At 51.4% G+C, this 121,896-nt stretch overlaps 4 protein-coding genes, 1 long non-coding RNA gene, 2 other non-coding genes and 1 pseudogene across 13 annotated transcripts; 4 read left to right on the top strand and 4 right to left on the bottom strand.

Moving 5' to 3' along the window:
• Positions 1-243: 243 nt before the first annotated feature.
• CCDC116 (coiled-coil domain containing 116) lies at positions 244-7,428 on the bottom strand. Of its 4 annotated transcripts, XM_063807802.1 has the most exons (6): positions 7,325-7,428; positions 4,747-5,255; positions 4,321-4,594; positions 3,003-3,551; positions 2,307-2,888; positions 244-1,141 (listed from the first exon to the last, which is right to left on the bottom strand). In XM_063807802.1, exons 3-6 carry the CDS (start codon positions 4,588-4,590, stop codon positions 431-433), a joined length of 2,112 nt encoding a protein of 703 aa, XP_063663872.1. In that variant the 5' UTR covers positions 4,591-4,594; positions 4,747-5,255; positions 7,325-7,428; the 3' UTR covers positions 244-430. The 4 variants fall into 4 exon arrangements, with proteins under 4 accessions (XP_063663872.1, XP_001168841.5, XP_063663873.1 ...); XM_001168841.7 differs by lacking the exon at positions 7,325-7,428 and having other exon boundaries at positions 4,321-4,454; positions 4,747-4,890; XM_063807803.1 differs by lacking the exons at positions 4,321-4,594; positions 7,325-7,428 and having other exon boundaries at positions 4,747-4,875.
• LOC134809684 (uncharacterized) lies at positions 3,428-5,435 on the top strand. The gene is made up of 2 exons (XR_010156012.1): positions 3,428-3,563; positions 4,601-5,435. It is a non-coding gene; the product is annotated as an uncharacterized LOC134809684 (long non-coding RNA).
• Positions 6,895-9,492, top strand: YDJC (YdjC chitooligosaccharide deacetylase homolog). Of its 2 annotated transcripts, XM_016939779.2 has the most exons (5): positions 6,895-7,724; positions 7,835-7,994; positions 8,189-8,288; positions 8,394-8,571; positions 8,794-9,492. In XM_016939779.2, exons 1-5 carry the CDS (start codon positions 7,561-7,563, stop codon positions 9,161-9,163), a joined length of 972 nt encoding a protein of 323 aa, XP_016795268.1. In that variant the 5' UTR covers positions 6,895-7,560; the 3' UTR covers positions 9,164-9,492. The 2 variants fall into 2 exon arrangements, with proteins under 2 accessions (XP_016795268.1, XP_054532024.1); XM_054676049.1 differs by lacking the exon at positions 8,394-8,571.
• A 4,046-nt stretch (positions 9,493-13,538) lies between these two features.
• Positions 13,539-70,098, bottom strand: UBE2L3 (ubiquitin conjugating enzyme E2 L3). Of its 3 annotated transcripts, none has more exons than XM_016939780.4 (4): positions 69,921-70,098; positions 44,695-44,790; positions 26,552-26,738; positions 13,539-16,062 (listed from the first exon to the last, which is right to left on the bottom strand). In XM_016939780.4, the coding sequence occupies exons 1-4, from the start codon at positions 69,945-69,947 to the stop codon at positions 15,908-15,910; spliced, it is 465 nt and encodes a 154-aa protein (XP_016795269.1). In that variant the 5' UTR covers positions 69,948-70,098; the 3' UTR covers positions 13,539-15,907. The 3 variants fall into 3 exon arrangements, with proteins under 3 accessions (XP_016795269.1, XP_063663874.1, XP_016795271.1); XM_063807804.1 differs by having other exon boundaries at positions 69,325-69,978; XM_016939782.4 differs by lacking the exon at positions 44,695-44,790 and having other exon boundaries at positions 69,921-70,013.
• Positions 70,099-86,667: 16,569 nt separating this feature from the next.
• On the top strand, positions 86,668-91,760 carry RIMBP3C (RIMS binding protein 3C). The gene is given in 3 exon segments (XM_016939776.4): positions 86,668-88,885; positions 88,887-90,221; positions 90,224-91,760. Coding segments are annotated over 3 exon segments (4,920 nt in total). The 5' UTR covers positions 86,668-86,752; the 3' UTR covers positions 91,676-91,760.
• A 766-nt stretch (positions 91,761-92,526) lies between these two features.
• On the bottom strand, positions 92,527-92,609 carry LOC112206810 (small Cajal body-specific RNA 18). The gene has a single exon (XR_002941280.1). It is a non-coding gene; the product is annotated as a small Cajal body-specific RNA 18 (non-coding RNA).
• Positions 92,610-92,694: 85 nt separating this feature from the next.
• Positions 92,695-92,837, bottom strand: LOC112206813 (small Cajal body-specific RNA 17). Its single transcript, XR_002941283.1, has one exon. It is a non-coding gene; the product is annotated as a small Cajal body-specific RNA 17 (non-coding RNA).
• Positions 92,838-113,845: 21,008 nt separating this feature from the next.
• LOC112206827 (small nucleolar RNA U13) lies at positions 113,846-113,928 on the top strand (annotated as a pseudogene).
• The last annotated feature ends 7,968 nt before the right edge of the window (positions 113,929-121,896 follow it).

Raw genomic sequence — 121,896 nt, 5'->3', positions numbered from 1 at the left:
TCTCCTGCCTCAACCTCCCAAGTAGCTGGGATTACAGGCACCTGCCACCACACCTGGCTAATTTTTGTATTTAGTAGAGACAGGGTTTCACCATGTTGGCTAGGCTGGTCTCCAACTCTTGGCCTCAAGTGATCTGCCCACATCAGCCTTTCAAAGTGTTGGGATTACAGGCATGAGCCCGGCCAAGACTTCATCTTAAATATAAATAAACAAATAAGTAAATAAATAAAATGGCGGCTGAAATCTCAGGACAGCAAACCTGTGTCCCAGCAACACAGGCTTTATTTCTATTTCTTTCACTGGCTCCCTTGAGAGTCTCAACAGAGCTCCTCGTGGGCATTCAGCCTGTGGTGACTCCTGCTCTTGGCAGGGGCTGGTGTGATGTGCAGCAACTCTGACAGAGCAGGGAATCGAGTGGCTAGTGGGGACTTCATGGTGGGTCACCGTGGCCCACGTCCACGGAGTGGCTGACCGAGGCCTCCTCTCCAGGCTCTGGGAGGCTCTGGACACCATCCTCATCCTTGTCCTCATCCTGGTCTTCATCCTTGAACTCATCCTCATCTTCATCTTCAATCTCGGCTTTATCACGGCCCTCATTGTCCATGTCCTTGGACTTGGGGGGACTGGAACCCATGCCGGTGCAGGCAGACATGTAGAGCTTGGGCTCCAAAGGGCTGAGCTGCCGGCTGGCTGGCAAGTTGGTGTAGAGGGAGCGGCAGGGCTCTGTGGCCTGGTCCTGGGCAGTGTGGGTGGCTGGTTCCTGCTGCACAGAGGGTGTCTCTGTGCTGCGGTGGGAGGTGATGAGCCGGGAGGCCTGCCGGGCCCTTTTGGCCTCCTCCAGTTTACGCAGCAGGCAGCTCCGGTGGGTCTCTGAGGACAGGTGGATGCGGGAGCCTTTTACCTTCTTTAAGCCCAGGGAAAGGTCCCTGAGCACGTGGGTGATGGGGAAGGAGAAGAAGCCCAGCTGCTTATTGAGGTCCTTTTCGAACTCGTACTTGCGGATGACCAAGAAGGCTGCCTGCTGGGTCAGGAAGTCGGCGAGCTCCTCATAAAGGCGGTTGGAGAAGTGAGACATGCTGGACTTTGACGAGATGGAGGGCAGCGGCTTCTTCTTCGTGAACCTGCTGCTGCTGCGGGGGCTCTGCATAGCAGCCGGGGAGGGAAAGGGACACATGTCACACCTGCCAGCCCCATCCCTCTGTGACACCCCTTCCAGCCACTGTGCCCTCCTCAGAGCCCTGCCAGCCCTGCCCATCACAAACATGAATGGGTACACTTAGTGTGACAAACACATTTGCCACACGAAGGGTACAGCCTTACCACACCTGCTATGCTGTTGCACTCAACTGCCCACTCTCATGCTCACCTCACCATCACACCTCCTACAACTGTTGGGCCTGGGGCAAGGGCAGGGACCTGTCACAGGGTAAGGCTAATCTGAGCCTTGACAACTGGGTTTGGGCAGGCTCCTGCCCAGGCCTGTGCCCAGAGACAGCTGCAGGGGCCTTGATGGCTGAGGAAAGGGTCGAGGGACCATGCTGGAGACCCACCAGTGTGAGGCCACCTACGTCTTGTACACATCCTCCCTGGGCAACTTCCCCTCGGCAAAGTCCAGGGACTGGAGAGTCCTGCTCGAGGCAGCTGGATTCAAGGGAGCTAGACCTAGGAGGCAAGGCCCCGGCCGGGCTTGGGCTGCTGTCCACAAGGGATGGGACCTTCCACCCCCATGTAGGAGCGTCTCTAGATTCACATACAAACGTTAGAAAAAATACCCAGCATAAAAAATAGCCTTTATTTATCTGTGACAACACCTGGTAATAGCTAGGCCAGGATTCATGGGCCCCCATCAGCTTGACCCCTGCCCAGGAGGTTTCCACAGTGCAGGGCAAGAGACCTTGACCTTGAGCACCTGTTAGTGACAGTGGCTGCTAGGAGTGGTGGGTCAAGGAGCCCTTCTCCTGCAAACTCATGCCCGGTCCTACTTTCGAGGAGGTCACCTCTGGACACAGTGAGGCGGGAGATGAAGAGGCAACTGGGGAGAGCTCAGGGAGAAGGTAGCAGGAAGAGCGGGGGTAGGGGGAGGCAAGTGGAGGTGTGACAGGGCCCCTGAGGTGGCCCTGGCTGCAGGCCACCTCCACCACAATCCCGGGCGCGGGCAGGGTGAGGTGCAGGCCCTGCCAGGGCTGGGCCCTCTGGCTGGAGCTCAGGGAAACAGGTGGGTTTTGTAATTTGGGATCTGAGTCAGGTGCCTCCTCCCTGGAGTGGAGTGAGGGGCTGGGGACATTGGGCTTCTCCGTGGGTGTCACCTTGAGTTTGAATCTGGTGGCCACCTGGGCACTAGACATGGAGGGGGAGCCTCCTCCGTCCTTGCGTTTTCTCTGAAGCATCCTGGGGCTGGAGACTGTGGGGCGGGGGGAAGCATGGGGCTGCCCGCCATTGGTGGGTTTAGCTGGCTCAGAGCCCAGAGGCGGCAGATCTGAGGTGGGCTCCAAGCTGGTGGGGAACAGAGGACGGCCGTCGCGGCAGTGGGCGCCACGGAGCTTATCCACAGCCTGGCTGACCACGCTTTGCAGGGCGGGGAAGAGGCGGTGGTCAGCCAGGAAGTTCAGCGTGCGATGGGGCTCACGGAGCGGACAGTAGCCAGGCAGGTCGAGGGACTCCAGCTGGCTCAGTAATGACTTGATCTCCTTATTGAACTCTCGCTTGCGGAAGATTGGCTCCTGTTCTCCAGGCCTCGGCTCTGATGCTTCAGGCACGCCAGAGCTTGAGCCCAGCAGCCCTGAGAACCAGGACAAGGGCTGCTCCTGGGTCCACTGAAAGCTGGTCTGGCTACCCAGCGAATCCCACAGCAGGGAGTCCCTCTGGGAGCAGGACTGACTGAGGCCTTTCTGCAGAAAGAGGGTGACTCTGTGAAGTGTTCAGGAGCAGCCAAGCCAGGGCTGACCCTAGCCCTGGGCTCTCCATGGGATTCCACCCCACCCAGCCATGGCCCTGGCTCTCACCCCTTTCCTCTCCAGCTGTAGCAGCCGCTTGAGGTTCTTCTCCAGCAGGAGTTTGTCCCTCACAGGTGGCAATGAGCCTTGGGCACCTAGGTCACTGTCCCGGCTGTGGGAGCCCAGACAGCCGGCCATGAGGCTGCTATGGCAGTTGGACATGGAGCTAGAGCTGGATGGGTAGTTGTTGGGGTGTCCAGTGCAGAGGGTCGGCCGTACACGGTGCCGGTGTACGGTGCTGAGGCTGGGCCGGGCATGTGCCCGCCGTCCACCACTTGGCACCTCCACTGGGTCCTGCACCTCCACAAGCGGCACCCCAGCCTCCGTCTTCATGGCAGCCATGCGCTCAGTCGCCTTCTCCACCACTGTCTCCAGGCTGTCCAGGACCTGGCTCTCAGTTAGGAAATCCAGAAAGTGGCCAAAGGGCTGAGGGTGCCTCTTGTTTCGGCGTTGGCCCTGGAGTGCTGAGCTGCCACATGTGGATGGTGGGTGTGGCACACGGCCCGGCTTGCAGGCTGGCTGCATTTCTGGGACCAGTGGCTTCTTGGGCAGCTGCACCTGAGCAGACAGGTATGTCACAGGGAGCAGGGGTGCCCTACAGGTGAAGGGTTCCCTGGGGTAACACTAGGACCTGGGTGGGAGTGAGTAGTGGAAGGAGCTGCATTTTGGAGTCTGGAAGCCCTGGGTTTGGACCCTGGCTCTGCCACCTACAGCCTGATGCCAGTGTGCAAGATGGCCCCTCTTGAGGTCCAATGTCCTCATCTGCAAAGTGGAGGTCTATTCAGGGTCGCACCGAGGCTTTCCTAACACCTACATTTCACACACACAAGTCCTGGCTAAGGAGTCTGCAAGCCTGCTTCTGCCCTGACACGTGGCAGGATGAGCAATCATGAACCTCTCGGAGTCTCCCTCCAGCTCCTCATCTGTCCATGCAGCAGGCCATCCCTGTATCCATGGCAGGGCTGCAAACAACATCTGAGGTCTTGAGTGCAGACAACACCTGAGGTCTTGGGCCCTGTGCTACCCAGGCCTGTTTCTCCAACTTGAGCTATAGGCACCTAGTCAACTCCATGCTCCCACTCTAGGGTCCCAGTCCACCCAAGCACCTTCTGGGTCGCTGGAAGTCAGGAGGAAACAAGGAATGAAATTGAGTGTGACAGGGGCAAGCAGTGGGGGGTCATAGGAGAAGTCAAGGCAATAAGGACTTCACTAAGAGGCCCAGAGAAGTCAATAGACAATGAGAAATGGGGGTTGTGGTCTTGGGTGCCAGGGTTGGTGGGGAACATGTTGTGGCCTCAAGGGTCAGGGCCCTGCTGGGCACACTTACCTGTGCACTGCACATGGAGTAACTGGCCTCGTCATCGGCCAGGTAACCCGAGTGGTGGCGGCACCTGGCCATGTGGTCACCTGGCAGGTGACCGGGCCTGCTGCCCACCTCTCTCTTCAGCTGCGCATTCCTCTCTGCGTGGGGTGGGGAGACAACCTGAGGGTCTCCAATAGGTCCACGCATCTGTGGCCCTGGAGTCTGCGGGTCCCTCGCTCCCCGCAACCCGCCTCCTTCATGCATCCAGCCCTTCCTCTGCTCCATGGCCCCCATGCGTCTGCAGGCAGGCAGTTTCCAGAGTCATCGGGGTGGAATCGCTGAGGACAATCCTGTCTCCGATCATCTTTGGATCTGCGTGTGCTCGACCCGCCCTCCTCCCAAACCCTGGGCAACCTGGCTTTCACCCCAGCCCAGAATCAACAGACTCACCAGAAACACCGCCTTGCTCCGCACAGGCCAGTACAGTCTGCGCCCTCACTGGAGCAGCTTGCACAGCGCGAGGAAGTCGGCTGGCGGCCTCCACTTGCTTATTTGCATACCACATCCTCATTGGTTCTTACCGAGGAGCTCGTCCACTTCCCTCTCTGACACAATGGTTGGGGGCGGGGCCCACATTGGCCCCACCTCCAATTCTCTGGGCTCTGCCCTCCCACACTCGCCTGGGAGCCGCAGGCTGAGGATGCTGGTACCCACGCTCCCCGCTGCCGGGAGGACCCCCCACCCACCACCGAAGCTGGGGCTAGGCTCTTTGATCCGCTCCTGCCCCGAGGGGAGCCTAAAAGCCAAAGCCACGTCTTCCACCGGTGGCACAAGCACCTTCCTCGTGTCCTCCTTGGTCGCTGCGCAGCCCTGGGCCTCCTGCTCCTGTTCGTTTCCAGGGGCCTCTGCCCCTCCCGCGGTGTGCACAGCCCCAGGTTCTGCCTTGAGACCTCTCCCCTCTACAGTGGAAAGAGTGCCGGCTCTAAGTCACAGACCTAGCTTCAGTTCCTGGCTCTGCTCTTTCCTGCCAATGTGACTCAACCTCTCTTAGCATTAGTCCCACACTGTAAATGGGCTTGAGTGTTCTTCCAATATGGGAGTATGGGATTCAATAAAATCTCCCTACAACACACCGAGTACCCCAGTGGAGCCTTGTGTATTCTTTAATTAATTAATTTATTTATTTGGAGACGGAGTCTCGCTCAGTCGCCCAGGCTGAAGTGCAGTGGCGCAATCTCGGCTCACTGCAAGCTCCGCCTCCCGTGTTCACGCCATTCTCCTGCCTCAGCCTCCCGAGTAGCTGGGATTACAGGGGCCCGCCACCACGCCCGGCTAATTTTTTTGTAGTTTTAGTAGAGATCGGGTTTCACCGTGTTAGCTAGGATGGTCTCGATTCCCTGATCTTGTGATCCGCCTGCCTTGGCCTCCCAAAGTGCTGGGATTACAGGCCTGAGCCACCGCGCCCAGCGGAGCCTTGTATATTCTTACCTCCTCTCCCTCCCTCCTTTTCCCCTTTGCTCAGTAATACCCCACCATGGTGTCACTTCTTCCAAAAAGCTTTTACTGTGAATTCTGCCACGCCCTACGCAATTCACAGTAAACCCCATTCCAGACTCTACCATACCATGTTGCTACTTATTTTTCTATCAGATGGTGCTTCTTTGGGGTCAGAACAGAGGCAAGTCACCCTTAATCTCTAATACTTTCAGTGTCTGGCACCAAGTAGGTGCTCAATAAATGTCAGTCTCCTCCTTCCCACCTGCAGACCCTCGGGACCTCTGACCTTTCCAAGATCAGCTTCCAGTGGAGAACTGTGGTTGGTTGAGGTCTGACAATTCACCAGTCACTATAAACACATCAGTCCTTATGCCAAGAGCATGGCTGAAGGACTCTATGAGGCTTTCAATCCTCACATGCCTCACGAAATATTGTTCCTCTCAAGCTCTGCTCTGTCCTCTCAGCTCTGGCTACCCACTAGGTCAGGGACAGAGAGGACATAGCAGGCCTGGGTGCTGGCCCCGAGGTGTGAGGTTCAGTCTTAGCTCCACTACTCCTGGCAGGACCACACTTTCGCTCTCTGAACCCCAGTTTCCTCATCTGTGAAACAGGAATGACATTACCAATTTCATAGCACGGACACAAATACCACACTTTCCATGGGAAAAATCAAGACTGCCACATTGCAGTGGAAACTGTGGCTGCCAACCGTAATGACTATTTATACAGTCATGGGTAAGGAAAGCTTTTCTGGACCAAAGAGAAAACAGTGAAGTTATGAATGTAAAAGCTGTAGCCTGGCAGAGAGCTCAAGATGGAAACTGGAGATAATGTTTTCTCAAATGAAGCCTTAGTGTATATGCTTTCTTTCATTTTCTTAGTGTCTAGAGCTCAAGAAAAAAAAAAAAATCAACAAATCAAGAAAATGCCTGCTCTTAGAAAAATCTGCAAAAGATCAATAGGCAATTTGAAAAAGAATAAAAATAGCTAATAATATGAAAATTTTCGTTCGCACTGCTAAGAAACTACTAGAATGTGATAACATTGATATAATCATCTTTGTGTTCTCAACACAACACACAAAAAAGTTGGATTGGGGAGAAAGGGAGTTGGGTGTGTTTATTTGCTTAGAGAAAACACTGGAAGGACACAACCCAGAAAGTTTACAATGGCAATCTCTGGGAAGGGTAGGAGATTCTTTTTTTTTTTGTTTTTTTTTTTGAGACGGAGTCTCGCTCTATCGCCCAGGCTAGAGTGCAGTGGTGCGATCTCGGCTCACCACAACCTCCGCCTCCCGGGTTCAAGCATGCTCCTGCCTCAGCCTCCCGAGTAGCTGGGATTACAGGCGCGTGCCACCACTCCCGGCTAATTTTTGTATTTTTAATAGAGACGGAGTTTCCCCATGTTGGCCTGGCTGGCCTTGAACTCCTGACCTCGTGATCCACCCGCCTCGGCCTCCCAAAGTGTTGGGATTACAGGCGTGAGCCACTGCGCCCAGCTTCCTTTTGATATTTTACATATTAAATATCACCTTTGCAGTCAAGGAAAGTTCCGCATTGCAATGAATCCATCACTGGTCTGGTTAGCGCGGGAGCAGTTGCCGGGTCCTTGCAGGGGCACGCCGGACCGCTAGGTGGCGAGAACAAAGGCGAAGTGCAGCCGCACCTGGGCGTGTGCGTCGGGGCGGGGCCTGGGCAGCGTCCGGGGGCAGGGCCTGGGCTGTCCGGCCCACTCCCCTGGGAGCGCGAGCGGTGGACCCAGGCGGCCATGTCCCGCCCTCGCATGCGCCTGGTGGTCACCGCGGACGACTTTGGTTACTGCCCGCGACGCGATGAGGGTATCGTGGAGGCCTTTCTGGCCGGGGCCGTGACCAGCGTGTCCCTGCTGGTCAACGGTGCGGCCACGGAGAGCGCGGCGGAGCTGGCCCGCAGGTGAGGGGAGGGCCTCTAGCAGGGCGGCGATCGGCTTGGGGCGGGCGGCGATCGGCTTGGGGCGCGCGGCTCCGCGGCCGCTAGTGCTCCAGCTCGCGCTCCGCCCTCAGGCACAGCATCCCCACGGGCCTCCACGCCAACCTGTCCGAGGGCCGCCCCGTGGGTCCGGCCCGCCGTGGCGCCTCATCGCTGCTCGGCCCGGAAGGCTTCTTCCTTGGCAAGATGGGATTCCGGGAGGCGGTGGCGGCCGGAGACGTGGATTTGCCTCAGGTGCGGAGCCGCAGCTACAGGAGGATGCTCGCGAGGACCCCCAGAGCTCCGCCCGGAGGGTACTGTGAGGCCGTTAGGAGCTGGCGGTGGATGACTTCCGCATTCAAACACTGGAGCCATCACACGGAAGCACGAGGAGGGTATCCTCGGCAGCTACTCCCGGTCGCTCAAGGTGTCTCTCGCTCGCCCTCTAGGTGCGGGAGGAGCTCGAGGCCCAACTAAGCTGCTTCCGGGAGCTGCTGGGCAGGGCCCCCACGCACGTGGACGGGCACCAGCACGTGCACGTGCTCCCAGGTGCGTGGTTAGTGATCCCAGTTTGGAGGGCGTTACTCCCAGGCGGGGCTGGGGGAGTAGGGGAAGTTCGATGCCCCCAGGTGAAAGGACCCGCTCCGCCCGCAGGCGTGTGCCAGGTGTTCGCCGAGGCGCTGCAGGCCTATGGGGTGCGCTTTACGCGACTGCCGCTGGAGCGCGGTGTGGGTGGCTGCACTTGGCTGGAGGCCCCCGCGCGTGCCTTCGCCTGCGCCGTGGAGCGCGACGCCCGGGCCGCCGTGGGCCCCTTCTCCCGCCACGGCCTGCGGTGAGGCTCCCCGCCCCGTCTCCTACCATAGCTGCCTCCGTCCCTCCGCACTGGCTGTTCACCTGGCTAGCTGTGTCCGTTTCTCAACCCGGAAGCGAGTCTGGCGTCGACCGCTGCCGCCACCCCAGTTACCCCCTCCCACCCCGCCGTCCCTTCCCTAGCCTACCTAGCCCGTGGCCATGGCCCGGTCTGGTCCCACCTCTGATGTCCCGCCCCCCACAGGTGGACAGACGCCTTCGTGGGCCTGAGCACTTGCGGCCGGCACATGTCCGCTCACCGCGTGTCCGGGGCCCTGGCGCGGGTCCTGGAAGGTACCCTAGCGGGCCACACCCTGACAGCCGAGCTGATGGCGCACCCCGGCTACCCCAGTGTGCCTCCCACCGGCGGCTGCGGTGAAGGCCCCGACGCTTTCTCTTGCTCTTGGGAGCGGCTGCATGAGCTGCGCGTCCTCACCGCGCCCACGCTGCGGGCCCAGCTTGCCCAGGATGGCGTGCAGCTTTGCGCCCTCGACGACCTGGACTCCAAGAGGCCAGGGGAGGAGGTCCCCTGTGAGGCCACTCTGGAACCCTTCCTGGAACCCTCCCTACTCTGACCCCCTACAGACAACCAAGCACTAATCCCGTTAGTACCAAGAAAGGGGAGCCAGGATTTAGTCCTGGCCCAGCCCAGAGCTGGGCCCTGGAGCACGATCTGTTGACTTCCCTGGGTAGGACACTGCCACCTCTGGGCTCAGGTCCTCATGCCTCCAAATGGCATCTAGAGTTTGAGCAGCCTTCTTGACTGCAGGCAGGCCCAGCCTGTGGCAGCGGGCTAGGGCCCGCAGAGCATTTGGTGCCCCTCCATGTTGCAATGCAAACACCTTCACCACTGGGGCAGTGGGGAGAGATGGCTATATTAATAAAATAACGTGTGTCTTTCAAACTTGGGTGGTTTATCAGCTGTGCCCAGGAGACCCTCACAGAAACAAGCACGGACAAAGAGCAGCTCCCTCTTGGCTCAAACCACTCCAGGAAATGGCCCATTCTCCATTCTGGTTTTGTTCATGCTGCGGTTTTCTTTATTCCTTTTTAGGGTGGGAGTGGGAGATTGTCCTCACCAGGCTGCTTTTGAAGAGGCATAATACTGTAATCTCAGTATTGATTTAAGAAGTCACCTGTAGGCTGAGTGTGGTGGCTCACATCTGTAATCCCAGCACTTTGGGAGGCCGAGGCGGGCAGATCACCTGAGGTCGGGAGTGCGAGACCAGTCTGACCAACATGGAGAAACCCCATCTCTACTAAAAATAGAAAATTAGCTGGGCATTGGTGGTGCATGTCTGTAATCCCAGCTACTGGAGAGGCTGAGGCAGGAGAATCGCTTGAACCCGGGAGGCGGAGGTTGTGGTGAGCCGAGATCGCGCCCCTGCACTCCAGCCTGGGTAACAAGAGCGAAATTCCATCTAAAAAAAAAAAAGTCATCTGTTTAGATGTAAGCCATTCTAGGGGATAGGCGTGAGGAGACCCTGCAACCCTGTGGGAATACATTTAAATTTTTCTAGGAGGAGCAGTCTTCCCAGGAAATGGGATACCATGGTTCCTAACTTCTGGCAATGTAGGGATGCCCTGTGGACTGGGGCCCCATGTGGCTTAGCTGAAAGCTCCTGAGGTGCAGGAGCAGATGGGGAAGGCAGTGGGAGTCCTCTAGAGCACAGAGTCCTTCTGCACCACTCCGCAGGATGGAAAGGCAGATGGAATACCATGTGGTCCTTGTCTCATTTCATGAAATAGCATCTATGAGGCAGGCACCGATGTCCCCATTTTACAGGGGTAGAGGCAGGAGTGGCAGAGCAGGGCTTTGAAACTACTCATTCATTTATTTAACGTGCACTGGGCCCTAGCCTGGGCCAAACATGGAATCAGGGGCCAAGAGAGCTCTCACCCAGCCTAGGCAGCTTGGAGAGACGTGTGGCTTTCTGAAGGGTGAGTGTGGGATGTCGCTCCTCCTTCCTGCTTCTACCCACTCATGCCCCATCCCCTTGACTGTGGCTTCAGTCCCTTTTACTGGCTCCACACTCGCCTTCCATCTTGACCTTCACTAGACTTGGACTCTCCCATCTGCAGCACTTTTCCTGCTTTCTTGCCCCCATGCTTGTGAGCTGGAATCACTGTACAGTTGCTCCTCCTGCTGCCTAGCCTCCACCTCCTCGCCTCAGCCTGCTGAGATCTGGCCACACTCCTGCAGGCTGCTGGCTAAGGCTGGGAGAGGGGTGGCCTGAAGTTAGCCGGGGATACAGACGTAGCTCCCTTGAGGGGCTTCTGTTATGGAAGTGTTCTGAGAGGAGGAGGCAGCTGGTTGTGCAGCTTTAGGCTCAGGAGAGGTGTGGGTGGGCAGGAGAGACCTGGGGGTCTGCACAGATGCTAGATGAGTGGCTACTGTCACCCAGGGAGGGAAGGAGGGATGAGCAGAGTCGACAGCAGCCCTGGGGACCGTGAGACTTTTTTTTCTTTTTAAAGACAGGATCTCATCCTGTCACCCAGGCTGGAGTACAGTGGCACAATCACGTCTCTGCAGTTCTCCGCCTCCCCAGGCTCAGGTGATCATCCCACCTTGGCCTCCTGAGGAGCTGGGAGCACAGGCATGCCTGGTTCATTTTTGTATTTTTTGTAGAGATGGAGTTTTGGCATGTTGCCCATGCTGGTCTCAAACTGCTGGGCTCAAGAGATCTGGTCGCCTTGGCCTTTCCTAAAGTGTTGGAATTAACAGGCATCAGCCACAGCAGCCGGCTGACCATGAGCATTTGAGTGAAGTGAAGCCAGGCACAGTGGCTCACACCTATCATCCCAGCACTTTGGGAGGCTGAAGTGGGAGGATCACTTGAGCTCTGGAGTTCCAGACCAGCCTAGACAACATACTAAGACCTTATTTCTGTTATTTAAAAAAGAAAAAATAATGGCTGGGCATAGTGGCTCACGCCTGTAATCCCAGCACTTTGGGAGGCTGAGTCGGGAGGAAGGCTTGAGGCTAGCAGATTGAGACCAGACTGTGTAACATGCCAAAACCCTGTCTCTATAAAAAATACAAAAATTAGCCGGGTGTAGTGACACAAGCCTGTAGTTCCATCTACTCAGGAGGCAGAGATAGGAGGATCGACTCAGCCTGGGAGGTAGAGGCTGCAGGGAGCAGTGATCATGCCACTGCACTCTAGCCTGGGTGACAGAGTGAGCCCGACTCAAAAAAAAAAAAAAAAAAAACTGAAGTGAGGGGGCATAGACTGGTAGGATAATCAGGCCCACCTGATTATAATGAGGCCCATCTCACGAGGAGGTGAAAGTGATAAGGACCTGTTGGGGTGGTGACTGGTGGCCCACAGGGGCTGTGGGGGCAGCAACAGTGTCTTAGCCAAGTGGTTCACTGTTATCCACCCACTCAGCATTCGTGTCTGGAGGGTCCACTCTGTGCTAGGCCAGGGCTGGAGCTGAAATGGCCTGGTCTGCAAGGAGCTCCCAGTCTGGTACATACAGGGACAGTCATCCAGTGTCATACAGTGACACACAGAGGAAGATGTAGGAGAAACCCGCGGCAACATGTGGAGCCACAGGGGGGTTTCTGAACCTGGCCAGCACCGGGTGGGGAATGCTCTCTGGAAGTGACTTCCTTCCCAAGGTCTCAGTTATGGCCTCTGCACGGTGGTCCTTTCTACTCTGATCCTCTGAGGCCTCCAGGGTTCCCTAGGAGCCCTCTGTGAACAAGAACACGTTCCAATAATCTGGGAAATGGCCACTTACCAGGCATGGACCAGGCTAGGCACTGCACTGCACTGGGAGCAATGGTACCCTCAGCTCCCCTCTGTTCTGGGTTGGTGCCCTTCCCCCATGCCATACCCAGGAAGCAGAGAGAGAAGAGCCAGGCAGGACAGGGTGGGAAATGCTGAGAGCAGCTCTGGCTTCTTTCAGGGCTGGGTTAGATGGCACCAAATGAAAGGAGCAGCAGCAAGGGGCAGCAGGTGACAGAAGTCAGGCTGCAGCGGGTACAGGAGTGATGAAATGGATGCTTATTTCATGCTGAACAATTAATAGTGAACAAGGCCAAAAATGGTGGCTGGTGGCTGTAGGGAAGAGGAAGTTGACAGAGGAGCTTAAAGGTCTCTGGCTTTGGGGAGGGTGGTAACTGGCTGTTTCTGGGCTCAGAGGGACCCTGTGGGAAGAAATATGCCAAGTGGTGGAATGCAACAGGCTCTGCAGTCAGAATGTGAACAAAAACAGGCCAGGGGTCTTGGTTGTCTTTAAAAGCAGGGATAAGGATGCCACAGGGCTCTCCTGAGACTCAGAGGGTAAAGTGCTAGGTATGTTAAAGGCTAGTAAAATGACACCCCAGGAAGTTTCCTTCCCCAAGACCTGCAGATCCAGCTGAACAGTGCAGGCCTAGTCTCAGCTGGTGTCAAATTCCAGGCAGGGAAGGCCTAGCCAAAAAAGTCCTGGGCCTGGCTGAGCCCTTGCTGAGTTAGCACCACTGCCGCAGCACCCTGGCAGTGGGCTGTACTGGGGACTCAGAGTGTTTCTGGCTGGCACCATTCATGGACATGGCCCAGCTCCACCCTCAGGCACACCCTTATCAATTCTGTGACCTCTTGGGACCCCAGGTTTGCCTCTTCTAAACATGGATTGTTAACACTCCCAGGAGGCTCCAGGATGACCCACGCATGTAAGTGATGCACCCACACTTTAGTCCCTGTCCCCTCAACGAGACGCCCAAGAGCGCCCTCTGCAGGCCCCGACTGTCTGAAGTCTCCGGCTTTCTTGTTGATTATACTTCATCTCCTTCCCTCTAGGGAGGCAGGAACACTTCTATGTACCTCTTTTGGAGAGGCTGGGAATGGGGAGAGAGATCAGAAGCCCCAGGACCTGGGCCCCAGCCAGCCCTCCCATCTCCAAGAGCATAGGCCCCTGGCACTGCCCGCTCCCAGGAAGGAAGAAACCCACACGACTAACCAGTGTCTGAGAGCATTTTTATTACGGGCAGCAGAACGGGATCGCAGCATCTTAGAAAGCCTATTCTCTGCCGTGGTGGGGAGTAGGGAGCAGAGGGAAGGACCCGGCACACTTCAAGAAACCAGGCGGGTGTGAATTCCTGAGTGAGCTTGGGGCAGCAGTGGGTGGCTGCTCCACAGCTCGCCCCTCCTCCAGAGGACCCAGCTTTTTGGTTTTAGAGCAGCCAGGGCTGTTTGCCAGCTTGCTCAGAGCCTACCCTGAAGGCATGGCTGGCAGGAGCAAGCCGCCCAGGCCCGAAGGAGAGACACCCACTGGCTCGAAAGCCAGGCCTCTGCTGACGGGGCCAACCCTGGGGTGCCAGTGCCAGGGCTGAGAGTCCCTGAGGGGCTGCCGGCACACAGGTATCCTCCCGTGATGAGCAGAGTGCAGTGAGGGGGTGACAGGCAGGCAGAGCTACGTTGGCAGAAATACAAAGCAATGGGACAGTTTCCAAGAATGGCAACATTTCTGGATCCAGAGAAGCAACAAGAACAAATGGTGGCTTGTTTGGATAGCTTCTGACAGAATTTGGCATTTTATTACAAACTGGAGTGTGAGTGAAATAAAATCCATCATCACTTTTCTGCTAATGAAGACAGATGTGGAAACGCCAGCCCAGTGCCCTTGCCATCCCGGGCACAAGGGAGTCTCCAGAAACCTGCCCTTGGTGTACCTAGGACAAAAGAAGCTGAGTTCGTGTACACACCGCAGGGGCCATGCGCCTGAACAATGTTAGGCTGCCGAACCTGCCCATCACTCCCCACTTCTGCACAGACCAGACCAAGCTGTCTTACACGCCTGTAGGCCCCGGAAAGATCTCAAGTTATAGAATTAAAATTAAAACAAAAAGCAAAGTTTAAGTCATCTTCTCCACAGGATCTAGTCCCCCACAAGAGCCAAGAAGGGAAGCTGCCAGTGGCAGAAGCGGGGTTGGTGACACACGGCATTTGGATCGTCGGCTTCCTTGGGGTGTCAGAGCGACATGGATTCTCTACTAGTGCGGGGACAATCCCATTTGCCTTGAAAAGACATTAATATTCAAATCTTTACAAGTTTATCTGACGATAAATTCTAAGGTCAATTTTTATTTCTACAAAAAAAGGCAGTCAAAACAATATAAAACACATTGAAAGGATATTACTGAGTGAGCTTCAAGTGGAGCTTGACTCTGCAAAGGCTGTGAGTCCGAAGGGAGAGGAAGTCCGTCTTGTTCCTGGGCTGGGCTGGCTGCTCTGGAGGAAGGGGTCAGCAGGGGCCCAGGCGACCCCAGACTGGTGCTTTAAATAGCCGAGTCCTGCTAATTCCAATCCTACAAAGGGTCAAAGTGTGCCGAGGGAGGGCTGTGGCAGGGCCGCTGCATGGAGGAAGTGGAGAGCAAGCTCCGTGGCACATTCGGATGGAGCTCGGTGACAGATGAGCTAGGAGTTTCAAACGGACATTCTGGCTGTAGCTTTGCCTGCAAGGACCAGCAGATCTTCTACAATGGCTGCAGGGAGAAGTGCCAACCTGGGACCTCAGGAGCCTTTCTGGCGAGATTCATCACACACAGTGTGCACAGCATCCTCCTGACTAGCAGGCCCCCCATTTCGGGGCCACCACAGACCTGTGATTATAGGGCTTCTCTGTGCAGGCCAGGCCAGAGGTCAGTTACACACACTGACATCAGGGCTTGCCCAATTAACTGATGTTACTGTGGTAACATCAGCTGGAGTTTCACACAAGAACTGAGGAGAAGGACTGGAGGAGGGGTGTGGCTGTTTGTTTTTAAATTTTTTAAAAGGATGTTATAAACTGGAGTCAGGAGAATTTAAACCAACTCCCACACTGGGCAACAGTCCCACACATGCTAAGAAAAGCCACCAGGACCGCCAGGGCAGTCTCTTCTCCTTTGTGGAGGCGAGCCCGGGGTCTGGGGAAGTAAGTAAGTGAAAAATAAACTCGGTGCCAGAAAGTGGGAGTGGCAAGAGTAGGGAAGAAAGGGAACCACAACCGTTTTTTTTCCTTTTTTTTAAAACCTTATGGGTTAAATGTAACTTGAAGATTTTGGATAAAATTGGACAAGAAAAGAAACACCATTCTTTTGAAGTAGATTGAAGCAGTGATTTTTAAAACAAAGAGAGCAGAACTAGAACATCTTAAATTTTTAATCCTTTCTTTACAGGTTACCTAGACCACTTTTGATTAAGAAAACTGTAGAAAGTTAGTAACTGCCACAAGCGAACGCCAGGCGGTGGCACGTGTCAATTTCCACAGAGTCCTGCTTTGCGGGGTGTCTGAATGCACTGCACGGGGTCTCTGCTCACACTTGCTGGAACCAATCGTGGCAGATTTTAGTCCACAGGTCGCTTTTCCCCATATTTCTTTGTAAACTCTTCAGCATTCTTACAGAATTTTTTACGGTCCTTAGAGTATTCTTCAGCTAGGTCAGCCCGAAGCGGGTGCTCGGGCTGGGGGTCATTCACCAGTGCTATGAGGGACTGGATTACTGCCAAGAGAAGGACAAGGCATGGGGGGTTAACACAGTCTCAGAAATGGCACAGGCAAGAGGCAGCTAATCCCGGGAACAAAACTCTGGCTTTACCACTGATTTACAGCTAATGTGCTTTTAAGCCAAAGCTGCCTCCTATTTATCCAAAATTCTGACTGCCAGAAAACTCATCTTTCCTCTGTGATTAGGAGACATTGATGGACAACAAATAGCTAACACTACAGTGGATAATTGTTCACAGTGATGTGCTTCCGCCTCCAGGAAGCCTTCCTGACCTAACACCTGGGGAGGTCTTAGCCCTCAGTCACTCCCAGCCCTTTTTTCTTGGCGGGGGGTTGGGGAGGAGGGACAGGGTCTCACTCTGTCACCTAGGCTGCAGTGCAGTGGCACCATCTTGGCTCACTGCAGCCTCAACCTCCTGGGTTGACCTCAAGCAATCCTCCAGCCTCAGTCCCCCAAGTAGCCAGGACTACAGTCGTGCACCACCATGCCCGGCTAATCCAGTCCTCTTGTGTACTCTGGAGATAGGAGGCCTAGTATTGAACTGACTGCTCACTCTCATGCATGCACACAGGGTCACTTTCTTCAGGGCAGGACCGGGTAGAACTTCCCTGCATCAGCCCAGCACCCAGCACCCAGCACCATGCTCGGCTCAGGGAAGTTTCGGTTAAGGTGACTGAGTGGGCACTAGAGAGAAGGGTATGTGATGGCGCTGCACTTGTCAATGTGCAATGACCCAACTCTGGAAGACCCTTAGGAGTTTCTGAACCCTCTAGAAAGGGTCACTGGGGCCAGCCAATGGGAAGCTGACAACCGCCATCGCATCACATTGTCAAGACCACAGGCAGATGTCACGCTGATGGCTCTGATGGGTGCCACAGTACTCCCCCTAGGTGCCGTAGCCCAGATGTGCCCCAGGGTGGAAGGATAGTGGGGAATCAGAAGCAGCTGCTACCCACACCTCCTCACATACTTTGCCACAGTTGCCCCCTGACCCTGTCAGGACCAGCACCCTCAGAATGTTCCTTCCCACTGTAAAACGGTGCCCCTCTTCTCCGAACTGCTGATGCCACAAATTCCTTTTTATTTTTTTTAGACAGTCTTGCTGTCACTCAGACTGGAGTGCAGTGGCTCAATCATACTTTACTGCACGGTACCCTCAAACTCCTGGGTGTAAATGATCCTCCTGCCTCAGCTTCCTGAGTAGCTGAGACTACAAGCACATGCCATCACATCCAGCTATTTTTTTTTTTTTAACCCAGGCTAGAGTACAGTGGTGCAATCACAGCTCACTGCAGTCTTATCTCCTGGGCTCAAACAATCCTCCCACCTTGGCCTTGAGAGTAGTTGGGATTACGGGTGTTAGCCACTGCTCCTGGCCTAGTTTTTTGTAGAGATGGGGTCTCACTATGTTGCCCAGGCTGGTCTCAAACTCCTGGGCTTGAGTGATCCTCCCGCCTCATCCTCCCAAAAGTGCTAGGATGACAGGCATGAAGCCACTGCACCTGGTCAATTCCTTTATTGAGGGCTCATATTGTTCATTCAGCATTACAAGAAATGGATTAAAATGCAAATGCTAGCCAGGCAGATCACCTGAGGTCAGGAGCTCAAGACCAGCCTGGGCAACATGGTGAAACCCCGTCACTACTAAAAATACAAAAATTAGCCAGGCATGGTGGCCCATGCCTAGAGTCCCAGCTACTCAGGAGGCTGAGGCAGGAGAATCGCTTGAACCCGGGAGACGGCAGTTGCAGTGAGCCGAGATCGTGCCACTGCACTCTAGCTTGGGCAACAGAGCGAGACTCTGTCTCAAAAGTAAATAAATAAAACAAAATGCTGATGCTGGCTGAGTCATATGCAAAGGCATAATCATTCAACAGCACACATTAAGTGAGGGCCACAGCACAAAGTACTCCTGGCCTGGTGTCCAAAACCCACCTGCCTAACCTCTGCTTTTTACTGTGCCTGGTGAGAATGGGAAAGAGAGGGCTCCTGTGACCACAGTGGGTAGAGGTGAAGCAGTGGGGCAGAGGTGAGGAGGGCATTGCGCATGCAATGCTGACAGGTTCCACGTTTGTTGGGGGTGGTTGGGCAAGGAGGGTGGACTGTGAACAGCAAGCAGGGGCAAGGGGCCTGGAAAGCTCTCTGCAGGCCAGGGTGGCCTCTAATTCAGTCTCTAAGCCTCCTCAGGGGTAGGTGGTATCACCTCCCTGTACAAGCCACCTGTACCTCTAGAGGCAGCAGGCCCTGGAGGTATATTTTTATTTAATAAACATTTATTTATTTATTTAATAAACGAAGCCCACCCTTGGCTGACTGGCCACAGTGTATTTCAGTGCACACCACCCTCGGTGTGAGACTGCTCCCTTTTCCTGGCTGTTCTTGACTTCAGGGCTGGAAATTGAGCCACAGTCGCCTAAGAGCACAAATAGGTGGCTCCCCTTCCTGTCCCATGATTAGAAATGGCCCTGTAACAGGAGAATTACTACCGCATTAGCATTTTAGAAACCCCACTGGGCTAAGGACAGGCTGAGTACTTCGTTAGGGGCACGCTCAGGAGTTTTCACCTCACTCTCTGATATGAATACTTAGGCTCTCTACTTCTCACTATCATCACCTTGGTAACTAATGCAGAGGTTGGTGGCTCACACCTGTATTCCCAGCACTTTGGGAGGCCAAGGAGGAAGGATCACTTGAGGCCAGGAGTCTGAGACTGGCCTGAGCAACATAGCAAGACCTGGCCTCTACAAAAAATAAAAAATAAAATTAGCCGGTCGTGGTGGCACATGCCTGTAGTCCCAGCTCCTTGGGAGGCTGAGGTGGGGTGATTGCTTGAGCCCACAATATTGAGGCTGTAGTGAGCTGTGATTGTGCCACTATACTCAGCCTGAGTGACACAGCGAGACCCTATCACAAAAAAATAATAATTTTTTTTTTTTTTTTTTTTTGAGATGGAGTCTCGTTCTGTCGCCCAGGCTGAGTTAGTGGCACAATCACAGCTCACAATCTCGGCTCACTGCAAGCTCCGCCTCCCAGGCTCATGCCATTCTCCTGCTTCAGCCTCCCGGGTAGTGGGACTACAGGCACCTGCCACCATGCCCGGCTAATTTTCTGTAATTTTTTAGTAGAGACGGGTTTCACCGTGTTAGCCAGGATGGTCTCGATCTCCTGACCTCGTGATCCACCCGCCTCGGCCTCCCAAAGTGCTGGATTACAGGCGTGAGCCACTGCACCTGGCAAAATAAAAATTAAAAGACCTATTTCTCAAAAGATGCCATTTGTTTATTTCGTTATTTTTTATAGTTTCACTTTCACTAATTTGATCAAGTCTGAATTTTTTTTTTTTTTAATTGAGATGGCGTCTCACTCTGTCGCCCAGGCTGGAGTGCAGTGGCACAATCTCAGCTCACTGAAACCTCCACCTCCTGGGTTCAAGCGATTCTCCTGCCTCAACCTCCCCAGTAGCTGGGACTACAGGCATCCGCCACCACGCCTGGCTAATTCTTTGTAATTTTAGTAAAGATGGGGTTTCACCATGTTACCCAGGATGGTCTTGATCTCCTGACCTCATGATCCGCCCACCTCATCCTCCCAAAGTGCTGGGATTACAGGCATGAGCCACCATGCCCGGCCTCAAGTCTGAGTATTTTTAAATTTACTTAGTAGTTCTGATAAGTATTTCATTCTTTCCCTGTTCCCTTGGGTGCATTTCTGGCTCCTTAGCTAAACTATAATAAACTTCAGCTGAGCTGAACTTCTTTTGCTAGTAAGAACACCTGACAGATTGTCTGCTTTACAAATTACAACTGTGGCCCTCTATCAACATTTTTCATATATAGGACAGCATATTAAATTATATTTTATAAACCATCCAGCCCTGGGTTCTTGGTCTCTTCCGTGACCCAAATGCTCCTCAGAAGTATTTTTTTTTTCTGCAAAATGTAGGGGCTTAAAAACATACAACAGGCCGGGCGCAGCAGCTCACACTTGTAACCCTAGCACTTCGGGAAGCTGAAATGGGCAGATTGTCTGAGCTCAGGAGTTCAAGACCAGCCTGGGCAATACGGTGAAACCTTGTCTCTACTAAAATACAAAAAACTAGCCAGGTGTGGTGGCATGCGCCTGTAGTCCCAGCTACTCGGGAGGCTGAGGGAGGAGAAATGCTTGAATCCAGGAGGCGGAGGTTGCAATGAGCCAAGATTATGCCACTGCACTCCAGCCTGGGTGACAAAGTGAGACTCTGTCCCCCCAACAATAAACAAAAAACAAAAAACCCACACAACAAATTAGCCAATTTTACCTTTTACTCTCACTATATTCTCATCAGAGAATAAAGCCTATAATATTTCCTTCCTTTTGTTCGTTTTCTTTTCTTTTTTTTTTTTTTTAAGACAGAGTTTTGCTCTGTTGCCCAGGCTGGAGTGCAGTGGCAGCAGCTGGGACTACAGGTGCCCGCAACCACGCCCGGCTAATTTTTGGTGTTTTTAGTAGAGACGGGGTTTTACCGTGTTAGCCAGGATGGTCTCGATCTCCTGACCGCGTGATCTGCCCGCCTCGGCCTCCCAAAGTGCTGGGATTACAGACATGAGCCACCGCGCCTGGCCCTTTTGTTTTTAATGACAGTTTCTCTGCAATAGCGGATGTAAGCAACATTTGTGATTTCCCCTCCTTTTCATAAAAATCCAGGGAGCTTCATTGTCAAAGAATAAAATGTCAATGTACCTTCAACCCAAAAAGATATGCAATGTTGTAGCCTTCCATGGAATGTGCTTTAAAAAAAAAGGGGGGTTTTTTTGTTTTTTTTTTTTGCCTCCCAAGTAGCTGGGATTACAGGTGCCTGTCACGACGCCTGGCTAATTTTTTTTTTTTTTTTTTTTTTTGGAGATGGAGTCTCGCTCTCACTCTGTCACCCAGGCTGGAGTGCAGCAGCGTGATCTCAGCTCACCGCAACCTCTGCCTCTCAGGTTCAAGTGATTCTCCTGCCTCAGCCTCCTGAGTAGCTGGGACTACAGGTGCACGCCACCGTGCCCAGCTAATTTTTTTTGTATTTTTAGTAGGGACGGGGTTTCACCACGTTGGCCAGGATGGTCTGGATCTCTTGACCTTGTGATCCGCCCACCTCGGCCTCCCAAAGTGCTGGGATTACAGGCGTGACCCACCACGCCCAGCCTGGAACATTTTCATCCCCCAAAAAGAAAACCCACTCTCAGTAGTCACTTCCTATTCTCCTCCTCCTAGACCCTGACAATCACTAATCTACTTTGTCTCAATGGATCCACCCTAGTCTGAGCATCCCATATACAGCTGAATTTTATCTGTAGTGCTTATGTTCTATAAACTTGCCATGAACATTGAATTAATGATACTGAATCATTGCTCCTAAGGGAAACAGAGGTTTAGGTTCAAACAAGCCTCTGCTCACATTTTTGCCAGCTGATTAATATATAACTTTGTTTTATGTGTGTTTAAAGACACCTTATTTAATAGGTAATATTGACTCAGCAGCACTATAACTCATGCCCAAATAAAGCTTATCTCACACATGTATTTTCTCCAAAAGGCATATCATGACCTTCTGTGCTCAGGAATACTAGACAGCACTTCAGCACCACGTTTGGGGCCAAAGCAAAATCAGCAACAAAAAGCACAAAATCCAAGAAGTGTGGCATTAGACAGCCCACTTGCTTCAGTTGAGAGCTGAAACAAGAAGGCAGGGCATCGCACTGTTCAACCACACAACCTCAGCTGGAACACGTGCATGGGGTACTTCAAATTTTTTGCTGCTCTGCACACGCACACATCTGTGATAGACCACGAGTGCCGAGAGTATTGATTTTGGGGCTACAAAAAACTTTAGTGAGTAGGCAAATTCGCAAACGCAGACTCTATGAACAATGAGGCTCAACTACAAATGGAATCATACAATATGTGGCCTTCCGTGGATGGTTCTTTCATTTAGCATATTTTCTTTTTTTTTTTTTTTGAGACGGAGTCTTGCTCTGTCGCCCAGGCTGGAGTGCAGTGGCGTGATCTCGGCTCACTGCAATCTCCGCCTCCCAGGTTCACGCCATTCTCCTGCCTCAGCCTCCCGAGTAGCTGGGACTACAGGCGCCTGCCACCAAGCTCGGCTAATTTTTTTTATTTTTAGTAAAGACAGGGTTACACCATGTTAGCCAGGATGGTCTCGATCTCCTGACCTTGTGATCTGCCTGCCTTGGCCTCCCAATGGGACTACAGGCGTGAGCCACCGCGCCCGGCCCATTTAGCATATTTTCAAGGTTTATGTACCATAAGACAGTACTTCATTGCTTTTTATGGCTAAATAATATTTCATTGTAGAGATACACCATTTTTTGTTGTTTGTTTTGTTTTGTTTTGAGACGGAGTTTGGCTCTTGTTGCCCAGGCTGGAGTGCAATGGTGCAATCTTGGCTCACTGCAACCTCTGCCTCCCAGGTTCAAGTGATTCTCCAGCTTCAGCCTCCCAAGTAGCTGGGATTACAGGCGCCCGCCACCACACCCAGCTAATTTTTTGTATTTTTAGTAGAGACAGGGTTTCACCATGTTGGCCAGGCTGGTCTTGAACTCCGGACCTCAGGTGATCCACCCGCCTCAGCCTCCCAAAGTGCTGGGATTACAGGCGTGAGCCACCACGCCTGGCTCACATTTTGTTTATTCACTCACCAATTGATGGACATTTGGGCTCTTTCCACTTCTTATCCATTGTGAATAATGGTGCTATGAACATCTGTGTACAAGTTTTTATTGGGCATATGTTTTCATTTCTCTTGGGTAGATATAGCTAAGAGTGGAATTGCTGGGTCATATGAGCATCTTTTCATATTACTATTTCTTCCATTATGCTTACTTTTCTGTACTTGTGGGTGGCTAAAGTCAGCTACAGGTTGTGAATTGAGGAGGTCAAAGAACTTCAAGGCTGGATCTGAGAGAAGCCATAATTGGGAATGCTGAAGTTTCTAAGGACAAGGGCAGGAGACAAAAATCATGAGCAGGTGCTCTGGAGACAAAGGAAGAGCGCTGGAAGATTACAGCAAGAGGGTGGCACAAGCGGCTTTTTCCCTTTCTTTCTTTCCTTTCTTTTTTTTTTTTTTTTTGGTACAGACGGGGTTTCACCATGTTCCTCAGGCTGGTCTCAAACTCCTTGGCTCAAGCAATCTGCCTGCCCCAGCCTCCCAAAATGCTGGGATTACAGGCGTGAGCCACTGTGCCCGGCCTCAGGTGGCACTTTCACTTCCCATATTTAAGAAACAAATGAAGGAATGGTGAGGCATTTAAAAAGGCAGGCTTTGCAGGACAGTGGCAGCTGAACAGCAGTCAGGAAATAGCACCAGAAAAACAGGGACACCCAACATATGAAGAATCAGGCAGGTGGGAGAAGGAATGGCATGTCCAGAGGAGCTGCCATTTGGGAAAAGCAGGCCCAAGTGGGCCTGAGGAGGCAGCAAGGGGACTCAGCAACCTTGCCTGCCTGTCCCACCTCTGCCATCATGTCTCCCATCCTGCATACTCCTCCCATCAAGAGCTGAAGTCTATTTTCCCTCTCATTAAATCTGGACTTGCCTGACCAAAAGAATCCACAGAAGTGACACTGTACCAGTTCTATGCCTTCACCCTGGAACCCTGAGACCACCATGCTATGAAGGGGTCCAATGTAGCCTTGTGGAAAATAAGAGAACACAAAGAGAACCGAAGTGCCTTAGCTAATACCATTTCCGCACATGTGCACTATGCCTACCAGCACTTCCCAGCCAAGCTGAGTTCCCACCTCAATACAGCTGCATGAGTGACCCCAGGAACGAACAGTCAGCTATAGAACCATGTAGCCAAGCCCAGCCAACCTCCAGAGTAAAAACTAATAAACTGGTGTTACTTTAAGCCACAAAGTTTTGATAGGGGTTATAATGCAGTAATAGATAACAAACATGGGAATGTGGCCGTCAAGTGCCAGGAACAACATTCTTGATGTATGTGAGGATGGGGATCAAGGCCATGCCACAAACAATCTACATAATAATGTTCTAGGAAGGAATCCTCAACTGTCCCAAATCACAAAATAGCAATTCCGGTTCTGTCCATCATGGCACACAGAATAGCTCCTGTACCAAAATTTTTACCTTAAAAATCCCAAGTCAACAGTACTTTTTACAAAAAAAATTAAAAGCTGCCCCTAAGTTATTTGGCTCTTGGGGGTGGGGGAGAAGCAGCCACAGTCTGAAAAAGCAGAGCATTTTGGCAGTGCACCTGGATAGGAAGGTAAAAAGTGAATAACCCTGCCACGGCCTTCTATGCAGCAGCCCCATGAGAGGTGGCAAAGCACGTGCATACATCTCCTGAGAGCCTCCCTGGCCCTAGCCCCACCCTCTCAGTCTACAGGTAAGGGAGGAGTCTCAGAACTCTTTGTGGCCAGAACCTGAGGTGCAGGGCTTTCCTGGGCAACCTGGCCTGGAAGGACTGCCACTCCCCAGGCACGATGGGTTAACAGACATGACTCGGCAAGGACTCCAGGAATTATTGAACACTCTTGATCAAATGCAGCTATAGGTTTTCGACAGTGCTAGGAATCTGTACAGAAAAAAACCAGGCTCGCCGGGCATGGTGGCTCATGCCTGTAATCCCAACAATTTGGGAGGCTGAGGCAGGTGGATCACCTAATGTCAGGAGTTCGAGACCAGCCTGGTCAATGTGGTGAAACCCCGTCTCTACTACAAATACAAAAATTAGCCGAGCGTGGTGGCTGTAATCCCAGCTACTCGGGAGGCTGAGGCAGGAGAACTGCTTGAACCCGGGAGGCGGAGGTTACAGTGATCTGGGATGGCATCACTGCACTCCAGCCTGGGTGACTCCATCTCAAAAAAAAAAAAAAAAAAAAAAGAAAAGAAAAAATGGGCCGGGTGCGGTGGCTTACGCCTGTAATCCCAGCACTTTGGGAGGCCGAGGTGGGCGGATCACGAGGTCAGGAGATCGAGACCATCCTGGCTAACACAGTGAAACCCCGTCTCTACTAAAAATACAAAAAATTAGCTGGGCGTGGTGGCGGGTGCCTGTAGTCCCAGCTACTCGGAAGGCTGAGGCAGGAGAATGGCACGAACTCGGGAGGCGGAGGTTGCAGTGAGCAGAGATCGCGCCACTGCACTCCAGCCTGGTGACAGAGCGAGACTCCGTTTCCAAAAAAGAAAAGAAAAGAAAAGAAAAAACCAGGCACTGAGAAGAACTGTGTCAAGCTTTTATAAACATCAGCTTGTACACAAACAAGGACCAAGCCCACTAGAGACTGTTCTGCCCTGACTGAATGTTTAGCACCCACTCCTTTCTTCTACTCAGTGTGGGAGTCTAATGGGCACCTTTCATGGTGATTATTTCCAACAAGTGAGGCGTGATTTTTCTTGCGAAAGGCTTTGAACTCCACCTTCCAGGGCTTTTCTCAATCACTGAAACAAGGGACCTCCTCAATCCCTGTGCAGGTCAAAAGTTCAGCTGAGTTATTCCCACAGAGACTGGTGGGACCTCAGCCATACTTTGCGTGCACCTGGTAAGGTAGGAGTTCTCTGGACTCCGTCTGATCTGGCATCAGGAAGGACCCATGAGCCCCTACCCTAGAGCAGCACCCCTAAAAGAAACCCTCCACTTGCAGCCTCTCAAGTGCCAGCTTCATCCACTCTAATCTAAACAGACTTTATACTGGTTTAGGTACTTAAAAGGAAGCCACCAAAATATGAGATTAGGACTTCAAAAGAAAGTCTAGAATTAAATGAAAACCAGACACAGTCCATAACAAACTAGTCACTTCTAGGGGACAAAAGGGAGGACAACCACAATACTGACTCAAATATTCTTCCCAGAAGAATGAGCATGTTTATGTTCACACAGCCACACACAGACATGTGCACCACGCACAGCCACATCCAACTCCAGGGAATCCCAGGCCCACTAAAGCCAACTACGTGCCTTCATCTGGGAATACTGCCCTTACATCTGCCTCTGTCCCTCCCCTGACATCACCCGAGCAACTAGGCTCTAGCTCATGCCCTTCCTATAGCCTGGAAGGCCCTCTCCAACCTCCTTTCCTCCTTCAAGTCTGAGTTCAGGCACTAACTACTGCATGAGGCCACCTTAAATCCCACTCTCCCTTCCCCTTGTAGGCAGCCCCACAGTCCTTCATCCCTTCCAGGGGCCAGTGCCTGCACCTCTCTGCACCAGCAGCAAGCCACTGGGCTTGTCTGTCCATGTGTGTTCCCACTGTGGATGGCAGCCCAGGGCTGAGCACTGGAAAGGCCTCCTCAATCCCTATACAGGTCAAAAGTTCAGCTGAGATGAGCCATTCCCACAAGGTCTGACAGGACCTCAGCTACATTTTGCGTGTACCTGAAAGATTCTCTGGATTCTGTCTGATCTGGTATCAGAAGCCCCCACCCCAGAGCAGCACCCCCAAAGACCCCCTCCGAGGAAGACACAGGCATATGTCTTACCTTGGTCGGTTTTGGTTGCTGGCTTCCAGTTTTCAGCACTAATTACTGGCAGACAGACCTGCCCCTTTTCGTCGATGTTTGGGTGATAGATCTTTGTTTTAAATGTGATCTTCGGTGGTTTGAATGGGTACTCTGCTGGAAAGTTGATTTCGATTCTGAAGGCCCCCTTATCATATGGAGGGTTGTCCTGGAAGGAAAGAGAGATCAAAATGAACACACCATGGTTCATAAACCTACGGCCAAGACAGGAATGTTTTAATTATCTGAAAAATCAATTTATTTCAAGGGATTCAATTATCAACTGAAGCCCTGCCACCTTCAGGACAACCCAGCCACCCAATAGTATTTCTACAGCAAGCTATCTGCTCAACTGAGAAAGGGCTTGAGATTGATGTCCTGGTCTCTTCATACTTTTTTAAAAAATAGACTTTACTTTTTAGAACACCTTTAGGTATACAGCAAAACAGAGGAAAGGACAGAGAATTCCTAAATACCCCCTGCCCCTGAACACACACAGCTTTTCCCACTATCAGCATCCCTCACCAGAGGGGCAAATTTGTTACCATCAATGAACCTTTTACCTTAACACATCATTACCACTCAGCTTCCCTAGTTTATGTTAGGGCTCATACTTGGTGTTGCACATTCTATAGGTTTTGTGTGGTTATCAGACATGATAGCTGGAATCATGCAATATGTAGCTGCTATGTCTGAATGTATCTCCCCAAAAATCTTATGTTGAAACCTAATCACCAATGTGATGGTATTAGGAATTGGGGCCATTGGGAAGTGATTAGGTCATGATGGGATTGGTGTCCTTATCAAAGAGGCCCCTGAGAACTGCCCTGCCCTTTCCATCATATAAAGACACAGTGAAAAGGTACCATCTATAAACCATGAAGCCGGCCCTCAGTTGCCACTGAATCTGTTGGCACCTTGATCTTCAGACTTCCCAGCCTCAATAAGTGAGAAATAAATTTGTTGTTAGAAGCTATTTGTTCTTTTTATTATTATTATTTTTTCAGAGTCTGTTGCCCAGGCTAGAATGCAATGGCACGATCTTGGCTCACCGCAACCTCCGCCTCCTGGGTTCAAGCAATTCTCCTGCTTCAGCCTCCCAAGTAGCTGGGATTACAGGCATCCGCCTCAATGCCCAGCTAATTTTTGTATCTTTAGTAGACATGCGGTTTCACCATGTTGGCCAGGCTGGTCTTGAACTCCTGACCTCAAGTGATCTGCCTGCCTCGGCCTCCCAAAATGCAGGGTTTATAAGCGTGAGCCACTGTGCCCAGCCGTTACTTGTTTTTCCCCCCCTTCATACTTACTTATTTATTTTTGACAGGGTCTTGCTCTGTTGCCCACTGGATAGTGGCGTGATCTTGGCTCATTGCAACCTTGACTTCACAGGCTCAAGCGATCCTCCCACCTCAGCCTCCCAAGTAGCTGAGACTACAGATAGGCACCACCACCCCCAGCTAATTTTTTTGTATTTTTATAGAGACCAGGCTTTGCTATGTTGTCCAGGTTGGTCTCAAACTCCTGGGCTCAAGAGATCTGCCTGTCTCGGCCTCCCAAAGTGCTAGGATTACAGGTGTGAGCCACTGCACCCAGACTCATTTCTTCTTAGTGTTGAATGTCATTTGTCTAGATATACCACAATTTATTTATCCATTAACCCACTGAAGGACATCTTGGTTGCTTTCAAACCTTAGCAATTAATGAATAAAGCTGTTATAAGCATCTGTGTGGATACAAGTTTTCAATTCATTTGGCTAAATACCAAGGAATGTAATTGCTGGATCCAATGGTAAGACATATGTTTAGTTTTGTAAGAAACTGCCGGCTGGGCGCGGTGGCTCACGCCTGTAATCCCAACACTTTGGGAGGCCGAGGCGGGCGGATCACGAGGTCAGGAGATCGAGACCATCCTGGCTAACACAGTGAAACCCCGTCTCTACTAAAAATACAAAAAAAATTAGCTGGACGTGGTGGTGGGCACCTGTAGTCCCAGCTACTCAGGAGGCTGAGGCAGGAGAATGGTGTGAACCTGGGAAGCGGAGCTTGCAGTGAGCAGAGATTGCGCCACTGCAGTCTGGCCTGGACGAAAGAGCGAGACTGAGTCTCAAAAAAAAAAAAAAATTGCCAGACTGGGCCAGGAGCAGTGACTCATGTCTGTAATCTGAGCACTTTGGGAGGCCAGGGAGGGAGGATTACTTGAGGCCGGGAGTTCAAGACCAGTTTGTGAAACATAACAAGACCCCATCTCTACAAAAAAAAAAAAAAAAAAAAAAATTAAATATACTAGCCTGGGCCAGGCTCAGTGGCTCACATCTGTAATCCCAGCACTTTGGTAGGCTAAGCTGGGTAGATCACTTGAGGTCAGGAGTTCAAGACCAGCCTGACCAACGTGGTAAAACCCTGTCTCTACTAAAAATACAAAAAAATTAGCAGAGCATAGTGGTGCACGCCTGTAGTCCAGCTACTTGGGAGGCTGAGGTAGGAGAATTGCTTAAACCCGGGAGGCAGAGATTACAGTGAACTGAGGTTGCGCCACTACACTCCAGCCTGGGTGACGGAGCAAGATTCCGTCTTAAAAAATAATAACAAAATAAATATATTGGCCTGGCATGGTGGCGTGTGCCTGTAGTCTCAGCTACTTCAGAGGCTAAGAAGGGTGGACTTCTTAGGCCCAGGAGTTTGAGAATGCAGTGAGCTGTGATCATGCTTCTGCACTCCATTTTGGGCAAGAGAGAGACTCAATTTCTTTGTTAAAAATATTTTATGAATAAATAAATGAAAGAAACCGCCTAACTTGTCTTCCAAAGTGGCTGCACCATTTTGCATTCCCACCAGGAAAGAGCGAGAGTTCCTGTTGCTCTACGTCCTCAGCAGCATTTGGCAGTGTTCTGGATTTTGGTCATTCTAAGAGATGCACGGTGTTATTTATTGTTGTTTTGTTACTATAGAGTTTTAAGTGTTCTTTGTCCTTTAGACAGTCCTTTATCATATTATGTTTTTGCAAATATCTCTTGATCTTTTCTGAAGATACAAGTAGAGTTGTACCAGAGGTAAGTTACAACCCAACCAGAATACACTGTGAGTACTAGAAGTCCAAATAACCGCCTTGATGCCAAGTCCTGGCCAGCTCAATCTTCCCAGGGTAGAAACAGTAGTCAGCTCAATGGCTGGACCCTGGGGACCTGAGCTGGTCACTCAATAGGTGATCACCAGGCAGGGCCAGCACCATGCCCTAGCCCCTTGCCCCTAGAACCACCCGAAAACCACCTTTGGGGCCTGGACACTCTGATGGCCCCAGGAGCCTGAGAGATGACTCAGCAAAGAGTCTTTTGGCCTCTCCCCAACTCTACCTATCTCCAGAGCTGGGGAAGCCCTTCCCATTGTACTCCCTTTTCCCTCACCCAGGTCTGCCATGGCACTTGCCATGGCACACCCAACCCAAAGAAATCCAAGCTTCACAGAGAGCCCAAGAACAATCTTTTTTTTTTTTTTTTTTTTAAAGACGGAGTCTTGCTCTGTCACCCAGGCTGGAGTGCAGTGGCGTGATCTCAGCTCACTGCAACCTCTGCCTCCCTGGTTCATGCAATTCTCCCACCTCAGCCTCCTAAGTAGCTGGGATTACAGGTACCCGCTACCCTGCCCAACTAATTTTTTTTTTTTTTTTTTTGTATTTTTAGTAGAGATGGGGTTTCACCATGTTGGCCAGCCTGGTCTTGAACTCCTGACCTCAGGTGAACTGCCGGCCTCGGCCTCCCAAAGTGTTGGGATTACAGGAGTGAACTACTGCACCTGGCCCCAGGAACAATCTTGACAGCCCTACACCCCAGCCCCATATCTTCAAGCCGTGGCCTAAGTACGCACTCCAGTAAACAGAGCTCCTCTGCTGGGGAGCAAGGCTGGCGTGCGCCAGTTCTCCACATTCTCCTACATCCAAGCCCTGCCCTGGGAGGGGAGGCATGGAGCAAGGGCCTTAAAGGATGGATAAGATGACATTAAGGCTGAGGAGTGGAAGAGGCCTCCCAGGCAGAGAGGACTAAAGACTAGATGGCAGGGACTTGGAAGGAATAGCATAGAGCAAGACAGGAGGCTGCGGGCAGGCAGTGTGGCCCCAGGGCTACTGAAGCCATGCGTCCAGGTCTGAATCACCACCGAGCAGCTGAAACCATTGTCAGCATATTCATCTGTGGGGAGTCACCCAGGCTGGAGTGCAGAGGTGCAATCACAGTTCACTGCAGCCTTGACTTCCCGGGCTCTAGCAATCCTCCCACCTCAGCCTCCCAAGTAGCTGGGACTACAGGCATATGCCACCACACTCAGCTATTTTTTTATTTCTTATAGTGATGGCATCTCACTATGTTGTCCAGGCTGGCCTCAAACTCCTGAGTTCAAGTGATCCTCCCAAAGTGCTGGAGTGCTGGGATTATAGAAGTAATGCACCATACCCAGCCAGCTTTTAGTTTTCAAGAGGAGAATTAAATGGTGGTGGTGGTGGGGGGAAGTAAGTAAACATCATTGTCATTTACACTGCTTGAGCCATGTAAAAATAGCTTTCCCTCACTGGGTGTGGTGGCACACTGGGAGGCTGAGTCAGGAGAATCACTTGAACCTGGGAGGCAGAGGTTGCAGTGAGCCAAGATTGTGCCACTGCACTCCAGCCTGGGCAACAGAGTAAGACACATACACACACACACACACACACACACACCACACACACACAACCACACACACACACACGTGCGCGCGCGCACTTTCCTGCATGACTTTTGGTTGGTGAAATCTGCTAAAGGTCTTCACTGATAGTCCAGGACTGACCAACCTCCCCTGTTCCCCACTGTGGGCCAGGTCCTCTCCGAGGAGCTGGGGTCAAGCATGAATGAGGCCATCTGGCCCCAAGTTAGCAGGTCTAGCCTCAGACTTTGCCTCTTCCTAGCTTAGAGTCTGAGAATGTTCCTGTACATCTGTAAAATGGGAGTAGCAACAGCCTGTACCCAGAGTTCATGATGAGAGATAAGGACTATAAAGTCCTACATGCCTGACACATGGGCAAAGCTCAAGAGAAGCAGATTTAGCTGGGTGCAGTGGCTCATGCCAGTAATCCCAACACTTTGGGAGGCTAAGGCAGGAGGATCACAAGAGCCCAGGAGGCTGAGGCTGCAGTGAGCCATGATCACACCTCTACACTCTAGCCTGGGTGACAGAATGAGAACCTGTCTCAAAAAAGCCAAAAACAGACTGGGCGCAGTGGCTCATGCCTGTAATCCCAACACTTTGGGAGGCTGAAATGTGCAGATCACTTGAGGCCAGGAGTTTGAGACAAGCCTGGCCAACATGGTGAAACCCCGTTTCTACTAAAAATACAAAAATTAGCCAGGCATGGTGGCACATGCCTGTAATCCCAGCTACCTGGGAGGCTGAGGCAGGACAATCACTTGAACCTGGGAGACAGAGGTTGTGGTGAGCTGAGATCGTGCCATTGCACTCCAGCCTGGGCAACAAAAGTGAAAATCCATCTCAAAAAGAAAAAGAAAAAGAAAAAAAAGAAACCCTATCTATACTAAAAAAAAGGCCGAGGCGGGCGGATCACGAGATCAGGAGATCGAGACCATCCTGGCTAACATGGTGAAACTCTGTCTCTACTAAAAATACAAAAAATTAGCTGGGCGTGGTGGCACGCACCTGTAATCACATCTACTCAGGAGGCTGAGGCATGAGAACTGGTTGAACCCAGGAGGCACCGGCTGCAGTGAGCCAAGATCACACCGCTGCAGTGAGCCAAGACTGCACTACTGCACTCCTGCCTAGGCGACAGAGCAAGGTGTTGTCTCAAAAAAACAAAACAAAACAAAAACAAATCCTTTTGTAAAGACAGGATCTCACTTTGTTGCTAAAAATTTTTTTAAATTAGCTGTGCGTGCTGCTGGTGCACACCTGTAGTCACAGCCACTCAGGAGGCTGAGGTACGAGGACTGCTTGAGGCTATAGTTTTAAGTTGTTAGTTGTTAAGGCTGTAGTGAGCCATGATCACGCCACTGCCTTCCAGCCTGGGCAAGACAGTGAGATCCTGCCTCTTTTTTCTTCCAAAAAGAGGAAGAAAAAAAAGAAGCAGTTCTGTTGCTACATGAGGCAGGCCAGGCCTCTCACCACCCAGGGAACTTGGCCAAACTCATCTGAACTTCTCTGGGCCTCTTTCCTAGTCTGGGGATCTGTGGATGGTCAAAGGAGTGGCTCAGGTGTGCAAAAGTCACACAAACTATGTGCCTGTCCCAGAGATTTTTGGTGAAAGAGGCATGCAAAAATTAAAACATAAGATATACCTTCAGGGTAAAGGCCTACAGCTCTACAAGTGAATTTCAACATTAGAGCTAAACTTGCCCTTTGGGAAGGCCGCTCAGAAATAACAAGGGATGTTAATTAAAAAACATGGTTTTGTTGTAAAAAATATATATATTATACAACATTGCAAAAAATTTGCCTCCAACTTAAGCTGCAACATTTCAATGTCAAATAAACCAAAGATTTTAGCATTATCTATTTATTTAGAGATAGAGTCTCACGCTTGCCCAGGGTGGAGTGTAATGGTGGGATCTCAGCTCACTGCAACCTCCGCCTCCCGCGTTCAAACGATTGTCCTGTCTCTCAGCCTCCCAAGTAGCTGGGATTACAGGCGCAGGCTGCCACGTCTGGCTAATTTTTTGTATTTTAGTAGAGACGGGGTTTCACCGTGTTGCCCAGGATGGTCTTGAACTCCTGAGCTCAAAAATCCACCCACGTCAGCCTCCCAAAGTGCTAGGATTACAGGCGTGAGCCACCACGCCCAGCTGATTTCAGCATTATCTTCACATGAACACGACTAGTGTTTTTCTGTTATGCCTGCCTTTGACTGTCTTGTGCTCCCTAAGCTCATACTGCTGTATTGAGGAAATCATTTGAGATGTAAATTAATTCCTTATGATAATTTTACACACTCTAAACTATTCACAAACTTAAACTCCAGCACTTTGGAAGGCCGAGGTGGGAGGATCGCTTAAGCCCAGGAGTTTGAGGCTGCAGTGAGCTATGATTACACCACTGCATTCCAGCCTAGGCAAGAGTGAGACCCTGTCTCAAAAAAAAAAAAAAAAAAAAAATCAAAAAACACCTTTTCAATCCATGTCTAAATTCTAGGACAGACTTTTTATCCACTTGTCTTTTTTTTTTTGAGACAGAGTCTGGCTCTGTCGCCCAGGCTGGAGTGCAGTGGCGCAATCTCGGCTCACTGCAAGCTCCGCCTCTCATATCATTCTCCTGCCTCAGCCTCCCGAGTAGCTAGGACTACAGGCACCCACCACCACGCCCAGCTAATTTTTTGTGTTTTTAGTAGAGACGGGGTTTCACCGTGTTAACCAGGATGGTTTCGATCTCCTGACCTCATGATCCGCCCGCCTCAGCCTCCCAAAGTGCTGGGATTACAGGTGTGAGCCACTGCGACCAGCCACTTGTCTTTTTTTTTTTTTAAGACAGAGTCTCGCTCTGTCACCCAGGCAGGAGTGCAATGGCACGATCTCGGTTCACTGCAGCCTCCACCTCCTGAGTTCAAGCGATTCTCCTGCCTCACCCTCCCAAGTAGCTGGGACTACAGGCATGCACCACAACTCTCAGCTAATTTTTTTGTATTTTTACTAGAGACAAGGTTTCACCATGTTGGCCAGGCTGGTCTCGAACTCCTGACCTCAGGTGATCCACCTGCCTCGGCCTCCCAAAGTGCTGGGATTACAGGTGTGAGCCACCGCACCCGGCCCACTTGCTATTTATAAAGAAAGAAAGATACCGGTTTTAAAGTGGATTTTCTTTTATATATAGTATGGCTAACATTTTCCTGTATTTGCTTCTAGTCATTATAATGCATGCATGTAAATAAGAGTTGATCATTTCAACCTGGGAAAGCCAATTTAAAAAAATTTGACCAAAGTTTCTCAAGTACTTAGATGCCAGGTGCTTTTCCGTGCCATCTCCAGCCCATATTCCACCTCTCCTGGTCCCCTAACACCAACCCTGGGAAGCCAGTGCTGCCATCACTTGCATTTGGAAATGGAGCAAGTGAAGTACGATTGAGTGACTGGCCTGAGACCTCCCCTAAACTCAGCCTTCCTGTCCCGGAACACAACCCCCCACATCTGCAGGTATCCATCTGGGCCCATCCTCATCACCTTTGTGGGACGCGGGGACGAGGGGAACTGGCCCTTTTCTCGAGTCTTCCACCAACATCCAATAAATTGGCAGGACACCTTTTCAGGCTGCAAGTAGGGTAAAAATCTCAGATCCTTCACAGCTCTTGATATCAACCTCCCATGGCACAAAGCCATTCTGTGGCAGCTAAGACTAAGAGGAAGCTCTTTGCCATATGGCACCGAACTATCTGGGGTCTTTCACCCACTTGTCCTAGCTCTAACCCTGTGGTCAAATCTAATCTTCCTTTCCCATGGCCACCTTTCAAGAATCCTAAAACCCCATTCCACTTCATGTTTTCCCTTCCCAAGTAAAGAACCAGAGTCCTTCATCCCACAGAAGTCACCGTTTCATGTCACTGCTGTGAAGCAGGGAAGACCACCATACAGCTCTCTGGCAGCCACAGAGGAAGTCAAGGTGTCTTCTGGTTGTCTGACTTGGGACTGCTGCTACACGGCACGTCCTTGTGGTGTGTTCCTAGCTGGCTGTAGGACACCACAGACAGGACTCATGGCTGACCTGAAGAGCTGGATCCTAGTTTGGATCTAACTAGCATGCTGCTCCTTCTTCATGCCAGGCTTCAGATGGACTGAAGGGTCCTGTGCACTGTTGTCACTTCTGTCTAGCTTGGTGGCGACTCCACAGCAGCGTCCTCTCTCTGTGGCTAACCTTTTTCACCCAGTGAACTAACAAAGCCGAAGCTTTCCCTGCCACAGGGATGTCTACTGAGACCAGCCCTGTGGGCTGCCTATCCCTACACAGTCCAGTCCCCTGTTAAGAGAGAACAAGGGGACGCGGCCTGCCCTGCTCGGAGTGCCCCAGGCTGGTATGTCTTTTTTTTTTTTTTTTTTTTTTAGATGGAGTCTCTGTCGCTGAGGCTGGAGTTCAGTGGCGCAATCTCGGCTCACTGCAAGCTCCGCCTCCCGGGTTCACGCCATTCTCCTGCCTCAACCTCCAGAGTAGCTGGGACTACAGGCGCCCGCCACCACGCCCGGCTAATTTTTTTGTATTTTTAGTAGAGACGGGGTTTCACCGTGTTAGCCAGGATGGTCTCGATCTCCTGACCTCGTGACCCGCCTGCCTCAGCCTCCCAAAGTGCTGGGATTACAGGCGTGAGTGAGCCACCGTGCCTGGCCCTGCCCCAGGCTGGTTTCTATGCTCTCAAGCCTTCGTGATCCACTCTGGAAACTTGTCAAGAGCTGAGTTAGGCCAGGCACAGTGGCTCATACCTATAATCCCAGCACTTTGGGATGCTGAGGTGAGTGGATCACTTGAAGTCAGGAGTTCAAGACTAGCCTGACCAACATGGTGAAATCCCATCTCTACTAAAAATACAAAAAAATTAGCCAGGCGTAGTGGTACACGCCTGTAATCCCAGCTACTTAGGAGGCTGAGGCAGGAGAATCGCTTGAACCCAGCAGACAGAGGTTGCAGTGAGCTGAGATCACACCACTGCACTCCAGCCTGGGGGACGAGAGAGACTGTCTCAAAAACAAAAAAACCCAAAAGAGTTAAGTTTAGGAGGTTAAGTTCTTGTGACTTCTGAACATGGAATATGTCCTTACTCCATGTTCGAAAGTCACAAGAACTTAACTTTGTAAATTGCCCTTAAGTATGATTGATTGATTGATTGATTTTTCTTTGAAAGAGTCTCGCTCTGTCACCCAGGCTGGAGTGCAATGACGTGATCTCAGCTCACTGCAACCTCCACCTCCTGGGTTCAAGCAATTCTCCTGCCTCTGCCTCCCAAGTAGCTGGGATTACAGGCACCTGCCACCACACCCAGCTAATTTTTTGTATTTTTAGTAGAGATAGGGTTTCATCATGTTGGCCAGGCTGGTCGCAAAATCCTGGCCTCAGGTGATCCACCCTCCTCAGCCCCACAAAGTGCTGGGATTACAGGTGTCAGCCACCACGTCCCTCCTTGCCTTTAAGTATTTATTGTCTCTTCTGAAAACAGGCTTTTTGGTTATTTGAATCACAAAATCTGCCACATGAGATTCATCTTGTTCTAATATTGGTTTCTGAAGATGACTTCTTTGTACTGTTTTCAACAATTTGGTTTTGGGGATTTTTCATAATACAGTTATTTGGCAACAAATATTTCCTTTTTTTTTTTTTTGAGACGGAGTCTCACTCTGTCGCCCAGGCTGGAGTGCAGTGGCGCGATCTTGGCTCACTGCGGCCTCCGCCTCCTGGGTTCAAGTAATTCTCCTGCCTTAGCCTCTCTAGTATCTGGGATTACAGGTGCCTGCCACCACGCCCGGCTAATTTTTATATTTTTAGTAGAGATGGGGTTTTGCCATGTTGGCCAGGCTGGTCTTGAACTCCCGACCTCAAGTGATCCGCCTCCCCTGGCCTCCCAAAGTGCTGGGATTACAGGCATGAGCCACTGCACCCGGCCGGCAACAAATATTTCAACACTAAAGAGTTCAATCGTATTCCCTTTGGAAGTAAATAGTAGGAATGAGTTTTTTTCTTTGTTTGTTTTGTTTTGTTTTGTTTTTTTGATGGAGTTTTGCTCTTGTTGCCCAGGCTGGAACACAATGGCACGATCTCAGCTCACCGCAACCTCCACCTCCCCGGTTCAAGCGATTCTCCTGGCTGAGCCTCCCAAATTGCTGGGATTACAGGCGCCCACCACCAGGCCCGGCTAATTTTTTGTATTTTTAGTAGAGACGGGGTTTTGCCACATTGGCCAGGCTGGTCTCAAACTCCTGACCTCAGGTGATCCACTTGCCTCGGCCTCCCAAAGTGCTGGGATTACTGGCATGAGCCACCGCGCCCGGCCAGGAATAAGTATTTTAGAACTGGTTTTCCAATCTTTCACTTCATAATGTTCATAAACTACCTTCTGAATTGTATCTACAATTAAAATCACAATCTCCATTAACCGAATTTGACAAAGACCATTCCTTCCTTTGGGCTCAAATAGCCATGAGTACTTCTCATACATAATTCACTTTTCTCCCAAGAATGGAAAAAATACAGCACTCACACCAAAAATAGAAGTGAAAAAAACAAAACAAACAAAAAATCCCACCAGACACCCCATTCCCCAGGATGCCGTCAGGCCTCTGCTGCACAGCCTGAGAATGTTCTCTGTGCATACATGGTGCTCTCAAAGGCCTTAGTTTCTGTACATCTATGCAAACTACACGTATGTCCTCACACTGCCTATATTTTTTCATAGTTTCTGCCCACACTGCCTTCCACTATGCAGTCCAGATATTGTCACCCTCCCACCCACCACTGCCCCACTTCTGTTTGGTCTTAAGTGCCTTGCAGGTGGAGCCACACTCAGTGCTTAAGAGACCATGGATTCCAGGAGGGTGGCTTCTCTGTGGCCTCTGTCCATAGAACCTTGTGTCTGGCTGTGATAGGAGCTCAACAGCCCCATCAATGTAGGGGGATACTCTTTCTCCCCAAAACAACTCCAGTGTGCCCTCAGAAAACAGGGCTGCCCTCATTGGTCTCAACCATTACAGCTACAGGAGATGGAAGTAGGGGAGAGAGAAGGCAGAGTAGCACAATTAGCAGGAAGCAGAAAAGAACTGACAATTACAGGTAAGTGCTGAGCCCAGGGAGGCACGATGCAGCTCCCATCAAAGGCCAGAGGGGCAGTGCAGAAAGGAGGAATGAGGCATCTGGAGGGCGTGAATTTTAGGAGCAACTGCTGTGCAAATAAGCTTGCAGAAAGAAGGTGAGAGGTCTAACTACAAATGTAACTGCAAAAAGGTGAAAGAGGCCAGGAGTTCAAGACCAGCCTGGCCAACATGGCGAAACCCCGTGTCTACTAAAAATACAAAAGAATTATCCAGGCGTGGTGGTGCATGCCTGTAGCCCCAGCTGCCAGGGAGGCTGAGGCAAAAGATTGCTTGAACCCAGGAGGTAGAGGCTGTAGTGAGCCGAGATCACACCATTGCACTCCAGCCTGGGAGACAGAGTGACTCTGTCTCAAAAAAAAAAAAAAAAAAAAAAAAAAAAAGAAATGGAACTAGGCGGGTGGGGGCATGGTGGCTCATGCTTGTAATTCCAGCACTTTGGGAGGCTGAGGCAGGAGGATCGCTTGAGCCCAGGAGTTTGAGACCAGCCTGGGCAACATAGGGAGAACCCATTTATTATTATTATTATTTTAATAAAATAGAGACGGGGTCCTGCTGTATTGCCCAAGCTGGTTTTGAACTCCTAGGCTCAAGCGATCCTTCCACCCCAGCCTCCCAACGTGCTGGGAATATAGGTGTGAGCCACTGCACCCAGCCCCCATCTCTATTTATTAAAAAAAAAAAAAAAAAAGGAAAGGGAAAGGGAGAAGGAAAGGGAACTAGAAATCAATAACAGAACTAGAAAACTCACAATTATGGGGAAATTAAACGTACTCTCTAACAAGCAATGGGTCAAAGAAGAAATCACAAGGGAAATTAGAAAATATCCTCAGAAAAAAAAATGACATACCAAAACTTAAGTTATACAGCAAAAGTAGTGCTCAAAGGGAATCTACAGCTTTAAATACCTACATTGAAAAAGCAAGTCTGAAATCAATAATCTAACTGGATATTTTAAGGAACAAAGAAAGTAATAACACAAGAAAGAAGTAAACAGTAAGCACAGAGGAGATAAATGAAACACACACACACACACACACACACATTAATGAAACCTTCCTTGAAGAGATCAACAAAACTGAAAAAACTTTAGCTAGACTGATAAAAGGAAAAAGAGAAAAGACTCATATTATTAAAATAAGAAATGAGGCCGGGCATGGTGGCGCATGCCTGTAATCCCAGCACTTTGGGAGGCTGAGGCAGGCGGATCACTTGAGTCTAGGAGTTCAAGACCAGCCTGTGCAATATGGCAAAACCCCATCTCTACAAAAAAAAAACAAAATACAAAAATTAGCTGGGCGTGGTGGCTCATGCCTTCAGTACCAGCTACTCTGGAGGCTGAGGTGGGAGGATCGCTTGAGCCTGGGAGGTTGAGGCTGTGGTGAGCCATGATCATGCCACTGTACTCCAGCCTGGGCAACAGAATGAGAGCCTGTCTCAAAAAAAAAAAAAAAAAAAAAAAAAAAAAAAAAAATCTACATATAAATGGATCAAAGATCCAAATTTAAGAGCTAAAACTATAAAACTCTTAGAAGAAAACTCAGGAAAATTTGCATGACCTTGGATTTGGCAACAGTGTCTTAAAAATCAAACCAAAGTATAGGCAACAAAATTAAAAATAGATAAATTGGACTTCTTTATTAAAAATTTAAGGCCAGGTGTGATGGCTCACATCTGTAAATCCCAGAGCTTTCAGAGGCTAAGCCAGGAGGACCACTTGAGCCCGGGAGTTCAAGACTAGCCTGGGCAACACAGCAAGACTCCATCTCTACAGAAAAAAAAAATTAAAATTAGCTGGGTGTTGCAGCATGTGCCTATATAGTGCCAGCTACTTGGGAACACTGCTTGAGCCCAGGAGTCTGGGGCTGCAGAGAGCCATTATTGAGCCACTGCACTCCAGCCTGGATGACAGAGCAAGACCCCTTCTCTAAAAATAAAAATTAAATTAAAAAATTTAAAACTTTAGTGCATCAGGCCAGGCACAGTGGCTCACGCCTGTAATCCCAGCACTTTGGGAGGCTGAGGCGGACGGATCACTTGAGGTCAGGAGTTCGAGACCAGCCTGGCCAACATGGTAAAACCCTGTCTCTACCAAAAAATACAAAAATTAGCCAGGTGTGGTGGTGCACGCCTATAGTCCCAGCTACTCGGGAGGCTGAGGTGGGAGAATCACTTGAACCTGGGAGGCAGAGGTTGCAGTGAGACGAGATCGTGCTTCTGCATTCTGGCCTGGGCAACAGAGTGAAACCCTGTCTCAAAAAGAAACAAAAAAACAAAAAACACACCATGCAAAAACATGTTCTATATCCTTAGTATGAAGAAAACAGAAATCAAAACCACAATGAGACAGCACTACATACCAACTAGAATGGCTGTAACGTAAAAACAAAAAAAAAGTAAAATAACAAATGTTAGCAAGGATGTGGATGAACTGGAACCTTTGTAGTGGAAATTTAAGACATTACAGGATGGGCACAATGGCTTATGCCTATAATCCCAGCACTTTGAGAGGCTAAGATGGGTGGATCACCTGAGGTCGGGAGTTCGAGACCAGCCTGACCAACATGGAGAAACCCAGTCTCTACTAAAAGTACAAAAATTAGCCAAAATTGCTTGAACCCGGGAGATGGAGGTTGCAGAGAGCCGAGATCGCATCACTGCACTCCCCAGCCTGGGCAACAGAGCAAGGCTCTGTCTCAAAAACAAGAACAAAAATTAGCTGGGCATGGTGGTGCACACCTGCAATCCCAGCTACTCGGGAGGCTGATGTATAAGCATCACTTGAACCCAGGAGGCTGAGGTTGCAGTGAACCAAAATCACACCATTGCACTCCAGCCTGGGTGACAGAGTAAGACCGTCTCAAAAAATAAAATAAAATGGAATAAAATAAAAAGAAATTGGCTGGGTGTGGTGGCACACACCTGTAGTCCTGGCTACTCAGGAGGGTCGCTTGAGCCCAGAAATTCAAGGCTGCAATGGGCCATGATCACACCACTGCACCCTAGCCTGGGTGACAGCACAAAACCCTACCTCAAAAAACCAAAACATTATTATGAAGTTATGAAATGGTTTATTAAAAACTGCATGAAGGCCAGGCGTGGTGGCTCACGCTTGTAATCCCAGCACTTTGGGAGACTGAGGTGGGTGGATCACAAGGTCAAGAGACTGAGACCATCCTGGCCAACATGGTGAAACCCCGTCTTTACTAAAAATACAAACATTAGCGGGGTGTGGGGGTGCGCACCTGTAGTCCCAGCTACTTGGGAGGCTGAGGCAGAAGAATTGCTTGAACCCGGGAGGCGGAGGTTGCAGTGAGCCGAGATCGTGCCACTGCATAGCGACAGAGCGAGACTCCAACTCAATTAAAAAGAAAAAAAAGAAACTGCATGAAAAAAGGCTGAGAGGAAGTATGCTGAAGGTTAAGAGTGAACACATTCACTGGGCTAGAAGCTTCAAGAAGGTTGACTACCACACCTCTAGTTCCTAAAGGGCAGTACACAAAATGTAACTGAATTTCTTGATGATGTGATTATGGGTAATATTTTCTTCCTTAGACGTTACCTTAGCATCTTAGATGAAAAAAAATTACAGAAAAACAAATGTTTAAAGGGAATAGACCTGAGTTGCGTTGGCAACAATGAAGTCTCTAGGAAGTACCTCCCCAGCCTTCCCTCCCACCTGCCCTCCTCTGTGCACTACGACCAGGGCAATCGCTAGGTGGCTACCCAAGGACAGCACCACTCTCCACTAAGGACCAGGGCTGGGCTGCCACACCTTCATCGGCCTGGCTCTACTTTCACCCCAACTGGGCAGACCTCAGGTGAGTTTGTATAGTAGATTCCCATGCTGGCCCAGCCCGTCCAATGCAGGAAGACCTAAGGCCCAGGTTGGGGTACAAGTGTGGACCCTGGGGATGTCAGATGTCAAGAATGCCTTAACTGCTCTGGAGAAGGAAGAAGACTTCATTGAAACATTCCTCATACAAACCCAGGGGCCCTGGAAGAAAGCAAGGGAGAGGACCGAGAAGAAGTGGTATACACAGGGACAAGAGCAGCCCTGGCTGTTGCTTACTGTCTCCAAGGTGAAGCTTTGGCCTGGATAGCTCCCCAGAGCCTCAGCCCAAGCACACTGGGATTCCACCAGCCAGCCTCCACCTTTGCCCTAGTAAGATCTTAGCCCACTGCTCCATAGCCCCTGCCAGCGTGAAACCAGAGGGAGGCCTTTGCATGAGTTGGGGCAGAGCATGCCCAGCAGCAATCTACCCTTGGAGCTGGCTAGCAGGCTCTCAGGCCACTAAATTCTCAGGGCCAGACTGCCCAAGCCTCACCACTTAAAACCATTCCATTCATTTTTATCATTTTCCAAAGAGCCACAGATTAACTGTTCATTTCTTTGCTCAGTAGACTACACAATCTCAATTAGAAAAGGGACAAGAGGTCAGATGGTCCCGGCCATCTTCAGGTCCCTAGAGTAGGCAAGGGCTGCACTCACAGGCCAACCCCTCCCATGCAGAGGTGTCTCTGCCACCCACACCCTTTGCCCTGAGCCCTAACACCATCAAGCCTAAAGAAATCTAAAGGACTCATCTTCAAAATCAGACTGGAAGCTCCCAGATTTAAACATTCTGAGCATACTAAATCATTACAAAGCATATCTTTCCTTTGTTATCCAAATGATTATGGAAATAAACTACAAATCCAATAACTGCTGATCAAATTCAGGGACTTAAAAAAAAAAAAAGCATGACCTTATAACCAGCATCAAGAAGAAAGCATCTACAGGAGGGAGCATGCTCCATGCTCACCTTATAACCAGCATCAAGAAGAAAGCATCTACAGGAGGAAGCATGCTCCATGCTCACCTTATAACCAGCATCAGGAAGAAAGCATCTACAGGGAGAAAGCATCTACAGGAAGAAAGCATCTACAGGAGGAAGCATCTACAGGAGGAAGCATGCTCCATGCTCATGACCTTATAACCAGCATCAGGAAGAAGCATCTACAGGAGGAAGCATGCTCCATGCTCTGCTTTGGCAAAGCAGCCAATCCATCCATGAGAACAAATTATATACAGGACAGCGGCAGGCACAGGGCAAGGGCCAGAGGCTCAGATGTGCAAAGTGGGAATCAAACGGAACAGAGAAGGTGAGTGGATGAGGAAGAACAGGAAAGGAGGGCACTCACGCAGGACAAGGGTGTGAGCTGAGGTAGCTGAAGGCTACACAATGACCAAGTGAGGCGGCCTGGTGGACAGATGGTGCAGCTTCCGGGGAGAAGGCAGGAATGGAGACAGGTGTGGGAATCCTTCATGTCCGGCATAATCATCTATGATGCCGAAAGTAGTAGGGTCCCGAGACAAAACGGAACAGGAGAACAGCAGGAGACCAACAAGAGTCATGTTTAAGAGTGAGGAGGAAGGAGTGGCACAACAGGAGCGAGTGGCAGGCTGGTCACAGGACTGGGGGCTGGAACGCTGCCCGTGCTCCAAAAGCTCAGGAGGCAAGCAAGGGTCATGATGCCAGCACTGCCGAGCTAGAGGTGTGACAACAGTGGAGGCAGCCTGTGGGCTGGGTGTGACGTGGTTTCAGGAGAGTGAGAGGAAGGGGGATTGCAAACTGGAGTTAATTATAAGACAAGCCTCTTGAAGGGGAGGGGATCAAAGGATGCAGAAAAGAGTAGGCACTAAGAGGGTGCTAAGGAAAGCCATTGTTAGGAGGGCCTTGAGCCCATCAGAAGGCAGAAGACTGTGAGATGGGGGAGCTGGGCTGTGGGGGCAGACACTGGAGGCATAAGCCCCAGAAAAGACATGGGGTGAGGGGAACATGTGGGCAATTAGGAAAAGGGACTTGAGACAAATGGAAGGCACAGGTTGGAGGGGACCAGGAATAAAGCCCGAAATACAGGTATCCAAAGGGTTAGAGACATGAATGCAAAACCAAGAGAGAAAGCAAAATATCTAGAGGGGAATGCTTGTCCCCTCCTGAGGAGCTCAGAGAAGAAGGTCCTGCTGATCCATCAGGCCAGGCGCAGGGAAGTCAGGAAAGAGCAGGAGCACAGACACACTCCTTTTCTCTGTGTCTACAGATCTGCAAAGCTCAGGACTCCCTGAATTTGACAAAACGAGTGCCAAGATGTGACACTACTCAGGACCCAAGGCTACACTCCCTACCTTATCACCCTAGAGCGACAGCCACTTCTGTGCATCTGCTGGCTGCCTAGACTAAGAGCCTACTAAGGAGCAGAAAAACAAGCCCAACAGCACACACATCACCTTAAAGAATAATCTGGTAGGAAGTGGAAGTGTTCAATACTCACAGGAACAATAAGCCCTTGCCAAGTCAATAAATTAGCTTCATCAACCTGGATGTTACGGAAGTTTTTCATCCCACATTTGCGGATTTCTTCAAGCTCCTGTTGATTGACAAAGCATAAAGGGGTGTCAAATAGGGGAAAGCACCACATATTAAGATCCCTCCTGATGCCCTCAAATTAAACCAAGTGCCAAAAATGCTAATGACAAAATTGGACAGTGAGGACTAAACTGCGCTTGGAGTGGTTAAGGAGGCATGGAGCTGCCATGGCGGTCCCCTCTGCAAGGTCATTGCCTCTACCCATGCCCCAGACCAAGACAAGCCCCCACCTCAGTGAACCCCCCTGAATAGGACAGGGGGAACCATGCTTCTGCAGACGTACCACCTCCTCTTTGGGTTGATCACCATGGCTGTTTAAATCCCTCAGCACCCTGCATAGGGCAGACATGTGGCAGGAGCTATCCTGAGGTGCTGTACACCTGATACCTTCCAATCAAGATTCATTAAGCACTGATTATGCACCAGATGCTGAGAAGCTAAAGATGAATAAAACTGGGGACTGGGAACAAACCAGACACAAACGCATATCCAGTTTTCTACCCAGTGCTATAAGTGCGATTTCAGAAGGACTCCACCTCAACATGGGCACACAGCAAAGAGAACCATCCAGTCTGGGACTGGGGTGGGAGTGGGGGGGTGGGGGGGGGCACTGAGCCTGTTTCCTCAGCTGCAAAACAGACCCAGAGTGCAGAAAAGGAAAGGGAAGCCATGTTGTGGGCAACAGGACCCCTTGCAAATATGTGGGGTTATTGTTGTATAAACAGTCAATGCAGCAAGTGCCATTTCACCCAGAAAGCACAAATTTACGACTTCAGGGTCCTGCCTGAGATGTCTTCAGAACTGTCTGTCACCTGTTTTTCAACTGTGCACCAGCCTGACATTTCCCATTGCCTCCAACATCTCAGTGAATGCCTGGCAGGCGCTATAACCCAAACCACCCAGCAATGCCCTCCCGCCAGAACACCAGCCTCGCCAACATTCCTCCACTCTGACACATGAAGTGCCACTCTACCCGCCTCAGCCCGGCCTCCCATCCAGTGGCACAAAAGCCGCCTCCACACCTGTCAGGCACCTTCTCTTCTGCAGCCCGAGCACCATCCAGCTGAGCCCTGCCTCCTTCGCCAGGCTGCTTCCTCTGGCCCAGCTCCAGCACCCTCCAGAACCTCCTTACATGGTACTTCAACTCACAGTGGCTTGGGGGCTCCCTATCAGCCCCCACATCAAGCCCAAAAGATCCTTGCACCTCATACTTCCATCACACAGTGGTAGTTTAAAAGGCACCCTGAGGCTACACAGGCAGGGAAGGAAACAATTTGCAAGGAAGGGGGAACCGGAGCCCAGGTTACTGGTTCTGAGTAGGAAGATGTGCTGGGCGCCCGGCCCAGAGCAGCAGAGAGGGAGAGTGCAGTGAATGAATACACGGAAGAGGTGGAACACACTGGTGCTTCATAGCAGGCAACAGGCACAAGTTTCCCCCCACAGGGTGCTCCTGCCTGTCACCCTCATCTGCCCACCACAATCACCTGGACTTGGGCCCAGCCCCAGAAAGTCTGGTCCAGCAAGTGTGGTTGGAGCCTGAACATAGGGATTTCTCACTGGCTATACCTGTGGTGAGAGAAGAGGCACTGCTGGGAGCGATGACGGATCCATTTCTCCCTGAGGAGGCGTTAGCGGCATGGGCTGCAACCTCCTGCAGTGAGGAATGGGGTGGCCTGGCCCCTCTCCACCTGCATGAGGCCCCTCTTTCCCTGCATAAGGAGGTACGGAACCTGAGGGACCACTCCAACCTGCCAACTGCCACCTGGTCCTCCTGCTCACAAGACTCATAAGAAATGCTCCCCTGGGGATTATGAAGCCTGGGCAGACTCAGAAAGGGGAAGAGATCTCACATCCACACTGCCACCTCCTTCCACTCTCCAAATAGAATGTAAGCTCAACGAGGGCAGGGATCAGGAAGCCCTGGTCCTGCCAGTGCCTGGCTCACAGTGGTGCTCAAACATGTGCTTAATGACCAGGTTGGTGGGTGGATGGGAAGCTGGGGCTTTGGGAGGAAAAAGGAATCTGGGGTGGGAAGGATTTTCTATAAATACAGTTCCAATGCTGTGTTTGGCTTTTTTGACCTTGGCTCAAGATACCAGAGTAAGATTCTTGGCTAAGGACAGGATATACCATGCATGTCCCTTAAGGCTGGAGTCCTAGCAAACAAAATGTTTTAAACCAAATACAGATAGGAAAAAATATGCCACACAGAACTTTGAAACTAGACAACTAAAAAAAGAAGAAACAACAGTGAAGATATCTAACATTTATGGGAGAAAACAAATTTTAAAATCATCTGTAAATATACTTTATGGTTTCAGAAATCCACACTCCAACAGTATAAAGTATGGGTGATGGCTGAGTGCGTTGGCTCACACCTGTAATCCCAACACTTTGGGAGGCCAAGGTGGGTGGATCACCTGAGGTCAGGAGTTCGAGACAAGCCTGGCCAACATGGCGAAACCCCATCTCTACTAAAAACACAAAAATTAGCCGGGTGTGGTGGTGGGCGCTTGTAATCCCAGCTACTCGGGAGGCTGAGGCAGGAGAATCGCTCGAACCCGGGAGGCAGAGGTTGCAGTGAACTAAGATCGCACCACTGCACTCCAGCTTGGGCGAAAAGAGTGAAACTCTGTCTCGAAAAAATAAAAAAATAAAAAAATAAAGTAGGGATGATGAACACAAGGTAAATTTCACAAGAATTACAAAAATATGGCAAGATGGAACTCAACTGTTACATGAGAGTGAAAAACTGTATCTTGCTCAAGAAAAAGGAGAGGAAGCAGTCAGTGAGGAGCACTAAGGGCAGGGGTGCAGAAAGGACACTTACTGGTGCTTTGGTATCAAGGAGATCCAGGGGATCCACAGACAAAGATAAAAGCAATACTGCCATGGGAGTGAGCCACACACCTGGCCAGAAAGAAGAATGGGCAACCCTGAGGATGCTAATGACAGCAGGGTTGGGAAGCTCAGAGAATCCTAAGTAGGGTTGTCAGATAAACTCCCAACTTACCTTGCCGTCAAGTTAAGCTCTCCAAAGACAGAAAAGGCAACCTCCTTTACATGATTCTAACCAACAAGGAAGAACTGATGATAAGGCAAAAGTGAGAGAAACAGGCAAACAAACAAACAGGCCCTGACATCTTCAGAGAATGATGAGCATACCATAGTAGAAAGTTTCTCAACAGGGTGTTGCTGGCATCCAGATACGACTCTGCACTTGAGCCTCCCAAGCCCTTACCCTGAGACAGATGCCAGGCACTGTGACCAACCCACCCCAATTTCCCAACATCCTCTACAGCTTCCACTGAGAACCACGGGCACTATGAGTGGCCAGGATGCTAAAAGACCTGCACTGCACAAGACGGTCCTGTGGACAGAAACTATTTAGCCCAAAATGCCAATCATGCCGGGCGCAGTGGTTCACGCCTGTAATCCCAGCACTTCGGGAGGCCGAGGTGGGCGGATCACGAGGTCAGGAGATCAAGACCATCCTGGCTAACACGGTGAAACCCCGTCTCTACTAAAAATACAAAAAAAATTAGCCGGGCATGGTGGCGGGCGCCTGTAGTCCCAGCTACTCGGGAGGCTGAGGCAGGAGAAAGGCGTGAACCCAGGAGGCGGAGCTTGCACTCAGCCAAGATTGCGCCACTGCACTCCAGCCTGGGTGACAGAGCGAGACTCCGTCTCAAAAAAAAAAAAAAAAAAAAATTCCAATCATGCCTCCACTGAGGAAAACAACTTCAAGAAGATAAATTCAGGCCAGGCGCAGTGGTTCACACCTGTAATCCCAGCATTTTGGGAGGCCAAGGCAGGCGGACTGCTTGAGCCCAGGAATTCAAGACCAGCCTGGCCAACATGGCAAAACACTGTCTCTACTAAAAAAAATACAGCCCAGGTGCAGTGGCTCATGCCTGTAATCCCAACACTTTAAGAGGCCAAGGCAGGTAGATCACAAGGTCAGGAGTTCAAGACCAGCCTGGCCAAGATGGTGAAACCCCGTCTCTACTAAAAATACAAAAAATTAGCCGGGCGTCATGGCAGGCACCTATAATCCCAGCTATTTGGGAGGCTGAGGCAGAGAACTGCTTGAACCCAGGAGGCGGAGGTTGTAGTGAGCCAAGATTGCGCCACTGCACTCCAGCCTGAGTGACAGAGCAAGACTCTGTCTCAAAAATAAATAAATAAAAATAAAAAACAAAAAAAGTAGCCAGGCATGGTGGTACATGCCTGTGGTCCCAGCTACTTGGGAGGCTGAGAGGTGAAAGCGGAAGAATCACCTGAGCCCTGGCAGTCAAGGCTGTGCAGTGACTCAAGATTACAACCACTGCACTCCAGCCAGGGCAACTGGAGTGAGAACCTATCTCAAAAAAAAAAAAAAAAAAAAAAAAAAAGAAAGAAAGAAGAAGAAAAATTGGAATCATTCAGAGATCAGTTCCATCTGAATATCTGAGACTCAAAAGGCCAGATGACTCAAACCCTCAAGATGGTTGTAAACCCTCAAGAAAACTGTGCCCCGATAACGGAGAATGGTCCTGACAGTGAAGAATTAGGGAAGGAATTGAAGGAAACCAATGTAAATTCCAAGAAGTGGAATTCAAAAGGATGTTACAAATGACAGAAGAAAGGACCTGATAAAAACCGCAAGAGCAGCCCAGCTCTAAAACAGAGTTAGGAAGACCAAAGCCAAGAATGACAGATGCTTACAAATAACACTCCCACAAAGGTTTGTTTCAGTTCTGCTCAGAGCAAGAAGCAACCCAAGTCAGCTGCTCAGGGCTGATGGTGCACTGCTGACAAAGACAGAAAGAGTTCAAGGGAAAGCACCAGGCAGCTCACACATTCCTTCTCTTGATGGGGACAGCAGGCTTCCCAACCAGGGCAGGTGGTGCAGGAGAAAGAGAGCAATGCTTCTCAGAATGAGGTCCACTTCGGAGCCCAAGTAGACTTCAGTGTATAGAGGGAACTGAAAAAGCCCAGGGGTGCCACCCAGCTCCTGAAAATGGAAAACACCCATGCCCCAAACTCAACCCCAGAGAGCTTGATGCCCACTCCAGGGCAAAGTGTGGAGCATGGCAGAGAGGGATGGTTACTTAACAGCTTTGCAAGCACTAACAGGAGAGATGGGCCCTGGGCCCCAGCAGAAGGCCACGGACTCAAGTCCTGAGAGGAGATGGGAGAACAGGAGACTGCTGTGTATAGCCAGTGCTCAGTCACACAGCTCAGATGTACACACCTGCGTCTCGGCAAAGCAGTTAACAAAGTTCCTCTTTTGCTTCTTTTTGGGATCTACAATGAGGCCTAGAAAACTGTTCAAAATCTCCCCAGGTAACCCTCACACAAGGCCAGGTTTCAGAACCCTTCAGGAGCCACTAATCAAGAAATCTAGGCCAGGCGCGGTGGCTCACGCCTGTAATCCCAGCACTTTGGGAGGCCAAGGCGGGCGGATCACGAGGTCAGGAGATCGAGACCACATGGTGAAACCCCGTCTCTACTAAAAATACAAAAATTAGGTGGACATGGTGGCGCGTGCCTGTAGTCCCGGCTACTCGGGAGGCTGAGGCAGGAGAATAGCTTGAACCAGGGAGTCGGAGGTTGCAGTGAGCCGAGATTGCGCCACTGCACTCCAGCCTGGCGACAGAGCAAGACTTCGTCTCAAAAAAAAAAAAAAGGAATCTATGCCAGTGCCAGGCGTGGTGGTTCATGCCTGTAATCCCAGCATTTTGGGAGGCCAAAGCAGGTGGATCACTTGAGGCCAGGAGTTTGAGACCAGCCTGGCTGACATGGTGAAACCCCATCTCTACTAAAAATACAAAAATTAGCCAGGCATAGGGGTGCATGCCTGTAGTTCCAGCTACTCAGGAGGCTGAGGCATGAGAATTGCTTGAACAAGTGAGACAGAGGTTGCCGTGAGCCAAGATCACACCACTGTACTCCAACTCCAGCCTGGGCGACAGAGCGATAACCTATCTTAAAAAAAAAAAAAAAAAAAAGGCCGGGCACAGTGGCTCACACCTGTAATTCCAACGCTTCAACACTCTGGGAGGCTGAGGTGGGTGGATCACTTGAGGACAGGAGTTTGAGAGCAGCCTGGCCGACATGGTAAAACCCTATCTTTACTAAAAATACAAAAATTAGCCGGGCATGGTGGTTGACTCCTGTATTCCCAGCTACTTGGGAGGGTGAGGTTGGAGAATCACTGGAACCCGGGAGGTGGAGGTTGTGGTAAGCTGCAATCACACCACTGCACCTGAGCCTGGGTGACAGAGCAAGACTCCGTTTAAAAAAAAAAAAAAAAAAAGGCTGGGTGCAGTGGCTCAAGCCTGTAATCCCAGCACTTTGGGAGGCCGAGGTGGGCGGATCACTTGAGGTCAGGAGTTTGAGAACCAGCCCGGCCAACAAGGTGAAACCTCATCTCTACTAAAAATACAAAAATTAGCTGGGCATGGTGGCGTGCACCTATAGTCTCAGCTACTCGGGAGGCTGGGGCAGGAGAATCGCTTGAACCCGGGAAGTGGAGGTTGCAGTGAGCTGAGATCACGCCACTGCACTCCAGCCTGGGTGCAGACTCCCAGAGTGAGACTCCGTCTCAAAAAAATAAAATAAATAAAATGAATCTAGACCAGGAGCCAGGGGCGGTGGCTCACACCCATAATCCCAACACTGGGTGGTCAAGGCAGGAGGATCACTTAAGCACAGGAACTCAAGACCAGCCTGGGCAATACAGCAAGACCCTATCTCTACAAAAATAAAAAAATTAAAAAATTAGCCAGGTGTGGTGATGTATGCCTGTGGTCCCAGCTACTCAGCAGGCTGACTTGGGATGGCCAGTTGAGTCCAAAAGGTTGACGCTGCAGTGAGCCATGATGGTGCCACTACACTCCAGCCTGGTCAACAGAGCAAGACCCTGTCTCAAAAAAAGAAAAACTAGAAAAGAAATCCAACAGCACTAGACGACCCTTCCCCCCACAAAATATGTAGGAATCCTCCCATCCAATATTTCCAGCCAAAACTCTTTGGTGCAACCCAGTAATTCCAACTAAAGCTCTTTGGTGCAACCCAAATGAGCAGTGTGCAGAATCCTACCAAGTCAGCCTGGTGATTTCCCCCCTCTATGTCTTTCCCCAGGATGTCTCCTGGAAGGATGTCCCTAACTGTCCTGCCTATCACCAGCCCCACATCCCCAACATGCTCATCATTGAAAGCCTCTCTCAAATGCCTGTTCCTCTAAGGAGCTCCCCAAGCCCTGGCTAAAAGTGATGCTCCTTTCTCTCAACAGCCACTACAATGTTTCTGTACAAAATGGATAAACAGAGGCTGGATCAAGAAGAGCTGAGGAGAATTGAATGGCTTTAGAACTGGTGGCCTGAAGTCACCCTGGTGGGAAGTGGGCTGAGAGAGATGTAGTTAGGTACCACATATCAGGGAAGGAACGAATACAGGCTTAAAGACCAAACCTCTAAGGGTCCTTGATAGGAAAACAACACCCCAAATCACAGAATGAAATATTTTAGAGATCCAGTAAAGACCTGGACTTGGTTCCAAACACGTAATTTTTCACCAAGCACAAGGCATGAACCTTAGCAGCAGCGTGAAAAACTGACTGGTTTAGCTGACCAATCGTTTGTGCCATGTTTAGCGTCCAGGCCACCCTGAACTATTCAGAGCCAAATGCTGTGTCCAGTTCTGGACACCATACTTTAGAAGACCACATCAAATAAGGGCTGCTCAGGACAAGAACAGCAAGGACCATATCCTACCAGGAACAATCAAAAGGTCCAGGAACCTATGGCCTAAAGAAATGTGAAGATGACACACATCTGTCTTCAAATGTTAAAAAGTTCACCTGCTGGCTGGACGAAGTGGCTTATGCCAGTAATTCCACATTTTGTTGTTTTTTGTTTGTTTGTTTTGAGACGGAGTCTCGCTCTCCAGGCTGAAGTGTGGAGGCGTGATCTCAGCTCACTCCAACCTCCGCCTCCCAGGCTCAAGTGCTTCTTATGCCTCAGCCTCCTGAGTAGCTGGGACTACAGGCACGCACCACCATGCCCAGCTCATTTTCGTATTTTTAGTAGAGATGGGGTTTTGCCATGTTGGCCAGGCTGGTCTCCAACTCCTAACCTCAAGGGATCCACCCGCCTCGGCCTCCCAAAGTGCTCCTGTAATCCCAGCACTTCGGGATGCCGAAGCGGGAAAATCACTTGAGGCCAGGAGTTGGAGACCAGCCTGGGCCACACAGTAAGACCTCATCTCTACAAAAAAATCAAAAAATGAAGCGGAAGGATTGCCTGAGCCCAGGAGGCCCAGGCTGCAGTGAGCCATGATCATGCCACTGCACTCCAGTCTGGGTGACAGAGTGAGACCTTGTCTCAAAAAAATAAAAATAAAATAAAACTTAAAATTTAAAATTTAGGCCGAGGCCGGGTGCGGTGGCTCACGCCTGTAATTCCAGCACTTTGGGAGGCCAAGGCAGGCAGATCACAAGGTCAGGAGTTCAACACCAGCCTGGCCAATATGGTGAAACCCCATCTCTACTAAAAATACAAAAATTAGCCAGGCGTGGTGGTGACACCTGTAGTCCCAGCTACTCGGGAGGCTGAGGCAGAAGAATCGCTTGAACCCGGGAGGTGGAGGTTGCAGTGAGCTGAGATCACGCCACTGCACTCCAGCCTGGGTGACAGAGCGAGACTCTGTCTCAAAAAAAAAAAAAAAAAAAAAAAAAAAAAAAAAAATTTTAGGCCAGACACGGTGGCTCATGCCTGTAATCCCACCACTTTGGGAGGCCGAGGCGGGCGGATCACCTGAGGTCGGGAGTTCGAGACCAGCCTGACCAACATGGAGAAACCCCGTCTCTACTAAAAATACAAAATTAGCCCAGCATGGTGGCACATGCCTGTAATCCCAGCTACTCAGGAGGCTGAGGCAGGAGAATCGCTTGAACCCAGGAGGCAGGAGGTTGCAGTGAGCCAAGACCGCGCCATTGAACTCCGGCCTGGGCAACGAGTGAAACTCCACCTCAAAAGAAAAAAAAATTAAAATTTAAAAAGTTCACCTGCAAAGGATTCAACCTTCTATATGAGTAAAGAAGAAAGAATTGGGGCCAGTAAGTGTTCACTATCCCAGGCAGCTTTTGACTCAGTGCCAAACTCTTTAATGCTACCTCCACGTGGTCTAAGCCCCCCTGACTCGGGGCAGCAGTCGTCATGTCATTATAGATACTCAAATGGGTGGGGCAGACAGGGCTGCCGGTGGCCAGGGCTGTCAGAAAGAAGCCACCTGCACTGGGCAAGACTGTACTATACACCCTCTTGAGTCTCCTCTGAAGTCAGTGCCAGGAGCAGGTGAACAGACGTGCAGAAGAATAACCAGTGGGGCCAGTCAGGGATGCTTCAGATGTCACAGCAGTACTATGGGCAGCAAGTCTCAATGCAAGGACACTGGTACAATGTAAACAAGCATATTCCATACCACTGTATCATTTTATATCTGTTAAATGGCAAAAGGCCTGTAGTATCCCTAAAGGAAAGTAAAGCTTAAGGCCACTTTTCTTGGCTGTTGAGGGTGGGTTAAAAGAACTGAGAAACGCTGCTCTAGGAACCTTTAGGTCACAGTGAGGAAAGTCTAGCAGACACCAGTGGAGGGAACAGCTTTGTGGAAGACAGGCTCTGAGATGGGCCTTGAAAGACGGGGGAAGACAGAACTGCTAGAGAACAGGTGTCCATGTGTGGGAAATGTGTATGCAGAGACATGGAGGGCAGAAATCAGTGGGGGCGTTAGGGAAGCAGAAAGGAAACCAGTTTAGCTGCAGTGTTTACCAACTCAGGGCACTCATGATCAGGGCCAGAACTTTCAGCCAGGGTGCATGGCCAAGCCCCTGGGGGCTGTTTAATACCCCTATGCAGAGAGGCAGGGGAAGGGGTTAGATGGGTACAGGGGAGAAGGAAGGAGAGCTGACTGTGCCTAGGCGCCATCTAGGACCTGCTTATTGCATCAGCCTCCAGTACAAGATGGGTACCTTTGTGAGGGGAGTGCTCCCAGATGACTGTGATGTGCAACCCCTGCTCTGCTTAAGAATCACCATATTGAGGGCCGGGCATGGTAGCTCACGCCTGTAATCCCAGCACTTTGGGAGGCTGAGGCAGGTGGGACCTGAGGTCAGGAGTTCAACAGCAGCCTGGCCAACATGGTGAAACCTCGTCTCTACTAAAAATACAAAAATTAACTGGGCGTGGTGGCACGCGCCTGTAATCCCAGCTACTCGGGTGGCTCAGGCAGGAGAATTACTTGAACCCATGAGGCAGAGGTTGCAGTGAGCCGAGATCGCGCCATTGCACTCCAGGCTGGGCAACAATAGTGAAACTCCGTCTCAAAAAACAAAAAACTACAAAAATTAGCCAGGAGTCATGGTGCATGCCTGTAATCCCAGCTACTTGGGAGGCTGAGGTAGGAGAACAGCCTGAACCTGGGAGGCAGAGGTTGCAGTGAACCGAGATCGCACCACTGCACTCCAGCCTGGGTGACGGAGCGAGACTCCATCGCCAAAAAAAAAAAAAAAAAAAAAAAAAAAACCCACCACATTCATACCACCCAGTCTCTTGGCAAGGAAAAAACTGGAGCCTTGATGAATGCAGTGTCATTTCTACAGCTAGAAACAAGCTCCTAAAAGGACTAAAACCTCCCACTGAGCTAAGCACATGGAAAAAATCCCTCTGACTACAAGTCTATAAGCACCGAAACCCAGACATTGTTCTGAACTGCTTTTTTTGTTTCGTTTTGTTTTTTTGAGATGAAGTCTCACTCCGTCACCCAGACTGGAGTGCAGTGGTGTAATCTTGGCTCGCTGCAACCTCCGCCTCCCAGGTTCAAGCGATTCTCCTGCCTCAGCCTCCTGAGTAGCTGGGACTACAGGCAGGTGCCACCATGCCTGGCTAATTATTTTTGCTTTTTTTTTTTCAGTAGACACGGGGTTTTGCCATGTTGGCCAGGCTGGTCTGGAACTCCTGACCTCAGGTGATCCACCTGCCTCAGCCTCCCAAAGTGCTGGGATTATAGGCATGAGCTACTGGGCACAGCTTGTTCTTAATTTTTTTTTTCTTTTTTTTTTGAGACAGTTACACTATTGTTGCCCAGGTTGGAGTGCAATGTTGTGATCTCGGCTCACCGCAACCCCTGCCTCCCAGGTTCAAGTGATTCTCCTGCCTCAGACTCCCGAGTAGCTGGGATTACAGGCGCCCGCCACCATGCCCGGCTAATTTTGTATTTTCAGTAGAGTCGGGGGTTTCTTCATGTTGGTCAGGTTGGTCTCGAACTCCCGACCTCAGGTGATCTGCCCATCTAGGCCTCCCAAAGTGCTGGGATTACAAGCGTGAGCCACCGTGCCCAGCCTGAATTTTTTTTTCCTTTAAGTGAACACCGGCCAGCACAGTGGCTCACACCTATAATCCCAGCATTTTGGGAAGTCAAGGTAGGAGGATCGCTTGAGGCCAGGAGTTCAAGACCAGCCTAGGCAACATAGCAAGATCCCATCTCTACAAATAATAAGAATAACAAAATGGCCAGGCATGGTGGCTCATGCCTATAATCCCAGCACTTTGGGAAGCCAAGGCAGGTGGACTGCTTGAGCCCAGGGGTTTCAGACTAGCCTGGAAAACATGGCAAAACCCCATCTCTACCAAAAAATGCAAAAATTAGCTGTGCATGGTAGTGTTCACCTATAGTCTTCAGCTACTTGGGGGGCTGAGGTGGGAGAACTGTTTGAACCTGGGAGGCAGAGGTTGCAATAAGCCAAGATTGCACCACTGCACTCCAGCCTGGGCAACAGGGTGAGACTCCATCTCAAAAAAAAAAAAAAAAAAAAATTAGCCGGGCATGGTGGCACACACCTGTAGTCCCAGCTACCCAAGAGGCTGAGGCAGGACGATCCTTTGAGCCCAGGAATTCGAGGTTATAATGAGTTATAATGAGTTATGATCATGCCACTGCACTCCAGCCTGGACAACAGAGCAAGACCTTGTCTCTTGAAGAAAAGAGCCCAGGCATGGTGGCTCATGTCTGTAATCCCGGCACTTTGGGAGGCTGAGGCCGGCAGATCATATGAGGTCAGGAGTTCGAGGCCAGCCTGGCCAACATGGTGAAACCCCGTCTCTACTAAAAATACAAAAATTAAGTCCGGTACGATGGCTCACACCTGTAATCCCGCATTTTGGGAGGCTGAGGTGGGGGGATCACAAGGTCAGGAGTTCGAGACCAGCCTGAACAACATGGTGAAACCCTGTCTCTACTAAAAATACAAAAAACTTAGCCAGGCATGGTGGCACGTGCCTGTAGTCCCAACTACTCGGGAGGCTAAGGCAGGAGAACTGCTTGAACTCAGGAGGCAGAGGCTGTAATAAGCCGAGATCACGCCACTGCACTCCAGCCTGGGCAACAGAGTGAGAGTCTATCTCAAAGAAAATAAAAAGAAAGAAAAGAAAAGAGTAATTCCAACAAGAACAGAAAACAAAGAGATGCTGGGAAAGGGGTAGCCATGGCTTGAGAGGAAGTGGTCAATTATGAGGCCATTCTGCACTGTTTACAATTCACAGTCCTGAGATGGGCAAGTGGGGCATATTAGCCCCATTTCACAGATGGTAAAGCCAAGGCTCAGAGATGTCCAAGTCAAAGAACTTGTATAGAGCACGCCCAGGACTAGAACCTGCACTGAAATTGCTCTTTTTTGACTATCTCAGCCACCCAAAGCAGTGAGTTAATGCTCCCATTAGAAACGGACAGAGCAGGTTTTCCTGTTTACTCTGTGGGATCCCAGGAGGGCTTAGCTTGCTCTGGAATAGTATTGACCAATATTTACATCAACAAAAACATGAACATATTCAGTATTTTCCCTATTCCTGCACAGCTAGTCTTTATGTGCCTGTGTTGTGCAAGGAATATTTCTAGGCTCCTACTGCTCAGGCAAAACAAAACCTGGCAGATGGAGCTGGACATCTGAGGAAAGTTACATAAACCTGCCTTAAATCTACCAAATTCCAGTATAACTGGTCTATCAAAGTAAATAACTGTAACAGAAATGCAAACTTTCCAAGCTTGCATAAGACAACCGTTAGCAATGACACTAAAATCATGACTTTTTTTTTTCCCCGAGACAGGGTCTTGCTTTGTTGCCGACGCTGGAGTGCAGTGGCATGATCACGGCTCACTGCAGTCTCAACCTCCAGAGCTCAAGTGATCCTCCCACCTCAGCCTTCTGAGAAGCTGCGACTACAGGCATGTGCCAATATGCCCAGTTAATCATTTTATTTTTTGCAGAGACAGGGTCTCACTATGTTGGGCAGACTGGTCTCAAATTCCTAGGCTCAAGTGATCCTCCTGCCTCAGCCTTCCTAAGTGCTGGGATTATAGGCATGAGCCACCGTGCCTGGCCACTAAATCATGACTTAAATGTAATTCAATATACTGAAAATCTAAACATAAGCCTCATGGCCTTCTAATGCAATTCTCTCATTTCAACTTACATTTCAATTTCTCTCATTTCAAATTGCTAAGGGGGCAGGACCCATGCCAAGACATCATCCCTTCCATAGGTCAGCAGTATGGTAGCTATCTTACATTTAGTTATCATCGTAACTAATTACACCTGGGGCTGGGCATGGTGGCTCACGCCTGTAATCCCAGCACTTTGGGAGGCCGAGGCAGGTGGATAACCTGAGGTCAGAAGTTCGAGACCATCCTGGCCAACATGGTGAAACCCCGTCTCTACTAAAAATACAAAAATTAGCCAGGCGTGGTGGCGGGCACCTGTAGTCCCAGCTACTCAGGAGGCTGAGGCAGGAGAATTGCGTGAACCTGGGAGGCAGAGGTTGCAGTGAGCCGAGATCACACCATTGCACTCCAGCCTGGGTGACAAGAGTGAAACTCCATCTCAAAAAATAAATAAATAAATAAATAATACACTTAGCTATGATCATAACTTTATGAAGTCATCTCATCATCTGCTGGACAAATCAGGGCACTGAGGCTCAGAGGCACAACACTAAGGAGTCAAAGGCAGAAATCTACATCTGAACTCTTACTCTATCACAGCACAGTGCTTCTCAGAGGTTACAGCACACTCCTTCTCAGGTGGTCATTCTAAGAGGACATGACAAAGAAAACACTCAACAGAGGCTTAGAGGAACGCACTGCCCACAGCCTCCACAGTAAGCATGGGGGAAGCATGGCCAAAGCTCCAACTCAGCAGGCCTTGACACCAGCTTCTGGCTGCCGGGCCTCGTTCCTGGAAGGTGTTTCCGTGTCCATCTGTACATGGGTGTGCCTGGCATTCCTGACCTCCATTACAAACTCCAGAGTCCAGCACCCCCCTACTAGACTGACAGCTCCTTGAGGGCTGGGACACTGACCTCTTCAAGTCTGTCCACAACAGACTCAACCACACAAAGCCTGACACAGGACAAATGGGCACGACGGGAACTGCCTGTGTAAAACTCGTGGAGAATCCTTCAGGAAGCTTAGGTTTTCTTATGCTGACTGTTCTTTTTTTTTTTTTCTTTCGAGACAGAGTCTTGCTCTGTCACCCAGGCTGGAGTGCAGTGGCGCAATCCCGGCTCACTACAAGCTCCGACTCCCGGGTTCACGCCATTCTCCTGCCTCAGCCTCCCAAGTAGCTGGGACTACAGGCACCCACCACCACGCCCGGCTAATTTTTTTTTGTATTTTTAGTAGAGACAGGGTTTCACTGTGTTAGCCAGGATGGTCTCGATCTCTTGACCTCATGATCCTCCCACCTCAGCCTCCCAAAGTGCTGAGATTACAGGCCTGAGCCACCGTGCCCGGCCGCTGACTGTTCTTAATGAGAGGCATGCTGGTGTGAAACACTTTTTTATAAGCCATCTCAGACGGGTTCAGAGGCTATTCAACCTCTGAGTTACACCCTCTCCCTCACCGTGAGTCAGGTGGTCTCCTCTGAGAAAGATGGAGCATCACATGAGCCCTGACATTAGCCCATGAGCCCTTTGACATTAGCACCTGCTTTGGTTGCAGATGTGCCTGCTGGGCTAAGGGCTGTCAAAAGAGAATGTTCCCCGCTCTGCCTACCTATGCTAGGAAAGTGGGGACAAAATCTGACAAGAAAATGAAATACAGAAAACTATAATCAACACAGCCCTGGAAGTGTTAAAAACCAAAACAAACAAAACCCAAACAGCCACCGAATCTGAAATGAACCCTCTTCCTCTCCATCTTGTCCCTTCCTCAAGACCAAAAGCAACCATCTAAAAAGCAGGAGCAAGGCCCAGAGAGCAGGGGACCTTGACGTTGGGCCTGGCTCCACCACTGACTTCAGCCTCCTCATCTGTAAACAGAGGCCACTGGTGTCTGCTTTCCAAGATCCCTCACACAGCTCTGGAATTCTAGAGTATGTGTGCAGCAAGGGTCAGAAGGAGAAACTACACAGCCACCAGAAGCAACTTTCTTAACTTTCTGCTTCAAGGTTGAAAGAGAAGACAAGGGCTGGGCACGGTAGCTCACGCCTGTAATCCCAGCTATTTGGGAGGCTGAGGCAGGCGGATCACCTGAGGTTAGGAGTTCACGACCAGCCTGGCCAACACCGTGAAACCCCGTCTCTACTAAAAAATGCAAAAATTAGGCCAGGCACAGTGGCTGCTCACGCCTGTAATACCAGCACTTCGGGAGGCCAAGGTGGGTGGATCATGAAGTCAGGAGATCGAGACCATCCTGGCTAACATGGTGAAACCCCGTTTCTACTAAAAATACAAAAGATTAGCTGGGTGTAGTGGCGAGCGCCTGTAGTCCCAGCTACTCGAGAGGGTGAAGCAGGAGAATGGCGTGAACCCAGGAGGCGGAGCTTGCAGTGAGCCAAGACTGTACCACTGCACTCCAGCCTGGGCAACACAGCGAGACTCCATCTCAAAAAAAAAAAAAAAATTAGCCAGGCATGGTGGCACACGCCTGTAATTCCAGCTACTCAGGAGGCTGAGGCAGGGAGAATTGCTTGAACCCAGAGGTGAAGGTTGCAGTGAGCCAAGATCGTACCACTGCACTCCAGCTTGGGCAACAGAGCGAGGCTGCGTCTCAAAAAAAAAAAAAAAAAAAAAAAAAAGGAAAGAGAAGACAAGAAGCAAGAATATTACATCTGAGACCTCAGCTTCTCAATCAAGAGTTGCTTTCGGCCAGGCGCAGTGGCTCACATCTGTAATCCTAGAATTTTCGGAGGCCAAGGTGGGCGGATCACAAGGTCAGGAGTTTGAGACCAGCCTAACCAACATGGTGAAACCCCAGCTCTACTAAAAATACAAAAATTGGGGGCCGGGCATGGTGGCTCACGCCTGTAATCCCAGCACTTTGGGAGACCGAGGCGGGAGGATCATAAGGTCAGGAGATCGAGACCATCCTGACTAACATGGTGAAACCCCGTCTCTACTAAAAATACAAAAAAATTAGCTGGGCATGGTGGCGGGCACTTGTAGTCCTGGCTACTCGGGAGGCTGAGGCAGAAGAATGGCGTGAACCTGGGAGGTGGAGCTTGCAGTGAGCCGAGATCGCACCACGGCACTCCAGGCATGGGCGCCAGAGCAAGATTCCATCTCAAAAAAAAACCAAAAAAAACCAAAAATGCAAAAATTAGCCAGGTGTGGTGGCGTGCGCCTGTAATCCCAGCTACTCAGGAGGCTGAGGCAGAAGAATTGCTTGAACCTGGGAGGCGGAGGTTGCAGTGAACCAAGATCACACCTTTGTACTCCAGCCTGGGTGAAAGAGCGAGACTCCGCCTCAAAAAAAAAAAAAAAAAAAAAAGTTGCTTTCAAACCTCCACCCCTGCCCCAGTTCAGCACCTGTGGGAGCCTTCCATAGCACCTATGCTCATCTTTGGACACAGTGACTGTCACACTACACTGGATGTTTACAATATGCAAGGTAAATTTCTGAGATATTAGAAAGACAAATTTTGAGTTCAAGAGCTATTCAATTTTAAGCTGGGCACAGTGGCTCACGCCTGTAATCCTTTGGGAGGCTAAGGTGGGTGGATTGCCTGAGGGCAGGAGTTCGAGACCAGCCTGGGAAATGGAGAAACCCCGTCTCTACTAAAAATACAAAAATCAGCCGGGTATGGTGGTGCATATCTGTAGTTCCAGCTACTCGGGAGGCTGAGGCAGGAGGAATGGCTTGAACATGGGAGGCAGAGGTTACAGTGAGCTGAGATGGCGCCACTGCACTCCAGCCTGGGTGACAGAGTGAGACTCCGTCTCCAAAAAAAAAAAAAAAAAAAAGCTATTCAACTTTGTTGGGAAAAGTAAACTTTTCTCTTTTTTCTTTCGAGAGTCTCGCTCTATCACCCAGGCTGGAGCGCAGTGGCACCATCTCAGCTCACTGCAACCTCCGCCTCCCGGATTCAAGCGATTCTCCTGCCTCAGCCTCCAGAGTAGCTGGGATTACAGGCATGCACCACCACACTCGGCTGATTTTTTTTTTTTTTTTTTTTTTTTTAGTAGAGATGGGGTTTCGTCATGAAATTCCCACGCTGGTCTCCTCAAGTGATCCACCTGCCTTGACCTCTCAACGTGCTGGGATTCGGGTGTGAGCCACCACGTCCAGCCAAGTAAACATTTTTCTTTTTCCTTTTCATTTTTTTTTTTTTTTTGAGATGGAGTCTTACTCTGTTGCCCAGGCCAGAGTGCAGTGGCATGATCTTGGCTCACTGCAACCTCTGCCTCCTGGGTTCAAGCAATTCTCCTGCCTCAGCCTCCTGAGTAGCTGGGATTACAGGCACGTGCCACCACTCCCAGCTAATTTTTTTGTGATTCTAGTAGAGACGGGGTTTCACCATGTTGACCAGGCTGGTCTCGAACTCCTGACCTCAAGTGATCCACCTGCCTTAGCCTCCCAAAGTGCTGGGATTACAGGTGTGAGCTACTGCGCCAGGCCAACATTTTTTGAGACAGAGTCTCACTCTGTCACCCAGGCTGGAGTGCAGTGGCACGATCTCAGCTCGCTGCAACCTCTGCCTCTCAGGTTCAAGCAATTCTTCTGCCTCCCCCTCCCTAGTAGCTGGGATTACAGGCGCGCACCACCAGGCCTGGTTAATTTTTGTATTTTTGGTAGAGATGGGGTTTCACCATGTTGGCCAGGATGGTCTCAATCTCCTGACCTCATGATCCGCCCGCCTTGGCCTCCCAAGGTGCTAGGATTACAGGCATGAGCCACCACGCCTGGCCCCCAGCCAACATTTTTAAACAAACATTCACACAGCTGTCTCAGTAACTCTTTCTCCAACCTACAGAATAAGAGAATACCACAGGTAAGAGAATGGGCTCTCAGTGATGAGGGTATGTCCAGGCAGACTGGCCCCAACCTGTCCCGAAAACACCTTTGCAATACCATCTCCTATCACTCCTCCAAATTCTCCCCTCCTGTCAGGCTGGTCACCTCCCTGCCCTGGAACATGTCTTGGTTATTCCCAATAATAATATCTACAAGTAGCTCACACTTACTATATGCCAGGCACTCTTCTAAGCAGTTGGTATATATTAACTCATTTAACCTTCACACACAGACGAAGTAACTAAGGCACAGAGAGGTAAAGTAACTTGCCCAGGGTCACTCAGCTAAGACATGGCAGGCCCAGGATTGAAACTCCAGAACCTGAGCTTTTAACTGCTATGCTGTAGTCTTCCTCTAAACAGCTTTGCTCTGAGCAAAAGCCCCTTCCTCCCTTTCTTATAGGGGTGGAGGGGCTTGGGGAGGTTAGGCTTATTTATGTCCCCCAAGAACAGGCATGATGAAGCTGGCCACAGGAGATACATGCAAAGCCCTTTCTGAGTGAGTGGCATGCCACTTCTCCTGAATAGCTGTAGCATCCAGGAGATATGTAGATCTGGCCCCTCAACCTAAAGGCTATGGCATCTCTGCCACCTGTCCTTAAATCCATCAGCACTGCCCTCAGTGACCCCTCTATAGAGAGGTAGCTCACCCTCCAAGGCTGGCCTGGCAGAGGGAGGTCTCCTAGCTCTGGAGGAACCAGGTGCACTGGACATGTCAATCTGGGGTAAAATCAAGCCAATGCCTCAACACTTCTGGAAAGCATCTCAGGGGCTGGCCTAACTAAAACCCAAAGCGGGACGGCACAAGGTCAGACGCAAGCAGCACTGGGGAATAGGCAGATGGTCTCTGGGGCTCCTCAAAGCATTTCCCATAGGCACTGCCCACAGCCCTCCTGAGGGATGAGAGAGACTCAACCTCACTGGCCACCCAGTCCCTCTTCTTCAACTGCTGAAACCCTACTCGTGCTTAAAGGGCCAGGCCAAGTTCGACCTCCTCCTCAGTGTCAGAGGGGGTCTTTCCCTCTCCTGCAAGCCATTATTCAGGTGGCAGACATCTAGCACACAGTGGCCAGCCCAGGATTTCTTTGTTCCAGGTACGTGCCATTTTTCTCCTTTGTTGAGCTCCTCAAGGGCAGAGGAATTGCCCCTTGAGCTGAGTCTCAAAGGTCAAAAAGTTACCCTGGTACAGAGAAGAGACAGGGATGCCAATCACGAGATCCAGAGTGTGTGTGCAAAGCATGCTGTTTTTAGGGGACTCAACGGGCAAGTGGGGAGAGACAAGGCTGGTGAGACAAGACCTTGAAGGAAAAAGCTAAGGAATGTGCACTTGTAATCCAGAGTCCCAGCCTCATCCTCACCCTACTAAATTCTGCTCCAATCTCTGAGAGCAGGGCCTGGTCATGTGCACTTCTCTACTGCACACCACACCACACCACACATTACTCTGATGCACTGCTGGTTAGGAGTAGTGTGGGACAGAGAGTGCGCTGACCAGTAAGGAGTTTAGACGAACCATTAAGGAGCTCGATGCAGGTGTCTACCACAAACAGGGATGGCCTGAACTGAGGCAGTGGGAGTGGCAGTGGCATTGGGAGTGAGAGTGGGGATGGAGAGAAGACAGGCAGAGAAGAGAGACTGAAGGCATAGTTCAGCAGAATCCGCCAGGTGACTAGACAAGGGAGGAAGAGCCGAGAAGGGCTCCGCTGGCGTTTTTTCCTTGAGCAACTGAGTAGACAAGTGAACCATTAACTAAGGTGGGACAGGAGGAGATGCATGGGGCCAGAGGGAGAGAGTCACAGGAGGAGCTAAGACTTAGATGCCTACAGATCTATGTGCTGTTCCCAAGAAAACTCTGGAAGTGGTTGGAGTCTGGCTCAGGAGGAACGTCTCTGTGGCTCTCTAATGTGCACAGTGTGTGCAGTGTGAAGTGTGTGCAGTGTGAAGCTGCAAAGAAATGTGGCTCTCACATTTACTGCTGTAGCAAAGAATATAGAAATATTTTAAACGTAATAAATGTTCCAATAAAATGAGAATACTTTCAAGTGTCCTCTTATAATAAAATTTTAAAGCAACAGTCTCCTAATTTAGAGTTTTAACAAGATCAGAAAAGGCCCCAGTACCCTGAGACAAGAGTTTTTGTCTCAGGGTTTTCTTTTTTTTTTTTTTTTGAGACGGAGTCTCGCACTGGAATGCAATGACACAATCTCGGCTCACCGCAACCTCTGCCTCCCGGGTTCAAGCAATTCTCCTGCCTCAGCCTCCCGAGTAGCTGGGATTACAGGCACCCGCCACCACGCCCAGCTAATTTTTTGGATTTTTAGTAGAGACGGGGGTTTCACTATGTTGGTCAGGCTGGTCTCGAACTCCTGACCTCATGATCCGCCCAGCTCGGCCTCCCAAAGTGCTGGGATTACAGGTGTGAGCCACCACGCCTGGCCTGCCTCAGAGTTTTCTAGTAAATACCTTAAAAGGTCCCAAATGTTGCAATAATTGAGTATACTCCTTCCCATCACCTGTCCCAAACATTTACAAAGAATACCATTAAGGGAGGCTGAAACAGTCCCAACTTACTGGAATGCATGAATTTAGAAAAAAAGACGCAACGTTTTTCTCAATTCACAAAGCCTCAGTGGATTCAGGACATTTACACTGGCATAACCTCACATATAAAACTCCCCTCACCTCCTGAAACATGTGACATACTCATTGCTCTATCTCCTTAATCATCCAACCTCAGAATCTAAACCTATACTCAAAAGCAAACTACCTCACTGCTTAATACAACGAAACCCAAGGAATGAACTTTTAGAGGTTCCTCCTACTATGACTATGAACTGGGAGAAAATATAACAATATGAAGTTCTGAGTGAACATTTTTAAATAGCATTAGGCTGGGCGCAGTGGCTCACACCTGTAATCCCAGCACTTCGGGAGGCCTCAGCGGGCAGATCACCTGAGGTTAGGAGTTAGAGACCAGCGTGGCAAACATGGTGAAACCTCCTTTCTAATACAAAATTAGCAGGGAGTGGTGGTGCACACCTATAGTATCAGCTACTTGGGAGGCTGAGGCAGGAGAATCGCTTGAACCTGGGAGGCAGAGGTTGTAGTGCACAGAGATCGTGCCATCGCGCTGAAGCCTGGGCAACAAGAGCGAAACTCCTTAACTCAACAGTTATGTCATGATAAGTAATAAGACATTACACACACACCCCTCTAAATCCACAGATTTCCCCTCTGAGAAAAGCCCTTCTGGGAAGCTACTCAACAGGAGGGCCCTTAGGGGAAATGTGTGCAGTGTGAAGCTGCAAAGAAATGATCAGATGGCAATCAGTTGCCTAAGCCACACATAAAGGTTTCACTTTTGGCTTTTGCAGCAATTTCCCCATCCTGATTGAAGCAATGGTTACAATCTGGTTGTAGCCAACAATGCTAAATTAGCTGCTTGCAAATTAAAATGTACTTAATGTTTTATTAACACTGTAATTCCTAAAAAGGGTTCTAAAAGAGGTTAATCCTCCTGGCAAGTGCTTTTGAAATAAAAGACTTTATCATACTCACTTTGCCTAAAATAACTTCTCAGTGTAGTATATGTAAATCACTCTACTTTTAATAATGTGTTTTACACTATCTGCAAACAGTCCATTGTTACAAAGAAATCTTTGCTGTGGAATGTCCTAGAAAACATTTTTAACAGAAATCTAAAGTTCTTTAAGATGTAATTAATTTGATCATTCAACATTTGCTAGATTGCTATGCCTAAGGCACTGTTCCATGCACTAAGCCCCAACTTTTCACCAACGAAAATCACTTTATTACCACCCTACGTACTGAAAAGACTGTTTATCAACTTGTATCAATAATTTTTCTTCCTTTAAAAGAAAAAAAAAACAGTCTTAAACATTGATTTTCACAGCCAATGATCAGCATTACATAACTGGTGTTCCCCTAGTGAACTGAAAGCCTTTCCATCCTCAACTTAAGAAACAACACACCGCTCCATGCAGCCTTTGAGTAAGAAAGACAGCCTGACAAGAGGCATGGAATTTGGGTCCTGGAGCCAGGAAGAGTCAGCGTCTTCTCTCTCCCCACCACGTTCTACAATTCTACCTTAGGTAACTCCCTTAACCTACTTAACCTCACAATGTCCTCATTTATAAAAAATACAAATGACAATACACTAACTTTGAGTGTTGAAAAGATGACTTACGTAAATAACCTAATATTTAATAAATACTCAGTTAATGTTACAATTTTTTTCCAAGGTCTGTTGTTTTTTTAGAAACAGAGTAATAATTTTAAAACCATAATAAGTCCCCTCTTAGACCCCTGAGAGCCTGGAGATTCCAAACTGGGTCAAATGGGATAGGCTAGGGGGCTACCAGGATGAATTAGGTCAAGATCCCTGCCCTTCGGGATCTCAGAACCCAGTACAGGAAAGACAAGTCTGTAACACAAAGAGATTGTGAAAAGTGCTCAAAGAGAAATATAAAGAAAGCGCTGTGGTCACACAAAGGAGGAAACAACACATTCTGAAGGGGGATGTGGGAGCACGGGCTCACAGAGTAGTTGGCACTGGAGTTGAAGCTGGGACTTCTCTGGAAGGGAGAAGTGAGGAGAAGGCAGCTTTTCTTGGGTAGAGCAAACAACACGTGCAAAGGGACATCAGACAGCAAGTAAGAGCAGGAGACTTTGCTTTGGAGAAAGAACCGAATTCGATCACAACTCACTCTCCCTAGCTAGGTAACCCTGGGCAAGCCAAAGAATCTTTTCTCATCGACAAAATGGAAATCACAATGTCTACTTCACAGGAAGGATTAAACATGATCATGCATATAAAGCACGAAGTAAAAGCTTGAAAAATAGTAGCTACTGTGATTAGGTGCAAGAATTGTGGGAAACCAAAGGGCAGGAGGTGAGGCTCAAGGGATTGCTTTCAGCCAGTCTCAGAAAGGTCCTGCATGCCAAGTAAGAGGTTAGGATTAACTGCTGAGGACAATAAGACCATAGAGGTTTTTAACAGGAGTGAAAGAATTGAGTTATCTGCTTTAAAAGAACTCCGGTGTCCGTCAGGGGTAGTCTGGGGAGGAGAGCACTTGGGAGGGCATCTGAGAGATGAGAATATAGATTCAGAGTAATTTCAGTAACATTAGAAAGCAAGGCATGCACTCCAGAAATCTTTTTTTTTTTTTTTGACATGGAGTCTCACTCTGTCGCCCTGGCTGGAGTGCAGTGGTGCAAACTTGGCTCACTGCAACCTCCATCTGCCGGGTTCAAGCGACTCTTCCACCTCAGCCTCCCGGGTAGCTGAGATTACAGGCAAATGCAACCACGCCCAGCTAATTTTTATATTTTTAGTAGAGACAGGGTTTCACCATGTTGGCCAGGCTGGTCTTGAACTCCTGACCTCAAGTGATCCGCCCGCCTCGGCCTCCCAGGAGTGCTGGGATTACAGGCGTGAGCCATCGCGCCCGGCCTGCACTCCAGAAATCTTTCTAAATTTAAATCCACAAGGGTTAATGGACGACTGCACCTGGGAGTAGGGTAGGAAAGAAAGCCATTAACCGACCCCTTATCTGGTGAATGGTGGTGTCACTAGCTTAAGAGATGAGGAGAGGTCTGAAGTCCTCTGACTGTTCTTTTGTGCCCACTTCCACTCCAGTTTTATAAAGTTAATGTCCTCTCTAGCCCTTAGGGAACAAAAGAAAGGAAACGTTCCCAGGGACGGAGGGAAGGCTCAGAGACTGTGGCTCCGAGTTCAATGTCTAGCTCTACCAAGCACTGCTCTGCCCAGAACGAACCCCAGCTCTTTATCTCCCCTCAGGAAACTGGCTCCTGGGCCTTTTTTTAATTTCCGGCCCGTTGCAGGCCGGCAGCACTACCCAGCTGCCGACTCACAGATGCTGGCGGGGTGGGCTACGGAGGACCTTGGCAAATCCACTGGCAAAAGTACTAAGCCAATTTAGCATGTGTTCCTCACCAAAAGGTGCCAATTAGCGAGAAAGCTCCCTGCTGCATTCAAGATCCAAAGTACCAAGTTATTATAAACTTTGGCCCGTTTTGATTCGAACGACTGAAATCAACCGTTATCCCCCCAAAAATGGCACTTTATCAGAGAAGGGAGATCGGGATGACTGAGTGGAGGAGAGGGAAGCAGAACCGCGCCGCGATCGGGGCCGACCTCAGGCCTTCCTGGAGTTGGAACTTACCCGCTGTGTGACTCTGCAGTCACAAGGCGACAGTTTGCTAGGACCCAGCGCAATTCCAAACGACCCACCAACAAACTGACCTAACTTTGGCCGCCTGGCCTCCTTCTCTCTTTCCTAGCCCGAACCTCCCAGACTCCCGAGCTGCGGCCGGGCCAAGCGGAGCTGCAAGCCCGGCGCGCTGCGGCCCAGGGCGGGGCGGTTCCGCGGCGCGGGCTCCGGGCAGGGGCTCCGGCGCTCGGGCCTTCCCCGAAGGCGCCCGGTTTGGAGCCTCCCAACCGGGCTCTCACATGAACGACGCCCTCGGATCGGAGCGCGGCCTCCGCGACAGGGGGACGCGGCCAAGAGAGTGGCGTGAACGCCCCGGGCCGGGCTGAGGGGCCGACAGCGGCTCCCAGCGCGGCCTTGCGCTCCCGCCCAGGCTGCGGCCTAGGCCAGCCCCGTTAGCACCTTGAGCCTGCGCGCGGCCCAGAGAACCGACGAGGCCGTGTAGGGCAGGGAGCCAGACGGCAGCGCCCTGAGAAGCCGCCGGATGCCTCGGGGATCCGGAGCCTGGGACGCCGCCCCACGCCCGGCCGCTGCCAGAGAATGGCTTTTACCTTCATCAGCCTCCTGCTGGCCGCCATCTTGGATTTGGTGCTGCTCCTTCCCCAGAATGCATCGCGGCCGGCCGGGCGGCTGGAGCCCCCGCACTTCCTGGAGCGGGGGAGGGGCCGCGGGGCGGGGCACAGGAGCAGAGCGGAGCACCTACTGTGTGCTTCCCACTGTGCTGGGGGCCGCGTGGAGGAACGCAAGTGAACCGCACAGACTGGGCCTCAGCGTTTACGGATCGTCCAATCAGATGGCAGTTACAACTAGTGCCTGGCACATAGTAGGAGCATAATAAATATTGATTGCATAAAATAGTTGACCAGGCGCGGGGGCTCACGCCTGTAATCCCAGCACTTTGGGAGACTGAGGCGGGTGGATCACGAGGTCAGGAGTTCGAGACCAGCCTGGCCAACGTGGTGAAACCCGGTCTCTACTAAAAATACAAAAAATTAGCCAGGCGTGGTGGCGGGCGCCTGTAATCTCTGCTACTCATGAGGCTGAGGCCGGAGAATCGCTTGAACCCGGGAGACAGAGGTTGCAGTGAGCCGAGATCTTGCCACTACACTCCAGCCTGGGTGACAGAGGAAGACTCCGTCTTGGGGGGAAAAAAAAGTTGAATAACCAAGGTTATTTCACACTGCCAAGCTCTGTGAAGAAAACTGGGTAATAGGAAAGTGACTGTGGGGACATACTTTGAGAGGTCAAGGAAGCCAAATTGAGGAAATGGCCCTACTAAGTGCCAGACCTCTCTCTAGTGCTTTATTTTCTTTAATCCTTGAAACCATCCTCTGGGATACGTTAGCATTAACATCCTCATTTCACAATAAACAGAAGCACAGAAGAAGCCAGTGACTTGCCCAAGGTCACACGGCCAGCTAGGAGCAGAGCCAGGCTCCTGTCACAGGTGGGCTGCTGGCTCCAAAGCCAACGCTGGGACCTGGAAAATGGGAAGGAACAGCTGGGAGGACTGGAGGAGAATGTTTCAAGCAGAGGAAGCAGCACTGGCAAAGACCATGAGGCTGTCTCAGTGTCCAGAATGGAGTAAAAGGATTATAGGGTGGGAGGGAGGCAGGGGACAGACCATGGAGGGTCTTGTAGAAAGGGGAGGAGTTGGTTTCTATTCCATGTGCTGTGAGAGGTCTTTGATAGATATGAGTATTGACCCCATGGTCAGATGATTTTTTTTTTTTTTTTTTTTTTTGAGACAGAGTCTTGATCTGTCACCCAGGCTGGAGTACAGTGGCACGATAACAGCTCACTGCCGCCTCGACCTCCTAGGCTCAAGGGATCCTCCTGCTTCGCCTCCCAATTAACTGGGACTACAGGCACGTTCCACCACACCCTGCTAAGTTTTTATTATTTTTTGTAGAAATGAAGTCTCACTGTCTTGCCCAGGCTGGTCTCAAACTCCTGAGCTCAAGCAGTCCTCCCGCCGCAACCTCCCAAAGTGGTGGGATTACAGGCATGAGCCACCACACCTGGGCTGAGACGCATGTTTTAAAGAGTACTTTGGGGCTCAGCGCAGTGGCTGACGCCTGTAATCCCAGCACTTTGGGAGGCTGAGGGGGGTGGATCACTTGAGGTCAGGAGTTTAAGACCAGCCTGACCAACATGGTGAAACTCCGTCTCTACTAAAAATACAAAAATTAGCCAGGTGTGGTGGTGGTGGGCGAACGTAATCCCAGCTACTCTGGATGCTGAGGCAGGAGAATCGCTTGAACCTGGGAGGCAGAGGTTGCAGTGAGCCAAGACCGCGCCACTGCACTCCAGCCTGGGCGACAGAGTGAGACTCCATTTAAAAAAAAAAAAAAAAAAAAAAAGGAGTACTCTGATTGGAAAATGGGGAATGGAGGTGAGTAAGAGGATAAGAAGGGGAGCAGGGGCCACTTGGAAACCGGTTGCAATCATTCAGGCAAAGAGGTGACAGTGGTTTGGACCTCAGGTAGCAATGCAGAGAGAAGAACATAGCTTCAGAATATACTCAGACCTTCTTAAGGAGTTTTACTCTTTTTTTTTTTTTTTTTTTTTGAGACACAGTTTCACTCTGTCACCCAGGGTGGAGTGCAAAATGGCATGATCTCAGCTCACTGTAACCTCTGCCTCCCGGGTTCAAGTGATTCTCCTGCCTCCGCCTCCTGAGTAGCATAGATTACAGGCACCTGCCACCATGCCCAGCTAATTTTTGTATTTTTAGTAGAGACAGGGTTTTAGCATTTTTGGCCAGGATGGTCTTGAACTCCTGACCTCAAGTGATCCACCCACCTTGGCCTCCCAAAGTGCTGGGATTATAGGTGTGAGTCACTGGGCCTGGACATTTTTCTCCATTTCTAAGAACAGTGGGTTTCTCCTGAAAGGAGAGAAGGAAAGGGAACTGGAAATAATATATCCTGGGGCCGGGTGCGGTGGCTCACACCTGTAATCCCAGCACTTTGGGAAGCCGAGGTGGGCGGATCACGAGGTCAGGAGATCGAGACCATCCTGGCTAACACCGTGAAACCCCATCTCTACTAAAAATACAAAAAATTAGCCCGGCGTGGTGGTGGGAGCCTGTAGTCCCACCTACTCGGGAGGCTGAGGCAGGAGAATGGCGTGAACCCAGGAGGCAGAGCTTGCAGTGAGCGGAGATCGCGCCACAGCACTCCAGCCTGGGTAACACAGCAAGACTCCGTCTCAAATATATATATATATAGATATATATATCCTGGAATAAGGCTGGCCTCACACTCATCTTGGGAGCCCAGGCTTGACACAGTAAAGGAGGGAGAAACTAGATGACGAGCCTCATGTGATCAGCGATTCTGCCTGGCTTTTACCTCCCCCAAGGCCAGTACACTGGGTGTTAAATACACATTCAGCGTATGTATGAGGGACCCCATCAGATCTCTAGGGTCATGGTGGGACTTAGAAGTCTGGGACTGACTCTGGGGTCTACTGTGAGCACAGAACCTGCCCTTACTGGGCCCAGGACAAAGAAAAAACATAGCTATATTGGGAACTGCTTTCCTCTGTGGAGAATTACGGAGGAAAGGGATGCTTACGCTGAGAAATTCCAAGCCAGTTGAGGAAGCACAATTCATACCTTTGACCCGGATGTGCTAAGCTGAGAATACAGAGTGGGATCATCAGAGGCTCAGTGTCAAGGACTAGCCTTTGCCATGGCATCTTCTTACATCCTCACCGCTGCCTGCAAGATGACTCCCTTGCACTTTGCAGGTGGGGGGTCAAGCCGCTGAGCTACAAAGTGCTTTTACTAAACAAGCACTCAGGAAACGTACCCAGTCCCAGTGGAAGGGCTGCCTGGCCTTTGGGGCCCCTCTCCTGCTCTAAAACCTTCATTGCTCCCTCTAGCAGGCCTGGCTTCTAGTCATACCCGATCCCCTCCACTCAGCCAAACCTTGTTCATACAGACCTATCCTTTCTGTGCCATCTCCCCAAGCCTCCCATCAGAAGTAACCTTGTGGTGACTCATGCCTGTAATCCTAGCCTTTGGGGAGGCCAAGGCAGGAGGATTGCTTGAGCCCAAGAGTTTGAGACCATCCTGGGCAACATAGGGAGACCCCGTCTCAACAAAAAATAAAAAAAGAATTAGCCAGGTGTGATGGCCAAGTAATTCTAGCTACTTGGGAGGCTGAAGTGAGAGGATCACTTGGGCCTGGGAGATTGACACTACAGTGAGCCGTGATCGTGCCACTGCACTCAAGCCTGTGTGAAAGAGTGAGACCATGTCTCAAAAAAAAAAAAAGAAAGAAAGAAAGAAAGGAAAAGAAAAAAAGAAGTAGACTTTTTTGGCTGGGTACAGTCTCACACCTATAATCCCAGCACTTTAGGAGGCTGAGGCGGGAGAATTACTTGAGGCCCGGAGTTCAAGACCGGCCTGGGCAACATAGAAAGACCACCATATCCACAAAAATAAATAGGCCAGGTGCAGTGGCTCACACCTGTAATCCCAGCACTTTGGGAAGCTAAGGCAGGCGGATCACAAGGTCAGGAGTTCGAGACCAGCCTGGCCAACATAGTGAAACGCCGTCTTTACTAAAAATACAAAAATTAGCTGGGTGTGGTGGAGGGCGCCTATAGTCCCAGCTACTTGGGAGGCTGAGGCGGGAGAATCGCTCGAACCCAGGAGGTGGAGGTTGCAGTGAGCCGAGATCACGCCATTGCACTCCAACCTGGGTGTCAGAGTGAGAGTCCATCTCAAAATAAAATAAATAATTAATAATTTTTTTTTTTTGAGACGGAGTCTCGCTCTTCGCCCAGGCTGGAGTGCTGTGGCGCGATCTCCGCTCACTGCAACCTCCGCCTCCCGGGTTCACGCCATTCTCCTGCCTCAGCCTCCTGAGTGGCTGGGACTACAGGAGCCCGCCACCACGCCCGGCTAATTTTTTTTTTTTTTTTTTTTGGTATTTTTAGTAGAGATGGGGTTTCACTGTGTTAGGCAAGATGGTCTCGATCTCCTGACCTCGTGATCCACCCGCCTTCGCCTCCCAAAGTGCTGGGATTATAGGCGTGACCCACCACACCCGGCCAGTAATAAATTTTTTTTTTTTTTTTTGAGATGGAGTCTTGCCCTGTCGCCCAGGCTGGAGTGCAGTGGCGCAATCTCGGCTCACTGCAACCTCCGCCTCCTGGGTTCGAGCGATTTTCCTGCCCCAGCCTCCCGAGTAGCTGGGATTACACATGCGCGCCTCTATGCCCAGCTAATTTTTGCATTTTTAGTAGAGATGGGGTTTCACCATGTTGGTCAGGCTGATCTCGAACTTCTGACCTCCTGATCTGCCCGCTTCGGCCTCCCAAAGTGCTGGGATTACAGGCGTGAGCCGCCATGCCTGGCAATAAATTTTTTTGAAAAGAAGTGGCTTCTTCCTTCTCCTGGACTACCAGGCCCTTCTGCTCACATTGACCACATGCTGTTCCTTCCTCCAGTCAGCATGGAGTCCTGGGCACTCACCTATTAGGCCTTGGGCCCAGGTCCAGAAAAAGAGATACACAGGGCCAGGCGCGGTGGTTCACGCCTGTAATCCCAGCACCTTGGGAGGCCGAGACAGGTGGATCACGAGGTCAGGAGATCAAGACCACAGGGAAAGCCCATCTCTACTAAAAATAGAAAAAAAAAAAAAGGCCAGGCGCGGTGACTCACGCCTGTAATCCTAGCACTTTGGGAGGCCGAGGCAGGCAGATCATGAGGTCAGGAGATCGAGACCATCCTGGCTAACATGGTGAAACCCCGTCTCTACTAAAAACACAAAAAATTAGCTGGGCGTGGTGGTGGGTGCTTGTGGTCCCAGCTACTCCGGAGGCTGAGGCAGGAGAATGGCGTGAACCCGGGAGGCGGAGTTTGCAGTGAGCGGAGATTGTGCCACTGCACTCTAGCCTGGGAGACAGAGCGAGACTCCGTCTCAAAAAAAAAAAAAGAAAAAAAGAAAAAATTAGCCGGGCGCAGTGGTGGGCCCCTGTAGTACCAGTACTCAGGAGACTGAGGCAGGAGAATGGCGTGAACCCGGGAGGTGGAGCTTGCAGTGAGCCGAGATCGTGCCACTGCATTCCAGCCTGGGCGACAGAGCGAGACTCCGTCTCAAAAAAAAAAAAAAAAAAAAAAGAGGTACACAGGCACCACCTGCCCCCAAGGAGCTCACAGCATCTTGAAGAGGCACCAAGGAAAACACCAGAGGGTGTTGAGGGTTTGATGAGGTGTGGGGGCTCAGAGGAGGGGCCTCGCAGAAGCTGGGGGAGGAACCAGGGATGGAAGGAGTTCCCCAGTAGGCAAGAGGACAAGGGAAAGAAAGTGCCTTTGCTGGGGCAGGAAATGGGCACTGGACACTTATACCCTTCATTGGCACCATAGAGCAGTGCTAACATGTTCTATTTGATAGGAGAGAAAACTGTGGCCCTGGGAGAAGTGGCCCATCACGGGGCTAGGAAGCTGGGTACCAGGAATTGGACCTCATCTAGAGCATGCAGGTGAGGCTTTGCCTCAACCTCCCTCTGACTACCTGAAGCCTCATCTCCCACATCCCTCGCTTCCCACAATCAGTGCTGTGCCACATCACACCCCCCACTGTGCCCAGGCTGTTCCCTCTGCCTGTGGTGCCTTTGCCATTCCCTCCCACTACACTCCCCATGTCCATTGTGGCAGGGACTCAATTTATCATTCTCCCTTAGGTAAGCTGACGGTAAGATGCATGCTGGACCCCTTTGATTTTTTTTTTTTTTTTTTTTTTGAGATAGGGTCTGGCTCTGTCACCCAGGCTGGAGTATAGTGGTGTGATCATGGCTCAGTGCAGCCTCAACCTCCTGTACTCAAGTTATCCTCCCACTTCAGACTCTCAAGCAGCTAGAACTACAGGTGCACACCTCCATGCCTGGCTAATTTTTGGAAAAAAAAATTTATAGAGACAGTTTGTCTCTATATTACCCAGGCTGGTCTGTAACTCATGGACTCAAGAGATTCTCCCACCTCAGCCTCCCAAAGTACTGGGATTACAGGTGTTAGCCACCTAGCCTGGACCCTTTTCAGTGCAAAGGCAGCACCCAGCATCTCTGTGACTCCCCCAACAGCCCGCTGGGTCAGAACTGCTATCAACCCCATTTACAGAGGAAAAAACTGAGGCTCAAGCTGTTCCTCAGCTTCTCAGTCATCTGGCTGGTCAGAGGCTCAAGCCCAAGTCTGTTCTTGGACTGTGAGGGCCAGACCAAGTCCTGAGGGGGCTTAGATAACCTAAAGGACTCCCTCTTTCTTTCCTTTCTCCCTCCCACCTTCCTTCCTTTGTATCCTCCGTCTTCTCTCTTTTCCTTCCTTCTCCTTTCCACCTTCCTTCTACTCCATTCTCTGTGCTTAGTGAATGAAGAAATTAACACATCACTTGGCCCTTGTCATCCCCTGGCTAGATTGGATGCTTAACAAACATTTGATGAAGGACTGTCCTCTGACCTAGAGCTATGGCCAAATGACAGAACAAATGGTCATTGCTACTCGTGCCTTTGGGAAGTGGGCAAAGCCTCAAGTTTCAGGCTGCAGAGGAAGGAGGGTGATTGAAATAGATCCAGCCTGGGAGCGGTGGCTCATGCCTGTAATCTCAGCACTTTGGGAGGCTGAGGTGGGCAGATCACCTGAGGTCAGGAGTTTGAGACCAGCCTGGCCAACGTGGTGAAACCTCGTCTCTGCTAAAAATACAAAAATTAGCCAGGCGTGGTGGCATGCGCCTGTAATCCCAGCTACTTGGGAGGCTGAGGCAGGAGAATCGCTTGAATCCAGGAGACAGAAGTTACAGTGAGCCAAGATTGCGCCACTGCATTCCAGCCTGGATGAGCCAAGATTGCGCCACTGCACTCCAGCCTGGATGATAGAACGAGACTCCATCTCAAAAAAAAAAAAAAAAAAAAAATAGATCTAAAGGGAAGAGAAATGGAGATGCTACAAGACAGAAGATACGTCTGTCCTGGCAGCAGTGTGGAGCTGGGAAACAGAGACGCTGACAGCAGCAATGGGGATCTCAGGAAGCAGTGCCTGCTTGTTCAAAGGCTCAGGGATTACAGTAACACTCAGGCTGCCAGAGCCAGAGGGCAAGACCCTGCAAGCACCAGTTCAGAGCCCAGACTCAGGTCACACAGACCTGCACATAAGTCCCTGTGTGACCCTGGACAGTTTCCTTCTCTGGAGAGGAGAGTGCCAGGCTCCCTGGCTATGGGGAGGATTCAACGATGAGGCTTGTAAAGTGCAGATGGGAAGGGGCTGAACCACTCGCTGCAGAGGCACATGAGCTGGGGAGCTGGGCCAGGGCCACCAGGGCAGGAAGCCAGCCCAGTAGGCTATGGGGCCCCAGCCAGAGAGCTAGAAGCTCGCACAATACTGCCCTCCTGGCCCAGGAAGATGTGGACCAGCCAGGCAGGCTGCAGGGCCCAGGAAGAGCAGCATGGTCCCTCTCCAGGTATCCAGCCCCATCCAGTGCTGGGGGATGGAAGGAACTCCACTGGAACTCAGCTGGTTAGGGTCTGGCCAGGTGACCCTCCCTCTCTGAGCTCCAGTCCTCCCTGCACCCTCAAACGAGGGTCATGATAGGACGGGAAAATATCAGTGCAAGAAGGGATATGCGTGCCCTGAGGGTGGTGGGCATGGGTGAGGGCTGGTACAGATAGCCAGAGTGCAGGAGGCTGGGGGTTTGCAGCTCCAGTTCCCACTGCCTGAAATCGCCTCCCAGCTCCTCTGGCAGCCCTCACTCCCTCTCCTTCAGCTCTCAGCTCTTGTGTTTCCTCCTTGCCTCATCCAGGAAGCCTGCTCTGATGTGGCTCTTCTCCCCATGAGCACCACATTCCTCACCCAGAGCACTCGCTCAAGCGCCAATGTTACTACATTCCATTGTTATTTGTATTTAACCTTTGCATTCTCCCCCAAACTGAGCCCTGAGGAACCCAGTTTGAAAACCATTCATGTAATCCATCACTTTCATTTATTGTTTGTTTATTTATTTATTTTGCGACAGAGTCTTGCTCTGTCACCCAGGCTGGAGTGCAGTGGCACAACCTCAGCTCACTGTAACCTCCACTTCCTAGGTTAAAGCAATTCTCCTGCCTCAGCCTCCCGAGTAGCTGGGATTACAGGCACCTGCCACCACGCCCGGCTAATTTTTGTGTTTTTTAGTAGAGATGGGGTTTCACCATGTTAGCCAGGCTGGTCTCAATCTCCTGATCTCAAGTGATCCACCCACCTTGGCCTCCCAAACTGCTGAGATTAGAGGCGTGGGCCACCATGTCCAGCTTCACTTTTATTTCATAGGTGAGAAAGCTGGACCGGGAGAGGGTAGGAGCTTGGTGAGCCCATGCTGCGACATCTGCCTCCCAGTCTGCAGCTCATTCTCATAGATCATGGACTGTCAATTCCCTAAGGACAGCAGCCACATCTGGCCTGTCTGCCTCTGTCTTCTTCAGTCCTGTATTTACTGAGCACCTATCATGTGGCAGGCACTGTTCTAGACATGGAGGAGACAGCAAAGAACAGACAGAAAACACATAGAAACAAAAATAAAAAATATGCGGCTGGGTGTGGTGGCTCATGCCTGTAATCCCAGCCCTCTGGGAGGCTGAGGTGGGAGGATCACTCGAGATTAAGAGTTTGAGACCAGCCCAGGCAACATAGGGAGACCCTGTCTCTACAAAAAAAAAAATTAAGTGTTTTTTTTTTGTTTTTTTTTTTCGAGACAGAGTCTCACTTTGTCGCCAGGCTGGAGTGCGGTGGTGCTATCTCAGCTCACTGCAAGCTCTGCCTCCCGGGTTCACGCCATTCTCCTCCCTCAGCCTCCCAAGTAGGTGGGACTACAGGCGCCCGCCACCACGCCTGGCTATTTTTTGTATTTTTAGTAGAGACGGGGTTTCACCGTGTTAGCCAGGATGGTCTCGATCTCCTGACCTCGTGATCCTCCTGCCTCGGCCTCCCAAAGTGCTGGGATTACAGGCGTAAGCCATCGCGCCCGGCCAAAAATTAAGTTTTTAATAAATAAAAATAAAGGATATGGAATGAAAAGCTGGGGGAGCTACTGTAGCAATGGGGGATGGGAAGCTTAAACCCTCCTGCAGGCTCTCAGGATGGAGCCCATTCCCCTCCTCAAGGCCAGGCAGGCTCTACAAAGCTTGGGGCTTTGGTAGCCGAACAGAAATGGAGCCAGGCCATGCCCGCAGGAGAAGGATGTGAACCAGGTTGCCCAGGAACCCAGACTCCATGGCCCAAAAGTCATAGACTGGGGTTGTAGAGAGAGGGAAAGTGGAATACAGAGCTGGCGATGTGGAGCCAACTGAGATGTAAGGGGGACATATCGCCTTCTCTCCGGGTCAGGGAAGCCATTACGTACTGGGATGGGGTATGTGTGTGTCGTGTGTGTGTGAGCACACAATGGGCAAGAGGTCCTCTAACCCAGGGGTTCTCAAACTTGTTTCAAGGAGCATAACGCTTTATTAAACCAAAACCCTTCTTCGAATCTGATAAATGACACTTAAGAGTAGATCTGCCGGCCGGGTGCTGTGGCTCACACCTGTAATCCCAGCACTTTGGAAGGCCGAAGAGGGTGGATCACGAGGTCAGGAGATCGAGACCATCTTGGCTGGCACGGTGAAACCCCATCTCTACTAAAAATACAAAAATTAGCCGGGCTCGGTGGCGGGCGCCTGTAGTCCCAGCTACTCGGGAGGCTGAGGCAGGAGAATGGCATAAACCCGTGAGGCGGAGGTTGCAGTGAGCCGAGATTGCACCACTGCACTCCAGCCTGGGTGACAGAGCCAGACTCCGTCTCAAAAAAAAAAGAGTAGATCTGCCCATTGAAGCAAGTAGGGGCAGTGTCTCTCCCCATCCGCTTCCTGCATACCTCCTCCCAACAGGCCTATGGTATTTCTGTTTTATTTATTTTTATTTATTATTATTGTTTTTATTTTGGGGGGTTGGGTTTTTTGTTTTTTTGGTTGTTTGAAACAGGGTCTGGCTCTTTCGTCCAGGTAGAAGTGGAGTGGCACAATCTCAGTCCACTGTAACCTCTGCCTCCCAGGCTCAAGGTATCCTTCCATCTCAGCCTCCCAAATAGCTGGGACTACAGGCGTGCACCACCATGCCAGGCTAAATTTTGTAATTTTTTTATAGAGATCCAGCCTTGCCATGTTGTCTAGGCTGGTCTTGAACTCCTGAGCTCAAGTGATCTGCCCGTCTCAGCCTCCCATAGTGGTGAGATTACAGGCATGAGCCGTCACATCTGGCCTGTTGTTAATTTTTTTTTCTTTTTTTTTTGACTCAAACTCTCGCTCTGTTGCCCAGGCTGGAGTGCAATGGCGTGATCTCAGCTCACTGCAACCTCCACCTCCTGGGTTCAAGCAATTCTCCTGCCTCAGCCTCCCGAGTAGCTGGGATTACAGGCACCTGCCACCATGCCCAGCTAATTTTTGTGTTTTTAGTAGAGACAGGGTTTCACCATATTGGCCAGGCTGGTCTCGAACTCCTGACCTCGTGATCTGCCCACCTCGGCCTCCTTACTGGGATTACAGGCATGAGCCACTGCGCCCAGCCTATTAATTTTTTTATTGGCCAGGTGTGGTGGCTCATGCCTGTAATCTCAGTACTTTGGGAGGCCGAGGCAGGTGGATTGCTCGAGGTCAGGAGTTTAAGACCAGCCTGGGCAACATGGTAAGACCCTATCTCTACAAAAAAAAAAAATACAAAAAAAAGAAAAAAGAAAAGAAAAATTAGCCGGGCATGGTGGTGCTAGCCTGTAGTCACAGCTACTCGGGAGGCTGAAGTGAGAGGATTGCTTAAGTCCAGGAGGCGAACGTTGCAGTATGCCGAGATCATGCCACTGCACTCCAGCCTGGATGACAGAGCAAGACCCTGTCTCCAAAAAATAAATAATAAAACAATTTTAAAATTTATTTTATTTTACTTTTTTTTAGAGGTGGAGTCTCTCTTTGTAGCCCAGGCTGGAGTGCAGTGGCATGATCATTGCTCACTGCAGCTTTGAATTCTTGGGCTCAAACAATTCTCCCACTTCAGCCTCCCAAGTAGCTGGGGCTACAGGCACACGCCACTATGCCTGGCCTTTTTTTGTTTGTTTTAGAAACAGGGTGTCACTATGTCTCCCAGGCAGGAGTGCGGTGACTCACTCATGGCTCACTTCAGTCTTGACGTCCCAGGCTCAAGCAATCTTCCCACCTCAGCCACCCAAGTCTCTAGGAGTACAGGCATGCACCACCATGCCCAGTTAATTTTTGTGTTTTTTGTAGAGGTGGGTGTCATGTTCCCCAGGCTGGTCTCAAACTTCAGAGCTCAAGTAATCCACCCATCCCTGCCTCCCAAAGGGCTGGGAATACAGGCTTAAGACACCATTCTGGGCCACAATTTTTTTATTTCTCTTTGAGATGGAGTCTCTGTTGCCCAGGCTGGAGTGCAATGGCACGATCTCAGCCCACTGTAACCTCCACCTCCTGGGTTCAAGCCATTCTCCTGCCTCAGCCTCCCGAGTAGCTGAGATTACAGGCGTGTGCCACCATGCCTGGCTAATTTTTGTATTTTTAGTAGAGATGGGGTTTCACTATATTGGTCAGGCTGGTCTTGAACTGCCCAAAGTGCTGGGATTACAGGCGTGAGCCACTGCGCCCAGCCAGCACAGGAGTTTTGACCTGCTCCTTTTCGTTTTCCTTTTTCTTTCTTTCTTTTTTTTTTTTTTTTTGAGATGGAATCTCACTCTATCGCCCAGGCTGGAGTGCAGTGGTGCAATCTCAGCTTGCTGCAACCTCCACCTCGCAGATTCAAGCAATTCTCCTGCCTCAGCCTGCCGAGTAGCTGGGATTAGGCATGCATGCGCCACAATGCCTAGGTAATTTTTGCATTTTTAGTAGAGACGGTTTTCACCATGTTAGCCAGGTGGGTCCCGAACTCCTGACCTCAGGTGACCTGCCCGCCTTGGCCTCCCAAAGTGCTGGGATTACAGGCATGAGCCACCGAGCCCGGCCAACCTGCTCCTTTTCTAACCTGGGCCAGTTCACCTCTCCTTAGATAAGCTGGTGGTTTCCTGCTCCCCGGAAGTCACCAATTTATGCCAAATTTAGTGCAGACACCCCATCAGTATAGTACATTACAATCCAGAAGTCCTGGATCCAAGCAAGCCTCCTGCCTCAGTCTTCCAAGTAGCTGGGAGTATAGGTGTGTGCCCAGCAGTTCTATATTTCCAAGGAACCCTGGAGCCCCAAAGAACCCAGTTTGAAACCACCACTTTCAGGCTGGGCATGGTGGCTCATGCCTGTAATCCCAGCACTTTGGGAGGCTGAGGCCTGTGGATCACTTGAGGTCAGGAGTTCAAGACCAGCCTGGCCAACATGGCGAAACCTCGTCTCTACTAAAACTATGAAAATCAGCTAGGCATGGTGGCAAGTGTTTGTAATCCCAGCTATTTGAGAGGCTGAGGCAGGAGAATCACGTGAACCCAGGAGGTGAAGATTGCAGTGTGCCGAGATCATGCCACTGCACTCCAGCCTGGGTGACAGAGTGAGACTCCATCTCAAAGAAAAAAAAAGAAACCATCTCTTTCATTTAATAGGTGAGAAAGTTGAACCTGGAGAAGGCAGCAGCATGGTGAGCTCATGCAGGGACTCCTGCCTCCCTGCAACTCATTCTCATATGTCTTGGGCACCAGTGATGTGCTAAGTCACATGCAGGGATGCAATAGGGACAAGGGAAAACATGGCTTCTGCTCTCCCCAAGATCAGAGTTGATGGGGGTGACAGGCAGGTCACTGGACAATCACTGCACAACATGATGGGAACAGGGATGGCAGAAACCCAGCCCTGGGGAAGCCTGGCTTTGCTCATCCACTCAACCAACATTCCCGAATGCTTTTGACATACTTTGGGGCAGCTGCTGGATGGTAACTGTGGGGTTCCCAGAGACCCATCCACCCCAGTATCCTTTTTCTTGGTGACAGCCTACTCTCTTTTTATTTTTATTTTTATTTTTATTTTTATTTTTATTTTTGAGATGGAGTCTCACTCTGTCGCCCAGGCTGGAGTGCAGTGGCGGGATCTCGGCCCACTGCAAGCTCCACCTCCTGAGTTCATGTCATTCTCCTGCCTCGGCCTCCCAAATAAGTGAGACTACAGGTGCCCGCCACCACGCCTGGCTAATGGCTAATTTTTTGTATTTTTAGTAGAGACGGGGTTTCACCATGTTAGCCAGGATGGACTCTATCTCCTGACCTCGTGATCCGCCTGCCTTGGCCTCCCAAAGTGCTGGGATTACAGGAGTGAGCCACCGCACCCGGCTTTTTTTTTTTTTTTTTTTTTGAGACAGTCTTGCTCTGTTGCCCAGGCTGGAGTGCAGTGGTGCCATCACAGCTCATTGCGACTTTGACCTCACCTTGCAGGCTCAAGCAGTCATTTCATCTCAGCTGGAAATGCAGACTGGGTCTCCCTCACTCTGTTGCCCAGGCTAGTCTCAAACTCCCGGGCTTAAGTGACCCTCCCATCTCAGCCTCCTGGGTAGCTGGCACTACAGGCATGCACCAGCACGCCCAGCTAAAATTTTTTTTGTAGAGACAGGGTCTCTCTATGATGCTCAGGCAGGTCTTGAGTTCCTGGGCTCAAGTGATCCTCCCACCCTGGTCACCCAAAGGGCTGGGATTACAGGTCTGTGCCACCATGCCTGGCCCAGCCTGCCCTCCTGACCTGACAGTTGAGGCCCTACTGGAGACTGCAGCAGGGCATCCAGGCTGTGAAACCCCACCCACCAGCTCTGCCTCAGTTGCCCATGTGCCCTGGCAAGCCAGTGGCTCTCACTGAGCCTCAGGTTCTCTTCCATAAAACAGGGCTGTGATGAAGATTCTCTCAAGATAGTCCTCCCTGTGGCTACCATGTCCAGGAGCCCAGCACCAGTTCAAGGCTAAGGCCATCCTTGCATCTCACCTCCCCTTCCTCTCACATACACACTACATCTGCCTCACCTCTCATAAAGAACATCTGGGCTGGGCACGGTGGCTCACGCCTGTAATCCCACCATTTTGGGAGGCCAAAGTGGGAGGATCAGAAGGTCAGGAGATCGAAATCATCCTGGCCAACATGATGAAACCCCGTCTCTATTAAAAATACAAAAATTAGCTGGGCATGGTGGCGCATGCCTGTAATCCCAGCTACTCAGGAGGCTGAGGCAGGAGAATCACTTGAACGAGGGAGTTGGAGGTTGCAGTGAGCCGAAATCGTGCCACTGCATGCCAGCCTGGTGACAGAGCAAAACTCTGTCTCAAAAATAAAATAAAATAAATAAAGGGCCATGCGCGGTGGCTCACGCCTGTAATCCCAGCACTTTGTGAGGCCGAGGCGGGCAGATCACAAGGTCAGGAGATCGAGACCATCCTGGTTAACATGGTGAAACCCCATCTCTACTGAAAATACAAAAAAATTAGCCAGGCGTGGTGGCAGGTGCCTGTAGTCCCAGCTACTTGAGAGGCTGAGGCAGGAGAATGGCGTGAACTCAGGAGGCGGAGCTTGCAGTGAGCAGAGATCGCGCCACTGCACTCCAGCCTGGGCGACAGAGCGAGACTCCATCTCAAAAAAAAAAAAAAAAAAAAAAAAGAACATCTGCAGCCATAATTCCCGATGTTCTTGTTACTTGACACTGCCTAAAGGCATGTTCTGTGGGTTCTGGGGAAACTGATTTGAAAAACTTGAGTGTTGTAAAGGAGGGCCATAAGCTGAGTGAACACAGCAGTTGTGAGAGGTCCCAGGTGCTTCCTGGGGACAGGGAGACACGACAGACCAAGAAGCAAAGGGGCCTCTGATGTGACTTCAATATCAAGGTCTTGTCGGGCACAGTGGCTCATGCCTGTAATCGCAGCACTTTAAGAGGCCGAGGCGGGTGGATCACTTGAGGTCAGAAGTTCAAGACCATCCTGGCCAACATACTGAAACCCTGTCTCTACTAAAAAGTACAAAAAATTAGCTGGGCATGGTGGCTCAAGCCTGTAATCCCAGCTACTTGGGAGGCTGAGGCAGGAGAATCTCTTGAACGTGGAAGGTAGAGGTTGCAATGAGCCAAGATTGCGCCACTGCACTCCAGCCTGGCGACAGAGTGAGGCCCCATCTCAAAAAAAAAAAAAAAAAAATCAACGTCTCGATGCAGACTGCCAGGTATCAGGTGTCCATCCATGTCTCCCAAAAGCCACTTGGCACCAGGAGCAGACAGGAAGGGCAAAGAGGAGCCAGACTGAAGCAGGGCTTCTTAGCTCCCAAGCCACACAGGTGGCCACCAGTCAGAGAGACAGTGTGTGTGTGTGTGTGTGTGTGTGTATTTCTTCAGTTCAGTGTGTGTATGTATGTTTCTTCTGCAGCTCAGTGTGTGTATTCCTTCAGTTCAGTGTGTGTGTGTGTGTGTGTGTGTGTGTGTATGTTTCTTCTGCTGCTCTGTGTGTGTGTGTGTGTGTGTGTGTGTGTGTGTTTCTTCTGCAGCTCAGGATGCCTCCAACATTTCTGCTGAAGCCTCACCCTCACTCCTGGCCCATCCTGAGGCCTCTACCTAAGATGCCAATGAGTAGCCCAGACACTGGGGCTCCAGCGTTTGTCACCAGGTGGTACCTGGATGTGGGAGGTAGACAGGCCAGATGGCCAGTTTGGGCAGTGCCCCTCATGCCTATCTGGCCCTGGGTCCCTATGCCACCTTGCTGGGGAGGGTCTTTTCGCTTACACCTCCTCTGAGCCGACTCTGCGCAGTAACACAAATGTGTATCAGGCACATCCTTTCCCCAAAAGGTGGATGACCAGCTGGGTGATCAGGGCTGTTAGGGGGCTGAAGGGTCCTGGGGAGTCCAGGTCTAGCCAAGTTGAGGCCTATCCTGCTGCATTTTCCAGCCACCTGACCCAAATACACCACTTGAACCCATGACCAGGTATGCCCACACCCCATGGGTGGCCTTAACACACACACCCTGCCCCTTTCTCCAAGTACAGGAGCAGCAGCCCAGACTTCCCTCAGGGCACCGCGGCCTGCTTGGGACTGCACAGTGCCTGGGAGGGTGCCTGGGGAGGGTCACAAGGGACTTGGTGCTAGAAGCAGGAAAAGTGTAGGGACCGGAAAAGCCCCCGTGCATCCTGGAAGGGACATGGGCCAGTTTGAGCAGGGGTGTGGGAGTCCAGCCCTGGCCTTGCCAGGTGGAGAGGCGCCTGGGCCAGACATCCCGCGGCAGGAGGCGGGGGAACATGCCAAGAGGCGGAAGGGGCACGCGGAGACCCCCGGGGGCGCCGGAAGGGGCGCGCCGGGCGGTCGGCGGCGGCCGTTGGCGAGCTGAGGCCTGCCAGGCGAAGTCTGGAGACCAGCCGGGCCGCGGCCGCAATGGCCAAGGACTCGCCCAGCCCCTTGGGCGCGTCGCCCAAGAAGCCGGGCTGGTCCAGCCCGGCGGCGGCAGTGCTGGAGAACCAGAGGCGGGAGCTGGAGAAGCTACGGGCGGAGCTGGAGGCGGAGCGGGCAGGCTGGCGGGCGGAACGGCGGCGCTTCGCTGCCCGGGAGCGCCAGCTGCGTGAGGAGGCCGAGCGGGAGCGGCGGCAGCTGGCTGACCATCTGCGCTCCAAGTGGGAGGCACAGCGCAGCCGGGAGTTGCGGCAGCTGCAAGAGGAGATGCAGCGGGAACGCGAGGCCGAGATCCGGCAGCTGCTGCGCTGGAAGGAGGCCGAGCAGCGGCAGCTGCAGCAGCTGCTGCACCAGGAGCGCGATGGCGTGGTGCGCCAAGCCCGGGAGCTGCAGCGTCAGCTGGCCGAGGAGCTGGTGAACCGCGGCCACTGTAGCCGCCCGGGGGCGTCCGAGGTTTCCGCGGCGCAGTGCCGCTGTCGCCTACAGGAAGTGTTGGCGCAGCTTCGCTGGCAGACTGACGGCGAGCAGGCGGCACGCATCCGCTATCTGCAGGCGGCGCTGGAGGTGGAGCGCCAGCTCTTCCTCAAGTACATCCTGGCGCACTTCCGCGGGCACCCGGCTTTGTCGGGATCACCGGACCCCCAAGCTGTGCATTCCTTGGAAGAACCGCTGCCCCAGACCTCCAGCGGCTCTTGCCACGCCCCCAAACCCGCCTGTCAACTCGGATCTCCAGACAGCCTGAGTGCTGAAGTCGGTGTGCGCTCCCGCTCGCTAGACCTGGTGTCCTCTGCGTGCTCCAGCTCCCCAGACAGCCTGCTCTCCACGCACGCCAGCTCCCTTGATTGCTTCGCACCTGCGTGTTCCCGCTCGCTTGACAGCACCCGGAGCCTCCCCAAGGCCTCCAAATCCGAGGAGCGGCCCTCCTCACCAGACACCTCCACCCCTGGCTCCCGGAGGCTCTCGCCGCCACCATCGCCACTCCCGCCGCCACCACCACCATCAGCCCACAGGAAACTCAGCAACCCCCAGGGAGGAGAAGGCTCTGAGAGCCAGCCCTGCGAAGTCCTGACTCCCTCACCCCCTGGCCTGGGCCACCAAGAGCTGATAAAGCTGGACTGGCTGCTGGCCAAGGCGTTGTGGGTGCTGGCGCGCCGCTGTTATACCCTGCAAGAGGAGAACAAGCAGCTGCGGCGTGCAGGCTGCCCCTACCAGGCAGACGAGAAGGTGAAGCGGCTCAAGGTAAAGCGCGCGGAGCTGACCGAGCTCGCGTGGCGCCTAGCTGACCGCGCCCGCAAGCTGCAGGAGACCAACCTCCGGGCCGTGAGCGCGCCTATACCCGGCGAGAGTTGTGCCGGCCTGGAACTATGCCAAGTCTTTGCCCGCCAGCGCGCTCGGGACCTGTCGGAGCAGGCGAGCGCGCCGCTGGCCAAGGACAAGCAGATCGAAGAGCTGCGGCAGGAGTGCCACCTCCTGCAGGCGCGTGTCGCCTCAGGTCCCTGCAGCGACCTGCATACTGGAAGGGGCGGCCCCTGCACCCAGTAGCTCAACGTCAGAGACTTAGACCGCCTGCAGCGCGAGTCCCAGCGGGAAGTGCTGCGCCTGCAGAGGCAGCTGATGCTTCAGCAGGGCAACGGTGGCGCTTGGCCCGAGGCGGGCGGCCAGAGCGCAACCTGCGAGGAGGTGCGACGGCAGATGCTGGCGCTGGAGCGCGAGCTGGACCAGCGGCGGCGCGAGTGCCAGGAGCTGGGCGCGCAGGAGGCCCCGGCGCGGCGACGTGGCCAGGAGGCCGAGACACAGCTGCAGGCGGCGCTGCTCAAAAACGCCTGGCTGGCGGAGGAGAATGGGCGGCTGCAGGCCAAGACCGACTGGGTGCGGAAGGTGGAGGCTGAGAATAGCGAAGTGCGCGGCCACCTGGGCCGCGCGTGTCAAGAGCGCGATGCCTCCGCCTTGATCGCCGAACAGCTGCTGCAGCAGGCGGCGCGCGGGCAGGACAGGCAGCAGCAGCTGCAACGCGACCCGCAGAAGGCCCTGTGTGACCTCCATGCTTCCTGGTAGGAGATACAGGTGCTCCAGTGTCGGCCTGGTCACCCTCCTGAACAGCCCTGGGAGACCAGTCAAATTGCCGGAGTCCCAAGTTAAAGGTAGCAGAAGGCCCAAGTTCCAGGCACGGCCTGAAGACTACGCAGTGTCACAGCCCAACAGAGACATACAGGAGAAAAGGGAAGCCTCCCTCGAGGAGAGCCCAGTTGCCCTTGGGGAGTCAGCCAGTGTCCCCCAAGTTTCAGAGACAGTCCCTGCCAGCCAACCTCTGTCCAAGAAAACCAGCTCCCAGTCAAACTCCTCCTCTGAGGGGTCGATGTGGGCCACCGTGCCATCCTGCCCTACTCTGGACAGGGACACAGCCAGTGAGGTGGATGACCTGGAGCCTGACAGCATGTCCCTGGCCCTGGAAATGGGGGGCTCGGCGGCTCCTGCTGCCCCCAAGCTCAAGATCTTCATGGCTCAGTATAACTACAACCCATTTGAGGGGCCCAATGATCACCCTGAGGGTGAGCTGCCCCTCACAGCTGGGGACTACATATATATCTTTGGGGACATGGATGAGGATGGCTTCTATGAGGGGGAGCTTGAGGATGGCCGGCGGGGGCTGGTGCCCTCCAACTTCGTGGAGCAGATTCCGGACAGCTACATCCCAGGCTGCCTGCCTGCCAAATCCCCTGATCTTGGCCCCAATCAACTCCCAGCGGGGCAGGATGAAGCTCTGGAGGAAGACAGCTTATTATCTGGGAAAGCCCAGGGAGTGGTGGACAGAGGGCTGTGCCAGATGGTCAGGGTGGGCTCCAAGACAGAAGTAGCAACAGAGATCCTGGATACCAAGATGGAAGCCTGCCAGCTGGGCTTGCTGCAGAGCATGGGGAAGCAGAGCCTCTCCAGACCCCTTCTGGGGACCAAAGGGGTGCTCCGTATGGCTCCCATGCAGCTACACCTGCAGAATGTCACAGCCACATCAGCCAACATCACCTGGGTCTACAGCAGCCACCGCCACCCCCATGTGGTATATCTTGATGACCGAGAGCATGCCCTGACCCCAGCGGGCGTGAGCTGCTACACCTTCCAGGGCCTGTGCCCCGGCACGCACTGCCGGGCACGGGTGGAGGTGCGGCTGCCATGGGACTTGCTGCAGGTGTATTGGGGAACTATGTCCTCCACCATCACCTTCGACACACTCTTGGCAGGACCTCCCCACCCACCGCTGGATGTGCTGGTGGAGCGCCATGCCTCGCCAGGTGTCCTGGTGGTCAGCTGGCTCCCTGTGACCATTGACTCAGCTGGGTCCTCCAATGGAGTCCAGGTCACCGGTTATGCTGTGTATGCAGACGGGCTTAAGGTTTGTGAGGTCGCCGATGCCACTGCTGGGAGCACCCTATTGGAATTCTCCCAGCTACAGGTGCCAGCTACACGTGGCAGAAGGTCTCAGTGAGAACCATGTCACTCTGTGGTGAGTCCCTGGATTCAGTGCCGGCTCAGATCCCCGAGGACTTCTTCATGTGTCACCGATGGCCAGAGACTCCACCCTTTAGCTACACTTGTGGCGACCCATCCACCTACAGAGTCATCTTCCCCGTCTGCCCCCAGAAGCTGGCACTGGCTCCTCTGAGTGCCAAGGCCAGCTCCCACAACCCTGGAAGCTGCGGGGAGCCCCAGGCCAAGTTCCTAGAAGCATTCTTTGAAGAACCCCCAAGGAGGCAATCCCCAGTGTCCAACCTGGGCTCAGAAGGAGAATGTCCGAGTTCAGGGGCTGGCAGCCAAGCCCAGGAGCTTGCAGAGGCCTGGGAGGGCTGTAGAAAGGACCTGCTCTTTCAGAAGAGTCCCCAGAACCACAGGCCACCTTCGGTCAGTGAGCAGCCTGGGGAGAAGGAAAATTGCTACCAGCACATGGGCACCAGCAAAAGCCCTGCTCCAGGATTCATCCATCTACGCACCGAGTGTGGGCCCAGGAAAGAACCGTGTCAGGAAAAGCCTGCCCTTGAGAGGGTACTTCGGCAAAAGCAAGATGCCCAAGGGTTCACACCTCCCCAGCTGGGCGCCAGCCAACAGTATGCATCTGACTTCCATAACATTTTGAAGGAGGAGCAGGAGGCACTGTGCTTGGATCTGTGGGGCACAGAGAGGCGAGAGGAGAGGAGGGAGCCTGAGCCCCACAGCAGGCAAGGACAAGCTCTAGGGGTCAAGAGAGAGTGCCAGCTCCATGAGCCCAGCTCGGCACTGTGTCCAGCTCCATCTGCCAAAGTCATCAAGATGCCCAGGGGTGGCCCCCAACAGCTGGGGACGAGGACCAACACTCCAGCCAGGGTCTTTGTGGCCCTCTCTGATTACAACCCCCTGGTGATGTCTGCCAACCTCAAGGCTGCAGAGGAGGAGCTGGTCTTCCAGAAAAGGCAGTTGCTAAGAGTGTGGGGCTCTCAGGACACCCATGATTTCTACCTCAGCGAGTGCAACAGGCAAGTGGGCAATATCCCCGGGCGCCTAGTGGCTGAGATGGAGGTGGGGACAGAGCAGACTGATAGGAGGTGGCGTTCTCCGGCCCAAGGGCACCTGCCTTCTGTGGCCCACCTCGAGGACTTTCAGGGGCTCACCATCCCCCAGGGTTCCTCCCTGGTGCTCCAGGGGAACTCCAAGAGACTCCCACTGTGGACTCCAAAGATCATGATAGCAGCTCTGGACTATGATCCTGGGGATGGGCAAATGGGGGGCCAGGGGAAGGGCAGGCTGGCGCTGAGGGCAGGAGACGTGGTCATGGTTTACGGGCCCATGGATGACCAAGGATTCTATTATGGAGAGTTGGGCGGCCACAGGGGCCTGGTTCCTGCCCACCTGCTGGATCACATGTCCCTCCATGGACACTGAGCAAGCATCCTTGCCCAGGTAGTGGCCTCTGGCTGCTCACACCCTGCCAGAGGAGAAGCAAGCGTTCAGACCCTCACACCAGCACCCCTCCTCACCACCATAAGTAGCATGTGCTCCAAGTGCCACTGTGTTAAACTGATGGTAGTCCTTAAGCGTCCCCTAGGCTCTGAAAGTAGCAGGACTTAAGCCTGAGTTATTTGCAAAAGCAAACACAACAAGCCAACCCCTGAGAGTCTGAGAAGCCATTTCAAAGTTGCTGATAACTATGGCAGGTATACGGAGAAGCGCCTTTTTGTGTGGCCAATGTGTGTTTTCTCTGGGAGGTTAAGGTTATCTGTCCATTGCCTTGCACGAAAGTCTCAAGAAAAGTCTACATCTTAAAAAAAAAAAAGCAATCTGAATGTTATTTTTGGGATGTGAGGGTGATCTGGCTGCGACATGTGTCACCCCATTGATCATCAGGGTTGATTCGGCTGATCTGGCTGACTAGGCGGGTATCCCCTTCCTCCCTCACCACTCCATGTGCGTCCCTCCAGAAGCTGTGCGCTCAATGGAAGAGGATGACCATCCCCGATAGAGGACGATCGGTCTTCAGTCAAGAGGATAAGAGTAGCTGCGCTCCCCTGCTAGAGCCTCCAAACGAGCTCTCAGAATGTTATTTTTCTGTCTTATGTCCAACCCCTCATTAAAATGTTCATAGAAAAAACATATTTTAGAAGTTGAAGCACAACCAAGGAAACATGAGCCTGGCTTTCCTCTCTCTCGCTTCTGCGCATTGGGTCCGCAAGGGCTACAGAAATGTTTTCCTGGCTGAGGAAGGGAGGGTGCACCCTTCTGCTTTTTTTTTTTCCTGGCTGCAGTCTATTCCCAGAACACATTCCATCACATGGTTCCCAGAACCCAGATTGTGCGGTGGCCACGTCATCATTGGCTGGGGCTCACAGTCACAGCAGCAGAGGCCTCCCTAAACCTCCCTCTCCTCTAGCCCCACCCGCTGTCCCCTGCTCCTCATGCCCCCATGCTGTGTCCCCTGGCCTCACTTCCGTTGCCATGTTTTCATAATCCTCTCAGGCTCTGGGCAGCAGCGCTGCCCACAGTAGGACCAGATCATATAAGGAAAATACTGCAGGCTCATCTTGGGGCTGCACTGGGGACCTGAGAACACCTTATCCTACTGTACGTGCTGCACCTCATCTGACACCAGCTTCTCTGCTTTGCCCAAGGTCCCTAGGCCCTGAATACTTACTTTTTAAGGTCAGCCTGGCTCAGGATATGCTAGTTTGGCTGCAGAGGGTCCTACTAAGAGCCAGGACTGAGGAGCAAGGCCCAAAAAACTCCTCTGGGCCACATCTTCCCTGAGGGCATCCCCGCAGGGAGGCCATGTGCTGCTGAGCCCTTTGCTAGGAGTGGGTAGTCAGTGTCTCCCAGATGACGATCTTGCTTCATTCAGATAGCTTTCGTAGCTCACTGCTTTTCTGAGTCACTTCCTGTGAGGGATCACCTCGGGATGGCATTTCTTTTCCTTTTTTTTTTTCTTTGGAGACAGAGTCTCGCACTGTCACCCAGGCTGGAGTGCAATGGCACAATCTTGGCTCACCGCAACCTCCGTCTCCCGGGTTCACACAATTATCCTGCCCTAGCCTCCCGAGTAGCTGGGATTACAGGTGCACACCACTACACCTGGCTAATCTTTTGTATTTTTAGTAGAGAAAGTGTTTCACTATGTTGGCCAGACTAGTCTCAAACTCCTGACCTCGTGATCCGCCCGCCTCAGCCTCCCAAAGTGCTGGGATTACAGGCGTGAGCCACTGCGTCCGGCCTTCTTTTCCGTTTTTTTTGTTTTTGTTTTTTTTTTGAGATGGAGTCTTGCTCTGTTGCCCAGGCTGGAGTGCAGTGGTGCAATGTCAGTTCACTGCAAACTCTGCCTCCCGGGTTCACGCCATTCTCCTGCATCAGCCTCCTGAGTAGCTGGGACTACAGGCGCCCGCCACCACGCCTGGCTACTTTTTTGTATTTTTAGTAGAGACGGGGTTTCACTGTGTTAGCTAGGATGGTCTCAATCTCCTGACCTCATGATCCGCCCGCCTCAGCCTCCCAAAGTGCTGGGATTACAAGCATGAGCCACCGCGCCCGGCCCTTTCCTTTTTTTGAGACAGAGTCTTGGTCTGTTGCCCAGGCTGGAGGGCAGTGGCACAATCACAGCTCACTGTAGTCTTGAGCTTCAGGGCTCAAATGATTCTCTCACCTCAGCCTCCCAAGTACCTGGGACTACAGATGTGCACCACCACACCTGGCTAATTTGGTGTGTGTGTAGAAGCAGGGGTCTCACTGTGTTGCCCAGGCTGGTCTCAAACTCCTGGGCTCAAGGAATCCGTCTGCCTCAACCTCCCAAAGTGCTGGGATTACAGGCCTGAGCCACCACACCTGATGCCTGGCTAATTTTTAAATGTTTTGGTAGAGATGGGGTCCCACTATGTTGCCCAGGCTGGTCTGGAACTCCTGCGCTCAAGTGATTCTCCTGCCTTGGCCTCCCGGAGTGCTGGGATTACAGGCCTGAGCCACTGCACACAGAGGGCATTTCTTTATTTGCCCCATTTTGCAGAAGAGCTTTCTGAGGCTCAGAGAGGCCCCTCATCTAAGGTCACATCATGGCTCAAAGTCACCTCCTCCATAGACTCCCCAGGCTGCCCCTCTGGGTGGGCGGGAATGAGGGGTGGTCTTTATCCTTCTCTCCTTCTCTTTGATACCCTTTTGTTTCCCCACGTCCAACAACACTGTCAGAGGAAAGACACTTCCAGAATACCCAGGTAAAAAAAAAAAAGAGACAATAAGGAAAGGACACTGCCTTCTCCGGTGTCATCAGAAATGACTGAAAGAGGCCGGGCGTGGTGGCTCACGCCTGTAATCCCAGCACTTTGGGAGGCCAAGGTGGGCAGATCACGAGGTCAGGAGATCGAGACCATCCTGGCTAACATGGTGAAACCCCATCTCTACTAAAAATACAAAAAAATTAGCTGGGCGTGGTGGCGGGCGCCTGTAGTCCCAGCTACTCGGGAGGCTGAGGCAGGAGAATGGCATGAACCCGGGAGGTGGAGCTTGCAGTGAGCCGAGATTGCACCACTGCACTCCAGCCTGGGTGACAGAGCGAGACTCCGTCTCAAAAAAAAATTAAAAAATAAATAAATAAATAGGCCGGGTGCCATGGCTCACACCTGTAATCCCAGCACTTTGGGAGGCCGAGGCAGGCAGATCACAAGGTCAGGAGTTCAAGACCAGCCTGACCAATACAGTGAAACACTGTCTCTACTAAAAATACAAAAAAATTAGCTGGACGTGGTGACATGCAACTGTAGCCCCAGCTACTTGGGAGGCTAAGCAGAAGAATCACTTGAACCCGGGAGGCAGAGGTTGCAGTGAGCAAAGATAGTGCCACTGCACCCCAGCCTGGGTGACAGAGAAAGACGCCATCGAAAAAATAAATAAATAAATAAACAAATAACATTAAAAATAAACTTAATTTTTTTAAAATTTAAGTTTAAAAAAGTAGGCCAGGTGCGGTGGCTCACGCCTGTAATCCCAGAACTTTGGAAGGCCGAGGTTGGTGGATCACGAGGTCAGGAGTTCAAGACCAGCTTGACCAACATGGTGAAACCCCATCCCTACTAAAAATACAAAAATTAGCTGGGTGTGGTGGTGGGTGCCTGTAATCCCAGCTACTCGGGAGGCTGAAACAGAGAATTGCTTGAACCCTGGAGGTGGAGGTTGCAGTGAGCCAAGAATGCGCCACTGCACTCCAGGCTGGTGACAGAGCGAGACTCCGTCTCAAAAAAAATAAAAATAAAAAATCACTGGGCATGGTGGCCCGTGCCTATAGTCCCAGCTACTCCGGAGGCTGAGACAGGAGAAATGCTTGAACCCAGGAGGTGGAGCTTGCAGTGAGCCAAGATCGTGCCACAGCACTCCAGCCTGGGCGACAGAGCGAGACTCCGTCTCAAAAAAAGAAAAGGAAGGAAGGAAGGAAGAAAGGAAGGAAGGAAAAAGAAGGAAGGAAGGAAGATTAAATGTCAATGGCTCATACTTGTAATCTCAGCACTTTGGGAGGCGAGGCAAGTGGATCGCTTGAGCACAGGAATTCAAGACCAGCCTGGGCAACATGTTGAAACCCCGTATCTACTAAAAATACAAAAATTGGCCTGGTATGGTGGTTCACACCTATGGTCCCAACTACTCGAGAAGCTGAGGTGGGAGAATCGCTTGAGCCTGGGAAGCAGTGGTTTCAGTGAGCCAAGATTGAGCTACTGCACTCCAGCCTGGGTGACAGAGTGAGACCCTGTCTCAAAAGAAAAATAAAATAAAATAAATGAAAATGTAAAGGCAAATTTTGTCTATAACAACATCATAATAGGACATTGAATTATTACAGTGCAGTTGTTATAATTAAGTTTACAATAGAATATTCATGGCTGAAACCCAGACAAACTAAAATCACCAACTGCTTACAAACCATAAAGATCAGTGCTAGCAGTTGTTAGCTTACTAGTGAAAACCCAAATAGGTAAGGCTTTTTTTAGCAGTGAGTCTCTGCTCAGTGAGGACCTGGGCACCCTCATTTTTTTGAGTCTTGGTATTTCTTTCCGTCTGAAAGGATGGAGCGGATGTGTGGATCCCCAACGTTTTCAATTCTTCCACCTGGTCCTCATTCTGTCATGGCGTGATCATGGCTCACTGCAGCCTCAACCTCCAGGGCTCAAACCATCCTTCCCGCTCAGCCTCCTGAGTATCTGGAGGCATGCGCCACCACACCCAGCTAATTAATGTGTGTGTGTGTGTGTGTGTGTGTGTGTGTGTGTGTGTGTAGAGATGAGGAATTCTCGCTATGTTGCCTAGCTTGGCTCCAACTCCTGGCCTGAAGCCATCCTCCTGCCTCTGCCTCCCATGGAATAGTTGATTTTGTTGTTGTTGTTTTTTTGAGATGGAGTCTCACTCTGTCACTCAGGCTGTGGTGCAGTGGTTCGATCTTGGCTCACTGCAGCCTCCTGGGTTCAAGCGATTCTCCTGCCTCAGCCTCCTGAGTAGCTGGGCCTGCAGGTGCATGCCACCATGCCCAGCTAATTTTTTTTTTTTTTTTGAGACAGAGTCTCACTCTATCACCGAAGCTGGAGTACAGTAGTGTGATCTCGGCTCATTGCAACCTCCGCCTCCTGGTGCAAGTGATTCTTATGTCTCAGCCTCCCAAGTAGCTGGGATTACAGGCATGCACCACCACAGCCAGCTAATTTTTTGTATTTTAGAAGAGACGGTGTTTTGCTATGTTGGCCAGACTGGTCTCGAACTCCTGACCTCAGATGATCTACCCGCCTTGCTCCCAAACTGCTGGGATTTCAGGTGGGAGTCACTGCACCCGGCCTATGGAATAGTTTTCAATGCCTTGTCTAGCTAGGGATCATTGAACATGTTGTATGCGGGGTAGACTGCAGCTGCAGGATCTGTACCAGGATGTTGGTGAAGACGCAATGGGGTTGCCCCAGCGTCCTTGAGAAAGACTACCACCTTGTGGCTGGGCGCGGTGGCTCATGCCTGTAATCCCAGCACTTTGGGAGGCTGAGGCAGGTGGATCACGAGGTCAGGAGTTCGAGACCAGCCTGGCCAAGATGGTAAAACCCCGTCTCTTCCAAAAATATTTTAAAAATTATCTGGGCATAGTGGCTCGCGCCTGTAATCCCAGCTACTCAGGAGACTGAGGCAGAGAATTGCTTGAACCCAGGAGGCAGAGGTTGCAATGAGTCGAGATCATGCCACTGCACTCCAGTCTGGGAGACAGAGTGAGACTCTGTCTCAGAAAAAAAAAAAGCAAAAACCTACCACCTTGCACTTCGTTCAACAGAGTGTCCAGTTGCTCCGCAGAGCCTGCACTCCACAGGCTGCCGCCACCCGTGCCACACTCACAGCAAAGCAGAGTTCCCACTGCTCAGCCCAGGGACCTGCTCAATCCTGCTCGCTCACTGGAGCCCTTGACGGACTGGGACCTCGGCTGGCAGGTCCTTGGCTTCCTTCCCTTAGCATAATGTCCTTGAGCTTCATCCATGTTGCAGCATGTGTCAGAATTTCCTTCCTTTCATGAATAATTGTTTAAGGCCAGGGTGGTGGCGCAAGCCTGTAGTTCCAGCACTTTGGAAGGCCAAGGTGGATGGATCGCTTGAGCCAAGGAGTTGGAGACCAGCATGGGTAACATGGCGAAACCTCATCTCTATTATTATTATTTTTATTTTTATTTTACTTCATTTTATTATTATTTTTTGAGACGGAGTTTCGCTCTGTCGCCCAGGCTGGAGTGCAATGGCACGATGTTGGCTCACTGCAAGCTCCGCCTCCCGGGTTCACGCCATTGTCCTGCCTCAGCCTCCCAAGTAGCTGGGACTACAGGCACCCACCAGCATGCCCGGCTAATTTTTTGTATTTTTAGTAGAGACAGGGTTTCACCATGTTAGCCAGGATGGTCTCGATCTCCTGACCTTGTGATCTGCCCGCCTTGGCCTCCCAAAGTGCTGGGATTACAGGTGTGAGCCACCGTGCCCGGCCTATTATTATTATTTTGAGACAGAGTCTTGCTCTGTCACCCAGGCTGGAGTGCAGTAGTACCATCTTGGCTCACTGCAACCTCCGCCTCCCAGGTTCAAGTGATTCTCCTGCCTCAGCCTCCCAAGTAGCCAGGATTATTGGCCGCCCGCCACAATGCCTGGCTAATTTTTTTGTATTTTTAGTACAGACAGGGTTTCACCATGTTGGCCAGGATGCTCTCTAACTCCTGACCTCAGGTGATCTGCCTGCCTTGGACTCCCAAAGTGTTGGGATTACTGGCGTGAGCCACTGCACCTGGCCTTCATCTCTATTATTTTATTTTATTATATTTTATTTTATTTTTTGAGACAGGGTCTTGCTCTGTCTCCCAGGCTGGAGTGCAGTGGCGCTATCTTGGCTCACTGCAGTCTCCGCCTCCCAGGTTCAAGCGATTCTCTTGCTTCAGCCTCTCGAGTAGCTGGAACTAGAGGCATGTGTCACCATGCCCAGCTCAGGTTTGTATTTTTAGTAGAGGCAGGGTTTCACCATGTTGCCCAGACTGGTCTCGAACTCCTGACCTCAAATGATCCACCCACCTTGGCCTCCCAAAGTGCTGAGATTACAGGTGTGAGCCACCACACCCGGCCTCATCTCTATTATTTTAAAAAACATATTTTTTGGCCGGGTGCAGCGGCGCCCACCTATAGTTCCAGCACTTTGGGAGGCCGAGGCGGGTGGATCACAAGGTCAGGAGTTCGAGACCAGCTTGGCCAATATGGTGAAACCCCGTCTCTACTAAAAATACAAAAATTAGCTGGGCGTGGTGGCACGTGCCTGTAGTCCCAGCTACTTGGGAGGCTGAGGCAGAAGAATCACTTGAACCCTGGAGGTGGAGGTTGCAGTGAGCCGAGATCATGCCACTGCACTCCAGCCTGGGTGACAGAGTGAGACTCTGTCTCAAAAAAACCCCATATTTTTTAATTGTTTAAAATTATTATTAATATTTATTTATTTTATTTTATTTTATTTTTTTTATGGAGTCTTGCACTGTCACCCGGGCTGGAGTGCAATGGCGTAATCTCGGCTCACTGCAACCTCCGCCTCATGGGTTCAAGTGATTCTCCTGCTTCAGCCTCCCAAGTAGCTGGGATTACAGGTGCCCGCCACCACGCCCGGCTAATTTTTTTCTATTTTTAGTAGCGACGAGGTTTCACTATGTTGGCCAGGCTGGTCTTGAACTCCTGACATCATGATCGGCCCACCTCGGCCTCTCAAAGTGCTGGGATTACAGGCATGAGCCACTGCACCTGGCCTATTATTTTTTTCTTGTTTTTTTATTTCCATATTTTTTCTTCTTCTTACTTTTTAAAAGTTTTATTTATTTATTTATTTATTTATTTATTGAGACAGTTTCACTCTGTCACCCAGGCTGGAGTACAGTGGGGAGATCTTGGCTCACTGCAACCTCCGCCTCCAGGTTCAAGCCATTCTCCTGCCTCAGCCTCTCGAGTAGCTGGGATTACAGGTGCCCACCACCATGCTCGGCTAATTTTTTGTGTTTTTAGTGGAGATTGGGTTTCACCATGTTGGCCAGGCTGGTCTCGAACTTCTGACCTCAAGTGATCCACCCCGCCCCCACCCCCTTGGTCTCCCAAAGTGCTAGGATTACAGGCGTGAGCCATTTCACCCGGTCTATTTCTCTTTTATTTTTATTTTTATTTTTTTGAGATAGAGTTTCACTCTTGTTGCCTGGGCTGGAGTGCAACGGCACAATCTCAGCTTACTGCAACCTCACCTTGCGGGTTCAAGCGATTCTCCTGCCTTAGCCTCCCGAGTAGCTGGGATTACAGGCACACACCACCGCGCCCAGCTAATTTTGTATTTTTAGTAGAGATGGGGTTTCTCCATGTTGGCCAGACTGGTATCGAACTCCCGACCTCAGGTGATCCGCCCGCCTTGGCCTCCCAAAGTGCTGGGATTATAGGCGTGAGCCATCGCGCCCAGCCAATTATTATTTTTTAAGAGACTGGGGTCTCACTATATTTACCAGGATGGTCTCAAACTCCTGGCCTCAAGAGATCCTTCCGCCTCAGCCTCCCAAAGTGCTGGGATTACAGGCATGAGCCATTACGCCAGGTCTTTATCTAGGTTTTTCTATTGTCTGTATTTCATCATCCAACCATCCCCTACCAGAGTGTGCCTGGCCAATTTTCTTCCCTTCTTCCACCACACGTTTCTTCTTTTTTTTTTTTTTTTTTTTTTTTTTGAGACAGTGTCTCACTCTGTCACCCGGGCTGGAGTGCAGTGGCATGATCTTGGCTCACTGCAACCTCCACCTCCTAGGTTCAAGCGATTCTCATGCCTTGGCCTCCAGAGTAGCTGGGATTATAGGCATGTGCCACCACACCTGGCTAACTTTTGTATTTTCAGTAGAGAAGGGGTTTCCCCATGCTGTCTGTGCTGGTTTCCAACTCCTGGCTTCAAGTGATTCGCCTGCCTCAGTCTCCCAAAGTGCTGGGATTATAGGTGTGAGCCACCACACCTGGCCTCCTTCCTTTTTAAGGCTGAATAATAGTCCATTGTGTGTATGTAATGCATTTTGTTTATCCATTCATCTGTCAATGGATACTTTGGTCATTTCTACCTTTTAGCTATTGTGAATAATACTGCTGCTCTCCTTTACACTTTTTCAAAGCACTAGATCCCTGATGAGCCCACGGCCTAGAAATGGAGTCTGAGCACAGTAAGCCACAAGACAGCTGCTTCTGCCGAGAGGACAGCCTGGGACCTTTTGGGTCAGGGGCAAGAGACTTGGAGGTTGGCAGGCTGCTCTCTGACTGAGAAGTGGGGACAAGTATGGTTCCCACACACTAGGGAAGCAATGACAGACTAGCAAGAGAATAAAACTTTAATTCATGCACTCTCAGGCCAGGTATGGTGGTGCAGACCTGTAATCTCAGCACTTTGGAAGGCCAAAGTGAGCCACTGTGCCCTGTTGTGTTTTGATTTTTGAGACAGAATGTGGCTGTCACCCAGGCTGGAATGCAGTAGCACGATCATAGCCTCAACTTCCTGGGCTCAAGTGATCCTCTCACCTCAGCCTCCTGAGTAACTGGGACTACAGGTGCATGTCACCACACCTAGCTAATTTTTCTTTTTTTTGAAACATACTCTTGCTCTGTCAGACAGGCTGGAGTGCAGTAGCACGATCTAGGCTCACTGCAACCTCTGTCTCCCAGGCTCAAGCAATTCTCTTGCTTCAGCCTCCCCAGTACCTGGGATTACAGGCATGCGCCACCATGCCCAGCTAATTTTTGTATTTTTAGTAGAGACGAGGTTTCACCATGTTGGCCAGGGTGGTCTCAAACTCCTGACCTCAGGTAATCTGCCCACCTTGGCCTCCCTAAGTGTTAGGATTACAGGCGTGAGCCACCATGCCTGGCAATTTTTTTGTACAGATGGAATTTTGCCATGTTGCCCAAGCTGGTCTCAAATTCCTGGGCTCAAGCAATTCACCTACCTTGGCCTCCCTATAGGCATGAGCCACTGAGCCTAGCCTCCAGCTAATTTTTACATTTTTTGTAAAGACAGGGTCTTGCTATGTTGTCCAGGCTGATCTCAAACACCTGGCCTCAAGAGATCCTCCTGCTTGGCCTTTCAAAGCACTTGGATTATTGGTGTGAGCCACCACTTCCCACCTAGCCTGTTCCATCACTTTTTACTTAATTTCACAACTTTCCCTGACCATTGGTTCAAATCAGCTTTTTTTCTGACAGCTGCATTGTAGTCTTTGTCAGAGTTATGAAGGGGCACCCCCACTCTTCACTCCAGCCGCCACCTGTTTTATTTTCCTCCATAACCCTCATTACCCCCCAGCATGTTACCTAGGTTTTTATTTTTTATTTTATTTTATTTTATTTTTTTAGTTAAGACAAGGTCTCGGCCAGGCTCAGTGGCTCACGCCTGTAATCCTAGCACTTTGGGAGGCCGAGGCGGGTGGATCACGAGGTCAGCAGATCGAGACCATCCTGGCTAACACAGTGAAACCCCGTCTCTACTAAAAATACAAAAAAATTAGCCAGGCGTGGTAGCAGGCGCCTGTAGTCCCAGCTACTCAGGAGGCTGAGGGGCGCCTGTAGTCCCAGCTACTCGGGAGGCTGAGGCAGAAGAATAGCATGAACCCGGGAGGCGGAGCTTGCAGTGAGCCGATCGCACCACTGCACTCCAGCCTGGATGACACAGTGAGACTCCGTCTCAAAAAAAAAAAAAAAAAAAGACAAGGTCTCACTCTGTCACCCAGGCTACAGTATGGAGTACAGTGGCGCAACCACAGCTCACTGCTCACTGTGGCCTTGACTTCCTGGGCTGTTGATCCTCCCACCTAAACCTCCCAAGTAGCTGGGACTGTAGGCATGAGCCAACATGCCTGGCTAATTTTTGTATTTTCCGTAGAGACAGGGTTTCGTTCAAGCCGTTGCACCTGATCGTGTGTTTTGGGCAACTCTGGGAGCAGTGGCACAGGAAAGAAGAAAGGGACTGGGGACAGGTGCCAACCCATCAGCTGGTATGGACCTCCTCCCCCTGGGAGGGTTACAAGTCCTGGGAGGAGGACCTCATGCTGCCGCCAGGGGGCAGCCTAGGTGTACTTAAGGGTCATTCTCCAGGGACTGCACACCTGGCAGAGCTGCCTGGGCCACACCTGCCTGCCCAGTGTAAGGGGGAATAGGAAATACTGTATCTTTTTGACCAAGCAGGCCTGGAATCCACACCCCACCCGACCAGCCCCATTCTCTCCCTCCCTTCTCCCCAGAGCACCCTAGGCAGCCCACCCCCCACATAACCGAGAGGGGCTGTCCTTCCAGGGGAGCAGGGACCAGTGTCAGGCCCGGTCATTCTGACACCCACCCACAGAAAGATCTCCTTCTTCACCCCTCTGGCAGCCCTGCTCCCCTAAATCCTCAACTTCAGAGGCCATGGGCAGTTTTAAAGAAGCATAAGGCTGGAGAGGCAGGGCCACAGAGCCACTGGGCTCCAGAACCCAGTCACTGGATCCAAATGCCAGCCTGCTCACAGACAGCTGCAAGGCCTCTCTGAGCCTCATTTTCCCAGACTGTGGCAGAACTGGTTTTGTTTTGAGTAGGTCAGGTGTGCAGAACACTTGGCCTGGTGTCAGGACCCCGAGAAAGACCCAGACAGCTGATGAGAAGGGGGGCGTCATGGCTTGTGCCTGCAATCCCAGCTATGGCGGAGGCAGAGGGGGCAGGATCACTTGAGACCAGGAGTTCGAGACAAGCCTAGGCAACATGGTGAGACTCTGTCTCTACAAAAAAAATTTAAAATAGGCCGGGCACGGTGGCTCACGCCTGTAATCCCGGCACTTTGGGAGGCCGAGGCGGGTGGATCACGAAGTCAGGAGATTGAGACCATCCTGGCCAACATGGTGAAACCCCGTCTCTACTAAAAATACAAAAAATTAGCGGGGTGTGGTGGCACGCACCTATACTCCCAGCTACTCAGGAGGCTGAGGCAGGAGAATTGCTTGAACCCGGGAAGCAGAGGTTGCAGTGAGCTGAGATCGCACCACTGCACTCCAGCCTGGGCGACAGAGCGAGACTGTGTCTCAAAAAAAAAAAGAAAAAAGAAAAAAAAAGAAAGCTGATGAGGGCACAGGTCGGGGGTGGGGGCAAGGGAGCACAGTTCTAAGCCCCAGCTTGGCTCCCCGTGCAGAGCCCTGAGAATCTGGAGACTTTCAGCAGAAGGGAAGGCCGCACAGGTCTAGCAAGTTGGCAGGCTGCTGGGGGGTAGGGGTGGGCTGGGAAGGAGGTGGATGCCTGGCTGTGGCCTGCACCAGGCCCCTTCCCTGGCTGACTGCACGACCTGGAGGCCCAAAACCTGTCCAGTCCAGACCTGCCCAGGAGGGGAACGAGGGGGGATGGGCAGCCCAGCCGGCCCGAAGGCAGAGGAGCCTAACGAGTGGGCGAAGGGGCGGTGTCCGGAGAGTTCTGGTGCAAGGGTCACTAAGCCTGTCCAGGCCCCATCCACCCCTGCCCAGGCGCCTCTGGCCCATCTGCCCCCTCCACCTCTAGCTGACCTGCCCCCTCTCCCTCACTGCGGCTATGGATTTTGAAAGGATGAGGCTAACTGATCAATTTCAGAGTCATTGTAAAAAATCTGGAGAAGATTTCACAAGAACACGATATGAAAGAAATGACTTTTTAAAAGCTCGGAGATATCTCTGCAGCCTATTTTAAGCTCATTCCACCTTCTGGTCACACCCTACTCTCCCTGTCTCACTACTGGGGTAGTTGAATTTGGAGGCTGGGTGGGGTGTGCAGGAGGTCAGGTGTTCCACAGAGGCGGAACAAGATGGGCCAACTCTAGTCTTGTGAAACAAAGCACATTGCCAGGTGGAGCTGGCTCCAGGAACCTAGGCACAGAGGGTTCCACACATGGTGGCATTGCTGACACCGCAGCCGGCCGCACAGGTCCTGCCAGCCTCCAGGCTCAGCCCCACCTGTCCCTGTCTTCGGTGCTGGGTGGGGTCTATAATGGGTTGTTCCCCCAGGCTGGAATGCTCTGTTTGGAAGATCTCCTAAACATCCCCCGCCCACAGGGCCCATCCACCCTCCCCATAAAGCCCTAGCCCTCACTATCTATATCTGATATCCACAGGCTTCTGTGCCGTCTTTTTGCCCTTTCACGGGGTCCCTAGAAGCCCCAGTAAATCCTCCTGTCACTGACGGCCTGGCTGGTTGTACCTACCTTGGTGGAACTCCAGGACCTGGGCCTCAGTCTTAGGGTTGCCACGGTGCACAGCCTCTTGGTCAGGGTGCTTTGGGTCGAAGGTGCCCTCCTGAGGGCAAAGTACCTTCCTGCCCAGCCTGAGAATGGAGTGGGGGCTGAATGTGAACCCTGGCCCACTCACTTCTCCGTTGAGAGACCTCAGGCCGTTCCTTTGTTTTTTGACTTTCAGCCTCAATTTCCTCTTCCCTAAAACTGGCCTTCCAGCTGCCCTGTGCCTACAGCCAGCTCACTCCCAGGTATCCTTTGAAAGCACCCTCCACCACCTCCTGCAGGCAGCCTTCCCCATTCTCCCCTCCCTTACAGGATTTAGCTACCCCTCCCAAGTGCTCGGACAGCCCTTAGGCATAATCCCAAAACGCACCCAGGAATTACTCATTCATCCTGCTACCTCTCCCTTCAGACTGTCTTACTCCACCCTGCACCCTGAATGCAGGTACCTGGACCTGGCATGGACCAGGCAACAGGATTTGTGGATTAACCCATTTCCAACTTAGGAAAGGCACCAACCAGCTAGTGAATGAGAAGCACTAGACTGAGGCTCTCAGCGGCCATAGTTCCCCTGGAAAACTGACCTTTCCTGAGCTCACATATTGCTCAGCACAGCATACCCAGCTAGTTTAATTATTTCCCCCTTTTACATAGGGAATAACTCAGATTTGGAGAGGGGTGTGGTCATTTAGCAGGTTGGGGGCAGAGCTGGGGGCCTGAACCCAGGTGTGTCCCTTTGACCAATGCCCTTATCTATAGGATTCCTTCCCCCACCCTGGGGCAGGGCCTGGGTCTAGGGAGGAGGCCAGAGGGAGAGATAGGAATTCAAATTGGTGGTGCTGGTGGTGGGGGAAGGCGAGGCCCTGGGAGTGGCCAGCACTCAGGGCTTGGGCAACAGGGTGCTCTGCAGAGCCACTGGGTGGGGGGAACAGCAGGGGCAGGCACAGACCTGCTGAGTCAGAGACGCCGCAGGGACTCCAGGGGGAGGTGTTTGGCAGATGGCTGTGGGCTGGGGCCTGGCAAAAGCACCACAGGGTGATGGGTCACGGAGTAGAACTGGGTGCTGAGGCCCTAGCCAGGACCAGGGGATGTAAGAAGGAGGAGGCCTTGGAGAGGGCAGGGGGCAACGTTTTCCAGAAGGAGGGAGTGGTCAGTCTCCACAAGGTCAGGCGAGATAAGCGCTACTGCACCCAGCCTCCCTCATGACTGTGACCAGAGGCTGTTGCCCCAGCTCAGGGGCTTCCTAGCATCTTGGCCATGAGGGATATGGGTAGCCCCCCCCACCCCCTGCCATCTGAGGCCCTGCTGGGCCCTGGTGATGGAGGAAGGCTCCCCAAAGAAAACTAGGGAGAGAAGAGTTTGCAAATTCCATGCCATTAGGCCTTGGTCCACTCCCATCCTCTTTTTATTATTATTATTATTATTTTATTATTATTATTATTTTTTGAGACGGAGTTTCGCTCTTGTTGCCCAGGGTGCAGTGCAATGGTGTGATCTCAGCTCACTGCAACCTCTGCCTCCCAGGTTTGAGAGATTCTCCCAGGTCAGCCTCCCAAGCAGCTGGGATTACAGGCGCCTGCCACCACGCCCAAATAATTTTTGTACTTCTGTAGAGACAGAGTTTCACCATGTTGGCCAGGCTGGTCTCGAACTCCTGACCTCGAGTGATCTGCCTGCCTCGGCCTCCTAAAGTGCTGGGATTACAGGCGTGAGCCACCACGCCAGGCCCTCTTTTTATTTTAGACACAGGGTTTCACTCTGTTGCCCAGGTTGGAGTACAGTGGTGCTATCATAGCTCACTTCAGCCTCAACCTCTCCAGGCTCAAGCAATCCTCCCACCTCAGCCTCCCAAGTAGCTGGGACTACAGGTGCCACCACCACGCCTGGCTAATTTTTTTAAAAGTTTTTTGTAGAAACAGGGTCTTGCTATGTTGCCTAGGCTGTTCTGGACCTCCTGACTCTGTCTCCCAAAGTGTTGGGATTACAGGTGTGAGTTCATTGCACACAGCCCATCCCTTTCACTACAGGAGGCAAGCCAGAGCCCCAAAGAGGTTCTTGGTGCCTCAAGAACCCTGTTCCTCAGCCCAGATTGAGGAGGGGATGTGTTTTCTCCACTCCTGCCCCACCTCCAAACTGCTAGAGAGGAACCTCAGCAGGGAAATGAAGCATTGCTTCACCTTGCCTCTACCTCTGGCCCTGGGGTACCCTCTCTGTCCACTTGACCCCCACTCCTCCAACCACTGAGGCTGTGCTGACCTTCTGCCTGCTCCATCCTGTAACTACCTCACATTCACACAACCCAATGAAGCAGATATGGCTCTGAGTTCCATTTCACAGGTATGAAAACTGAGGTCCATAGAAGTCAGTTCTAGGGCATCTGGCCTAGTGGCACAGCCAGGACTTTTTTTTTTTTTTTGAGACCAAGTCTCGCTTTGTCACCACACTGGAGTGTAGTGGCACGATCTCAGCACACTGCAACCTCTGCCTCCCGGGTTCAAGTGATTCTTCTGCCTCAGCCTCCCGAGTAGCTGGGATTACAGGTACGCGCCACCGTGCCCGCCTCGGCCTCTGAAAGTGGTAGGATCATAGGCGTGAGCCACTGAGCTCGGCATTTTTTTTTTTATTTAATTTTTGGACTTTTTTTTTGGAGACTGAGTCTCTGTCACCCAGGCTGGAGTGCAATGGTGCGATCTTGGCTCACCGCAACCTCTGCCTCCCAGTTTCAAGTGATTCTCTTGCCTCAGCCTCCCGAGTAGCTGGGATTACAGGCATGTGCCACCACGCCAGGCTAATTTTGTATATATATGTATATTTTTTTTTTAGTAGAGATGGGGTTTCACCATATTGGTCAGGCTGGTCTCCAACTCCCGAACTCAGGTGACCCACCCACCTCGGCCTCCTAAAGTGCTGGGATTACAGGCGTGAGCCACCGCGCCCAGCCGGATTTGGTTCCTGGTTCGACTATCTCCCCATGGGTTTCACCGAGAAACAGCCCTGCTGGCCCTTGTCTCCACCTATCACAGAAGAACAACTGGGTCCCCTCCTTTACCCATCCTGGGGCCACTGTATCCTACACACAGACCCCAGAAAACAGACCCTGCCAGTCTAATGGTGGAGACAACTCTGAGATCAAATGGCACGTGGCAGATTGATCAGGAGCAGGAGACCCAGGACCTGGGAGAGACAGAGCACTGAATTCACAAACTACCCCAAGCAGAGGGCAAGCAAAGCTCCCTAAGAAAGTGGAGCCAGGCCAGACACGGTGGCTCACGTCTATAACCCCAACACTTTGGGAAGCCGAGGCCGGTGGATCATGAGGTCAAGAGTTCAGGACCAGCCTGGCCAAGATGGTGAAACCGTGTCTCTACTGAAAATACAAAAATTAGGCCGAGCACAGTGGCTCACGCCTGTAATCTCAGCACTTTGGGAGGCCAAGGCACGCGGATCACGAGGTCAGGAGATTGAGACCATCCTGGCTAACACGGTGAAACCCCGTCTCTACTAAAAATACAAAAAAATTAGCCGGGCATGGTGGCGGACACCTGTAGTCCCAGCTACTCGGGAGGCTGAGGCAGGAGAATGGCGTGAACCTGAGAGGTGGAGCTTGCAGTGAGCCGAGATTGCGCCACTGCACTCCAGCCTGGGTGACAGAGCAAGACTCCATCTCAAAAAAAAAAAAAAAAAAAAAAAACCAAAAATTAGCTTCGCATGGTGGTAGGTACCTGTAATCCAGCTACTGAGGAGGTTGAGGCAGAGAATCACTTGAACCCCGGAGGCAGAGGTTGCAGTGAGCCGAGATGGCACCACTGCACTCCAGCCTGGGCGACAGAGCGAGACTCTGTCTCAAAAAAAAAAAAAAATAGCTGGGCATAGTGGTGCACACCTGTAGTCCCAGCTGCTTGGGAGACTGAGGCAGGAGGATCCCTTGAGCCCGTGAGTTTGAGGCTGCAGTGAGTTATGATTGCACCACTGCACTCCAGCCTGGATGACAGAGTGAGACCCTGTCTCTAAAAAACAGATAAAAATACAAATAAAAAAGAAAGAGCATGGCCAGGTGTGGTGGCTCAAGCCTGTAATCCCAGCGCTTTGGGAGGCCGAGGCTGGTGGATCATGAAGTCAGGAGTTTAGGACCAGTCTGGCCAAGATGGTGAAACCCTGTCTCTACTAAAAACACAAAAATGAGCCGGGTGTGGTGGTGGGCGCCTGTAATCTCAGCTACTCGGGAGGCTGAGGCAGAGAATTGCTTGAACCCAGGAGGCAGAGGTTGCAATGAGCCAAGATTGCGCCATTGCACTCCAGCCTGGGGGCGACAGAGTGAGAATCTGTCTCGAAAAAAAAGAAAAAGAGGCCAGGCGTGGTGGCTCAAGCCTGTAATCCCAGCACTTTGGAAGGCCGAGGCGGGCGGATCACAAGGTCAGGAGATCAAGACCATCCTGGCTAACAGGGTGAAACCCCGTCTCTACTAAAAATACAAAAAATTAGCCAGGCGTGGTGGCGGGCGCCTGTAGTCCCAGCTACTCGGGAGGCTGAGGTAGGAGAATGGCATGAACCCGGGAGGCGGAGCTGGCAGTGAGCTGAAATCGCGCCACTGCACTCCAGCCTGGGGGACAGAGCGAGACTCCAAAAAACAAGTGGCCCGGCGCGGTGGCTCACGCCTGTAATCCCAGTACTTTGGGAGGCCAAGGGGAGTTGATCCGGAGGTCAAGAGATTGAGACCATCCTGGCCAACCAATATGGTGAAACCCCGTCTCTACTAAAAATACACAAATTAGCTGGGCATAGTGGTACACACCTGTAGTCCCAGCTACTCAGGAGGCTGAGACAGGAGAATTACTTGAACTCAGGAGGCGGAGGTTGCTGTGAGCCAAGATGGTGCCACTGCACTCCAGCCTGGGTGACAAAGCGAGACTCTGTCTCAAAAAAAAAAGAGCAGCCAGAGAAAACCACACTAGGAGTGACCTTAGAGCAGGCACTGAAGAACAGCAAGGTATGGCAGGCAGAGGGCATGGCAAGGGCACGGCCCCTTCCCTGGCTCCTCAGACCAGGGAAGTCAGTTCCCCTCTTATGACCAGACAAAGCAGCCTGCACCTTTTTGCCCAGCCCCAGCACCCTTGTGAGTATTCTGTCATCTTCTCCTTAGTCTGTGGGCTTCTGAGGCCAGGGAACACATCTGTGCTGTTCACTAGCCCAGTGCCCACCTCATCATTGCTGTCAGCACCTGTTGGTTGAATGACAGTTCCATCAGTGGCCTCCCTTGGGCTCAAGGTGCCTGGCTCTGCTAGGGGTGAAGGAGTGGTGACTTGACAGGGAGCTGTGTGGTGAGGAGCGGGGCACCCATCACAGGCCTGGCCTTTGCTATAGGGAATATGCTTGCTGGGGATGCATTCTTCAGATGGTGTTCCTAAGAGGGTGAACTGAGCTCATGTCAGTCTGAGGGGCTGGAGTCTGGGGTTAGCTACGGACCTTGGGCAGGTGACTTAACCTCTCTAACCTTGGTTTTCTACTGGGTCTTGCCCTGTCATCATGGCTAGGCTGCAGTGATGCAATCTCAGCTCACTGCAGCCTTGACCTCCTGAGCTCAAGCTATTCTCCCACCTCACCCTCCTGAGTAGCTGGGACTTCAAGCACTCACCACCATGGGCCTGGCTTTTTTCTTTTTTGTATTTGTAGAGACAGGGTTTCGCCATGTTGCCCAGGCTGGTCTGTAACTCCAGGGCTCAGCTGACCCACCCACCTCAGCCTTCCAAAGTGCTAGGATTACAGGCATGAGCCACCAGCCCTGGCCTCATTCATTTGACTTTCATTTTCATTTTTATTATTATTATTTTTAGACTCGGGGTCTCACTCAGTCTCCCAGGCTGGAGTGCAGTGGTGTGACCTTGGCTTACTGCAGCGTCAAATTCCTGGGCTCAAATGATCCTCCTGTCTTAGCTTCTGAGTAGCTGGGACTATAGGTGCATGCCACCATGCCCGGCTAATTTTTTTTTTTTTTTTGAGGCCACGTCTGGCTGTTGCCCAGCTATGGTACAATGGCGCAAGTATAGCTCACTGCAACCTCGAATTCTTGGGCTCAAGCAATCCTCCCACCTCAGCCTCCCAAGTAGCTAGTACTATAGACGAGTGCCACCATGCCCGGCTAATTTTAAAAATTTTTTGTAGAGATGAGATGTCACTGTGTTGCCCAGGCTGGTATCAAACTCCTGGACTCAAGCAATCCTCCCGCCTTGGCTTCCCAGAGTGCTGGGATTATAGGCGCCAGCTACCATGAGTGGTCTCATTTGACTTTTTTTTTTTTTTTTTTTGAGACAGAGTCTTGCTCTGTAGCCCAGGCTGGAGTGCAGTTGCATGATCTCACCTCACTGTTACCTCTGTCTCCTGGGTTCAAGCAATTCTCCTGCCTCGGCTTCCCAAATAGCTGGGATTACAGGCGTGCATTACCACACCCAGCTTTTTTTTTTTTTTTTTGTATTTTTAGTGGAGACAGGATTTCACATGTTGGCCAGGCTGGTCTCGAACTCCTGACCTCAGGTGATCCTCCTGCCTCAGTCTCCCAAAGTGCTGGGATTACAGGCGCGAACCACTGTGCCCGACTTCATTTGACTTTTTTTTTTTTTTTGAGATGGAGTCTTGCTCTGTTGCCCAGGCTGGAGTGCAATGGCGCAATCTTGGCTCACTGCAACCTCTCCCTCCCGGGTTCAAGTGTTTCTCCTGCCTCAGCTTCCCGAGTAGCTGGAATTACAGGTGCCTGCCACCACGTCTGGCTAATTTTTGTACTTTTAGTAGAGATGGGGTTTCACCATGCTGGCCAGGCTGGTCTCGAACTCCCAACCTCAGGTGATCTACCCGCCTTGGCCTCCTAAAGTGCTGGGATTACAGGCGTGAGCCACTGCACCTGGCCCCTCATTTGACTTTTAATTGAGAACCTACTTGGTGCCATGTATAAGCTGGATACAAGAGTGAACAAGACCAAGCCTTCCTGCCCTCATGCCAACTGCTCAGCAGTATTTCAGGACTGTATCAGGGTGATTAGCCTGGGATCACAGGAGACTTCCTACAAGAGATGATGTCTGAACTGAGTTGTTCACCAGGCACAGGTGGGAGAAGGGAGAAGGCTGGCCTGGACAGGAGGAGCCCTGGTGTGAATGCCCAGAGATGGCAGGGGAAATCATGGCGTATATAAGGTGTCTTGAGCTTGGGATATGGGAAGGTGAGAAGTGATATTGTATGGGACATACTTTTTTTTTTTTTTTTTTGAGACGGAGTCTCGCTGTCACCCAGGCTGGAGTGCAGTGGCACGATCTCAGCTCACTGCAGGCTCCGCCTCCTGGGGTTCACGCCATTCTCCTGCCTCAGACTCCCGAGTAGCTGGGACTACAGGCGCCCGCCACCGCGCCCGGCTAATTTTTTGTATTTTTAGTAGAGACGGGGTTTCACCGTGTTAGCCAGGATGGTCTTGATCTGCTGACCTCGTGATCCGCCCACCTCGGCCTCCCAAAGGGCTGGGATTACAGGTGTGAGCCACTGCGCCCGGCCGGGACATACTTATACTAAAGCATTATTGGTTGTTTATCCAAAATTCAAATTTGGGCATACTGTTAAATGCTAAATCTAGCTGTCATAGTAAGAAGCTGAAATTTACTGTTTGGGGGTATTTTGTATATTTGTTTTCTTTCTGTTTTTATTGAAAACAGGTAATGGTAAAATAACAGACCCTTCCTACATGACACAACAATCATAGTCACTGTACCAGGGCTCACCAGAGCCTGAGTTCCGTGCTCTGCCTGCTCAACCTCATGTCATTCAAGCCTCCCAAGGGGGTGGTGCCCTGATTCCCAAATGGTTGAGGAAAGCAGATCATAGTGGTTAGATCTTGGACTAGACACACAGAGAATCCGGAGGGAATGAGGACACAAAATGAACCCATTTCTGGCGGGTCTTCCCATCCCTGCTAATCTGTAGTTTTTATATTTCCATATTACCTTCTGCCCAGATCTAGCTTTACTGGGTCGCTGCCAGGGAGAACAAATTTTTGAAATCTGCTATTTTATTTCTATTAATTAATTAATTAATTAATTACTTTAAGACGAGGTCTCGCTCTGTTGTCCAGCCTGGGGTGCAGTGGCATGATCTCAGCTCACTGCAACGTCTGCCTCCCTAGTTCAAGTGATTCTCCCACCTCAGACTCCCGAGTAGCTGGGATTATCCATATGTGACACCATGCCTGGCTAATATTTTAGTAGAGACAGGGTTTCTTCATGATCAGCAGGCTGGTCTCAAACTCCTGGCCTCAAGTGATCCACCTGCCTCGGCCTCCCAAAGTGCTGGGATTAGAGGTGTGAGCCACTGTGCCCAGCCTAAAAATATTTTTTAATAGCACCACACTGTAGGCTGGGTGCGGTGGCTCACACCTGTAATCCCAGCACTTAGGGAGGCTGAGGCGGGTGGATCACTTGAGGTCAGGAGTTCAAGACCAGCCTGGCCAACATGGTGAAACCCCGTCTCTACGAAAAATACAAAAATTAGCCAGGCATGGTGGCAGATACCTGTAATCCCAGCTACTTAGGAGGCCGAGGCAGGAGAATTGCTTGAACCCGGGAGGTGGAGGTTGCAGTGAGCAAAGATTGTGCCATTGCACTCTAGCCTGGGTGACAGGAGCAAGACTCCATCTCAAAAAAAAAAAAAAAAAAACAAACAAAGAAAAAAGAAAACAAAAAGCACCACACTGTAAATAAACTGAACAACCATGGTTAACGAAGTGTGAATAAATTACAGAAGCTCCATACTCTGGAACATTTGTCAGCTCTTAAAGAATGAATTATGATCCTTTTGTAGTTCATAAGCATGATGATTATGTGTTCACACACGTTCCCATGTAAGATGTGCCACCTTCAAATCTTTTTTTTTTTTTTTTTTTTTTTGAGAGGGAGTCTTGCTCCGTCACCCAGGCTGGAGTGCAGTGGCGCGATCTTGGCTCACTGCAAGCTCCGCCTCCCGGGTTCATGCCACTCCCCTGCCTCAGCCTCCTGAGTAGCTGGGACTGCAGGCACCCGCCACCACGCCCGGCTAATTTTTTCGTATTTTCAGTAGAGATGGGGTTTCACTGTGTTAGCCAGGATGGTCAGAGAAGAGAGCCATTGATGTCAGAGAAGAGAGTTAAACTGTTAATGTTACTTCAGAAAGGACTGATTAGGGTGGAGGAGGAGGGAGAATTTAACTTTAAAAAATTGCTGGGCATGGGCTGCGCACGGTGGCCCACGCCTGTAATCCCAGCACTTTGGGAGGCCGAGGTGGGCAGATCACGAGGTCAATAGATTGAGACAACGCTGGCAACATGGTGAAACCCCATCTCTACTAAAACTACAAAAATTAGCTTGGTGTGGCAGTGCTCACTTGTAATCCCAGCTACTTGCGAGGCCGAGGCAGGAGAATCGCTTGAACCCGGGAGCTGGAGGTTACAATGAACGGAGATCGCGCCTCTGCACTCCAGCCTGGGTGACAGCGTGAGACTCCATCTGCATTAAAAAAAAAAAAAAAAATTACCGGGCATGGTGTCTCATGCTTGTAATCCCAGCACTTTGGGAGGCTGAGGTGGGAGAATTGCTTGAGTCTGGGAGTTTGAGATCAGCCTGGGCAGCATAGTGAGACCCTGTCTCTACAGAAAATAAAAAATTAGCCGGGTGTGGTGGTGCATGCCTGTAGTCCCAGCTGGGAGAATCACTTGAGCCTAGGAAGTGGAGGCTGCAGTGGGCCATAATCACGCCACTGTGCTCCAGCCTGGGCAACAGAGCTAGACTCTGTCTCAAAAATAAATAATAAAATAAAAATAAAATGTGCTTCAGCATCTCTAAAATTGTTCCGATTAGAAATGTTACTTTCATAAAATAAAAATAACACACACGCTAAAGTATACATGTGTAGAAAAAAAATTCCCAACTTCCAGAGAGAACCTCCGTAAATATTTTTGATTTATTTTCTTCAGTTGCTTTTCCATATATCAATATTTTTGGATGCATTTAAAAAATGCAATTAAAAAAAAATTTTTTTTTGAGGCGGAATCTCGCTCTGTCGCCCAGGCTGGAGTGCAGTGGCTTGATCTTGGCTCACTGCAAGCTCCGCCTCCCAGGTTTTCACGCCATTCTCCTGCCTCAGCCTCCTGAGTAGCTGGGACTACAAGCATCTGCCACCAGGCCCGGCTAATTTTTTTGTGCAAAAAATACAATTTTTTTTAAGACAGGGTCTAGCTCTGTTGACCAGGCTGGAGTGTGCAGTGGTGTGATTTTGGTTCACTGAAACTTCCACCTCCTGGGTTCAAGTGATCCTCCTGCCTCAGTCCCCCGAGTAGCTGGGACTACAGGGGCGTGCCACCGTGCCTGGCTAATATTTTTGTGTGTATTTTTAGTAGAGATGGGGTTTCACCATGTTGGCCAGGCTGGTATCGAACTCCTGACCTCAAGTGATCCTCCTGCCTCAGTCTTCCAAAGTGCTGGGATTACAGGCGTGAGCCACTGCACCTGGCCTCTTCTTCTTCTTCTTTTTTTTTTTTTAATTATTTTTGGCTGGGCACAGTGGCTCACGCCTGTAATCCCAGCGCTTTGGGAGGCCGACGCGGGTAGATCATGAGGTCAAGAGGTCCAGACCAGCCTTGCCAAGTTGGTGAAACCCCGTCTGTACTAAAAATACAAAAATCAGCTGGGTGTGGTGGTGGGCGCCTGTAATCCCAGCTACTCAGGAGGCTGAGGCAGAGAATTGCTTGAACCTGGGAGGCAGAGGTTGCAACAAGCTGAGATGATGCCACTGCACTCCAGCCTGGATGACAGAGTGAGACTCTGTCTCAAAAAAAAAAAAATAAATAAATAAATAAAAATTTTATTTTTAATTAAAAATTTACTTATTTATTATTATTATTATTAGAGATGGAGTTTCACTCTTGTCACCCAGGCTGTAGTGCAATGGCAGGATCTCAGCTCACTGCAACCTCCGCCTCTGGAGCTCAAGCAATTCTCCTGCCTCAGCCTCCCAAGTAGCTGGGATTACAGGCATACGCCACCATGCCTGGCTAATTTTGTATTTTTAGTACAGACGGGGTTTTACCATGTTGGCCAGGCTGGTCTCAAACTTCTGACCTTGGGTGATCCACCCGCCTCGGCCTCCCAAAGTGCTGGGATTACAGGAGTGAGCCACCGTGCCCATCCTATTAATTTAATTAATTAATTAATTAATTAATTTCTCTGAGACCGAGTCTCACTCTGTCGCCCAGACTGGAGTGCAGTGGTGTGATCTGGGCTCACTGCAACCTCCGCCTCCTGAGTTCAAGCGATTCTCTGCCTCAGCCTCCCGAATAGCTGGGATTACAGGTGCCCGTCACCATGCCTGGCTAATTTTTGTATTTTTAGTAGAGACGGGGTTTCACCATCTTGGCCAGGCTGGTGTTGAACTCCTCACCTCGTGATCCACCTGCCTGGGCCTCCCAAAGTGCTGGGATTACAGGCGTGAGCCACCGCGCCTGGCCTATTTATTTTTTTAAAATGGAGTCCCACTCTGTCGCCCAGGCTGGAGTGCAGTGGCACCACCTCGGCTCACTGCAACCTCTGCCTCCCAGGTTCAAGCAACTCTCGTGCTGCACCTCAGCCTGCTGAGTGGCTGGGACTACAGGCATGTGACAGCATGCCTGGCTAATTTTTTTTTTGAGACGGAGTTTCACTTTTGTTGCCCAGGCTGGAGTGCAATGGTGCAATCTCAGCTCACCGCAATCTCCGCCTCCTGGGTTCAAGCAAGTCTCCTACCTCAGCCTCCAGAGTAGCTGGGATTACAGGCATGCGCAATCACGCCCAGCTAACTTTTCGTATTTTTAGTAGGGACGGGGTTTCTCCATAATGGTCAGGCTGGTCTCGAACTCCCGACCTCAGGTGATCCGCCCGCCTCAGCCTCCCAAAGTGTTGGGATTACAGGCATGAGCCACTACTCCTGGCCTAATCCACATTCCATTATGTGGACTATTTAACCCCATTGTGAGAAATTTGTATATGCTTTTTTTCTTTTGTTTTTTTCTTTTTCTTTTTCTTTTTTTTTGATATGGAGTCTTGCTCTGTTGCCCAGGCTGGAGTGCAATGGCAGGATCTCAGCTCACTGCAACCTCCGCCTCTGGAGTTCAAGCAATTCTCCCGCCTCAGCCTCCCAAGTAGCTGGGATTACAGGCATACGCCACCATGCCCAGCTAATTTTGTATTTTTAGTAGAGACGGGGTTTTACCATGTTGGCCAGGCTGGTCTCAAACTCCTGACCTCAGGTGATCCTCCCGCCTCAGCCTCCCAAAGTGCTGGGATTACAGGCATACACCACCATGCCCAGCTAATTTTGTATTTTTAGTAGAGACGGGGTTTTACCATGTTGGCCAGGCTAGTCTCAAACTCCTGACCTCAGGTGATCCTCCCGCCTCAGCCTCCCAAAGTGCTGGGATTACAGGCATACGCCACCATGCCCAGCTAATTTTGTATTTTTAGTAGAGACGGGGTTTTACCATGTTGGCCAGGCTGGTCTCAAACTCCTGACCTCAGGTGATCCTCCCGCCTCAGCCTCCCAGTGCTGGGATTACAGGCGTGAGCCACTGCCTGTATATGCTTTCTTTCACTATTATACATGACACTTAAAAAATATTATCATATATTAGTTATCTTTTTTGTTGTTTTTTGAGACCGAGTCTCCCTCTGTTGCCCAGGCTGGAGTGTCATGGCATGATCTCAGCTCACTGCAACCTCAGCCTCCCAGATTCGAGCAATTCTCATGTCTCAGCCTCCCGAGTAATTGGGACTACAGGCATGCACCGCGATATCCGGCTAATTTTTGTATTTTCAGTAGAGACGGGGTTTCACCATGTTGGCCAGGGTGGTCTCAAAGTCCTGACCTCAGGCGATCTGCCGGCCTTGGCCTCCCAAAGTGTTGGGATTACAGGCATGAGCCAGCCACATTAGTTTTCAAATGCAGATGAAACAAGGGACCGTGGAATGCCTGTTGTCTCAGGTGTGCTCCTAGGCATGGGTTCCAAACTTACAGGTACAAACTTACTTATGGGTAGAGAGACATAATAAGTGCGTGGTCTGCAAACGTGGCTAATTTCCCCAGAACAGAATCCTGGAATACTGGTCTGAGAGGGTATAATTATTTTAAAATATTTTTGGGGCCAGGTGCGTTGGCTTTTACCTGTAATCCCAGCACTTTGGAAGGCAGGAGGATCACTTGATCCCAGGAGTTTGAGGCTACACTCCAGCCTGGGCAACAGAGTGAGACTCCGAGTCTCAAAAAAACAAAAAAGCAAAAGAACCCCAAAAAAACAACTTTTGGCTCATACCGCCAAACTCGTGTCCAGGAATTTTGAGGTGATTTATGTGCTTCCAAAAGTATATGAGAGTGATTACCTATCAGACCTTGTGTTTGAAGGTCATCACTTGAAACTGATTTTTAATTTGTTTAGGAGAAAACCCAGCTTCTTATAGTTTTATTTTATTTATTTATTTATTTTTTTGAGACGGAGTCTCGCTGTCGCCCAGGTTGGAGTGCAGTGGCACGATCTCGGCTCACTGCAGGCTCCGCCCCCCGGGGTTCACGCCATTCTCCTGCCTCAGCCTCCCGAGTAGCTGGGACTACAAGCGCCCGCCACCTCGCCTGGCTAATTTTTTGTATTTTTAGTACAGACGGGGTGTCACCGTGTTAGCCAGGATGGTCTCGATCTCCTGACCTCGTGATCCGCCCGCCTTGGCCTCCCAAAGTGCTGGGATTACAGGCGTGAGCCACCGCGGCCGGCCTATAGTTTTAATTTATATGTCTTGGGTTAGTAGAATGGTTGACTTTTTTTTTCAGTCGTTCCTTCAAATAGTGAGTCCTCTGCTAGGCTCTATTTGTGGAATATTCTTGTTCTTCTTCAGGGATGTTTGATAGCTCTTTTTTTCCCACAGATGTTTGATATTTCCTTTTTCATCTATTGTGTTCTTACCATTTCTAGGATGTTTCTAGGCTTTCTATTCTATTTCTTGTTCTGTACCACACTGAAATGCCTGCGGTAGCTTTACAATTTGTTTTGATATCTGTTAGGGCAAGTCTACCCTCATGCCTGCTTTTGTTCCCAAGGGGGGAAAACCATAGCTGTTTTCGGCTATTTATTTTTCCAGGTGAACTTAGAATTTTGTGAAGTCTAAGAAATGTTGTTAGGATGACATTAAACCTATACATCGATTAGGAAAGAAAGGTTGCATCATCAGCTTGGCGAAGGGTTATTGAAACTGGTTTTTGATCTTGACTGGAGCTGGGGCACAACTTCCCTGTAAGGCAGACCTGGGCTCCTCTTGGACTTGGGCGACCTCGATAGTGGTGTGTTCCTTTGTTTGGTGTTCAAAGTAGAGAGAGGTCCATTAACTAGCTCCCTAGAGAAGCAGTGGCGGCTCAGGCCAGCCCAGCCCCTGGGAAGGCTATCTGCATGGCGGCCGGGAGCCGGGGTCCTGGTGGGCCGGCTCGGGCAGGCGCTTGACCCCTGGGGCCTGCCAGGGGCTGCGGCCACCGGAAGGGGCTGGCTGAGCGCAGCGTGCTGGGTCCTCCGCGCCCTCGGAGCAGGTAGGGTGCGCGGGGGTGCGCCCGCGGGGGCCCGAGGGGCGCTGGGGTCAGGGGAGGGGCGCCCCTTCTCTTTTGCACCCAACCAGCCCGGGCTTCCCCAGGAGCCCAGACCCCCGAGCTTGCAGTCACTGCTGGCTGCGCCTTTGAGCCTCGGGCAACCGCGGGGAGCGTCGAGCAGGGGTCGCAAAGGGGTCGGGGAGGGGGCGCGTAGGCCGATAGAGGTCCCTAATTCGGGGCTCCTAGGGGTCAGGGTAGGGCTAAAAGGGGGTAAGTCCACCAGAGTTTGAGGGGGTGGGCGTCAGCCTGTCGGGGGGGGCCAGGGTCCCTGTCCCGGGGGCGGGTATGCGGTCCGGGTATTTCAGGGGCGAGGTCGCGGTCCTGCCCTGGCGCTTGAGGTCGGAGTCCGGTTAGATGTCCGGGGTCTGGGTCCCCGGCTCCTCCCGCGCACCCCTCCCCCACGGCGCCGGACCCCGGCAGCCCGCCCCGCCTAGTGCTGGGACCGCTGGCCGGCCCGGCCCCGCCCCCGCAGGCCCCGCCCCTGTCCACAGACCACGCCCCCAGCTGCCCCCAGTCCCCGCCCCGCCGCTCGCCCATTCAGATGTGGGTCAGGGGTGAGCGGGCGGCGCCGACGTCACAAGTTTCCAAGATGGCGCTGGGCGGGCGGCTGTGAGCGGCGCTCGGGGCGCGCTAGGCGGGGAGCCGAGCCGGGCTGGCGGCAGGCGGACGGGGCGGGCGCGTGCGGCGCGAGCCGGGCGCTGAGGACAAGGGCCGCTGGTAGGGCCGGCCGGCCGGCCGGCGGGCGGAGCGCCGCCGCCGACGCACACGAGGTGAGGGGCGGCCTTGGGGGGCGGGGGGCGCGGGGCGCGGGCGGGGGCCGCGGGCTGGGCGCGTCCCCGGGGAGAGGGGCGTGGACGCGCGCGCGCCCGGGCGACGTGGGACTGCGCGCGTGGGGGACGCGCTAGCGTCTGGCGGGCCTGGGCTGGGGCGCACGCGGGACCCTTGGCAGGCCCGGGCTTTGTGGGCCAGATGCCCGGAGGGGCGCGGGCGGTGGGGCACCCGGGGCACAAAGCCCACCGGGCCGCGCCAGGCCCAGGCGGCGCGGGTCTGCGGAGCGGGGGTCGGCGGGCGAGCGGGCGCCGGCTCTTTGTGCCTTTTCATTAGCAATCTAATCCGAACAGCGTCGGGCGAGCTGCGCTGCCTGACAGGCGGGAGGGCTCCCATTATGCAAACGGCCCTGCGCCCGCGGCCGCCCCCTCGCTAGAGGATTTTGCGATTTCCAGGACTGCGGTCCTGCACCGTCTGCGGTCTCCTCTCCTCTTGCCTCCTCCCCGCGGGAAGACTGGCCACGGCAGGGGCAGGGGCGGGCCTGGAGGGGCCGCTCCCAGAGGGCCGGGCTCTGCGGCTGGTGGGCTCGCTGCCCTGCCCCCAGACCTCTCCTGTAGGCAGCCGCTTGGCAGGAAGAGAGATGGGCTTGGGGGAGGGGGTCGGCTTTCAGGGGGAAGGGACCGGCTGGCTGAGGGAGGGGGCTGAGGGGCCCCAGCTTGTCACTCTCTGTTTATCTTCCAAGATGGTTCATATTCACACAGGCCTGGGTGTGTGCGTGGTGGGGGGGAATGCCTCTCCCTGGGGGGCAGTGACTTGCTGAGAGGAGGGAATGAGGCCAGATAATGCTCCCAACGGCCCCACCCAGAACTGCCTGGGACTGCCTGTGTAAGGGAGCCCAGTGCTGAGCCGGATGGGTTGGAGCGGTGTTAAAGTTATTTATCCATGTCTTCTCCTGTCCTCCGCACCCCTAGTCTTTTCTAGTAGGAGTTGTCAAGCACATCTGGAAAGCTGTGTTCCCCGACCCCCCACTCCCCCAACGGCAGGAGGGGTGTAACCCAGGGAAGCCACCCCTCTGACATATGTGCTGGGGGGAGGGGCAGAGCCTTGCCCCTAGGAATCCTGTGGCGGTGGGTTGTTGACTGATGTGGGATTGCTGTGTCTCTTGTGCTGTCGGAGAGCTGGCAGGTAGTGGAGGGGCCTTGGGAGCTCCTAGGCTGAACTTGGGGCTGTCCTCCAAGGATCCAGGATGGAGGGATGGAGCTGGGTCACTCAAACCTAAGGCCTTTCTGGGTCTAGCATTTATTGCTTCCTGGCTTCTGGCTTGGCTTCTTTTCCTCCATTCTCATCTGCCAGTGTCTGGACTCCCTGGGCCTTCAGGCAGGCATTTTCAGGAGCACAGGCCATGTGGTTGGTCTGGAGCCCTGTGTCAAGGAGAGTGTGCGTGC

This window comes from Pan troglodytes, chromosome 23 (assembly GCF_028858775.2).
Source record: "Pan troglodytes isolate AG18354 chromosome 23, NHGRI_mPanTro3-v2.0_pri, whole genome shotgun sequence".
In the NCBI taxonomy this organism is placed as follows: domain Eukaryota; kingdom Metazoa; phylum Chordata; class Mammalia; order Primates; family Hominidae; genus Pan; species Pan troglodytes.
This window is presented reverse-complemented; position numbering and strand designations above follow the sequence as displayed.

Bases quoted from the DNA above. Each gene is read 5' to 3' on its own strand.
- CCDC116 (XM_063807802.1), bottom strand. From the start codon at position 4,590: ATGGGGGCCATGGAGCAGAGGAAGGGCTGGATGCATGAAGGAGGCGGG. The intron at 3,552-4,320 runs GTAAGTGTGCCC...CTGTCTGCTCAG, and splicing joins ACTCCATGTGCAGTGCACAG to GTGCAGCTGCCCAAGAAGCC. The intron at 1,142-2,306 runs GTGACACCCACG...GCTGCTATGCAG, and splicing joins CCACCAGATTCAAACTCAAG to AGCCCCCGCAGCAGCAGCAG.
- YDJC (XM_016939779.2), top strand. From the start codon at position 7,561: ATGTCCCGCCCTCGCATGCGCCTGGTGGTCACCGCGGACGACTTTGGT. The intron at 7,995-8,188 runs GTGCGGAGCCGC...CTCGCCCTCTAG, and splicing joins GAGACGTGGATTTGCCTCAG to GTGCGGGAGGAGCTCGAGGC. The intron at 8,572-8,793 runs GTGAGGCTCCCC...CGCCCCCCACAG, and splicing joins TTCTCCCGCCACGGCCTGCG to GTGGACAGACGCCTTCGTGG.
- UBE2L3 (XM_016939780.4), bottom strand. From the start codon at position 69,947: ATGGCGGCCAGCAGGAGGCTGATGAAG. The intron at 26,739-44,694 runs GTGAGTATTGAA...CTTTCCTTCCAG, and splicing joins GGCAAGGGCTTATTGTTCCT to GACAACCCTCCATATGATAA. The intron at 16,063-26,551 runs GTAAGACATATG...TTCTCTTGGCAG, and splicing joins AGCAACCAAAACCGACCAAG to TAATCCAGTCCCTCATAGCA.